The 144,179-nt window shown below is 46.5% G+C and overlaps 3 protein-coding genes and 2 long non-coding RNA genes across 5 annotated transcripts; 1 reads left to right on the top strand and 4 right to left on the bottom strand.

The window, feature by feature from the left end:
• The first annotated feature begins 44,907 nt into the window (after positions 1–44,907).
• Positions 44,908–94,590, top strand: LOC135903545 (uncharacterized). Its single transcript, XR_010564838.2, has 4 exons — positions 44,908–44,958; positions 78,998–79,290; positions 83,673–83,774; positions 90,007–94,590. It is a non-coding gene; the product is annotated as an uncharacterized lncRNA (long non-coding RNA).
• On the bottom strand, positions 51,860–56,907 carry LOC135903581 (cuticle protein 10.9-like). The gene is made up of 3 exons (XM_065433902.1): positions 56,771–56,907; positions 54,819–54,971; positions 51,860–53,323 (listed from the first exon to the last, which is right to left on the bottom strand). Exons 1-3 carry the CDS (start codon positions 56,780–56,782, stop codon positions 52,988–52,990), a joined length of 501 nt encoding a protein of 166 aa, XP_065289974.1. The 5' UTR covers positions 56,783–56,907; the 3' UTR covers positions 51,860–52,987.
• Positions 61,792–70,502, bottom strand: LOC135903543 (cuticle protein 10.9-like). Its single transcript, XM_065433853.2, has 3 exons — positions 70,372–70,502; positions 68,800–68,874; positions 61,792–63,994 (listed from the first exon to the last, which is right to left on the bottom strand). The coding sequence occupies exons 1-3, from the start codon at positions 70,381–70,383 to the stop codon at positions 63,740–63,742; spliced, it is 342 nt and encodes a 113-aa protein (XP_065289925.2). The 5' UTR covers positions 70,384–70,502; the 3' UTR covers positions 61,792–63,739.
• Positions 94,591–95,004: 414 nt separating the features above from the next.
• LOC135903544 (cuticle protein 10.9-like) lies at positions 95,005–99,609 on the bottom strand. Its single transcript, XM_065433854.2, has 3 exons — positions 99,459–99,609; positions 96,010–96,072; positions 95,005–95,302 (listed from the first exon to the last, which is right to left on the bottom strand). The coding sequence occupies exons 1-3, from the start codon at positions 99,468–99,470 to the stop codon at positions 95,045–95,047; spliced, it is 333 nt and encodes a 110-aa protein (XP_065289926.1). The 5' UTR covers positions 99,471–99,609; the 3' UTR covers positions 95,005–95,044.
• A 21,686-nt stretch (positions 99,610–121,295) lies between these two features.
• On the bottom strand, positions 121,296–122,642 carry LOC135903582 (uncharacterized). Its single transcript, XR_010564850.1, has 2 exons — positions 122,457–122,642; positions 121,296–121,427 (listed from the first exon to the last, which is right to left on the bottom strand). It is a non-coding gene; the product is annotated as an uncharacterized lncRNA (long non-coding RNA).
• Between the last annotated feature and the right edge of the window lie 21,537 nt (positions 122,643–144,179).

Below are 144,179 nucleotides of genomic sequence, written 5' to 3'. Positions count from 1 at the left end.
TTAGAATTGTAGCAAGAAGCTTTGTTCTTTTTCTTTATTCTTTGTTTTGGTACTGACACCGCCTATGCAGGCATTTAAGTAGAGAGGCGGAAAAAAAAGAAACAACAGGTGCATAAAAGAAAGAAATATACCCAAAAAACATCTTTACATTAGAACAAGAAAAAGAACCACCCTTCAGGAATTTCGCCCGGAGGAGGAGAAGAAATAAAGAGAGAAGGCAGCGATGTTAACCAGAAATGCATCTATTCGGCTACCTTACTCGGAGGGATGGGAAATAGGGAATACAAATTTGAGGTTGAGAGAAGGAGGGGAAGGGGGAGGAAAGCCGCGGTGAACTGGCACGTGCATGCGAAGGGCCTGAGCGGGTCGAAGACGTTCACATAGGCCAGTCGCCCTCAAGAAAGACAAAAGTGCCTTCACAGCTTTGTGGGCCGATGAGCGAAAAGGACAGTCTTCAAGTAGCACCTGCACAGACAACGGCCGATCGTCCAGTCGTCGCAATGTGATAGATAATCTATGTCTTTTCGACTGAAATGAATGATAGGGGCACAATAACTGTTTTATGTTCTCTTCGACGCCGCAGATTACGCATGCAGCACGGTCGGTAATTCCAATCAAAGTAGTGTACGCCTTCGTGAAAGCCACTCCCAGCCACAGCTGGTATAGGAGCGATGCCCCACGTCGGTGAAACCTGGGTGGAGGTCGCAGTTTGGAGCAAAGGGTCCAGTTCGTGCAACCTGGTGCAGCTTATATTTGGGGTGTTCCCCTCTGTTAAACATCGGAACACCCGAAACATTCCAAAAAGCGCTCCAGGTGACAAAGCTGCTTTGTAGCGTCTGTCCTGGGAAGAAGAATGGGAACGCTGTGTTGTTCACGATGTGACTGTCAGGCAGCTTTGTCTGCTTGATCACTTCCACTTATCCCGCAATGGCCAGGTAGCCATAGGAAAATAATTTCGTGGCCCTTCTGTTTGACATCGTGGAGAAGTTTGACAATGGTTTACGTTAGCTGTTCGTGAGCTCCACGTCGGGGAACTGGCTACATGCTGTGTAAAGCCGGTATAGAGCCGGAAAACACGGCCCACGTAGCAGGAGTCTCTGTGTCAATAAATTGAAGCGCACTGCGCAGAGCCGCGAGTTCTGCAGCCCTGGACGTCATGAAATGTGACGTCTTGAATCGCAGTGCTATTCCTCTAGTTGGTATAAACACAGGACAGCCAGAACGGGTCGATGCAATCTATCCGTCAATGTAGACGTGTATGTGGCTACTGTATCTCTCGTACAAGAAAAGCAAGCTCCATTGTTTCAGTGCGGATGGTGGTAGTTCTGACTTTTTCTGAAGTCATGGAATTCTGAGGTGTACTTTAGGATGGCACAAACACCATGGAAGAGACACCGGCCTGACAGCAGGTGTGTACCGCGATGCAAACGAGGCCCGATATGAACCGAGAGTTGTGCTAAATGACGGGCGCTCTTTCCAAGGTGAGTGCGGCGAGGTGGTGGCAAGGGGTCCGGGCAATGTGCCTGACATGTGCATGCATTGTCTCGATGACGATGTGCGTCGTGATGGAATAATATTGAGCAATGGCAATAGTTTCAGCCATTGACGCATTGCGTGGCAATCCAAGGCATATTCTCAGTGCTTGGGTTTGAATGCTCTAAATTTTACGCTTATTGGTTTTGCAGGTGTTGGATATAACAGGTAGGCTGTACCGGAGGAACCAAAGAAACAACATCCTGCACAGCTGTAACATGGATAGTGTGGACACCCCTCTCCGCCCCCCCCCCCCAAAAAAAAAAGATAGAAGCGATATGTTGCCAGGGTTGCAATAATCAAAGCCAGTAGATTCTAGCTACAAACAGAGCGGGATGACAATGCTCAGTGTATGCTACGTAACGTGTATTACGTTTTGGATATTCCTCTCAGCCAAAGAGTGTTATATACGTGCACGGTAGTTGTCTTTGCACCATGATCGAGCAGTTTTGTCTGTGCAGTCCTTGTGAGTGAGTCAGAACTCGTGAGGTAAACCATCAAACTATGAAAAAAAATTCCATATGTATGCAAATCTGACAACTGGTACATCTAAGGCAACGAAGCTGTCCGAGCGTATTCTCACACCATTATAAGGAAGCACTGTAGAGGTCTGTTTGCTGGATCACGGCCTCGCTAGGTCTCAGCAGCATCCGAGCGGGGTCGCGGCTGATGACGGCTCCCACGCAGGCTGCGTAGCAGGACCACGGCATTGAGAAAGACGTATATGACAACGGCGTCAGAGAGAAAGAGCGAGAGAGAGAGAGAAAGGCAAAGGAAAGACAGGGAAGTTAACCAGAGAGCATCTCTGGTTGGCTACCCTGTACCGAGGAAGGGGCAAAGAGATGCCATAGTTAGAGAGAAAAAGAAAAAAAAACACACAATACGGCGTCGGCACACTGAAATACTCTATGGCGCCAGCTACACCCGTCGCTGCCGTACAAAGTTCTAGATGGCCTCCAACGTGGAAGCGGTATGACGCGTCATGGTAATCAGAAATTACATATGACGGGTTAAAAAAATGGCCAATATAAGTTACTCTCCATTCAAACAAGGTATATGCAAGATAACCTTTATTTTATGATTGTTAATTATTACGTTTCATAGCAAAATTGGGGGTTCCTGCATACGTTATGTTGCATATCTTCCATGCCGTCGCACGGCGTTGCGCGAACAGCGCTGCCGAACTTTCCTTAACAGTTTCGCTGTAATAATTTTATGCACTTTTCCTTTCGCGTGGTGGTAAAGTTGCACAATTTTGACGTCTACGCATCTTGTCATGTGTCAAAGTGCTCACTGCACACTTTACAAAGCCGGAATAATCTGAAGAAATAGCCAAATTACTTGGACGTTCTCTGTCGAGGGAAGGAAGAGCAGCGAGCTGAGCACCTGGTGACACCATGACGTATGAAGTAGTCAAACAGTATTACGGCTCCTGTCGCTATAATCGCAGCGCTCCCAACCGAGTCTTTGTAGTCGCGCTATCAGAGTAAAGGCGCTAGTGGTGGCTGCGCTCCTCATTAAAGAGCAAAATAGCTATGGTTAAACAATCATTCAATGCGATAGCAGTTGAGAACCATCGACTGTGTGATTTCCCGTGTCCGTCAGACCATCAATCCTCTCCATCCCGTTAACGTCATGCAGTGGTGGTCGCTGTGCGTTGTCGTCAGTGCACCTCCTCTTCCCCAGATTCTTAGCAGAAACGTAAGCAATCGCCACCGCCACTGGAATTCGAACTCGTGTCCCTGTGGCGATGTTCAATTGTGGACGCCACATGGACACGCACCACAGGCAATACTGTAGCAGACAAGCACTATATTGTGTGCATGTTTATTACGTTTTCGTCCCAGATAGCCTTTTAGAATGGTAGCGTCTGTCTGGTAGCGTCTGGTAGCGTCTGTCTGCGGATGCTACAACACGCAATATTGTAGCGACCACGATGTTATGTGCAGAGCAAAGACATTCTTGAGAAGCTAGTGGAGCCTCCTGTGAGCTCTTACTTCTGTAGCAGCAACTTTGTTCAGAGCCGGAGAAATCGTTGATGGCAGCTGGTTTACTGTGAAGCCTTGGAATTGTGATGTGTAGTTTAAGATAACTGAAACACAATGTAGGTATAATCACAGGCGGAAATCTGCATGAAATAGAGGCATGATTTACACAAATATTTGCAGTGAATGGCGCGCGGGGTAGTACTCCTCGAAGGTTGGTCAGGTGGTGGGAAGGCGCGTCCGGACGCAATGTAACTACTACTGGAAAACAGAATAAATATTTAGTTCGAATGGGAGTCCAACTTACGGTGTCGAATGTAACGCATCCGACACAAAGCGCCACGTATGAAATAAGTCAGTGGCAGTTAAAGCTACGATATCTGAAAGTTGATCTGAAAATCGATCTTAATTACCTAATCCTGCGACCACCCTATGAATTCTTGTCATCTACCCGGAAGATAGGATCACATGCATGGGTTGCCAATCTGTCAGGAATAATTACTCTGAATCGTGTGCAATATGGACCAGTGGTGACCGGGTCATTTTTCTCTCGGCGCTATGTGAACGATTACGGTGAGAGTAGTGACCGCCGCATAGGCTGACGAGGGCACGGCGTCGCCGATGAAACACGATAACTACGCATCTGTTCGTGCAACGCGGCAGCCGCTCGCCGCCGAGGTCGTCGCGCCGGCATGCATGCATCTCCGAGGCGGTCGCGCACCGCTCGGCGCAACCACGCAGGTGCACAGGCGCGGGCGTCTCGTCAGCCTCTGGCGCGAGCGGCGGCGTGGGAAAAACAAGCGGCGCTTGTCTTCATCGCCGCCGCTGGGCTGCCCTTCGCCGCAGGGCGGGGGCCGCTTTTCACATCGGTCACACAGCGATTCCCAGCGCACACCCGCCGGATTCGCGGCACACTGCGAATGCGCTGACGCTGATTGACTCCGTGCGATTTGTTCGCGGGCCATCGCTTATCGGCTCGGTGGTGTTCTTTTTCTTTTATTATTATTATTGTTGCTGGACGTATTGACCTTAATGTTCGAATGTAAAGTGTCGAATTCAAAAAAAAAACAAAGCCTTTCAAAAGCGGTTTGTCATCGGTGGACCATTTTCTTGCGAGCGGGTGGCATGGCCAGATTGAGATTACCGCATGGGCTGGCGTCGGGATGGAAGCAGCTTCTGTGCTTTTGAAGATAGGGTGCCTACTTTTCCCACCATATCCTTATGACGTAACGTCCCTGGATAAATTCGCTGTTGAGTTCCGTGTGGCGTCAAAGCCCACACCTCATCAAAATACTATGCGTATAATAAATGAAAACATATATATATGAGCTATATAGAAGGTAAAAAAAAAAGGCAAGATGGCGAGTGGCCTGTCCTCAAAGCTCCACGCATCCACTTCTTCCACATCATCACTAACATCGTCTCGTCGCTGTCTTTATGCTCGCAGTATCGCGCCATTATGTTGTTTCTTTGTACGAATAACTATCAGATTTTTTTTCTTGTTGTTTGGTGGACTATTAGCGCGTAGGGGTCGCATTGAGAATCCGCGAATAGGAATATTTCCTGGGCCCTTATCGAAGAAACCTATCAAGTCAGTGCTACCTGTTATTGGACATCGCCAAAGCAATTGCCGCGTTATAAGGCCGGCTGCAGTATGCAATGCATGTAGCTCCGTGACCATGGCATCAGTAGGGAACTGTAGTTATAAGAAGAGAAGTTTGGTAGATAGTAATTCAGGGCCAGTACACACATACAATTTTTTGCGTAAATGCCAATAATGGTTGACCCTCGCAGCGGCTTTTGACGCGATATCACGTCAATTGCCATCGAAAAGTGGTCAAATGAACGCCGGCCAATGAGGCAAGGCTCTCGGAAAAGAGAAGTTTTGCGAATAGGAGGCCTGGGTCTGTATTTGCGAAACGCTTCGTGCGCTGAAATCCGTGATAACAAGAGTCGGCCAATTGTGATAGCAAACATTTTATGGAGAGGGCAGCCGGCCAATGAAAAAATGTCATTAGGAAAGAAAAGCTATCTGAGTTCGTCCTTTGATGTCCGAACTCCTGGTTTCGCATTTTTTCCGAAGCGCTGTCGTGGTCTACGGTAGGCTTAGTTACCAGGATCTGTGGGCCACAACACGCTCGGAGCGAGAATTGACCGGGCTCACAGTTAACTCTGTTTTTCAGATGTGGGGTACAGCAGAGTGGGAACGTGTGCAAGTACTATAGAAATGTACCGCTACTGAGAGAGAGAGAGAGAGAGAGAGAGAGAGAGAGAGAGAAACAGTATTGGTGTACAAATTCGCACATGGGTGCTTCCCACCGGGATGCTTCGGTCGTGGGTGGAGGATCCAAAGCTCTATAGCGAGAGAGAGAGAGGGCAACAAGAAAGGTAGGGATGTTAACCAGTCAAGAGGCCAGCTGGCTGCCCTAGGCTGGGCGAAGGGAGAAGGGGAAGCTAGAGAGAGAGGGGAATATAGAGCCGTGGCAAGACAGTACGCCAGTCAAAGGCGCTCCTACGAACCAGACGTCCTCAGAAAGCACAAAAGTGTCTTCACCGCCTTCTCAGCCGATTATTGGTGGGGACGGTGTTCTAGTAGTGTCTGTTCACTCAGAGGACGGCCATCTAGTTTCCTGAATGCGTTGGACATAGATTGTGCTTGTGCTTCAAATTGAGCAGCTCTCTGAACAAACGAACTTAGGTTATGCCTTCTCGTTTGTATATTTTATATTGTTTCGGTTTATTAAGCGCCTGAGAATATATCAATGCAGCCTCAGAGGGGAAAAAAGGCGCGTCCTTCACATCTAGGAGCATATAAAAACGCACGTTGAAAATGTTCTTCGAATATGTGCATGACGCAAGCACTGCGTTGGCGTTGCTGAGAGGATCAGCTCTGCAGCTTAAATTGACAGAGCCGTCATAACTTACACGCCAAATGTAGTAATTCCTGAGCCCTATTCACAGGTTCTTTATTTTAGAGCGCAGCTCTTTGGCGTCCGTTCCTGGGTTTCGCGTCGTCGTCGTCGTCGTCGTCGACGTCGTCGGCCTCGTAACCAGCTCGCCGACGAATCTGCTGCTCCGCCGCCGCGCATGCGCGCTGTCGGCTCTCCGGGCGAGGGAGGATGATGGAAGGGAGGAGGAGAGACTGTGGAGGAGGGCTGGCTACACAAATGGCTCTTTGGCGTCCGTTCCTGGGTTTCGCGTCGTAGCTCGCCGACGAATCTGCTCCGCCGCCGCGCATGCGCGCTGTCGGCTCTCCGGGCGAGGGAGGATGATGGAAGGGAGGAGGAGAGACTGTGGAGGAGGGCTGGCTACACAAATGGCTCTTTGGCGTCCGTTCCTGGGTTTCGCGTCGTCGTCGGCGTTATCGTCGGCCTCATAACCAGCTCCGCCCCCCTTTCATCCCCCCAGCGCTAGCAGCGACCGACTGATACCGCTTTCGTGAGTCCGCTACCGCACTCACGAAAGACGTCGTGCACTTCCTGCAACTCGCATTAACCGTCCATCGATCCACACCGATGTTAGTAGTGGGGGACTTTAATGTTGACATAAAGACAAACAGCAATTTCCTAACACTTATGCCGGAGAACATCCCGTTCCTCTCGCTCGTAACGCGTCCCACGGCTGTGACAACCTCGCGAGGCACTTGTATAGATCTCGTCTTTGAGAATCAAGCATTGGTGTACCAAGTCAAACATATATCAGTCTATTTCTCCGACCACAAAGCTTCCTTCATGACTGTCAAGAACTGTTAGTGGAGTCTTTGTTAAAGGAATACGTGTGAAAAATAAAAAAAAATTCTGTGATAGCGCATACATGTGTTGCTCGATTTCTTTGCCTCAATCTATCGAAAAGGTGAAACAGCTTATTTGCTGCGCTCAAATTTCGCATTAGGAAGTAACGTAATCGTCGGTAATTTTTTTTTTGCTACTGTGAACAAGGCACCGTTGAAATAACAATGCAAACTGCCGAGACACTGGTCGAGGCTGTACACCTGCCCGCTCGGGCTAGACAATGCTTCCATTTCTTTGTCACAGTGACGCTTCGGTCTCGGAACTTGCTGCTGCTTCGTGGATACTACGCAAACTCCTAGCCTTTCCAAATATCGTCTGGGATCAAAGCTGCTGCGACTGTATATATAAACCTGGCTTCATTGTTGCCACCGGCTGCCTTGGAAAATTTTGCCTCCTCGCGCTGAGAAGTTGCAACTGGGCTTTGAGTGACCAGCTGCCAAACACGACAATACAGTTCAAGGGGCTGCATGCCTAGAATTGCGGCTGTAGGCAGGCCATGAAGGCATCCGCCTGAAAGCGATTTAGCCGAACGTCTACAAAAGAACGCTTAAATGCTCTTGTGTTTATAGCGCGCACGGAAGCGACGGATCACAAGGGAGACCTTGTGACGTGTAGGAAAACGAAAGGAATGAACGAGGGGCTGGCAGCCGACTTTGTCTCGTAGACCAGCACGTCGTCGCCGTTGTCTCAATCTGTACTTACGTCACCGTAAGCCGTTCGACCGATTTCTTTCTCGGAAAACCGGCGCATTCTAACCGGAAGGACACAGAAAGCAAGAGAGGGGGAAGGTATAATGGGAGGGAAAGGAAGGCAGGACTTCGCACGAAGGCGTGCTACGTCGCGCCGGCTTTCTTTTCCTTCCGAGCGTGCATCAGCGGCAATAAGCACGTTCCATTCAATGCACGTGCGCGACAATGCTTTATCTGCGCGCCACTGCAGCAACGGGGTGAACTTTGCCTGGGCGATGCCGCCGGTAGATCTCACTTTGATCTTGCTTCTCTACTTTATTGCTCTTCCTTACTTTCTCTTGCTCTCTCTTATTCACTGAAAAGCACCGCGCAGAATCAGGCTGCGCGCGCTTTCAGTCCATCCCGTCCGGCGTAGGCCAAAAGGGTGTGTGGGTCACGCGAGGCTGCGGCCAGAGATCGTGAAACTGTCGGCTGCGGCAGGGGCGCGATGAAAAGCCGATCTCTGTGGGCGGGTCCCTAGGAACGGTCTGCGGAAGGGCGGCGAGATTGCGTGAACCGAGCTTTTTGCCTGTCGTTAGGGTCAGGCCGAACCGTCGAGCAATGCGTCGACTCGTGGCAGCGGCCAAGATCGCCACGGCTGGCTCCCGTTTGCGTTGTTGCTGACGTGCCCTCCGGCGGGCACCGGAAAGCGAAGTAGCCTGCACGTATGGCGAACACTGTAATGCTTTCGACACGACCTGTCGTTCGGTTTTCAGAGAATGGAGTATTACAGGATTGCGGCATCTGCTTCGCCACCTCGTAGCTTCTACAATCGCGTTCTCTCTCTCTCTCTCTGAATTGTTTTCTTTATTCCAAGCTTTGCGCTCTGTTCAAGGAAGGTATGGAGAAAGAAATCAGTGGCCTTTACAACCAAGCTACACTGAACTCTACATCGAAAGCCCCACCCATGCTTTATACTCTAAATCAACTTTATCGGACACCAGTTGGACTTGATTTGATGAATTGTAATCTTTTAATCAGTCAAATTATTTTAAATGAGGATTGGCTGCGGTTAACTTCTACTTTAAATGCACCTTACAATCGATGCATGCTGTGACTTCGTTATGCTAGGCGCTTCGCCCACTGCCTTACCTGCATACGTGCTCACACGTGTGAGTTTGGTAGCACCAGCCACACATTGTATCTCGGCGAACGTTCCTATATCTGACTTACATAACAACAATACGTCTATTACTAGGCTTTAGAGAAGCCGTCTTGTGCGAGCGCAGAAGCCCACACGTTCCCCGAAATAGCTTTGGCGCGTCGAAGAAGAAACAGAATAAAAACCTAAAAAAGCCACGATGCTTCCGACCTAGATTTCCTGAGTTTAAAATTTTGAGTTGCTCATTATTCCTGTACTGACAGGTGTAGCCATGCAGTGTGGGAGAGGACCCGAATGTTTCGCTCTTCCTTTACCCTAGTCACGACTGAGACACACCTCTCACTCGGAGCATTCGCAACTTGTCAAGCACCGCTTTGGCAAATTTTGTTCTCTAGAAGTCAGCAGCCTTTGAAGGAAATACGCGGCTGTTTTATTTTTATTTCTATTGGTGCACGTACTTGTCTACGGTGTATACTCGTCTACAGTAAGAGCGTCAGCGGGGAAAATGTGTACGTCGCTGTCCGGCAGTTAACGAGACCGGCACAGTTTCCTGGTTTACTTCAGCGCTTGAATTCTGATGAAAGTCTATTTCCGTACACTTCGCATCGCGATGATATAAGGCGTTCTTTACATCTCATATACCGCATCATAAGTTGCTCCTTTGTGCGATCCCTCAAGAATGCCAGTGATGACAGTCTTCAGCTGCCAATGTGTGATGAATGAAGTTGGTCGCTTTTGCTGTTCTTCGTGACAGTTTCTGAGCTATAATATGGTCGTCGGTGCATGTAGGAGGAAATAGACAGTTTCAGATTGGCGTTTGCCGCCATATGTAGGTTAAATGTAAGCACGTTTGCGGGACTTTACGGTGTGCGTCCCTACAACACCTTTAGTTTTAACGAGCGGGAACGCAAATATAAGGAAGACGTTAAGAACAGGGCGCCGTTTGGTGCCTTGTGCGAAACGTATCCAAGCCAAGTTAATTCATTAGCAATCATCCTGCTGTTACCATCCGGACGCCCCTCATTTACCCACACGGATACCGAAATCGCCGAACAATTTCAGAAATTGGGCACGCTATTCCCACATAATTAACATTTCAGGCGAGTTTAGAGGAAGCGAAAGCAAATTTCAATAGTTACTGGCCGTCAACGAAAGCGAGAACGCCGCCAGTAAAAGAATTCACGCTGAAGCGCGAAGCCATAGGTGCCGCCATGTTCGACAGCACTATTTCTTGGCGCACGTAAATATTATGAACGTTAAACTCCCCAAATAAGGTACGTTATCATAGCGCACCTAAACCACAGAAACCCAAGAACGTGGGGAGCATGCGCAGTGATGAAAGGGCTATTTCTTTACGTACGTAATGAGTTTGAATTTGGTTGCAAACGCTATTTTAAAACTGTCTAACAGCTCTAAAACGGTACGCGACGACCACTTACCGCTACGAAATCGGTACTGCACCAGTGGGGACAGCGAAGATTCCAAATCTGAGACTGAAGATGACACAGAGCTGAGCTATGCCAGGAACAACGTTTTATGAGCGGTCCAGTGTGTTCAGTTTGTATCCAATACGTAACGAGTGCGAGTACGTTATTCTAACAAACAACGACACAATGCATTACAATATAGCGAGCTTATTGGTAACAAGAGGACTGCTAACTGCTAATCTTCAAAAGGTGGTGATGTTTTTCCCTAGAACGACTCATTTAAAGAGAGGTAGCCTTTTCATTTCATGTAGAAGATGCTTAGACAGCTTTCGAGGTAATGTACGTTTTGAATGGTCTTGTTGTTGCGCCAAAACTTTTTGATCTTAACCATGCTTAGTGCAATACTTTACTGCACCCGAGTGGAAGAATTTCTTGCTTTATTAGACCACCCTCTACTCTACGCGTAGAATATGCAGACGAATTGAGCTTGTTTTTTTTTTTGAACTCAAATATTGTATTTGTTACACTCGTTTGTTCCTTAGCCCAGGCACGTACGCAGGATATTTTTTCGGGGGGGGGGGGGTGGCAGCCCAAGGTAACTTTTCTATGCAAATGAGGGGGAGGGTACATTACTAGTACAAATGTGAATAATACACACCATTTGCCCTAAAGACGCGTAAAGCCGCAAAAGAGAATAGAAATAACATGTATCTCACAGGTACGCCTGTGAGATACACCTCTTCTTTACTTGGCAAACAAACGACCACATCAAATGGACTCGCGCATGAAACATGTGCAGGAATAACCTTGCCATGAAAAAGGTAACAAGCGAAAGTGCATAATAAAGATTTCTAGTAGCGTTTCTTGAATTAGCTATGGAAGAATTATAGAGAAATGTATATTTGCGGAACAATCACAGTTCTTTTGGATCCCTCGTTTACTGCTTTACAAAGTAGCAAAACCGACTCGAGTTGTTATTTGGGAAGTTGCGTAACGATTCCTGGTCAACAGTCCCGTACAACCGCGTAGAGTGCAGGATGCTGCAGTTATAGACGTACTGAGCCCACCATGGAAGGTTAGAACCCCCCCTCCCCCCGTAGCACAGCAGGGAAGTGGCTACGCCAGGTGGCTCGATTGATAACGGTAGAAGCGTCATTCAAGCCATACGGAATTATTCTCCACTTCCAGTGGCGTTTTCTCTACTTCCTTTTCAATAGAAAGATGTTGATCCATAAATATTTTCACTAACAATTTTCGCTTTTCCTCCCTGTTTGGCTGTTGCCTTGGCTTTCTCCCTTATTAGATCGCTTAATTTGTCATCTCCTTGCGACTCTTGTTTCCAGTTGCCAATTTTGCACAAAAAGCACTGCACAATTAGGGGAACACTAGAGAAGGTAACGGGTGACAGTCGTATTGCTTATGGGTTGAACTGTTATTGCAGGATCTGATGATGGACACTGTTTCGCAACATTTAATTTTCCACCTTGTCTAACCCATGTTACGGATATACGGTTCGCATAGCTCGCAAAAGCGGTCAGATATGGGTTTTTGTTTATTTCTCGTGTTCAACATCGAGTTTTGTGAACACAGGCAGGGATAACTGGACAATAAATTTTCGCTCATGTGCACAAAATGCTGCTTTAAGGCTGATTTTCACGTCGTCGATGCAAAGAACTTGGGTCGCGCAACACCAGGAAGATTTTTTTTTCTAGACACGGCGGCTTATTCAAGCGGTCCAAGTAACAACTTGCAGAGAGCACCACACGGTATAAAAGGTCATGGTAACCGTTCAAAGCGGTCGAATTAACAGAATAGCACAAAGAAAGCACGGTCACTTCTCTTTATAACACCGTTGCGGTAAAACTCATACCACAGCTCGTGTAGTTTGCTTCGAAGCCGCGGAGTTAGCATGTGAAGGCCTTCAGCAGTCACGGACGTCGACGTGCACGCTTTTATGCCGCAGCACACAGGATGACCAGCGTTTAGGACTTCCTCGCCTTTAAGCAGGCTTCGAATCCTGCGTTCTGCTCGCCCAATGTGAGCCGCTACGCACGCTAACGACTGCGGGCGTTTAAACTGAAGAGTCATTTGAAGATGACGACGTGAAACAACATGTCGCTGAGCAAGACGACTGCAGCACTGCGCCGACTGTTCTAGTTCTTAATCTCTCGGACAGCCATGTTGGATAGAAGGTGGCGCTCCCTATAGGCCGTGAAAGTTGCGAATAGATTTCTGCTCTTTCGCCCGTTTTCGTCGTCAGTGGTTGGCGGTAGGAGGAGCAGGAAGACATAGAGAGAGAAGGCAGGGATGTTAACCAGAAATACGGTGGCGTGTGTGCGACCCATGTTGACCCTACAGCTCTAAATAGCGGTAGGAAGTTGCAACGAATATGCCGACGCAAAGGGCATGTGCCCTCGAGTTACGAGATGCGGTGGTTGCCAAACGCGAAGTATCGTACCATTTAGAGGCGCATGACCTGACCACTTATACTACTGCCAGAGGTGTGCTAGTTAACGTCACCGTTTTCTACAGAACTATACGCAATTAAACAACAACCGCTGCCTAAATTATCTAACAGCAACAAAAGTACGTCGTCAAGCGCATTATTCCTATAATAAAGCTAATTGCTTTCTTGAAGTGTTCGGCTACTCGCTTGCATTGGCAATTTCTTTCGATTGGTTTTCCTGCCTTTGTTTACTATTTTCTTTCATTTCTTACTTATCTCTTCGTCTTTTTCCTTTCCTAAATGTAGTGTAGCCAATTGGGCATGGTATCGGCTAAACTCCGGCATTTTCCTTCTTCTCTTTTTATCTTTCCCCTACCTCTCGATGCTGCACGCATCTTTGCACCCCCCCCCCCCCCCCCATTCCATCACTCACTACATGGTATCTAGTTCCCTTGCAAGTCCTTTATCTTTACATTTAGCTATGCTGGTCAATAACAACTAAAAGAGCACATTGACTGTATAACTTTCTCTTCAATATCGATTAGCTGCTGTTACCTGAGATTATCTGAGATGAAATTGCGCTTATGTCGTCTTCGTTCCGCTGTTGCCGTTATACTATGATATTCATTTAAATATCGTCATGTTATTTTCGTCATGTCATCGTTCTAATACCGCTTTGGTCGTTCTTCCAACGTCATTCCTTCTTCGTCATCCCATCGTCGTATTGCCAACAGCGTCATACAGCATGACGACCGCCATGCTGATGGGCGCAGCCTGTATCATATATCAAAATAGGAAGATACCGGAGCATGTCGCCTATAGCGGAAGCAACTGAAGCCCCAGAAGGGCCACTGCATATGCTCGATAAACTGTACTTCAGAAATACGTCATGTCGCTACATTGCTCAAATGCTGCCGTATCTTTTATGCGAAGCATATTACGAGAGCTCAACCCAGCTCCTCAGGCGCGGCGGTGTCGCCTTGAAACCACGTGACACCGTGACGTCACGACAGAGGAGAAGTGGCTTTGGCTCAACTCTTGCAAGACGGGCTGGGTGGGAATCGAACCAGGGTCTCCGGAGTGTGGGACGGAGACGCTACCACTGAGCCACGAGTACGATGCTTCAAAGCGGTACAAAAGCGCCTCTAGTGAATGCGGTGTTGCCTTAGAAACGAGCTGTTTCTAAGGCGTGCGTCTCTTGCTCAGGCGCACATTTCGTTGCCGCGCCGAACGCTGCTTTGCTCGACGCTCACCGCGTCCAATGCGGGGCGCGTAGTCGCTGCCCTGTAGCCCATTGTCTTACACCCCTTGGCGGGTCGACGGGAACGCTGTCGCGTTCCACTCTTGAAGGCGAAGCAGTAATGCATGAGTTGTTTCTTCGTCTAGCCGAACCAAATATAGCCAAGCAACAGCAGTTCACCAGGCTAAACAGTGGTTCAACAACTAAAATAAAGGCTAGTATGCTTCGCATCCTGGGCTTAACCTTACCTAAGCCACAGCCATTTTTTTTTAGACATATGTCCCGCTACACCATGCAGACACCTTTCACCAACATTCATCACTCGACAAGCACTATACATCGCCTTCGTCTTCCTGACGCTGACAGCTCACACCTGCAGGCGACGAGCCTCCGACAGTGTCATCCGCCAGTGCTTCTACCTCGCTAGTTCCGACAATTTTCGCGTCATCTCGATTCCAGCATTTAATTTGATCAGTCCGTTTTTTTTTTCGTGGCCTTGTCTTTCGGTTAGTGCAAGATCTGTAGGTGTTCTATCGACAACGGTTGTAGACATGACAATTTTAAAATAGATCTGCTACACAGAAATCACAATTGTTTTTTTGGATGACTATGTGGTACTTGCAAAAAAAAGTTAAGTTATGGATTTTTACATGCTAACACAACGATCTGATTATGAGGCACGCCGTGCTGGGGGATTAAGGAAATTTGGCCCCCTTGGGATTCTTTAGCGCGCAACTAAATTTAAGTACACAGGAGTTTCCGTATTTCAGCCCCATCGAAATGCACCCGCGTGGCCGGGATTCAATCACGCGACCTCGTGCTCTGCAGCCCAACACCATAGACACTGAGCAACCACGGTGTGTGGGTACTTGCAAGCAGAAACTTTACGGTTGCACAACATAATAGGCTGTTTATAGATTGTCAATAGACTTCAACGAAGCAGATATTAAATGAATCTGAATAATTTTTTTTGAAAGACGGGTTAGTATTTAGACGTTGGGAATGGTCTGAGATGGAGGATAATATGAGCGAGTAAGCGTGAGGGGCGTGGATATCGCACCGTAAGAAGAGAAGGAGAAATAAATTATGCCATATTTACGCCTACGTAAAGAACATGCCGAACTGCCACTGCTTATAATGGTTGCGCACATGCCTACAGCTGTTCACTTTATGAAAGAAACAGTTAGAAAAGAGCACGGTCCCTTTTGCAGTCAAAAAAGCAGCGTGGAGGACTCGTGTGATGCACATGTATAGACTGTGGCTGCGTGCTTCTCTCAGCCATTCTGAGAATATGTGCCAATAACGATCGCTGAAGCAAATGCTAAGCATTGCACTTTCAACCACTATGTACTGCACCTGTAGCGCTGTAGCAGAGCCACAATGTTGACAAGATCATCTTTGGAGACAATACTAATTATGTGATCCCGTATAGCAGTCACATCCTCTGTACGTCCGCCCAAAGTTAGGCACGTTCAAGATGTGGACTTCCACTCTCAAGGTGAGCTCGCTTTCTCCGCCGGTTACAAGATAGCGCCGGAACAGACGCACCAGAGGTGGGAGAAATGTGGACCCCTCCTTTTTCTCACGCCTCGTCCGCGGCGCCGGCCGGGCGTGCGGAACCATTAGGTTATGTTGAAACCCGCCCGATGTCTATAACCCGATCGCGTCACGCGCCGTTAACCGAGTCACCGTCGTTCGTGCGGCAGTTCGCGGCCGTCTTGCGCAATCGCTTCCTGCGCGCAGCAGACGTAAGTGAGAGCGGGCCCCAGAGAAGGTGCGCGCGGAAGAGCCCGTCGCCGGCAGGTCCGTGGTGGCGGTCACAAGGCCGTGCGGAACTTTCGCTCACGCCCGTCCACGAGCCGCGCGCGTATATGTGTGCGCTCGGCGGGGCGGAATAGCGCGGCGTCATTGTTTCGACACAATGGATGCCACCCTCCTTCGGCGCTCGGAAGAGGCGACTCCCGCCCGCACGGAAGGCAGAGCGAGAAGCGAGGCGGTTCGGGGGGAGAGGCGCTAATGAGGACGGACCGCTCAACGGGTTCGCGTTGTGCGCGCAAAATCCCCCGCTACACCCTCTTTACACCCTCCGCCAGGTCCTCTCCCAACGCTGCTCGTGGCCGCTGCTTCTGTGACGCTGCTTTCTTAGGTGAGATCGCCGCCGAGGGAACGTTTTTCCAGTTGACCCACGCTCGTTAAGGGGCAGTTTATGCGGGCGCACTTAAACGACAGAAACGCTTTTCGAGCGCGCCCGTCTTCTGCGCGCCGAGGTTTAGAAAAGGACCATATAGCGATGGCGGGCATGACTAAGCCTGTGTAGCCTGTACAGCCTTGGAGCCATTGAGGTCTTTCTTCTTGAAACTAGCTCCGCAAACCTACTTCGCTTTATGCCAAGTTATGATGCCGTCTGGCTTTACGTCCCCTGCGAGGAAGAGCATCGCGTACCTTCGTGAACGACTGGAGAGGCCACTAACCTGTCCGAAACAGTTGCCACGCAGCTAGATGATGCTGCAGGAGTATCTTGAATTGAGATAGTACTTGTCCGGACATAGTGAAAGCACTTGACGGTGTTGTGTCATCCGTCTGGTCCCCGTCTTTAATATCGTCCAGTGATTTCGCAAGGTCATGCGGGTTTTGCGTAATGTGCTCCCCTGTACCAGGTACATTGGAACGTTTTCTTATGCGGTGATTGCACAAGTGGCCCGACGAATTATAAAACAAAAAGTCGTCTTCATCAGACAAACATGCAATGGTCGGCCGGTCGCTCGGTGAGTCAGACAGTCACTGCAGATAGCGCCGTTATAAAAAGGGGCTTGCGGATATATGAACTTTGCAGCCTTTATAACTTCAGGCTAATTTTTACAGTTACTGAGCAAGGAACGAGCCCCATTTTTAAGGAAGAAGATCCAGGAACCGAATTCACAAAGCTCTTTATTTGCAAGTTATATTGTGATTGGCCGGTCACCTTCGCTGATGATATGTCCAGCATCAAGGTTGGCTGAATTTTTTTCTTCCGAACAATTATAGCGCAAAGCCTTTTGTGATTACGATCCCATATGCGCTTCGTGTTGCGACATCGCTGGGGCATATCTGACAGTGGTGCTGCTAAAGAATATGCGATAATCGTAATGCGCTATTTTTATGTCAGAACAAATCGTTATTACGTGCTATGTGCATGCAGACACCCTGGTAACGTTATGGCGCGTCCTGATGCTTGCGCATGAAGTATTCTTTATGAAAGATGAAATTGATAAACTCTCATGGACCGAAACACCACACGACAACCAAACGCCATGCACGCGTTTAGTTAACTATTGAAGGCCGACAGTGCGTGCTGGTCGGGTCTCTATGTGTGCGGTCCTGGCTTTGGGAATGATACAGTGGGTGATACACAGTGCATAAAGCGAGAGGGGGGGGGGGGGGGGGCGGTGGGACCGGCTCTTTCTCCATCTTTCAAGGAAGGCCTCCCCCTCTACCCCTTCGGCAGGTCCACTGTAGCACCGCGGCACCCATTCGACAAGCGCTGCGGGTGACAAGCGCTGCGGGTGATTACCAGTAGTGCCTTGTGGGGGAGGAGGGGGGGGGGGGCGGTCTCTGTCACCTTTAATTTTTCAACTAATCATTTAATCGCGATTAATCAGTTGATGTAACCGGAGTGAAGGCCATGGTCTTCTGCTGAAACATCAGTAAAATTCGGGTGTGTATATGTATATATATATATATATATATATATATATATATATATATATATATATATATATATATATATATATATATATATATACTCATATAATGAGAAGCCAACAAACACTGACACCAAGTACAACATAGGGGAAATTGCATGTGCTTAATAAATGAAATAAAGTAATGATAAATTAATGGAAATTAAAGTGGATGTAAAAAAAACTTGCCGCAGGTGGGAACCGAACCCACAACCTTCGCATGTCGCGTGCGATGCTCTACCAATTGAGCTACCGCGGCGGCGTTTCCCCATCCACTTTCTTGGGTATTTATGTGTACTAGTAGAACCCTGGGAGTGTTAGCCAGCGCCCCCACTCACAGACCTTGGCAGCGGAAGTGGAACGTCTTTTTTGCCGCAGGCGTCACGAGAACGTGATCGTTTCGGGTGAAGGCAACTGGTCAATAAACCCACATATGCTACCTGAAGGCATCAATGTTGCCGGATTCGAGACCCTCGTTATGTAATAAACGGGAAGAAAGAGGGTTAACCGAGGGACCCGATAATTATTAGTCATATAATGAGAAGCCAACAAACACTGACACCAAGTACAACATAGGGGAAATTGCATGTGCTTAATAAATGAAATAAAGTAATGATAAATTAATGGAAATTAAAGTGGATGTAAAAACAACTTGCCGCAGGTGGGAACCGAACCCACAACCTTCGCATGTCGCGTGCGATGCTCTACCAATTGAGCTACCGCGGCGGCGTTTCCCCATCCACTTTCTTGGGTATTTATGTGTACTAGTAGAACCCTGGGAGTGTTAGCCAGCGCCCCCACTCACAGACCTTGGCGGCGGACGTGGAACGTCTTTTTTGCCGCAGGCGTCACGAGAACGTGATCTTTTCGGGTGAAGGCAACTGGTCAATAAACCCACATATGCTACCTGAAGGCATCAATGTTGCCGGATTCGAGACCCTCGTTATGTAATAAACGAGAAGAAAGAGGGTTAACCGAGGGACCCGATAATTATTAGTCATATAATGAGAAGCCAACAAACACTGACACCAAGTACAACATAGGGGAAATTGCATGTGCTTAATAAATGAAATAAAGTAATGATAAATTAATGGAAATTAAAGTGGATGTAAAAACAACGCCGCCAAGGTCTGTGAGTGGGGGCGCTGGCTAACACTCCCAGGGTTCTACTAGTACACATAAATACCCAAGAAAGTGGATGGGGAAACGCCGCCGCGGTAGCTCAATTGGTAGAGCATCGCACGCGACATGCGAAGGTTGTGGGTTCGGTTCCCACCTGCGGCAAGTTGTTTTTTCATCCACTTTAATTTCCATTAATTTATCATTACTTTATTTCATTTATTAAGCACATGCAATTTCCCCTATGTTGTACTTGGTGTCAGTGTTTGTTGGCTTCTCATTATATGACTAATAATTATCGGGTCCCTCGGTTAACCCTCTTTCTTCTCGTTTATATATATATATATATATATATATATATATATATATATATATATATATATATATATATATATATATATATATATATATATATATATATATATGAAAGTGCGTGAGCGTGTACGTGCTACAGATGCGAACCTGTGAGAAATGACCTCGATAACACAGAAAATGGCTTTACTTTAGGCTTAAATGGGTGATGACGGATACAAAACAATGAAATATAAAATTGCATGGCAGGGTGGCTAGTGTAATGGTATAAAGTGACTCTAGGCCGTATGTTACGTTACACATGTTATACTAACATTCTACTAAAAAACCGAATGCATTGGTGTTCAAGAGTAGAAATGACGTCATAGTTAATCCGACGCGGAACAAGGAGGAAAAATTCCTGTGAGGTGAAGCGTAAAGAGTAAAAGGGAAGAACTTCGAGTGGTTCAAGATCTTCGTTGTTGAAGCTGACAACAGGTTGAAGATGACGGCGTTGAAGATGGCGTCACGATGCCACCGTCGTGCTTATTTATTATTACTATTTGCTTTATGTTTCATCTCCTTGTACGTATACCAGCACACACACACACACACACACACACACACACACACACACACACACACACACACACACACACACACGCACGCACGCACATGCACGCACACGCATGCACACAGGAGAGCATTGGTGTTTGTGAGTAGTCAAAATGATAAAATGCAGGACTCACCTCGCATGGATGCACAAGGCTCAGGAGGTGCTACTGCACTATCGCCTCTGGCAACAATTAGGTTAATTTTTGTGTGTGCATGGGTTGTCACTTTTTTTGCTCTCTATTATATTTCTAGTCCCTCCCTGTTCTGTGTAAGGTAGGCAGCCGTACACTATTCAGGTTATTTGCCTACAGTCCTCTTTTTTTTCTGTGTGTTCTCTCTTTACACATAAATAATGAGTACCTGAATGTGCATTCGGTATTCCAGGAGAAAATTGTTTAAAGTTTTATACTTCAAGGCATTTTCCTTCAGTCGAATGCGTCGAAGACACCTTGCCGGTTTGTCACGTGCCACAGCAACGGCCTACATTCCATGGACTGCGAAAGATGGTGCCACGCCAAGTCAAATTTCTAACTAAACACGAACGATATTTTATTGAGATGTTAGTCAGAGTATTTGCAATTAAGATGAAATATAACCGGAAGTAAAACAAGTATTACTTAGAATTCTAACTGTAAATTTCAACGCTTAAAGAAACCTCTTCACTGGACAATATTACTATAAGTAATAGATTGTTTCATCTTATATAGGCAAGTTGACAAAACATGGTAATGTTTGTAATGCTTCCTGATGGAATCATTGTGCATGGTAGTGTTCATCACGTGCCTTGAATGAATACTCTAACCGTGGGAACACGTTGCGCCATACAGAGAAAGAAAGTGCAAGAAAAGAAAAGACAAGTGTGGGCGGCCACGAAAACAAATATCCAATTTCATCCTCGTATACTTAATTTACATCGTTTATATCAAACATGTCATGGTCATCCATCACACTGCCAGCATCATAACTGTGTCACATGTCAGATGCTACCGCCTTCTCATAACGTAGTGCAACGTCGCCAGCCGGACTTTGAACCTGAGAGAAAAGTGTGGTGACACTTCGGCGAGCCGAGTTCATTGCGGAGGTCTTCTCGGGCGCGCTCTTTCGTTATACGCAACAAACTCGTGGAACGTGCCCCTTCGAAAACCATTGCACTAATAGTTACTGCATACAACAACGGTGGCGTGAGTGAACCACAACCGATGCACAGTGGCTCAGTGGCGTTCTCGTGACAAAGGAGCGACGCGCAGCCGTGGTTGGGTGTTTCCCACGAACTCACGCTTTCTGCGGGGCAGGTGGTCTGGGGGTGGTGGTGGTGGTAGTGCAGCCGATTGCACTTAAACAGCGCGCGCATGCGCATGCCCCCTCCGGTCGCGCGGTGTACGCGCCCGCAGCACGGAATGCGTAATCGCTTTCCGCCTTGTTGCGCCATCGTTGAGTCATTCGCGGCACTTGGCGCTCTGGAGTATATACTGCTCGTGTTGCGCAACCGCCCATTTGTCTTGTCCACGTTTTGTCTTCGGCTCGTGGACAGTGCTGTTGAACCTGTCGAGGAGACTATTGCTCTTTCTCGTTACAAGTGCATAACGAGCAGGGAAGATATGACGCGGCGTGGGCGGCGGCGCTGGATTCCAAGCCACGGTGGGTGGCGTGTGAACGGCTATCTCGCGCGCGCACCTGGGCGGACGGCACCTGCAAGTGTCATCGTTACCTTCCCGCGAAAGTGGCGCCCTGCCCGCTCGGCTGTGTATACTTGCGGCATACTTGAGTATGCAGCTCATCAAGTGCGGAACGATTACTTTATTCCAAACCATTTCGTCCTTGAAACAGAAACGGTCATATGTATTTGTAGTGGCCTTGCATTCCGCCCCCATTGAATTGCGGCTATTGCAACTGGTATCGAACACGCGACCTCGCGCTCGGCAGTTCAAAGCTGCGGCACGGAGTCTGAAAGAAAATATATATATTTCTTTAAGCGACTGTTTCTACTCACCCGCGCATACTTCTTCATCTAGTCTCTGCCACTCTTTGGATTAACAGCATTATGTTCTTACTTAATGCAAATACTTGCTTTCATGGAGACCACTCACGGTCTTCTTCAGGCCCTGGTATAGTTGGGCGTTTGCCCTTCGCCATTTTTGCGGCTGATGTAGAGCGATCCTCGGCGATTGCTCCACCCTGGCAGCCGACGGGAGAAGGTTAAGCCACTCTCACGATTGCCGTGCAGAGGGCACCGGAAGGTTCCAGCGTGGTGGCCGCGCGAGGGCCTGCACAAAAAGTCGTTGTTCCGCACGCGGTTCGGCCCCGCTGGTTGCGTGCGCGCGCTGGCGTGCGCCGACGCACGCAAATTCCGCTGCCGTGCGGCCGCTGCTGCACAATGGGAAGCCGAAGAAACAATTGAACCCCCGGGGTCGCCTCGCTCAATGGGGACCGCCACCGCCGCCACCATTGCCACCGTGACGGCGGGGGCAGCGCGTCGTGGGAACCCTTCTAATTGGTCTAAGCGAAGCGCGAGAAAGGTCTTCCCCGCTTCTCGGCAGTGGCTCTGGTTACACTTGCGTGCTGCATTGCCAAAGATGTGTCGCTAAGGTGCGGAGGTTGCGTTCACTAATGAAATATATCTGTCCAGCTGCAAGAAAAACGATTCACTGAACGTTCGTTGGGAATGTCTGTTGCGAGTAGAAATAATATCAACGATTGTTAAAAAAATTATGGGGTTTTACGTGCCAAAACCACTTTCTGATTATGAGGCACGCCGTAGTGCAGGACTCCGGAAATTTTGACCACCTGGAATTCTTTAACGTGGACATGAATCTAAGTACACGGGTGTTTTCGCGTTTCGCCCCCATCGAAATGCGGCCGCCGTGGCCGGGATTCAATCCCGCGACCTCGTGCTCAGCAGCCCAACACCATAGCCACTGAGCAACCATGGCGGGTGGCGATTGTTAATGGCTGGAACATAGCTGGATTCAAGCGCACCTGGAATGAGGGTAGAAGTGGTAGCAGCAGGGGTTTGATGCGCGAAATGACGCTTATTTCTGAAGCCCAATAGGGAACACGGCGCAGCATCAGGAATGACGGTGACAGAAAATGAGTGCGGAGGAATGAAGCGGCACCTCCTTCCTTCACATCTCTGAGTATAGAAGTCTACGAAACGCCGCTGTTAAGAAGCGCCCAACACACTGAACGCTAAGGTGGTATAGATCACGTTTGGCGATGTCTACCTCTTTCTCTGACCAAGAAGGCAGGTGATGAAAATAGCAGGTAAGCCATTGTGTTATTTGGATTCTTTCTGTGCCACTGTATGGATTAGTGCAGTCCTAGGGTTCGTTAAATGCTGCTAAGAAGGAGTTTTAGAAATAGCGCACCTAAGTGTCTTTGCCTACACAACGTGCCGCACATGCTGGCGTTCTTTCGTATCCCTTTTCCGTTCTTTTGTACGCCCGGCGGTTTGCGTACCCCACTTTGGGTGCGCAAAGACTAAACATCATTAACAATATAGCATCCTACTCAGCATCTTGCGCTCCATATGCAATCTCAAAGCTTTTAATGCGTTAGCATTAAGAATGTCAAAGTGGAAAAAAGTGTATGCGCGTGAAGTATGAGAAGCCAGTCACGTTTTAGAGCTAGAGAGGCGATGGGAGACGTTAGAAAAGTATGCATGTATGTATGTATGTATGTATGTATGTATGTATGTATGTATGTATGTATGTATGTATGTATGTATGTATGTATGTATGTATGTATGTATGTATGTATGTATGTATGTATGTATGTATGTATGCAGAGCAATCGACGGTGGTCGTCCCCGGACCACCGTCAGTTGCACTTGCATCCTCGACGACACAGGACGAGTGTCGAGTGAGCTACCAACCGCCACTTTGCAATGTGGTGAACGGTGTTTAAGTCGGGTCCGGGACCTCAAAGAGGTGTGACGTAACGCTTACGCATTTCGCTCGTATTTAACGCAACATCGCCACTGAATTTTCTGTTTTAACATCTCATATGTAAGTAAGTGCCGACTGCAACCAGCCCTTCTAATATTTAGGCTCCAGAGGCACGATGAATGGTGATATGAAATGTACAGGTGCCGGTAACAATACACAGTCATCGATCCTTGCTATAACTTCCGATAGGAAGAACTGGGGCTTACTTCTATCACTGCGGTGCATGCAACTAGCTCGAAGCGGCGCGGATCGCTGTGTCCGCTGCGTCGACGACGCACTGGCTCAATTGTCGGGGTGACGTCGGCGGTTTTGCTCCGTGACCGGGGCCTAAGGTCAGGCGTCCCTTGACCGGCGCGGTATGCGTGACCGTTCATTTCCCATTCGCCAGAACTCTTTTCCCGGCCGTCTTCACTGGTTGAGAGCTGTTGAAGCGCTTTGTATTCGGATGAAGGCAAGACATTCAGTGTGTACACACGGGCCCACGCGCACGTTCGCACGGTTTCAGCGCGCGGGAACTGAAGACGTCTTTATTGCGTCCAAATTACAGGGTCGTGTAGCTATCGTTGAAATAACGGTAGCGTGTATCCGCTCGAAGCAAATCTGTGCTCTCAGCACAGTGCGTAATCCTCTCCTCACATTAACGGATTTGTACTATGTGAAAGGGGGCACTTAGTGACCAGGGACAAAGCAAGAGGATCTCCGCACCGTAACAAGTCGCATCAGACGTGCGCAGCCTTTGTCGTTGTGAATGCCACTAGTTAGCTTAGCCACCATCGTTTACATGCAGAACGCTGTGTTCTGAAGACCCGAAGAATGCCTGCTAAACATTTTCACACCAGTTCACGTAGTTGCGCTTACAGGAACTGCTGCTTCGTTCGTCGAAGATACTGCTTTGTGATAAAGGCTGAATTCGGTAACATAGGCGAACTTTATGTGGGTTTTGAAATGTTTAAAGCAAAATGCGAGTATACGCCATCACTTTGAAAGAGTTCAAAAATAAGAATCGATATACCAGTCGTTAAAATGAATGGGCAACCAGTGCTTCGAGTGGAGAAAGTGGTAGTATGTGGATGATGCCTCCTGGAATATCCTACACACCTATAAGAACTTATTGCTGTAGCGTGACGACGCATATCACTGCGCATCCCATGCGCGGATTCCTTTTCTTATGGGTCCCATGATCCCTTGTCTATATAAGTGCACAACCGAATAGTTGATTACTCATTTTGATACTTGCAAATGCTGCCTGTCCGTAGTATTACAATGGCGAAGAGGATGGGACCCGCCCGCTTTCACTGGCTCAGTAGAAAACTAGCATCAAAGATGATCTGCATGCAGATCATCTGTAATCAGCTTCTGTATCAACCTGCATGCATATTGATACGGGTGCTGCTGTAACCATAGTTTCTAAGAGTGTTAGGCTGAACACATTTCCTGGTGTCTAGTACGAGCCATGGGGAGTCGGCCTAAAGCGCACAGGCTGAAATGACAATGCAACGTTTCCATTACGAACGGAAACCAGTCTTTCACACTACCAGTTATCGTTATCAAAGATCACGTCAAACAAGAGCATCTGCTCATGCGGCAAAATTGACTCGAGAGGCTAGGAGTTGACTAGAGAAGTGTGTTGGGATTGGGGGGGGGGGGGGGATATGAGTATGACGCTAGCCAAGTAGAAGCGGTGATACAATATGTTCCCAGGGGTGTATTTTAATCAACCCGGAGTGCTAAACAAGTATCAAACAAGAATAGTTCTAAATCAGAAGAAGGCGTCAGTCTTAGGCAAGGCCAAAAATGAGGCATATGCGTTACGGGACAAAAAGTAGAAAAGGGGCTGTAGAAACGCGGAGTTATACGCCGTGTGAAACTAAGCGATTGGGAAACGCCTACAGTCGTGATTCAGAAGAAAGATGGCTCGCCGAGATAGTGCCGAAGCTACAAAGTGACAATTTACCCTGTGCTGAAGACCGACCACTACTCATTGCCTCGATGTGATGAAGACTTGTGGTCTGCAGCAGTGAATCGCAAAGTGTGTTGGATCTTTCAGCCGCGTATCAGCAGATTGCGGTTAATACCAAGTCCCTACTACGGCTAAATATCAATATGCACATGGGGCTTTTCGAGCCCCAGCGCTTACCATTTGTTGTAGCCAGCACGCCAGCCATTCTTCAGTCATTCACGGATGAGGTGATCAAGGGCATAGCGCACGCATGATGTTACACAGATGACGTCACTGTGTCGGGAAAGATCATCACCGACTGCCAAAAAGGTTGAAACTAGTTCTAGTGCTGCGGTGGCTTAATAATTACAAGGTGCTTTGAAAGAGGAAAAGTGTCGTTTACAGCGAAGTTACTAAGGGCTAGTTCCCCCAGGATCGTGTCCGCGTGTATAAAACAAATTTTCCATACGAGGGCTGATATCGAAGATAGTGCAGTACCGGGCCGACCCGCAGCGGCGGTGAAATAGCCATTAATCTCTACCCATACGTGCACCGATCCTGAAGATAGTACAATGCCGGGCTGACACGTGGTGGTGGTGCAGTTCGCTATTAAGGGGCCCACATACACAGCTCCTTTGGTCATCCTTCTTCACAGAGTTGAAGGGGACTGAATTTTTTTAATAGCATTGTGACTTATCTCGGTCACACTTTGTGTGCTGATGGCGTCTACCCTACGGAAGAAAAGATAAAGGCAGTCACAGAAGCGCCAGAGCCCATTTGCCAAACGGAGCTAAAGGCTTATTTAGGCGTGCTAAACTTTTATGCAAAGTTGTTACGCAGCATTGCCAGTGTGGCATATCTATTGTACCATCTGACGCCCAAGGGCGAAAGGCGGCCATGGATACGGGAGTGTATGTAGCGAAGCTATTGTTGCTACGAAGCAGTTGCTTGTCAAGAGTACTGTGCTCACTTTATACGATGTAGCGAAAGCAATTGCTCTGTCGTGTGATGCTTTGTCGTATGGGTTTGGGGCTGTCATTTTTCATGACACCGCAGAGGGACATCAGAAGCCGGAAGCGTTTACCTCTAGAACACTTACATTAGTTGAGAACTATGCTCAATGCGAACGGGAAGCATTAGCGCTGACGTCCGGGTTAAAATCATTCTTTACACAGATCATCAGCCACTACTGCGAATATTAGGCCAAGACAAGCCTGTTCCTGCACTTGCTACAGCTCGAATGCACAGACGGGCAATTAGCTGGCAGCGTACAGGTATAAATTAAATTAGGAAAAGGAAGAAACGCGAAAGCGGCTGATGCTCTTTCCAGGCTACCACGCCCCATACTGTAGGGTCCGGAGAGCCTCCCGAGTGTATCTTGCGTTGTTACAACATCCTACTAAAATTGGATGACGTGGTTCGAGGTCTGACTTGTCTTATCCGATCATGATCATCGTCATCATCATCTTCATCATTCTGGTTACGCCCACTGCAGGGCAAAGGCCTCTCCCATACTTCTCCAACTACGCCAGTCGTGTACTAATTGTGGCCATGTTGTCCCTGCAAACTTCCTAATCTCATCCGCCCACCTAACTTTCTGCCGCCCCCTGCCTTGTATTCATATAGGAGGTTGTGGCCAAGTACTGCACCGCTACTACTACTAACAAAACCATTGAAAAACTACGATGTGTGTTTGCCGTTTATGGTCTGCCAGAGGCAGTAGTGAGTAATAAAGGACGGTAATTTGTTTCGGAAATGTCCTCAGCATACTTAAGTGTCAACGCTAAAATGCATGTCAAGACGCCACCATATCATGCGGCTTCTGACGGAGTGGCCGACCATTTAATGCAGACAACCAAACAAGCCCTGTTGAAGTAGACGGTGCACGATGAACTTAGCTACAAGAAACATTCCTCCCTGGAGTGTTTGAGCAGCTATCTACTGAGTTATCGAAATACTCCACACAGTATCACTGGTCAGACCCAGGCAGAAGTGGGTTTGAACATCCAGCCACGGGTCAAGCTTTCTCTGCTAAAACCTGATGTTGTCGCTCTCCATGCGGGGGCCGTAACAGCACATGAAAGGACAAAATGACTATTCGCGCGGTGTTCCTCAGTTTTTTTTGTTGTGGGGGATTCTGTGTGGGAGAAAACTCTGCGAGGTGCAGCAGTGTCGTGGGACTATATAGGGCGTCGTGACGCAGGCTGTCAGCCTCGTTACCTATCTGGTGAAAGTGTCACAGGCAGTGCGATTTGCACATGCGGACCACACCAGAGCCCGCAACGCATGCCCGGTTTCCTCAAGCTTTCCGCCGGTGCAAACTGCTCCTACAGTCTCGCAAGACATAGTTCATCCGACTGTTCCGATGTCTAGGGGGCCAGTCACTGTGCTGCCATATCGCGGTTCGATGCGCAACAGAGTACGCAAGACATCAGCTTCCGGCATCGCCCCCGCCCGGAGCAGCTGTCCCCGGCTGTTTGGGCCAGCCAGGCGTTGGACGTACAGCCGAGCTGCAAATTCTGCGTCGTAGTGAACGTGCGCGACATCTCCCGAACAGTGACGAATCCAGTGACTTTCGGAATTAATCTAAGGGGGAAGAAGTGTTGTAGCATGAAGTCGCATACCACTGCACATGTAGCGCTCGCATTTCTTTTGGGACGGGGTTACGTGATCCTTTGCCTATATAACTGCACCGTCAAATAAACGATCACTCCTGTTCTTTCTTGAAATGCTGCCTACTCGCGTTATTGCGGGCTCGCCAAGAGCTATTATTGCGATATAAATTATACGTACAATTGAAGTCCGTTGGCGCCATCGACGCTGCCACCATCGCTGCCTTGCTGTCCCGGTATCGACAGTACAAGCACGGCTCTCACGCGGAGGTGTAGAAAGTCTGCAAAAACGACGAAGGCAAGTGAACACACTCTCGCGCTCTGCTGAGACACGTTTCGGCAATAGTGGAGTGTGGGCGTCTCGTTTCTCTGCTCCTTCGACTACGACGTGCCCAGCCGCGCCCGGTCGCCTGCGATACTACAAATCGCCATTTTCGTCGCAAGCACCCCCAACATTTTATGCCGCGAGTTTATTTTTTGCTGTTCCCCGCGTCTCTATAGCTCTGAAGCAGCTCCAAAGCTGCCACCCCTGCGCCCGCGACAGCTGCTTTGGCGTGTTTTCTACACCATGAAGCACGAGCGCCAAGCAACCAGCTCTTCGAGGCCCCTGTGGCGCAGAGTTCTAAGGCAGGGGATTGCAAATGCTTCGGCTAATTCACCGCTGTGTTTCCATGGAGCATTTATCTGCCGCAACGTCATTTTCCAACAAGAAATCGACGCAATCGGTGACGGAGAACGTCGCCATGCATCCCTCGGCAACAACGAAGACGCCCGAGGTAGATACCGCGGAACCGGCCGCCTATCCCATCGTCGGCAATTTTCCCTCCCAACAACGAGAGGTGGACACTCCGACCTGGCAAGGATGGAGGAAGATGCTGCCCTGAACATTTACGACGACAAAAATGACGACGACGCAGGTGGCTCTTAGAAAATATACACAAGCGATGTGTCCGTCAAAAAGCACGCCAAGACGCAAGCCCCGGAAAACATCTTGAACATTCCGGACCCCTCTTAGCTTACCGTACGCGAGTGCAGTCGGAATCAGAACTTGCCTCGACTTCCTTTGCACGATGAATAGATAATTCTACGGCCTCACGGCGGACTTTGTCTTGATAAATGGACGCACCCAAAACTCGCCAGTGCTCTATGGAGCGCGGCCGGCTTGATCTTCGAGGACCGTAAGGACATCGTATCCCAACTGCGACCTCAGCAGAACTTGGCAATCATCAGCACACCCCAGTCACATGTGACGGATGCATTGTACAAGTTGAGGGAGCTGAGCCTTGGTCAACGGATATATCCCATCACAACATAGTTCGCGGCCCCAGACAGCTCATGCAAGGCAATTTCTGGTCTTGTGCTCGGTACGCCCTCTTCGAAGCTGGTGGATGAACGTTTGGCTCCTGGAACTCAGATGCTTCAAGTACGAATGATGGGTGAGACAAACGTTGCGTTGGTAACCTTTGAAAGACATAAGGTGCCTCGCTACGTGCGTTTCTATGTTGCAGAACTCCGCTGCTACCCCCATCGCACCCGCCAACTGGTTTGCAAGATATGTCACAAGCTCCGTCCACCATTGGGCTGATTACTGTCCTACACCACGCATGGTCATCCGCGCGACGTGCGGAACTGACTACCCCACCCGTTGCATTCGTGTACCGCACACTGCAGATCCTGTGACGGGACCCACCCTACAACGGATTCAAACTGTGAGCAGCGTGGTGGGCAGACATTGAACAAGGCTTGGGTGCGGAAAGACCTTGACAAAGAGAAGCGTGAACTCCAACCCTCCAGCGACCCGACCACAACCACAGGTACGGCGGAGACCCTAACGACACGCGCCCCGACGAAGGAGACTGGACAAGTACGGTAGGAGACCCGTTCAAGATCCCGTCACAAGTCCCGGACCCACCCCAAGTCTCGGTTCCAGTCCCGCCAGGTATCAACGCGCCTCCCGGAGAAGCGCCCTCCTTCCCCATCTTTCCAACAACCCTACAAAATGGCCCTGCAGACCAACGTCCTACCCAAGGTGTCTCAGGCCTCCTCAGGGGTGCAGCGGACTGCGCAGAAGAAAACAGTGACCGAAGCTCCTCGGGAGGTAGGTCGGGTGGAGGGTCCCCCACAGTTCGCTTCACCCCGGAAATCTTTCACTACCCCTTCCCCTATGCTAATTCGTTATCAACCTCCGATCCTCGGTCCGGGCTGTGGAAGCTCACCCACAATCTTCCACGTCACGATTGAGTACCCAGCAAACCTCTTTCCTCCCTTGCCAATTATCCTTTACCCCCTACGGAACAAAGAGCTGTGGGACGATGCCCTCCGCGAGGAACCTCCCGAGGTCCTCCGAGCTATGATACAACGGGCTCGAAACATCGCTGGGATCATCTTAGGGACCCTGGATTGAGAGTTTCTCCCACACTCCTCTCTGCGTTTAAATATTATTAATAACGAACCTTTACTCTCTCTCTCTCTCGCTCTGCTCAATCGAGTCTTCAGCAGAGCCGGGGAAGCATTGGGCCTTCCGCGTCTGGCATGAGCATTGCCCGCACAGACACTAGTGTTCCTGCTGAACAAATCTGTGGATACCATACCATAGTACATGAAATAGTTTGAGCGGAATGGATAGTACACTTGAATCTAGAAACTAAGACGGTTTACCTTCTGCTTCATACCGCACACATTGAGGTGCGACGCCTGCAACGCCGTTGGCGACCCCTGTCATTACGCCAGCGTTCTGAGTCGCCTAATAGCTGCCGGGGCGCTGTCTCTACTACTCAGCAGCAGATTTTAACACGATAGCGTTAAGGGCCCCATGTTGCAGAAAATCCGGCGTCGGCGTCCAGTGTCCAGCGCCGATGCTCTTGTGAGCAAAACAACCTTCCGAACTACGCATACTGAACCACGCAGGCCCTCCGTGTAGCGCAAAGGTGTTACTGAACTAACTGAATTTCTCTGTAAAATGCTCTATGAAGAAGGATGACCAGTGAAGGCGTGTATGCAAGCCTCTTAATGGAGAACTGTACCTCTGCCGCAGGTCGGCCCGGTATTGCACTATCTTCGGGATCGGCCCCCATGTGGGGAGTGCTTAACGCCTGCTTCACCTCAGCCGCGGGTCGACCAGACATTGCGCTATCTTTGGGATCATCCCACGTAATGATGTTTCATTCTAGTAGTGCCGGGCCAATCACGGCGTGTAGGATCGTGCCAGCGTGTCGCAGACACGCGGACACGATCCTGGGGGAAGTATTCCTTAACAGCTTCGTTGTAAATTCGTAAAGTACGACCTAATCACAAGCTATAGACATGATGGCGTCGAGTTGTAGTTCGAATACACGAGAAAACATAATTATGTTACGCGGAAACTCAAACACAAACACCCTTTCCAGTGTTTCCACCATTCATAGAGCGGCGCACCCCCCTCAATGCCTTGCAACACCATCCAGATGGCGCCCCCCCCTGCGCGCCGTCTGGATGCCGCGTTTCTACGCGGCATCTACGCGGCAGATGCCGCGTTTCTACCAGAAAAGCTCGACTTTTTGCATAGCGTTCGCCGCTAGCATTTTGGGCTAAACATTCCGGTTACATATGCTGCTGTAGCCGGGAAGCGTGAGAAGCAGTCAGGGATCCTTGAATGCTATCGCGTAACATCTTAAAGGTGAAGCTTAGGCGTCCTCAAAAGGTTTTATTCAGGGAATTTGCTGCAATAAAAGAAAGTAAATAAAAGGCTCCAGCTCTCTATCTTGCAGGAATGGCAACAATGTCTTTATTGGTATCTTCGACTGGTCGCCTCCATTCCCCGAAGCAGAGTCGGGCCTCAAGCCGAACATGTGACTCGGACGGGAAAATGGCAGATTTGAAACCACGTGAGTACTGCCAACGTCCGATGTTTCGCTTATAAAAGCTGCCAGCGTTGCCGGGAAAACCGGCGGACGCGCAGTGGCACGAGCGTTCGTGGCGACGTCAGCATGCAGTGGCCTAGGTTGCCTAGGTTACGGTGGATCGTCGCCAACAGGAGCGACGCTGTGCTGTGATGGTGTTGCGGGAAACGCTGCAATCTCGACGACAGCTCCTACGACAGCGCTCCGAGTGCCTCAAGGTGCTTGGTGAAGGAGGAGAGCGATCGAGGAGAACCAGCCGAACGCCGGGCGCCCAACTCTTTCAACCAGCCGGAGGCAACGCCGAGTGTGCGCTCTAGAGCGCTCAGAAACGACCAGCTGAAGATGCCTACATATAAACTTATTGTCCATCGCTCAACGGTTGTATTTTTGAGGTAGGTCTGGATTCAGTCCAGCCTTTCTTAAAATATGAAGTCCGTTTGCCCGCGTTCCAGGACACATCCAAAAAAGGTGTCGAGTTTCTGACGTTGCCACTGAAACTGATAATTTGGGTCCCTTTGGTTGGTTGTCTGTTATCGATCCCCAAGCCCAAGTAACGCATGGTGTTAAGAGCACTCCAACCGGAAACCTCCGAAGAGATACTTTCTGTGCCTGGGTAAGGTTCCGGGGAACAAGGACGACAGGCGGGGGAATCGAGGCGCAGCAGTTGCCTCACGTGCTGTATAGTGCCAACACGTCATGCCTGCGCGTTCATAGAACAGCGTGTGAAATAGTGCAGCGCAACGATAAACAGCTTTATCAGCTTCAATGTATCGCCCTTAGCAGGAAACGGCCCAGTCTATTTATATTCTAACTACAGCATTTGAAAAAAAGGGTGTGCACGTTACGTAACACGTTTCAGGACTAATCTAATGACAGCGCAAAACAAATAGAGCACAAGCTCCCAGACAGTAAGCACTGTTCTTATTCCGACGGCAGGCTAAACAATGCATGGCAATGCATGGGGATGGCACTTTGTATTTATAGTACATGAGACGTACCATCTGGCTGATTGCAAGAGAACTGCTCAAGGAAGGAAGGAAAATGAATGGCTTTAATGTAATCTTGTGTTGTTTAGGCTGTTATGTAAAACAATCCAGGTCATGCACGTGCAGTATATATGTCTGTTTTATGGGTGTGCTTCCTTTATGTTATATGCATATGTTACATGCACAAGAGTGTCGCAGTTATGCATAAAAGTGTATGTGCAAACATGGAAAATAGTAGGGAAACTTGGGCGAGTAGGTGAGTTTTCTTCATCCTCGTCTAGATAGCGCTTGTTGCTCGAGAAGAACATGTAAAACAATAAGTATTCCACATGACAAAGAAGAGACCAGCTTCGCGTTCATGCACCGACATCTCCTTTTCATCAGGCGAGTAACAAAAAAAGAAGGGGGGGGGGGAACACCACATAGCAGAGTAACTCTATCCAAATAGTACTTCCTTGGTGGAGATTGCACTCCTTGGTGGTGCAACGCTAGTGATTCTGTTTCCTGTATTTTGCGGGACTACATTTGTCATACAGTGGTTCGACGCTGCCAATGTACCTGCCTCTGCACAAGAAGCCTTGGCAACGAAAAGGGAATGGCGTATGTGCAGTCAGCGTGAGCAGTTCTCATATAAGGGGACATTGCACTAGCGCGTAAAAAAGGACCCGGACAGCAACATGAAAAAGACACACCGAACGCTTTATTCACGTTCCTGTCTGTGTCCTTTTTTACGCGCTAGTGCAATGTCCCTTAATAGGAATAAGCACCAACTAGCCCAGCTTTCTGCCTGAAATAAGTTCTCAGCCGAGAGCTTGCGAGAGCACGTTGGCTTCGTAGCGGGTTGTGCATTTGATTACAAGGGCTCCAAGATTATGAAGGTCATTTTGACATTCGGAAGCTGCACAGTTTCTGAGTGTGAAAGTTAATTCAGGAATTCTCCTACACGTTCGAAAGCCAACGTGTTCGTGCACTTGGAGGCCTTGGAACTTTTAACGATGTCTGTTTGTCAACTACATACGGGAATGCACCGCTACCACGGGTGCATACGTAAACATTTGCAAATTCGTGCGTAGGAAAAAAGTACATGAAAGTCTTGTTGTACAATAAATTTTCAGATCACGTATTTCCTGAGTGTTGATAAATGTAAAGCGCTTTTTGAATTGTTGGTGTTCGCGCTTTAAATCTGACAAGCACGATGAAAACGCGACCGTCAATAAGAAATTATGTGATGGTGAAGACCACGTATCTTCAGCAGCGTTCACTTGCTTATTGAAATTTTAGAGCCGATATTGATGTCTCCTATATCCTAAGCTCGCCTAACACATCTGTATAAAAATATACAAAACTAATGCCCTATGCTGCAAAATTTACAACGAATTATGCGAACACGCCTCAATGGCCATGGATGTTCGCTGTGAAAGCTAAGCCTCGGGTTTCTTTGTGTACTTGAGCGCCCTCTTAACATTCACTGCACTAGCTCCCCAGTACGAGCAATGACCTCAATAAATCAGCCTCAGACGTGCATTTCACCACGCACTTAAACGATCGTTACATTCAAATCGAACAACCTCCGTCCTTTGTCTCCTTACCGCAGCGAACGACCCAGCAAGACTGACTGCGTAATGTGTAGATGCGTATCTCTGGCTTGGACGTGTGTCATTTTTCACCCTTAGTAAATGACGAAGGCTTGCATTAGTATGGAGGAAATTATGAAGAATGGCACTGCACGAACCTATAGCACTGACAAGAATGTTCGGTGTAAATTTATGAGTTTGTTTCGTTGTTAAAACATCGCCCAGTTCGCATAGTAAAGCTGTCTCGCTGTCAGCACCAGAATAAGCTTGCATGCTGGCGCGTTTTTTCGTTTCCATCTTCGATTCGTGCCCCAAGAAAAGAAATATTCTACAAATTCAATTTTTTTAAAGGAGAAGTCAGGGCTTAGTTAATCAACGAGCCGAAGGAAACAGACTGGAGATTTCAGATGGTGCGTCATATACCCACAAGTGCCGCAGAAAAGTTACTCTAAAATCGAAAGAGGGAAATCACGACGTCATCCTGATACGAAAAACCCTAAAAGTATCGCATACGTGCGGCCACTCCAGCCCTAATCGGTATGGATGACCAGTGTGCTAGCGTCCCGTTACCTTTAATGCGCACTTGCCAGAAGAAAGGCGATCCTTTTCACGAGTCGGCGCGCGCTGTGCTATTAGCCGAGCCTCGGGACCTCGTGAAGTTGCCGCACAAGAGCCGCTCGTTGTCTAGCATGTGTGGGTGGAGGGGACGCAAGGTTCCGACCGGTGAGGCCCGACGTCCTTGTGGCGTGGTGAGAACCGTGCCGCCAGTGCGGCGGTGGCGTGGCCACGAGGCGGGGACGACATAATGTCACAGGCGTCCGCTCTTTCTTCGCGCTCATCTATGAGGGTGTTAGCCTCGAAAGAACAAGAGCATACGAGCGTGCCAACTTGCAGCAAGTTGTTTATTAATAAACAATAATAAACAACTTGTAAGCTAATAAACTACTTGTAACAAGTTGTTTATTAGCTGGTCTTCAGGGGTCCCTTAAGAATTAAAAGAGAGAGAGAGAGAAAGGGAAAGGAAAGAGAGGAAGTTTAACCAGAGAATATGTCCGCTTGGCTACCCAGTACCGGGTGAGGGGACTGTACTCGATATATTAGAGAAAAATAATGGTAAAAGAAACGAAACAAGAAAACTCACAACACAGAACTGCTTCAAAACTCGCTGACCTACTCGCTGTGACCTACTCGCTGTCACATAGTCGGCGAAGGCGTTGCATAGTGTTACACAGTGTAAACGTTTCACTGATGCATTCGACGTCACACAGTGCACAGTCACAACTTGCCACAGGGTCCGATGTCCTTTAAGTAACGCAGCAGTGCCTTCATAGAAGCTCGCGCTCCTGTTGGTGTAGGCCAATATTCAAGAATGTTGCGTTCCGTAAGTGGTCGCTTGTCCAGATGGTGTAGCGTGGCAGATAGGCCTGCTCTTTGCAGGTTGAAACGAGGGCACCTGAAAAGAAGATGCGTGATTCTTTCGCATCACCTGCACAAGTCACAAAGTAGGCTGTTGGTCATTCCAATCAGAAAGGAGTGCACATTTGAAAATGCTTCTCAAAGCCATAGACTGACTAGGAGGACGCATCCACGTCGTGGAAGGTCGGACGGAATACGGAACGGTAAATAGAGGCCCAGGGTATGAAAGCGTGCACTCGTGAAGTCAGATGAATTCTATTGAACTAATGTTAGGTTATGCGCAAGCACGGTGAGTTTCTTTCGCTGCGTCGGCTCTCGAAAGAGGAATGGTAACGCAGTTGACACCGTCATGCGCAGATCGGGCAGCTGCGTCCGCTTGATCATTCCATGTATACTAGAGTGACTAGGCAATCATTGATAGAGTATATCGTGTCCATCATCAACTATTCGATGGTGGACTTGTCTGATCTCTGCGACGAGCTGATCATGTCATCCATGGCGCAGTACTGGGAGTAAACTCTGGAGATTTGCCTTGGAAGCACAGAAGATTGACTATGGATGGGGTGGTTCTTCTTGAATGAACTGAAGAGCCGCATGAAGGGTCACCAGTTCAGCAACTGTCGTTGATGATACATGTGACATTTCTAGCTGTATTTTGACGGATATTGCTGGAATCACCACCGCGGCGGCTGAACTTGTAAGTGTGATTGCTCCATCGATGTAAACGTGTACGCGGCCTCTGTGCATCTCATGCAAAAGTACTAACGTGGCCTGTTTCAGGGCAAACGACGACAGGTTAGCTTCTTTTGTGATTCCTCGGACGGTGAGGTGTATTTCAGGCTTGTACAGACGCCATAGAGGTGAGGATTTCCTTACTGCAGGCATTAGTTCGATGGCAAGGAGGTTTTGTTGGCAGTAATAATGTGTCTGAAAGCTGTGTGTGACCTTTCTGTGGGTAAAGCGGCAAGATGGTGAGAAGGTAGTCGGGCAACGTGCCGAATATGCACCCTGAGAGCGTCGGTTTCCAAGTACGTTGATACTGGGTGATCTTGCGCTTTAACAATCATTGCCGCTCTAGACACACACTTCGGAATACCGAGGCCCGTCCCTAGGGCTTGATCTTGTAGTCCCTGTAGTGCACGAAGGTTTGTTTTGCAGGTGTAACTTAGCACAGGGAGGCTGTATCTTGCGAAATCGAGGAACAAGGCATTATAAAGACGCAGCATTGACCGCACCGATGTGCCCCATGACTTTCCGCCGGGAAATGTGACGAGGTGGGTTATTGTCGTTGACCTACTCTTTAAGTATGAAACATGCGCGCTCCATGATAGGTCGCGGTCGATAATTACCCATAAAAGCGGTGTTTTCGTGCGTTTACAATTGCTTGACCATTGACACTTACAGAGAAAAGCCTAATTCCCTTCCGAGTGAATGTAACAAGGCACCATTTCTCTGAAGAGAGCTCTGAATTCTGTTTTCTCGAGTAGAACAATGTTAACCTAGCTGCCTTTTGTAGCCTTGCTCGTACCTTCAGTCATGTTACAGCAGACGCGCACGTGCAAAAGTCATCAGCATAGATTGATATTTGAGCTGTGCTGGGCAAGCATCGGAAAAGGCCAACGAACACTAGGTTGAATAGTGATGGGCTCAACACTCCGCCTTGCGGTACTCTACGGAATGTTTGGTCGCGAGTCATGGCACCATCCTCGGTCATCACGACGAAATGTGTGCCGGCCAAATAACTGTATAGCCACTGAAAAGTGCAGCCACCGATTCCAGCTTCATTCAGAGCGTCTATAACGGCATAATCTGCTATATTGCCATAGGCACTTTTTTTTTTGTCAAGGAACAATGGCGCAGGGAGTTGTTTTAGATGTTTTTGATGTTGAACAAACTTGACCAGATTGATAACATTATGTATGGATGAGCTCAGACGCCAGAAGCCATCCATAGAATCTGGGTACACGTAGTAATTTTTCAGGTACTATTCGAGACGTGTCAAGACAGTTCTTTCCATTATTTTTTAGATGCAACTGGCCAGACTGAAGGAGTGGTACGATGGCAAATGTAACGGTGATTTACCAGGCTTGAGAACTGCAACTAAGAGGCTGCATTTAAATTCACATGGAACCGAACCGCCGCACCAAGACTTGTAATGGTTTAGCAGCATGAGTACTGCTTTGTGCCTGAGATTGCCGAACGCCGCATAGGTAACGCCATCCGGATTAGGTGACTAGGTGATCAGGTGACCAGGCCAGCAAGTCACCAGTGCAGCTTCATGCTCGTCCACCGAAACCATTACACCCATACGGGAGTCTTGAGACAGGAGTGACATGTAGTGTAAGTGCGCTTGGGGCTTCAAGCTGAGAAAATTTGCTCAAGAATGAAAAGATGGTCGTACATGCTGTCAAGTTGTTCTAGCACCAGAGATCATTCTTCATCCACAAGTTTCAGGTACAGGGTGCCAATTTTAGGAACCTTTTAGAAACTTCTATGTACATTTTCGTATTGCAATAGCTCCATATGCTCTGGATTTCTCGAAATTTACGTATGAAGTGCCAGAAGTTTGTTGAGTGACATTTACTTCTATACACCGATGGGTCTATTGACAATGTTATGGTTATGTAACTCCGCTTCTCAAGCTGTCATGCGCCGCATCGTGTCCTAGTAGCCTCGCGCGAACTGAAGTGATAGCAGCGGTTGCCTTTTGTTATCTTGCGAGACATCAAGGCAAAGCTTCAATCAGTACAATGCCGGAAAATAGCGGCCCTTTTGTAGATTCGCCTGCCGGCTTCACACCTTCGTCCATTTCACCCCAACTACTTTTATTTTCGCTCATGCTACTTGATTGGCTAGATTATATTTGCAGATGCCTTCATTTGGACACCTTATAGCTACATACGTTCTTGCCACGTCCGTTTGCTCTGCATTCAACCGTACTTCTTAATCTAGCAAATTGGCTTTTATGTGCAGGTAAGTCGGCTGCGACGTTGGCTATGGCACAATCCAAAATAAACGCCTTACAACACTGTAGTGAAAAAAACCTTGTCCTTATTCTAAATTATTTTATGCGGTAATCACTCTGTGAGAACTTCACGCAGTTTTCTGCTTCGGTTTTCACTGTGTCTGTCAGTCGCTATCTAACCTCTTTCCCTCCAACCTGCGTCCCTGGGTAGTCCATGGTCTAATGTGCAGAGCATCGCGCTCCTGTGCTGAGGGAACCAGGCTTGAAACCAACCGTCGGGCCAACTTCGGTCCCTGGGTATGTGCCACTGAGTTTGTGCCACGCTTCAATGATAAAAAGAAACTATCCAGAAAATACCGACAATTATTGATGATCTAAGCGAAGAGACCGAACGAATGAGTGAGCCACCAAGTGACGGACGAGCAAGTGAGAGGATCCCCTCCTCTTCTGTCCGTTTCCTCTCCGCCGCTTGCTTGCCCAAGAGAACGCGCCTTTTCCCTCGCCTTCTCACGACGAACGAGCTACAATGATCTGCAGCCCTTCCACCTTCTCTCTTCGGCCTTGTCCGCAACTCAGTTAGACGTGAGCACGCGCCCTTGCCCTTTGCGCGTTTCCTCGCCTTCCCTTCCTCAAGTCCGACCTACCGTCGTACCACCGACCTACTGCAAAAACTGCCAAATGAAGCAAACAAATCTTGTCGCTTTAAATGCGAGAAAACATCCTTTAGCATTAAATTACACCTGTTTGAGGTCTCAGTTCTATGATTTAATACGCCTTCACCACATTGCAAAGTGTTGTTCAGGAGATCAATGGACACGCGCCATGCCTCTTCGAGGGAAGAAGTACAAGTGCCGGTGATCCGGAGCAGACCATCGTCAGATGCACTGTGTGTGTCCATATATATATATATATATATATATATATATATATATATATATATATATATATATATATATATATATATATATATATATATATATATATATATGGTCCATATTACTTCTACTACAAGTAAATATTTGTATTCGAATAACGTGATTACTCGACTTAACCTTGTAATCAGTGAGATTACGGAACATGTTTCAATCATCTACGAATCGCAGCAAGGAGGATTCCAGGCATACCGACTTAGAACAAATTCTGAGGGTGGCAGCGATTTCGAGACATGCGCCATCAAACTCGTCATACAAATGAACTGTTCTTTAGCTTGCATTAAAAAAAAACGCTCTTTTATGCATTGAAGCACAAAACCGCAAGCGTTAAATCTCTGCGAGAACTTGCACACTTGCAGGCCTTATAACTCCTGATGAGCGTTGCTTTGAGTTTGATTGACAATACCTATTATGGCTGCGTACGCTCTCTCAAACGCGGTCACCCGCGCTCGGTTCGACAAATATACTGCCTGCCTGTACGTGCCTATGTGAACGCAGACCGATATGTAAAATATTGCTCCGATTGCGTCAGCCGCAGTCTGTGTGCGTGGCACTTCCTTATTGAGTAATGGCTTTTTTCCTCTATACGCAGCTATACCAAAGTAAGGCACCTGAGTAGTACGTCACATGTGGTTTAGCAGTCGGCCCCCTCTGACCAATATTATAGACGTTTCACGACAAAATGATTTTTTAATGAAGAGTTGACAAGTGGTATATAATTAACAGGAGTCCATCACTTATTAGTTCTTGGTCCTATATACTGTCCAAGCCTGGTACGCGTCAAAGTATAATAAACGTTGAGATGTCCAGAACTTGGTCGACAGCGCTAAGCGAGACTGTACACCGAAGAAAAATGGCCAGTCTAACGTGGCTGTGAGAGCTGCGTGCTATGCCAATGAAATTTTGTGTATTTGCAGGACTAGGAATTTTCGAATGAATGTTATGATAGTATATGGTGATGATATGCAATAACTTTGAGGTACAAAGCCTAATGTTATGCTGAACAATTTACAATAGGAGTTTAGTGCAGACATTCATAATTTCAACTTACCAACATAGGCACAAAATGGCTCGCATTTGAACGCGATAGCTTTAAGGAACCCGTGTCGCAGAAAGTCCGGCGTCGACGTCGGACGTCGTTTCGGCGACACGATTTTCGAACCACCTATACCCAGGCCTTCCTCGTGACGCAAGAAATTACTGAACTAATTGAATTTCTCAAGCTAAAATACATGCAACAATCGTAAATTATGATTTACACACAACCTAAAGAGATGATAGCTCTCTGAATGTTATTTGACTATACGAGAAAACATAATTCCATGACGCAAAAACTCAAACAAACCCCTTTTCCAGCGTTTCTACGATTCATAGACTGGAGACAGCGCCCACCATTTGCGCATGCCGGCACGTAAACATCTCGGAGTCCACAAAGTGGCGCCCCCGCTTTCTTAAAACACTTCCAGATGGCGCTCGCCTCCACCGCATCGCGGCCCATGCGAGAGGCCGCGTTTCTACCAGAAAGCCCGCCTTCGTGCATAACGTTCCCCGCGAGCGTTTCCCAGTAAACGTTACGGTTACATACGCTCCAGTTGCCGGCAAGTGTGAAAATCAATCAGATGTTTGGATGCGATTGTGTTCCACACTTAAAAACGAAGCTTAAGCATCCTCCAAACTTTTTTGTATTGGTTTCTTGGCATTTGGAATTGCGCTGTGAAGACCCAACTACCACCGGCATTAAAGCCTTTTAAGTCTTCATTGGCGATGTTAGTCAATTTTGGCAGTGGTGGAAAGTTGACCTTGGCAGGCCTTGGCAGAGGTCCGAAACATTTTCGCTCCTGCAGTAATACTCGATTTCTTTAGAAGCGCAGACTAAATAAAGAGGAACGTAAAAAAGCGTACATTGCCAACAGTTAGTTGCTAAAGTCTGAAAGAGGTTCTTTTAGATGTTTCTAGTGTAATTCATGTCATATCTTGCATATTTGCAAAAATCAATATTCAGCGCTCTGAAGCACCAAAGCGTTAATGTCGGACTGGGCAGCCGCTCGCCTAGATTGAAGGAAAACAATGTTACATACGCTAGCTATCATGTTTAAGCAATGTTGTTCAATGGAGTGCCAGCCAAGGTTAATTAAGTACAAGCCCGCGCAAGCATCATTGTTTTCATGCGGCTAACGCGATCAGATTTATTGGCTCCATGCACTGAAAGTTCATTTTGCAGGGTTAAGCATGCAAAATCCCACGCATGGTTCATCGTAGTTTCCGAATACTTCAATGACAGCAGTGCAATAAAACAGCAGGATAAAACTGACATCCCATATTGCACACATATGAACAAGAATAAACAAAATGACCAAAGTAACGCAAACCAACTATAGTTTTACAGGGAAAACAAACTCTTCAATGTATATTCTTAGTGTTCGAAATAACTAATGTTCATCTTTAGGCAACCATATTAAGGATTACTGATACTAATGCATTAGTGTGCTTTTCCTGTAATTTGCAGAAACCATACGAAGAACAAATATTTCAGTATTGCGAAGCTGACGTATTTTTATATTTATTGCATTAAGTGTATTACAATAAATAAAGTGTTTCAAAAGAACAACGCAGAGGTAAAGTTGTTTCACATTAAGCATTTTGTTTTGTCAATAACTGTGATGAGTTACGCGTGTTTCAAATAGCACACATTCAATAATAATCGTCATACAGTTTATACGCTATTCCGTACAGACAGCTTTTATGGTGATTTTAATCCATACAAAGTTACCCCGTATCTGATTAAATGGTTCGCCCAAAGTCTACTAAATTGATCTTAATTTAGTATCACATACCGAGCTAACGTGTATGTCATGGCAGAAACTGCTCGACGTTTTCGAGTAAAGTATTCTATGTGGCGTGTCAATGAGTAGGTTTCATGCAATATTAAACCCTGGCGCTTAATCTTTGAGGAATAATGAGTATTTCTAAAGGAGCAGCTAGTATCACTGTTGTTGTCTAAATACAGTTGCCTAGTTAACTGAACGTTTTTGTAAGGTCTATGAACACGCCCCAGTTATGTTTTCTGTTTAATGGAGAAATTTGACTTCTTAGAACATAATATTACATAATATTAAGTGTATCCTCTTTAAAACACTAACTCCAAAGTTGTAGTTTTCTTAGAGCCGTGTCATCCGCGAGCAGAGACACCTTCAAAATGAAAGAGAGGTCAGCCATGCTGATTCAGATTAAACAGTAAGTGGCCTAATATTGACCGCTGTGTTTCGCCGTTTTCTATTGGCAAGAAATCGCTGTTTGCGTTCATAATTCTACCATCCTTACATCGACCTTCACAATTGTAATGTAATAGCTTTTGTTGCGGGCCTCCAGTGATAATTTATTCATCAACATCCTGTGCAAGTGCCATCAAGTGTAGCGTAAGTGCAGTGTGAGTGCGGACCTGCTCCGATTTTCGTAGTCGGCGTCGACAGCACCTGCACAGGCTGCGAAGTACTTCTCGAGGTTTTTCACTGCCTGCGGGCCTGTCGTCAGTCGTGAGCCGCGTGGTCATTGCGCTCTCGTTTCCTCCGGGCAGCGCGATACTGACTCACATGGCAACTGTCTCTTTGTACTTCCGGTAAAGCACGCTGCCTAAGTAACGGAAAAATTGCAGAATTCTAACGACAGTATCAGGTCTGCCCGATGGCCCTCGTTATAACTTTATTTGCGTGCTACTGTGTGAGCTCTTATATTAGTCGTCTAGACGAGAGCACTTTCCTCTCACCAGAATGTTACGGCGTGTTGGCTTTCAATCACGCTTTCAGAGCAATAGAACTCTCACCTGAGCTCATTATGACCTAATCTCACACACGGATTGATCTTGTGAAAACAGTAAAATCTGCAGCATCTTATTCTTTTCTGTAGTAAGTAGTTCTTTACTATACATACATGTAGAAACTCGGCGGTGAAGTGAGGATGCAGCGGTTGGTCCAGTGCACCGAACCGCTTCATCGAGCAGCATTATCTACGCAGAATAACAGGAGACGGCCACTCTTTTCTCTATTATTCCGGCACTATTAGGTTTTCACCAGTCAAACGCTCATAGACGCAGCTGTCCGCAGAGGTAACCCAGCTAGTGTACTTCAAAACTCAAGCGAAATCAGTCGGAAATAATTCGAGCGCGACATCAGCTGCGCCGCAACACGCGTGCATCATTGTCGCGGAAGTAAGTTTCCTCCGCGAAATCCCTCTCTCCCTCTGAAGCGTAGCCACTGAAACCAATGCCAACAAAACACGACACGGAGTGGCACCGTGTGCAAACAAAAATGAAGGCAGCGTTCTAGGTCGTTACGCTCGGGCAATCTCAGTGGCTCGCCTACGTTCAAGGAGCGTCGCCGCCCAGTGAGATCTGTCCAGCACTTGGCCCGCCGGAACGTGGGTCGAGTAATTCATGGGAACGTGTCAACTGCGAAGAGTGATGTGTTTCTTCCGCGCCGTGGCCGCGGCGCCACTGAGAACGCGCGACGTGCGGCGAAACTGGGTCTTGGCGTCTGAGAAGGGCGAGACAAGCGGAAAGAGTTGTATATCCTTTCATTACCCTTTCTTGAAAAGCTTAGCCTACGGCGAACTCTACGAGATGGCGCTGCCTACTTGCCTTGGTAAACGTTCCTCGATAAAACGAGTTTTCTTGCAGGGAGTCAGGGTGCCCACAGAAATTACTCGTACGCACGTGCAAAGGTGTGTCTGCTTAGCCCAAAACATCGGGTGCATGGTTAAGATTACGTTGGCTTAGGCTAGTCGGCCGGACAGTCAAATGATCAACGTAATCATAGAAAAGTCGGTACACTAACGCCTCCGACGGATCATGATAATTAATTAACAATAATTTGTGTTATTTTACGTGCCAAAACCCCCATCTGATTATAAGGCACGCCGTAGTGGGGGACTCTGTGTTAATTTGGCCGCATGGGCTTCTTTAAGGTGCATCTAAATCTAAGTACACGGCCGTCCTTGCATTTCGCCCCCATCGAAATGTGGCCGCCACGGCCGGGGTTTGATCTAGAATTCACATGCTTAGCACTTGATGACAAAGCCGCTCAGCAATCACAGCGGGTAAGGGTCATGTCAATTCGGCGTAATCTGCAACATAGTAAGAAGAGGGAATAAAATAGAAATAAATAAATTGTTTATGGAGTCGCATGCGTTAAAAACAATGGTTAGCTGCTCATGGCCAATTTTAGGCGATATATGGTAGTCAGTGCATCCTCGAAGGAAGTGTGCTTTACAATCGATTGTTTGCGCAGTTCACATTTACTAAAATATGAGTCAAAGGTCAATAATGGGTTGTCTATTCCTTTCTTTTCTAGAAACAAAATATCGAAAAATATACAAGAATACGTTCCTGCGATGCTTGTAACAAGAATGCCACTGCCGTATTGGCCACAAGAAATCCAGTTATGATAATTTTTGTAGTGGAGACCGAATTATAATAGAATAGCCTACCTGACCACGAATTAATCGAACGTAACCCTACCAAGTTTCGACATATGCTAACGAACTTTCTGACTATTGATGCTTAACATATCTTGATTTATTTTTGCTCTTTCCACCTTTTTTGAATATATTGGTTTTTACTGTGTGTGTTTGACTGGCATTGCATTTCACCTTCTGTGCCCTTCTAATTGTTATTGTTATTGTTTTTACTTCAGTCATGACTGTTTGAACGATCTTTTTTCTTATGCATGCTCCCCCTTTATGTAATACCACAAGAGGGGTTTTACGGGTAAGTAAATGATGATAATGATGATAGTACTCACAAACACACACGTGAAGGACCAATGCCAACAAACAAAATTTGCGGATAATAAAATTGGAGCAGGCCTGAAATTACAATTTCAATAGTAACTTTAGTGTTGTATGACCTTGGAATCATAGATGCACCACTTCCCAATTCAGTGTTCCAGAAACTGACTCTATTTTTTTTGTTCTTAGTCAGCTAATAAATTTTGGTATGTTGCCTTTTTCTTTTTTTTGAACATCTGACAATCAACAATGGTTCAACACACCAAGGAAGTCATTATTTTAAGAATTTGACTATTCTAGCGTGCTATTTCGTCAAATGTTCACGTAGAATTTCTAATATATACATTTTGCTAAATATCCCTTAAATCAGAACTACACAGCTGACGTGACTATTGCTTGCTAGGGAAAAGGTACGACAGCTGGCTAAGGCAGTAGGAAGAAACTAGGCACCTACTGTCCACACAAGAATAATATATCTCTCCTCTCAGCACCCGCAAGCTTTATTGCTGCCCATTACTCAAAACCTGGACCTAAAGCTAGGGCTTAAACATACCCACATGATTAAATCATTGCATGTACGCTCTTCGAGGAAGCAAGAGATGCAGGCTTAAAGGTACTAAACTGCATTCACAATACACTGATTAATCTACACATAAGTCGGTGTACATTGCTTCTTTTTACTCTTTTTGATCCACACTATCGTCATTTTCTGTTATACGCAAGGACAATGCTAGAGAAAAGAACTGACGCCACTTGTACTAAAAAGATGCATTCTGACAACAAAGCAGTAAGCTGCTGGAGTCGCAGTTGAGGACTGACTGCCGGGCTAGTCGGTTCCCGAGTTGGGGAAACCGCGCTGTCACACGAGATGAAACAAGTGGTACGGAGACACGGCACTCTATGAATCGAAAGGTTGGAACGCGCACTGACATCCTGAGCGAATGTCAGATTGCTTAGTGCATTGCTGAGTTAACAAGATGTCGATGCACTCCACCATTACTAAAAACAACATGATGGCGGCACACACGCGGTTCAGTGATTTTACCGCAGTAGTATAGAAGTCTACCACTGTGATTTTGAACTGAAGCAGGAGCGCCCCAGAACCACCTTCAACAGGCTTGATAACATGAGTCCAACAAGGGGTGGCCGCTGCAAGAAACGCCCGAGTCCCACGTATTGGGGACACGCTAAAGATCCCCTGGTGGTCAAAATTATTGCGAACTCTCTTACTGCAACGTGCGTCCTAATTAAGTGGTTGTTCTGGCACTTGAAACCCCAGAATTCAAGTCAGTTCAATTCAGGTGTGGCCGCAGTAGTGAATCCTGAAAGGTCAGCGTCAGCTTGGCTTGTGCCTCTCACAAGGGGTACGGCTCGCACTGCCGTGAGCAATACACATAAGCCAGAGAAGATTAGCATTCGCGTCCAAACGACTAGAGTATTCAATCCAAAACTTATGCTTAACGTAAAAGTGTTTGACTAAGCTTAATATTTGAGGGAGAAAGTACTTGTCACAAGTTCGCACGCTAGCTTCGAGTCCGGGCATCACAAGGAATCCTTTCTAGAGAACGTGCACGCAGCGACAATGTAGTGTGATAGAAAACAAACTTTCTTGCCCTTGCTATGCGCAGTTTTAAACAGCACTGATCGGGCTGTTTCAGTATCACGACTAGTAGTTGCTGCAAAGTTGAGGACATCATGGAATTTCGAAGCGGTTACTTTGATATAGTCAGCCTCCTCTCCGCCCTTGTTCTGTAAACTTTCAGCTTGGACAGTCCATTCATATGTTATTGTTGAAGTGAAATATAGTTTCTAGTTGGCCAAACCAGCAATTTACTTTGCAGATAGGAGTGCCCAACGCACATTGTAGAGAAACAGAACGAAATTTACTCCTCGTCAAACGTATACGGGTTGCGTTGCCTGCCACCATCAGGCTTACTGCAGGCTGTTTAAAGGAGTTTCTGAGACGTGTCGAAGCTTTCGATGCATTGGAAATTAAAAGAATTCTCCTGCTCAATATTTAGATAATTGGAACGTCAGGAACAACCCTGGAGCTACCGAACAGACCTAAACAACATATATGCTGTAAGTGTAGAGTAGCCGGGTATTCTGTTGACAAAGGCTGTATACTTATCGCAAACCTTAGATAACGCATGCCGAGAATAATAACTGTACATGTTGCTCTAACTGTGCTGAAAGGAACCGGTACAAATTAGTACAGGAACCCCCGCTGGAGCCCCAGCTTCGGGGACCCGTCAACGAGCTGAAGTGGCAAAGGAGCAAAAGGATTACGCCAGCTACACGTGAATCTAGCCTTGCAAAGGCATGCCGGAAATCGCTCCGCTTCAGCTTCTCCTATTAACTTCTGCGGTATAAACATCCCACAGTTTTACATATTATGTAAGCCTGTCGCTTATCAATAGCTCTGCTAAGAAGAATGAACAAAGCGATAAAACGCAGCGAAGGTAGGATGCGTCTAGTGCACAAAGTCCAGCCATACTACATCAAATGATTAGCGCCTATTAGCGAGTACATCTAAACACCACTGTCACTGCGCAAACCGAAGAAAGAGGCATATCGTGCTTTTCATGCATTCATTTACGATTTCACACTTGTACTGCGTAACTTGGATTACTGATCAAACAGAGTAGTGATAAAACAGAGTTGCTCCACACTGCGTATCAGAGCCGATTGTTCAATTGGCTGTATTAGGTTTGACGAGGACACACCGATTTCTCGTGTGCTCAGCCGGGCATCCACTCAAGTTGTGATCAGCCCATAGAAAATGTCTCTTGGACAGAAGTCACTGTACTGGTTCAAGTATTTCTATCAAAGTGGCCGGCACCATTGATTTGAATTGAGTGTGAAGAAAATGAGTTTATGACTGCAACAGAAATGAATAACGCACACTTGTCGTAACTCCTTGCCTGTCCTGTTTCCCAGTTTTTCCTCTCACACAAGCACACTCAAATGCGAGTTGTGGCTCCAGTAAAAGGTATACACTGGTCTCTGAGTGTAAGCTTGATTCGCTGGCTCTTGCATTGATACTTCTGCACCAACCTTTAGTGCTGTTTATAGCACACACGCGTCAAAACACGTCAGCAATCCATCATTCTTGTGCTATGACCCTAGTATACTGATCTTTCTGGTCTCTGTTTAAAATGACAATATATTTATTGTCTATTTCTCCTCGTTATCACCACAAACAAAATTGCAAGTGTCTTGTGTAAAATATTTTAATGCCGAATGCTAGTTATCATGATACAACAAATACGAAACTAACTGAAAATCCGTTGTTTAATAGTTGAGGCTCCACCCCAGTGCGGCGAAAAATGGGGCGTTGCCAGACGGCACTTGGTCCACTTTGTCGATTTCAGGATGGTGTCTTGGTCAAGGTCTAAGTGAGTTCACAGATATTTTTTGTACTGAGGCTGCACCCCGTCATAAGAGGGTTCAATCAGCTCGGATACTCCGCTCTGTATATGGTGCTTCTGCTTGCACACTTACCGAATTAAAGCTGAGCTTGAAAGAGAGAGACAAAGAAAGAGATTCTTAATTGATCGTTGAAGATTTTCCCCTCGCCATACGCATAACACGTTATTCCGCATAACGAGGGTGACATATGAATTGACGCATGCAATGTAGACGAGCACATGCAGCAACAAGTAAGTACTGTGTCAAGTCGAGGTCACTGCCTCCGACGAAGACTAATTACGCGCAAAACATGGCCCGCACTGATGAAAGGTTCAAGTAGATGGTGGTGTAGCTCAAAGGAAGTGCTATACCAAAAAAATATGGCACTGAAATTTTAACCTGATTTCAAAGCAGTGCTTCAGGCCAATACGGCCATTCAGACGCGCAAAAATAACTTAATTCATCGTACACGTTCAACTTTGTCCGCTGTAGCAGTTTGGGCCAGAAGTAGTTCGTTTAAGCAACATTTAACCGAATGCAGTGTAAACGCATTAGTTCAGGTACTGGAAGTATAACTCGGGGGTTATATTGTGAAGGGGTCCGTATTGTCACTCCGCGTCACAGCAGAATCCCTAAGCACTGCGTTGTGGTAATCGGTTCAGTCGAGTGATAGTACGACCATTTTTTCCGGTTGAAAAAATATGTGCATTTAACATATTTTGGTGACACGTACATTTTATGCGTGTGAATGATACAAAACCGAGCAAAAATACTCGTTTGATTGCTGTTGTGTGTAAACGATGCAGAGAGACATTCAAAACTTTTAACTCGACAATACGAAATTACATCATGGTTACGGTCATGTATGTCGGCATATTTGCATGCCTTTCTGCTGTGCTTACTGCTTTTCTATGTGGACGTTTCTTTGAAGGCACCGTATATTTCTTGAAACGCTTACTTTTTTCCCCTTGTGAAGTTCTGTAGGGTTCACTTTTTATGGGATTACGCATGACTGTAGTTCGCGAAATATGATATACAGTCGTGTTGTTGTTGCAGGCAGAAAAGTTTCGTGTACAGCAATTCGCGCAAAAAAGAATATTTGAGGAAGCGACTCTCGTTATAAAAAAAACTGAGAACGTGATCTGTTCATTTCCGCCATGTTTTCCCCGCTTAAGTAGTGTCGTCATTATCAAGGGACACCCCGTGCGCTCCAGGGCAGGAAATTAAAATGATGCTGCTGTATACAGCGCAATGTATTTTGAAATGTAGAAAAACAGAAATGAAACTTTCCCTGAAAGATTCGCGTACATATGAACCAATAAATATGAGCATACTGAAGTTGAAAAACTAAGTACCTCCCTGTCAAGGTAAATGCTTAATTAACAACACTGAAAAATCAAAAGGGCCGGGGGGGGGGGGAGGGGGAGGCTTCTTCAGAATGGCATATTTTGGCCGACTTGTCCACGCCACCCAGTCATGCTGAAAAATAAATTATTGGTTTCATTTATGCATGAGAGCTACATTGCACTGACATTATTGCAGAAGCACGTTGAGAATTGTGTACTGAACAACTTGAAAATATCGGAACTCTTAAAGGTCCCTTGAGTTCGCACTGTCTTCCAAGAGACTTCTTTCCGCACAATTACTCAGATTTATGACGAGACGTCAGGTTTGCTCGAAATCGTTCCTTCATCGAAGGCGTTAGTAGCTTTGCCTGACATTGTAACATATTCTGTGAAGCCCAAAGTCGCGAAAGATTGTGAGAAAAACGAGGTGTTTGACAGAGGAGCGTGAAAAGCAGAAACTATTAATCGCATTTGCACAGTACAAAACAAGTGGCACTGCGTCTAAACAGACCCCGATATCTACAAATTTCTACGCTAAAAGAAAGCCTTAACAAAAACTTATTTCTCTGCTCACAATGATCTAATATCCAGGTGTTAAAGGCCATACAAATATTTATCCGGTTGCTAAATACTTTTAGACGAATCCTTCTGCCCTGTATTTACTGTAGTATTAGCCAACGTGAGTAGTCAAGCCTTTTAGAAGTTTTGAAACAGAAAAAAAGGGAAATCTCTAGATGGAAAAAAACTAAGTGCAACGAAATAAAAGAAGAAACATCGCGACGAACACTTCTGGATGGCATCAATGTGTTTAGAGACGGTCTTTGTATCACTTTAAAATGCTCTGTATTTGTTTAATGTTTGTTTTCTGGAAAGTGCCAGAAAGGTAACCTAACGTAGCTGCCAAATGCTCAAGTCTTTTTTTCTTGCAAGAGCGCGCCCATGTGTTAACAGATCTAACTGACGCAGTACAGCGTTTCGTTTTTTTAGTTTTCCCTTGATCAAGAGCAGATGAGGTGGATCCCGGACCTCACCCAGCCTTTAGGATACGTTTGCTGTTGCAAATGAAGGGAGCACAAATGTATGCTTAAATAATACTTTGATGTTTATTGCGTTCTCAATAAATAGGCGACAGACAGCACAGTACATATAACAAGCAGACAAAACACAAAAGACAACATATAGCTTATCCACACGCATTTCTAAGAGACACCGCTCGAAAGCCAAATGAGAAACCCCGACGACTCAAAATGAACGGAGCGATCGGGCTTCTTTTTGCCCGAATCACATTGCTCAACGAGTCTGGCATCCTCGACGCACTACCATCACAAACACAATCACACGAACAAAGCGCAGCATTTCCCCCTTCGCTCGATCGCACAAGAAAAGCGCACAATCACAAAAATTCACACGATGACATGTCGCTTAAGCATTGCGGGTCCTGCAGGGCAGTGGAAGGACAGAAGAGAGCACTGAGCGCAAGAAGTTTGAAGCAATACAGACAGCGGAAACCGTGCAAGAACAATAGCCACATTAAATACGTTGCAGTGAATGGTGACGGAGACCATTGAGAAAGGAATTCTGCTTCTTGGGAGAGGCTATAGGCAAGCGTTCGCCCCTCACCGCCGAAGCTCGCCGACCCATGTCTCTGTTCCCCTAGGAACTGAAAAATTTATGCCGAGGCCGTTTCTGAAGTCCTGAAGCCACGGTGACGCACGGGTCGCTGTCGATCTTATCGCTATCTCCAGGAGGTGTAACGCTATGTTTTGAACTCCTTGAAAGTCCCAACTGCATAACAGTATCCTTTTCTGCTTTCGTTTCTTTTTTTTTGCTTTTTTGTGTTCGGAATGTCCCAAATCAACTGCAGACGAGGGAGCTGCATGCCACTCCTATGGGTGACGTATGCTACGGAGCAAATTCTAGCGCTGTTTCCCGCCAGCCTATGAAACAGTATCCTTTTTGCATCTTGGCAGACAGTAGGAGCACTTCACAGTTGGCCAGACCACAGCTATCACATATGTCTGCTTCGCGACGCCTCCGCGAACCACGTACGTTTCTCCTGTTCACCGATCAAGTCCGCCATATAGAAACAAATCGTTCAGCCCATCGCACCCACGGGAAAAATGCGCAGCTAAGACCAACTCTGTCATAGACAAATGGGATAGCTGATTCCCACGTGCGTCACGCGTTGCTCGGTGCGTTTTCGGAGCTCAGTATTTGCCAAAGTATCCCGGATGAACGGCGTAGGTGGGAGCCAGGATGGCGGCGGCCGCCTTGACGTGGTGCTTGTCGACTACGGCGACGGGTTTGGCATCGTACACAGCCCCGCCGGTTTCACCGGGAGCAGTGCCGGGTTCGTTAGTCGAGATGGTGGCACGGAAGCCGCCGGCATCGGCCACGTAGTTCACTTGGCGGTAGATGCCGTTGGCGTCGGTGTAGCCATACGAACCCTTCTTTTGGTTGGCCGAGTCACTGCTCTCCTGACGAGTGAGCCTCGTGCCGAACTCGTCCACGGTGTCATAGCCGAACTCGTATGGCTGCGGGGGCTGCAGAGATGAATGCAGGGAAGGACTACTTTATATGCAAAACGGTCAAATCATCCAGTTATTAACTCGTAACGTTTTGCTCAACGTCGTCCTTGCTTGACAAACTGCGGCATTCTTTAAGAGAGCGAAATATGTGCTCGCTAACGGAGTGGTGGCCGTCAGACAAATAAATCCTCGCCGTGCGTTGCAACAAAGTGGATGGCGGGAGATGAGTTATGCTGTCGTTGCGATAGCTAACCTATTTTCGTGTTTCAGCAGAGTAAACATGGCTTATTACTGTAACGTTTTTCTTAGTGGACACTAAAGCGAATGCGAAAGGCAGAATGTGGTGATAAGGCTACTAAGAGAATTTTCGTCTACGTATACATAAGGCTAAGTCAAACTCTTATAGTTTCCTAGCGGGGACGTTGATGACGCTGGCATTTGTACACCTGCCTACCCTTGTTCCCAATTGTCAGAACGATGCATTCTACTGAATTTTTAGTGAAAAGCATGCATACTTTCATTGCTTTCAAGCTGTCGCACTTTTCCCATTGTTTAAGCATTCCAGAGCCCACCAAAACATTTTCTGCCGTTAAACGCTTGTGGTCAACGCGCTTTGCGAATTTCTCTTAAGCAGTTCCATAACATCGAATTAGATAACCCCATCGCCTTTCTTGTTAGAGGTGACAGTGGCCGTTTTTACTAGCCTAGAAAACATTTTAATGCAGGCACGGCTCAAGAAATGAAAACATATGTATTTCCTTTCAAATTGTATCTATTTCATTGGTGCAATTAGACCATAACATTCACAGTATTTAATTGGCCGAATAAATTTTCAAATAAGTAAAAGTTCGAAAACTTATTCAAACCGACAACAGGAATACTTAGAGCTCTCTTCCTTTTTTTTTCGAAGCGATCCCTTTTTGTCGAACGTGTCTTGTGGCTTGTGCATGATCTTTAATGCATGCGTGCCCCACAATGCTTCAAAAAACTGGTGCATTTCCCCTATCGCTTTATACAGACACCACTCAATGATCCTGCTCCTGCAAACACATAATAGGTGCATGGTGTGCTTCTGTGACGAGACGTTTACGTTGACGTGGAAACTCTCTACCATGCACTGTAGGTACTATATCATCGCACTGTCTTCTGCGTCTTGAGCGCAATTTATGACGAAGGCGAACACGCTGCGATGGCATGGACAGGCATAGAAGTACTTTTGTACACTGAGCGTGATGAAGGAAATATATAATCTACTCGTGGTCGGAAGGGATGTCGCACTGAAACATTGCCGGCTTTATGACGGGCCGCCAATGTTATGCCCGACGCTATTTTAAGCAAGAGACCATCCTGAAGTTTTTGGAAAGCTCTTAAAAAACTTCGTAACATGATATCACATTATCACGCCAGGCTACTTTATCACGATAGTTTCAGGCAACGATTTGGTGTTTTATCCTCATTGGAACGGGTTGTTTGTGTGACATTGTGTGCAAGAGGAAAATGGATTTCTTACGTAGGCGGGTTCAGCAACAATGGCTTTGACTACAGCAGGAGCAGCTATAAGGCCTCCACCGTAGCCGTACGCACCACCGCCGTAGTGGCCTGCGCCGACACCGTAGTGTGTAGCCAGACATGAAGCGTATCCCACCAGGAGGGCGAAGGTCACCTGCGGAGTCAACAACATGGTATTGCAAGTGCTCTCTTTAGAATTTTCCGTATTCGGATGACAGGCCAGTTATAGAAGCGAGTGTATTGGGAGTCTGGCCTCGTAACTCATCAGCTCAGAAAGCCATTCGAGCTCTTCTACAGTACTTGAAGGCGACAGACGTGAGTGCCTGACTATAGATACGCTGCACCTGGCTTAGTGCATGTGAAGGTGCGATAAGGGCTCGTCTTTTGTCTCTCTTTCTTTCACTCCCCCTTCCCCTTTCCACTTGTAGGGTAGAAAACTGGACGAATACTGTTGACCTCACTGCCTTTCCTTCCTCCATTAGCTCTCTCTCTGTCTCTCTCTTGATTTCGCCGTAGGCATTTGAAAGTGTGGCTTTGACATTCAGGATTCCTATTTTGCGCAACCGATAGGGCAGGCTGTTCCGCTTCGTCACTGGAGCTGCCTGTACTCTTGCAAGACTCCCACACTTGACAAGGCAGTGATTTTTGCTCTATAGTAGTGCATTACTCTGCATACTACAGCGTGCGTCTTTTACTTTAATGACACATTTCGACTTCCTGTTTTCTCAATTATAACAAAGCCTAGCGATCCAGGTTTTGTATTATGGCTTCTTTTGATGTGGATACAGGGATCAGTTTATACAAAAGAAGTGGACGACGTCTATTTACTTGCTTACGCCAACTGATGGTGTGCGCAATTTGCATGATAGAGACAAAACGGTTTCCGTCTAACTGGATGGTTGAAATTCGTTAGCATTCGTTAGCAACGCCACGGAACCTAAGTGTCGATACATTGTAAAACCGTAAGCACCTCCTGTAGCCCCTGTCGGACATAATGCACAATTAGTGTCATCTTATAGTTAACCACAATAAAACTATGATTCATTTCGAAAGGAAGCATGCCATGTGCAAGCAATTTAATTCAAATTGTGGGGTTGCACATCCCGAAACTGCGTGTGGGTTATGAGGGACCCGAATAAATTTTGACCACCTGGGGTTAGGAAATTTGCTCCCAATACACAGTGCACGGCCATTCTTTTACAGTCCACCATCGTCATGCGGCCGTCACAACTGGGTTCGAATCCGCGACGTAATACTCCACAGGGAAATAAGTTCATAAACTATCTACCTCTAATATGCGACTACTCTATATCCCTTCTTCAACAATAGGATCATTCAGGCTGAAACGGTGTTTTAGGATCATATAAAATGTAGTGCTAACTCTAGCTGCATTTATGTGCTTCAGAAACTGACGGGCGTTAAACACAACGCTTCAAAAATTATTCTATGAGATGTTGCCGCGTGTAGTTAGGTTAGAGAAGTCGTAAATAGCACCATAACTGCTGCGTTGCCCCAGGACAAAATTGAAGAAAGTTAGCCTTATTTTTCTGCTTTCTACAATTTGTATAGTATTACGTCAGTTGTTTATCGCTTGAAAAGAGATAGTCTACGCCGTACGAACTGGGTACATCATTGTAGTTAGTTCCGTATTAGGTCCCACCGCTAAAAATTAGCCCTAAACATATAAACACAAAAGTGTGTATGTCTGCGCGGGAACTGAGCCTAATGACATTTCCCTTCTGACTGCGAATCCCCGTCACTCCCGTAAAGACTCCCTTCTTTCTTAATACCTTCTTCTTCCCCTTCGTGTCACTAATTCCCATAGCTCCTACCAGGCCTCCCTTTGTTCCTTAATTCCCCACCATCCTTTGAAGCTTCGCGCCCCCGTACCGTCAACGGGAACAGCAGCCTGCTGCGTCTCCGTGGTAGCGCATGTGCGCGTTGCGAACTCACCTGAGCGATCATTATTCCTGCGGAAGGAGATTAGTAAGCCCTGTGGCTGACGGTGAGGAGCGGATAGCGAGCTGTGGCTGCGACTGACGACATGTTGCCGGCGGCGGGGCCTTCTTATACTCACGGGCACATGGCCCGCGGTGCGTCCATTGTCCCAATTCCGAGGTCACGCGTTTCGCGTCTCCGGATCGTCCGTCCCCGCCTTCGCCGGCCGCAAAGCGAATCGCCGGAACTCCAGCACTCTCGCCTTCGTCGGCACCGCGCAGGGTGGGCAGCCGCAAAGAAAAAATAATATACAAACAAGGGAGACAGAGTCATGAAGAACGCGGGGCGTGCAATGAAAGGGAACACGAAAAGAATAAGAAAGAACATTAAAAGGAACTGTTCGGAAAGCAAAAGGAGTAGAAGAAGATGATGAGGACGACGTGGTTGACGACGGCTGTCTCTTTCCTTACTTTTTTTTCCCGTTAGTCTTGTCTCGGCGCAATGGAAAGAGAAGTGAGGTATTTCTCAGCCTCCCCGCGTGAGAGATTTCACTTTCACCCATGCTACGAAGGTGTGCAGTTTGTGTAAGAAGGGGGTGACGGTGAAGGTACGGGGCGTCGGAGAGGGTAGGGTGGCGGTTGAGGTTTGCATCAGCCATCGACGACCTTTGTGTCGCAGCTTATGCAGGAGCAGGGGTGGGAAGGTGGCTCGCACCGGTCCGTCATATACGTGGCAGTGGCAGCTTTTTCATGCTGCTGATTGCCGCTGAGCGTTCGGACCATTGTGAGGGCAGAGTTGGCGTGTACAGTCAAGGTAGCGCGCAAGGACATTGCGGACGACGCTTCGATGAGGTGGCGTTCGCGGTCCTTCGCGCGCACAGCCGTCCCGCGTTCCGGCTGTCCGTAAGTTAAAAGAAGTTGAATATGGATTCAGTGCGCCGTCATCTCGGGCTCGCTTGACTGACACGACGCGAAGCCGAAATGTGTGTCAGCGTAACACGCTCGCGGCTTTTGCGGGCACGATGCCTGGTGCGGCTCTCGGGACGCTTTTTGGGAGACGACCCGCTGCTGCCGTGTGGCGCCTGCTGCTGCTCGGAGCAGCGCGGAGGCAAGCCAAGGTTATTTCCGCGCTCGTCGAGCGTCTGACGGGTCGAAGAGGGGTGGACGCGGTGTTTCGGGCCTCGAGTAGACACTTGAATGATTAAAGAGCGCGTGAAGGAACGTTCGCTGAAAAGAAAGCGGGGTGAGGTGCATAGAAAACACAAACCTACGCGCGTCCTCCATCCACACCCCGCGGGCTGCACTGACTGAGTTGGCTTGAAGGCGAAACGAAAGCATGTTTGTGGTGAGATCTTGTAGCGCTAAACAGGAGAACGGGATTTAGGGCTTAGCCGCTGCACCGGAAATAAAAAAGGAAAAGTCGAGCCAATGTGCTCGGGCACACCTACGCGCTGAGCTCTAACGGAACTTTAGGCGGGCTAATTATAGTTGGTTGGTGCAGGCACATACGTGGAATCACTATATGAAGCCACGAACGGCATATACTTATAGAACATGGCGTCTTTTTTAGATCCCTTCGGGCGCGTGCTAGACTGTCCACGTCATAACGCACAGCGTGACGTCCTCCGACTTTTTGATGTGTGCTCGAGCAAAAAAGAGTGTGGCAAACCTGTTCTGAACTGCAGGCGTTCTTGCCGTAAGAAGACGCGAGGGCGCATGTCATTATAAGCGTCAAATGCCGTAACTCGCAAGTGATTTTTCGTAACTTTCCCGTGTGTTGCGCTATTCTTTAGACAAGCCAAATAGCGAGAAGTGCTCGATTCTGAGGCGTTTGCTAGACAGAATGACTTCATTGGGAGTTCTCAGGGCAACTGCCCTTAGATGTTTAAATGCCGTGCATTGTGTAATCTGCTGCACCATTTCTCTTGGACGTACCAGAACAAAAGCTGGTAAAGAATGAATATCTTCGCACATCAATCGAGATGGGCAGACACAACGCGAAAGACTACGAACATGAACTGAATACCAGTAAGAGGGAACGATTCTACCTGACCTTAGGCGTCAAGCTAGTCTGTAATCAAGAACAACCTTGTTTTAAACAGCAGAAATCGTCCATGCTCATCCATAGACATATGAAAGCCCGAATGCTGTGCGTACTGCGTGGTAGTAGTTAATAGGAATCTGAAAATCTATGCAGTTGCAAAGTATAAACGAGATCGTTAATCATAGATATGAATGCCTAATCAGGATGCCGAGAAATGGATGAAAAGAAAAAAGTACAAAGCATGAAGCTAATGTAATACGGGTGTCACACAGCGCTGCTTTGATAGCAATCGAGCCCGATCCGGATCAAATTTTTCGGTTGCGATTGGCTTCTTTGCTCAATCTGTGGAGGAGAGTAAATTGTGGTCGAGAATTTCAATCCGGGTCGGGCTCAGCCGCAGTCGAAAGTGGCCTTCTGAAAACACTACTTGCACGTGTGGCCATACAACGTTGGAATAACTGCAATTCAGGAGTACACCCTAAAACGGCGCACGCAAGAAGTACGGCGTTCGTTCCTTTCGAGTTCAGGCACTGCAAAACTGACTTTTTTCTAGCTTAAGAAAGAGCTTGCGCAAAAAGAAAGGGGTTAGCAAGCCCTTGCCTTGACGATTAAATAATTGACATTGGAAGATCGTCGTCCAAGTGCCACCGAAGATGTCATACTTTCCAGCCTAAGGTCACGGTTCCACCATAAAACACCGGGACTTCTTGGAGCTATATTTTTCCAGAGTCATTGGCTGCTCATGGGATCCTCATATTTTGCAGAAACGGCCGCAAGAGCGCCATCTACTACAATTACGTCTGTATTTACTACTTATACTTTTATAATGTAACTTTCAATGCCCCTATCAGCACATAAAGGGTCCGAAATATTTTAAATGAAATTTTCCGCTCACAACATTTATTCTTCTCTCTTTTCATAGCAAAAACTAAATATTAGCTTCGTTCCACTAGCAAACCATTTTACCGGAAGCCGCAGTAAAATCTTAATCTGTTGTGGCTCCCCTAATGCGCTCAAAGATTTGAAAATTCGTCCGTCGATATTGTCCTCTTTCTCCAGTATTCTGAAAACGTGTTCTTTACATCTATGTTTAATTTTTGATAGCTGCATCAGCGTAGTGTCTGCGTGGTACTTGCTTTGCACCCTTATTAGAGCGACATAAATAATATTTGGTATGTATTGAAGTGAAAGTTCCCGTTTTAGGTTCTACAATGTATTGTAAACTAGCTGGTCGAGTCATTCAATGTTTCCTTACTGTTTAATTTTAATATTTCTGAAGTAATACTTCAGACTTCCCAGCCGATGTCATTCGTAGTAGGTGAGACAACGAGAATTTCATGTGACTCCTACTATTAACTTAGATTTTTACAATTTACAGTTATATTGTAAGTCCTAGGGATGCTTACTCTATTGTTTTGCTCCGTTACGTACCTATATTTTGTGTACATTTTTGTGAATAAGAAGGGTGATTGTGGACATAATAGCTCCCACTTTATAAAGCATAGGAGATGAAAGCACATGGGTACGACACAAGCATTTGTGTGTAACACATGCTTTCCTCCGCTAAAGTAGGCAAGACCACCAGTTCGTGTACTTCTACATTTGCAGCTCCTGGCGACGGAGGGACCAGAAGATACGGCGCAGGCTAAAAAACATAAATCAAAGCTATCTTGTCTAGCAGTTTGTTGTCAACGATCTCAATACATTGAGACGAAGTTCGATAGGCTTAGTGAATCACAGACTTCGAAACACACACACAAAAAAGTAAATACTTGTTTGGCTTTTCAATCTAACAGAACACTAAAAGATGCACCACTGAATGGCTTATTTTGAAACAACGAGGTACGCAAAGATTTCCCGTCATCGAAATTGACGAGGCCTGAAGAAAGTTTTCAGAAATATGCGCCTACAATCAAGCTTGCTATGACCAGGAAATTTAAGAAAGAATAAGGTTTTACGCAAGGGCATTTATATAACATCGCGTTTAAGGTCACAAACATTTGCGCCTTGTGATCATGTGCTACCTTCCCGTGTCATCTGTTGAATACATTGTTGCGCTAACAGGAAAATAAAATATATAAAATGCCTTATCCAATCAGAAATTGTTTACAAAGGCTGGTATTGCTGCTATATTACCTGAATGTCCCATAGTGCTTTTCGATGATTGTACTTTCAAGCGTGTACCTCAAGCGGTACCGCTGAATCAAACCAAAGTCAATTGGGCTGATAGTGTATGGTTGTGAGAGATTTTATTAACATATACACATTGTACGTGTGGGGTACGATGCACATGTACTGTAATCTCCCCGTGCGTGTCTGTTCGGTTCCCCGTAACGTGATGTATAGTAATGGATGGTAGAAGTGATGGATGCTGGAATGCCCTTTACCCTTTCCGTAAACTGGTCTTGGGACCAAGACCTGGACATTATGCTCGGTCTCTACTTCAGCCGCTCATTCTCGTCATTTGTTGTGACTGTGTCCGGGGACAAAGGCCACAAAAGACAAAACGCTTCAGGGTAATGCACTGACCAGCCCACAGACTGTGGACGGATAATTATTGGCAATATCTTCCAGAGGCCACTTATGTAGCTTATCTACGCAGTACACCTACATTTGCTAATTTAGTAATAATATGCGCCACAGTAGTCCACGTGATGCGAAAAAACAAAAATACATGCGATATATAGATGTGAGAGAGTGGTTTAGCTGATGACCAAGGCAAAACTAAATAAACTTAATTTTCGCTGAAGGGGGCATGGTGCTTAATCTTTGTTCCCAGTAATTTGCTTGGTGCTTGTTCAGCCAATCACTGATTCAGCTAAGAACAAAATAAGGGCTGTGTTCAAGCTCATTTTCGCAAGTGCACCGCGTAAATTTGATGCCTAATATTGCTAATAAACCTCAAACCTCTTCGCTGTGCATACACTTCGTAATTGTGTCAGCCATGCGATCATTCTTCATGAACATCATTAAGGAGGAATGGGAGGCGTGTGTACGGTTTCAGCGCTTTGTTTTTTTATTGTTTTCTGTACATAACAAAGAACACTGGAACAAGGCACGGGACAAAGAAAGCAGTGAAATACACTGAAAGCATTCCCTCCAACAATCGCTCTGTCTTTTTTTCCCGTTAAAGAAGCAGGTAACCTGGCAGTTTTGAAAGCGCTCTGAACACCAGAGGTTTCCTCAAGCTACAATAACATTTAATAGTGAACACGTTTTGCACTCTCCTGGTGGACACATCTTCCAACTTTCAGCAATATTATATATTAAGTTTAGAGATGTTACTCTAGAAGAGAACTGCGTTCTAGAATAAGTAAATTTAGATACGAAAACAACATCAATGCACACATAAGGCTACGCAAAAGAATCCTTGACAATCCTTGGCACAAAAGCGACTTAGCCACATACAGACAGAGGCCCCAAAGTGTGACAATAGACTGGCACGAAAATAAGGCCGCCCAATGTGCCCGTTGGTCTGGTGGTGTGTCTTGTCTTGTAGCTACAGTAAATAGGAAATCACATACAAAATGGACCCATAGTGCACACACATGAAGAACGCTAGCAGTGCTACCCGAATCCCTTTTCTATTTAACGAAAAGGCAAGCTTTGTGGACGTAAATAGGAACACACAAGCGCCAACCAGCACGTACACGTACCAAGCAGATGAGAATAAATGACAAATAAATACACTGACGCATCACATGCTTCACAAAATAGGGCGACACTAGACGATTCCACGAAAGTACAAGCACAGAAAACTGCGCTCTTATTGTCCTTTTTTGTTGTTTTTTACGTATTTTCTATTTATAATAGCTTGTTTTGTCTCTGGCGCGTGTCTTCTCGCCACTCGCGGCCCATCTAGCGCAAGCAGTTCCTCCCACCTTCATAAAAGACACGTGTGCAAGGGCCACTTGCGTTCGCGACTAATGAACAGGAAACATTTTTTTCAAAAGCATAAAAATTAACTACTCACATTAACTGCTGCAAGAAAATATCAAAAATTTGCATATGCGCCGCGGTTAGCTAAGCTCTGTTAGCTGCGAAATTTATTGCACATTTTAGTGTCTAGAATTGCATCTGCGTATTAAGCATTGGCTAAGTGTTCCCGTGATTCAGAACTGAAACGAGATATTAAGACGAAAGCCGGCCACGTGGAGTGAGAGAGTAGCATTCGTGTAATTGGCAATACTGATTCGTGTAACGCGTGTATATTTTGAGAAATCTCAGGAAAATTCATGAGTGTAATAATGTTATTATTTTAGCAGTGCTATGATGCTATCCACTGAATGATTTCGCATCCGTTCCGGTTTCGTAGGAACTTACGTTGAACATAAGAACAACATAAGAACACGAAGTTCTCATGTTGAACTTTTTCGTAAGACTAGACTGCAGCCAATCATGGTGTCGGATATATAATTCACTAAGGTGGTCGGCCAATGGTGGACAGCACTTACGAACGAAAGGCTTTGTGAATTCAGGTTCAGATGCATTGTTAGCAGGAATAAGCTACGCTAAAGTTTCTTCTTTCGCTAGTATCATGGTGGCGTGCATTGTAAAACACTTTGTCAGCATTTACAAATAATGATGTCTGTTCAAGCGCTCATAATTTGTGGTGCGTAATATTAGCTAAAGCGACGAATTTTTCTGCATGCTTAAAGAGATGATGACGTTAAGCGAAGAATGCGATTATCTGGTAAGAGATGCAAATAACTAAATTTTTCTGTCTGTTCACAAATTTTCGCATGAGCCAAGCAAAAAAAAAAAAGAAGGGCCACTACCTTTTTGAGATCTGTGTGGAATGGAAATTCGGTAAAGTTCTTCTGCCATCGTTTCAAGCAGAGGGCAGGATAAGGCCGCAGGCATTCGAAATGACAACACGCCCCCTCGACTGTGTGTGGCTAACCAACATGCTTACTGCTAAGTGTGTGGCCTGAGCCCGTTTTAGTGTGAGTAGGGCGAATTGTAGTGCACGTCAGACGGGGCGCTGGCAGCGGTTCCGGGCTCGTTCGTGGTAACGGTGGCGCGGAATCCTCCGGCGTCGGCGACGTAGTCGACGCGGCGCGTGATGCCGTTGGCATCGGTGTAGCCGTACGAGCCCGTACGCGCGTTGGTGGCGTCGCTGGTTTCCTCGTGGTAGTGGTGGGCTCCCTCCACCGGGTTCACGCTGTCGTAGCTGAAGTGGTAGGGCTGCGGGGGCTATGAGAGGGTTTCGGGAGGAGTAGGAGGCAGAAGAAAAGAATCACGTCGTGCCATAGCGTTCATTGAAATGTGCGCCGACCTAATGCACTATTCTAGTCAGTAACACCAGATAGATAGAGAGAAAATGAAAGAAGGAAAGACAGGGAGGTTAGCTTGACTTTATCCAGTTTGCTACCCGACATGTGGGAAGGAAGACGAGGTAGTAAAGAAGAGAGAGAGGAAAAACCCCAGAATGCGCTTTAATCGGTTCGAAGTGAACAGTCGGCGTTAATTGCACCAATATTAGTAAACTGAGGTTATTAAAACGTCAATTGTATATCGCAGACAAAGGTCTTTCGAAGATCAAACGTTGGTTGGTCAAAACGAAGGTGCGTAGTGTGGCATTTGGCAAACAAGTTATGAATTTGACTTAAGGTATGGTTGAGGTTTTGGAGTGTATCCCCTTCGCCTTTGCGCGTATGAGCTCATGTAGCGTTAGGCTTCATTAGGATTAACTATGCTGTCACACTCAAGCTGTACAAGGCGAATCACATAGAAGTAATTCCACGCAAGTTTTACAGGGTCATGTAAGTTGGTGAGAAGTGCTTTCTTTCTTATGACAATCACGCTTACCTTTTTTTTGTAGGTAGCTAAATTTATTTCCATGGCCTTAATATTTTCACCAATTTCTTCTGATCTCATTAGTAGGCTAAAGGGAAGCAAACAGGAATAAAATTATAATGGCTTCCTAGCCATTCATCTTACTGGTAGATGTTTCCCAGGTCCCTCCATTAGCCTAGTAGGAAGTACAAAAAAAAAAGCTAGCTGCTAACAAATCAATGAAACTGCCGCCGAACTACCCTGGAAAGTAAAGAGCCAGTTTTCAGATTCAGTTTCACCATTAGGGGTGCATAACCTTCGTAGTTGATCCATGTCACTGCTTCAAGCGCGGTGCGTAGCGTGTTTTGTCTAGAAAAGACATGTTCAGGAGGCGCTCCTGTCTTTCGAACGATAACCGGAATGTTACATCTGTTATTTTATTGCGCAGAAAGTGTATCTGACACTGTAATTTAATCAACACTGGTGCGGAAGATTAGTTATCTAAAATAGCTTTAAGAACGCTTACCTTTGCCACAATGCCCTGAGAACTTGCTGCCCACTCTCTGAGACTCTAACTTAGCTTCTTTTATCCTTATCAGGCACTCTGATTGCTAAAAAGGTGAGCTAATTGAGACTACAAATAAATGTTGACACCGTATAAAGTCGATCTCATACAGGAACAGTTGCTGCCACTGCGAAAGCTTTTGTTAATAACGGTCACTGAACTTTGCTTTTGCGATGCCTAAGTACCAAATATGGCGGCTTAAACAAGGCGCTTCCTTAAATGTAGCGAAATGAAAGCACGCTCGACGGATAAAAAGGCTGAGTTAACTGGGAAGACGCAGGTGCGCCTACGTGTTGTTATTCCTGCGTAGCAGATGTGCCAACGCGACAAGACAAGCCGGTACATCAGGCTGCAGAAGTGGGTTATATCTGCACTGAATGGCGTTTTGTTTCTCCTAACTCTCTGAAACGTTGTACATGAACTGCAACGTGTCTGTACTTTTTCTACTTCCTCAAGCCTTGAGTAAAAAAAAAACGGTCTTGTACAAGCACGAAAACGAACGCTTGCGCAAAGGAAAAAGACCTTCATTAAAAAAATACAAGGGGAACGACTGCTCTGGCACGAACGAAAATGGAATGGTCCAGAAGAACCTATTCACGGACCACTAATGAAAGAGGATCAGTGCGTCGAGGGTTTCCGTATCATGAAATAGCTAAATACAAAAAAGAGGAAGTGCTCCTTTTTCTCATTTTTTTATGGTGTCGTAACGGACGAAAGAAACGTTAGAGGTGCATTGCTCAGCGTGATGCTTCCCAAGTGGCGTTGTTGCTCTGAGCTGCCCAGGAAATAGTCCGAAGTGGAAACTGAGGTTTCCGTGCATCGTGTAACGCAAAGCTGCTTACAACACCGTCATTTTTCTTTTACGTAACGTTAGATTGAGAATCCGACTGTACGACTGTAAGTGGACCCTGTGCGGGCGTTCGAATTTCCTCAGGGGTTGAAAGAGTGACTCGCACCAGGACACTGAAGCTGCAGCCTATATGTTCTTTAACCATAAATCTTGCTTGCCAAAACATGGAGACCGGCAACTTTACAAGCAAATTTTGACACCGAATAGATGTGAGTTATTATGTACTCATGAAAAGGAGACTTCATGAAGCATGAACATCACGCAAAAAGAAAAATGAAATTATGGTGTTTTAGGTGCCGAAACCACGATCTGATTATGAGGCACCCCGTAGTGGCGGACTCTGTAAATTTGGACCATCGGGGGTTCTTTAACGTGCACCTAAATATATGTACGCGGGTGTTTTCGCATTTCGATCCCATCTAAATGCCGCCGGCGTGGCCGAAATTCCTCCTGACACCTCGTGCTTAGCAGCTCAACACTATAGCCGCTAATCAGCCAGGGCGGGTAACATCAAGGAATGTTTTTTAACGCTTCGCAGAGAACGAAACTTCAAATACAACACATATCTCTCTATGCAGGCATCAAGGTGTCTTTCTGAGGTATCCCGAAATACTGTTTTAACGAGGAATTAAGGACACTGCTATACTGAACAGATTGAGTTTCGGATTTCAGAAGAATTCCACAACTAAACCTACAGGCGATTAGATTCCAAGTAAATTTTCTTCCATCGTTCGAGATTCCAAAATTATTACACAAACGAGTGCTCCAGTTTCTCGTTAAAATGATGTCATAGTCACTCCCGCTTTTCCTGCGTACAGACAATACTGGTCAATATTACCTTAATTAATTTGACTTTTCCTTAATTAGAACGCACCGAAAAACCTTTGTGAGGAACCATACATTGCTATGGAAGGAAAACCCGTTTCGAACATGAAAGCATGCCTCCTTGATTAATTTGACCCTCGTCGGCATCCCCACACACGCCGCAGCGGTCCCTAAGGCTTGAAAATTCAATAAAGACAACAAATGGTGCTGCGGCTAATCTAGGCATCAGCCTGTTTTACGTTACTTTGACTTTACTTTTCAGAACTTGAACAACATTACTTTTTCGTTCATTTCAAAGCTGAGGCAGCGTTTAAACATGTCGGCCCTCGTCGGCGCATGACGGTTGAGTTGAGCATGACGGTTCTTATTTCAAGAACAACAACCGAAAAGACATTACCGACTATTGGAGCAATGGAAATATCTGAATTTATTCATTCTTGCAACGGTTTGCTAATTGCGAAGTTCAGATAACTCGATCAAACATTGTGGTCCGCAAGGATAGAATTAATGGGAGTCGAGTGTACTATATAAAAAGTTATCTGGCTAGAAAATGGGCAATATTGCCAGACCTAATCTGATCGACAAATATGCACTGTGTTTAAGTTAACTGCTGAGTCTGTTCGTGCACCGAATTTTTTTTTTTTTGCTACGCACAAATCTCTTTTTTGTGTTAATTCCGCCTAGGAATTTCCACTTGACTGCCTTTGTGCAATGCAGCAATGACGTACTTTCCTCCTCCCTGTCCTGAATTCCTGCGCGCATCGAAAGAAGCAGAAGGCGAAGTGGACGCTTTGTTTTCAATGGCAGAGGTATACAAGACGGCGTCGCAAAAATCTGAGAAACAACCTTCGACCAAGTGCCTCATCCTGCGGTTTTGCCCGAAGTCAGCGTATAGAATTGCGTATGTTTCTCCCTCTAAAATTGAGTAGCGGAAGAAATTATGGGCAAATAATTTTTCCTCGCAAATTGTGGATTCTGCCTGAATTATTTTACGCTATTGTCCTATTTATTTTATCGGCTCCAGGGAGTGGTTAGTTAACCTTTCCTGCAGAGCACTTATTATATAGAGTTGCATTGTGTAGCCCTCGCCGAGGTGACTAGCGTAACCTGACGAAATTATGCGTTCAGTTAGGTGACCTCAAGAAACGTATTTAATTTATGATGAGAAATGCACTGGCAAAAGCGAAACAATGCCAGGGATTTATCTAGCTAAAAATAAGTCTGCTGCGGTTTTGTTCAGTAACTGTGCACTAACGATAATGCACATAAATGAAGTGACATTTTTGATTTGGCACAGTAATTCCACCATTTACCGTGACAGCAGCTAGGAAGACCACACTGCTGCATTTCTGCAGTAAGGCGTTTCGAGACTACTACCATGCCGTCGGAAAGACGAAGTTCTACGCGCGAGCTCAGCTTTGTGCAATACAACTACTCGTGCGTCACTTCTTTTCAGAAGCATAGCGTTGGTGGCTTCTTCAAATAGATAGCTTTACCTCATTCCAGAGCTACGCTGGAAAGCGCTACGTGAGAGCTTGGGCTATATGAATGCTCGTTTCCACGCTATTTCACACGATTTAAGTGTGGAGGAATTCGCTCTGGAGTGCAACGCTAACCGGTTTCACTCACTGCACCGTTCATCGTTCAGGTCCATTGTTCTAGCCCGCCCTGCAGGTCGCTTCCGCCGCTGCGACCGGTCGTTACGCATTTTATGGCACGTTTCTCACACGCACGGAGTCGGACAGGTCGCCCCGAGCAGTCTGACACGGTGGTTGCAGTGCCGTGTTAAAGACACCATTCAATGCCCTGACATTGGCAATACATCACGTGGTTACTTGAGCCGGGATTCTCTATTCTGCGCAGTTACTTGCCACCTCCTACCAAGCCATAACCATTTCTCCATTGGTTAGCTTATGGTGGAAATCCCGACTGCGTTGTTGCGTCAGCGAGGCGTTTATCGAGAACCGCTAAGAACGCGCTTACATCAACGTAGCCGCCTCCGCCTGGGTAGACCAGCACTTGGGACATGGCACAGGCGACGACCGCCAGAAAGACGAGCTGCAAGAACAGAAAAACACGCGCAACTTTCAGACGATGTGTATTGGCTTTATTGCTCCGGAAGTTAGTCAGGTACACGCAGAGGCATAGTTGAAATGCATCGCCCATTTCTAACTTTTGAGAGCTTGTGCCGCGAAATTGTACCTGCAAACACCACTAGCTGGAGCGCATTTTGTGAGCTTAATTTTAATAGTATGCACGTTTACTATAACGGGGATAAATGAAGAGAAGTTTTCTCATAGCTTCCAAAAAGTTTACCAATACAGAGGCAGCGTGTAATAATTATTAAGATATTTTTCTATTGAATCTTGCAGCTTTCCAAAATTACATGAATCTGCAATCGTCTGTACAACATTCGTCTGCAGGCAGCTGAAATTTTATTTTAAAACCGTTTACGTGAGGCTGCAAAAGTCTAAGGTGATTTCTTTAGCAGTTGATAACTGAAATGCAATTTGACATCCCGCAAATTAGGTTATATTTACGGGATAAATTTTGCAGATTTCCGCAGCCTCAGATTACAATGAAACAAAACACTTGAAAGCAGCTTATTTTGGCTAAAAGAACGGGGCGTCTATCTATGGGTATTACCTTGCCTAACGACGGTTTCGCATTGCCGTAATACATAAAACTAAACGAAGTGACCTTTTTGACTCGGACATCTTCTGTATTAGTGATAGTTGTTGCTCAACCGATTCTCATCGCACTCGTACAGGTGACAACCAGATGGTCGTAAGCATCATGGGCTCGCGGCCTCGAGAAGCTGAATTGACTATTGCGAATAGTCGAATGGGCGTGAAAGCGCTGGCTAGGAAATACCAGTCGTCTTCCACCACAGATTTTTGGGTCAGCCTGCTGGTGAGAAAGCATCTTCCTATTACCATGCGAATTGCCTGTTTAAGAAGTTCGAGAAGATAATTAAGCTTTAAGGAAGGACTGGCATGTGTTAAAATCGCCTTTAGAATCTTGCCGAGACATGTCGCACGATCTTAGGCACAGTACCCAAAGCTTTCCCAACTGGTAAAGCTGTCCCAACAGGAACCCTGACGTAGGAATTACATAAAGATCCAGTTTAGTAAGAAAGAGGACGGCACATCTAAAATGCAGACCCCCTGTGATCGTTTGCCAGAGCATCACTGCCGATAGGGTCCTAGTAGAAATCATCATTAGCGTGCTAATTCTCGAACACAAACGTTCCTGCAGCCCTTTCGGCAGGCAACGGATGTCACTACAATCAGGGAGGCGAGCTGGCGACCACAGTGCAATTGGCTCTAAGAGCGAGCATCATAACGGGACTGTCAAGGTACCGAATCTTGCTGTCATCGGCATTCGTTTCGCTATTACCGAGACGTTTCGGATCGTCACACGCGGAACTAAGCCTTCACATCCGTTTCCGGAAGAAGAAGTCACGCCGATGACTCTCCGAGGACGTGCGTTGTCGATAATCCGTGGATCGCCGTCGAGTATCCGGGTGTCGGCGCCGTGCCACAGAAGACTCACCTTAGCGAGCATTTTTTGCGGTGCTTTCAAGCTGCTGCGAAGCGACTGCTGTGTTTTTGCTCAGTTTCTCCAACCGCGGGTGCACAATGGAGTGACGCCGTCCCTCCCCGACGTCGCTTATATATAGGGCTTCGATCCAGGTCCAAATTGATTATGACCCTCCCCCGATATCAAAGGGGGTAATCTGGATCCACCCAGCGGGCCGGCAGTGCGAAACGAGCGAGGGATTTTCTTTCCTCCTCGGGTGGTCCCCGCCACAGCTACCGGCGAGCGTTAAGATATTCTAGAGGCATATGCGGGTTGGCATCCTAGAAAGATAGCGTTTCGGAAAGGTCGCTCCTGCCTTCATGAAAACGAAATCGTCCGCCGCGCGGGTTCAAAACGATGGCGAGGTGAGAGCCTCGCGGTTGCCGCCGGCCTTTCGACGCCTTTCTCGCCCCGAAAGCGTTTGGCATCGCGCGCTTCTTCTCCCCTTCCCTGCTCGCTTTCCCGCTGGCATTTCCTGCACACTACGAACACACACGCGCGCGCGCACACTCACTGGTCGAAACGAGATCCTAGCGATATCTCACTCTCCGGAGCGACGCTGGTAGACCACCCGGGACATCGTTTTGCGTTGGCTCCGTCGGTTGCACTTTCCTTCGTCGCTCCTTCTGCGCGTGTTTTGGGGTTGTTTCGAAGCGCTGATACGCCTTGCCTGCGTGACTTCTGTTTGTTCGCCCCAGCAGGCTGTGCTTTGTGACAACGATACTTTGTTGCGGTCCTCTGCGGACATCGTTTCTCTTTCGTTTCATCGATCCCTCCCCTCTCGGTCTTATTCAATTTCCACAAGTATAGATCCGCAATCACAGTGTGCCAAGGCGAAGAAGGTGTGATGCAGCCTGGAAAAGTTTCACAGCGAGCGGAAACATTCGACATTGGTGTACATGAATTTTAGGTCGGAAATTTCTGGCTTAGTCCGTCACGCATCTCCTTATTGTGCAATATACGAATCGGTGAATTTATTTTAATGCTACTATAGGTGTCAGAGGTAAAGAAAACATATAATTATTACCATCACGTTGTCAGCTGCTCACAGAGCCTATGTATGCCTACTGTACATTGTATAAGCAGATATCAAAGAAAACTGCGCATTAACATTAATGATCAGTTTTCATCAGCTTAGCTCGAAGAGTGCCTCTGAGAAAAAACTCTTGCATGCAGTGCCCGCTTCCTGTCAGGTAAAGTCCAAAGTCAGCATACATTCATATATGTGATTGATATACTGCGAAACAGTAGGACTCGATTGAGAAGGTGTGCTATCAATTAGGGTTATTTTCTATCATGAGCTACATACAACTTTCGTTGTTAGAGCCAATCAATTTCCTCATTAAGTACTTCGAGAAAATTGTAATACTAAATACATAAATAACTAACTAAATAAGAATGCGTGCTTCGGGGTAGAACACCAATTATCTTTGTGACAGCTCAGCACGTGGATTAAGGTCTTATTGGCGGCGTCTTGCCTTTTATTGCGAGAGCAATGATGTGGACACTTCAGGCGCATTTCCGCCGTCGGTGTCCGCGTCGGCGTCACCTAGAGGTTCCGTATAATGCCCACGTGCGATGAAATCGTCTCCGCGAGTCATGTGTTGTATGTGCGCGTGAAAGCGTGCGAGGGTAAGCCGGCGGTCACAGCTCAATATCGCTCACGGAACGGCGGAAAGCGAGGAGGAAGCGCGCCGCCTTCCGTCGCGCGCTAGGCTTCGAAGGTAAAGTAAGGAGAGGTGGGGGGCGCGTTATACTCTAGGCAGCCCAGGCGGCCGCACGCGCCCGGCCGGGCCGCTGTATCTTGAAAGCCATCTGCGACGGTTACTGAGTCCGGTCTGCGCTGTGTTTTCAAGGCGTAGTTCGCGTTGATGAGAGCGGCTGCACGAAGGTCAATTCGCTCACTGCTGCTGCCGCGTTTCCTCACTGCAACGTTTGGACAGAGAGTTTCCACGGTCATCGAGCGAGGTGTGTTCATACTGGTTTGTGAACGCGTGACACCGTGCTTGTTAATTTTGTTATGCTTGCGGACAACTTTCTGTGAGAGCACTTCTTAAAAGAGTCCCACATTTCCCGACGTTAGTTTAGGCTGGGGAAAAAGAAAGCACGAACACTCTATTAGCGACAGTTAAATAAGACAGAACACACCACAGAGGGCGATATTGCGGCTTTTCCCTACCGCGTCTGGGGAAACGCCAAACCGTCGCACGTGGAAGCTGCGTCGATGCAGCGTCTCTTCCGAGCACCCAAAAACACTGTCAAACGCTGCCGGGCTACTTCGCCCGGTAACACATGCGCAGAAGCCACGCGCCCATAGCTTCCTCTTCATAGCCACTGAAAGTAGTCCGTGACTATAGTATGCCTATGTTTACAAGTTTATACGGCCGATAAAACTACTATTCTTACTTCGTATAGCTGCCCACTAGTTTGCTATCACAGTCGATGCTTCGTCTGCGAAACTGCGGCTTCATTTTTTTTTTCGAGAAGCTTTGTGCCCAGTGTAACGAGACGCAAGGGTGAAATGATTCTACAGAAAGAACATTATTCATTACTTTTGCTATATCTTATCTGGCCTTACGTCTTGCTGAACAGTTCATATGTTTCTTTGTTCCCTGTACATGCTATGCGCACAAGCCCCTTTTGTCTCTTCCTATCGGTTTCTTACTCTGTTACAAGGTCTCTCTTTAACCAAAAATATGGCCAACCCTTCCCCTACCGGAAAATGGGGATAAGTGAAACTTTTCCTGCGTTCACCTGACCTTCGTCACGGTTAAGTAACAAACAGGTAACGGTACCGGATTGTTTCGGCGTCCCGCTCCCTCAGCTCGATATCTTTCTCTCGTTGCTGGCGGACTGCCTCGGTTCGGGCGATTCTAATTTATTGCGCGTTTATAGTCCGATGTTATCAGCCGGCGGGCGAGCGTCGTTAGACTTTGGCCGCGTCGGAGCGCGTTGGCTGCATCCGGTTACGTTGGCGGCGCCAGTGTGTCGGACCACCAGTTGAACTATAGAAGCTGTTCATGGACCACCTTTAGCGAGAAAATATATCTGGATGAAAAGTAAACCATAGGTTTGTTGATGATGATGATGATAGCAACTTTATTGTACCGCCGGATAAGGAGGCCCCTACTCCCCGTCCCCGGCACACAGGCCTTGGGGACGGGGGCCGGAACCTCCGCGATTAGAAGCAAGCAAAGAGGTCTTGACTCTTCGCGGCTTCTTCCGCCAGGCGGATGGCGTGTTGCTGTGGAGTAGGGTCCTCGCTCCGCAGCAGGGCTTCCCAGGCCTCTCTACAATTTATGTTTGCTTTAGCCCCTGGTGAGCTAGCGCATTCCCAGATTATGTGATCGAGGGTCCCTCTCGCCCCACAGTGTTTGCACTTATCGGTTTCTCTGTCATGCATAACATGGTATGCCCAGACCGGGTTTACGAAGTTCCCAGCTTGCAGGCGCCGCCATGCGACTGCCTCTCTATTGTTTAGACTTTTATCCGGTGGTGGCACCAGTCTCCTGCGTAGCCGATAATTTTCGACAATCTCCGTATAATTTTGCACACGCTCGTCCATGTTCCGGCAGTCGGGCGGTTCCACAGCCACCCGGAAGTAGAGAGCTCGGGCTAACTCGTGGGCCGCCTCGTTGCCAGGAACGGACGTGTGTGCAGGGGTCCAAATTAGGCTAATTTTTCTGTTCAGCCGTCTACTGGCCAGAACCCTTGCCGCTTCGGGCGAAATCCTGCCCTTTCCAAAATTCCAGATGGCCGTTTTGCTATCGCTAATTATGAAATTTGCTTCCGTTCCCACGCAAGCGAGCGCTATCGCAACTTCAGCCGTTTCCGAGTTGCGGCTTCTAATGGTGGCGGCCGATACGGGGGCACCTCGGCCGTCGACCACCGAGGCGACCGCCGCACCCGACATGCCACTTGCCGCGTCCACGTACGCAACTGACTTGCTGTTCATTGAATCAAAGCGTTTGATTAGTGCTTCTGCTCTTTTTTCCCTCCTCTCCGTGTGGAATATGGGATGCATGTTACGAGGGAGGGGAGGAATGATTATATTTTCTCGGCAGTCCAGCGGGATGTTTGTCTTGCCTCGTAGTCCCCTGTCTGTTTGCAGGCCTACCATATCGAGAATAGCTCTGCCCGTGGTCGTTCGGCTTAATCTTTCAAGCTGCGAAATTCTGACAGCCTCCGCTATTTCGTCCCAGGTATTGTGCACTCCCATAGAGAGGAGCTTTTCTGTGGAGGTGGTAATTGGTAAGCCTAAGGCCCTCTTTATGCACCGTCGAATGAGCGAGTCGAGTTTCCTCCTCTCCTCTGACCTGATGTTTAAGAAAGGCGTGGCATAGCACACGCGGCTTATTACGTATGCTTGGGTTAGTTTAAGCAAGCTTCTTTCCTTCAGGCCTCGTCCTTTCAGCGCGACCCTTCTAAATATGCCAAGTGCTTGCGTGGCAAAGCCCTCTAGATTTTTGATTGTCCCATCATTATATCCGTTTTCCTGTATGAAAAGTCCTAGGATTCTGATTTGGTTAACCTTTGGGACTGGTTTCCCCTCTATTTTAATGTCAAATTCCCAGCTACGCTTGCACCGGAGCGACTTTGGGTTGTAGACGAATAACTCCGATTTTTGCGGTGAGCACGACAGACCCCTACCGGCAGCATAGTGCACGACAGTATCCGCCGCCGCCTGCAGGCGCTCCTCGATGCTAGCATCGCTCCCCTGATTGGTCCAGAGGGTGATGTCATCCGCATAAATACTGAAATTTAGTCCCTGTATGTTTCTCAGAGCTTCGGGGAGGCCCCTCATCGCCACATTGAAGAGGAACGGGGAAAGAACTGAGCCTTGCGGCGTGCCCCTGCTTCCTAATTTCAGTGTTGGAGATTCAATATCTTGGAACTTCATGCAGGCAGTTCTGTCTGACAGAAAGTCCTTTACATAGTCGAATGTTCGCGCGCCTACCCCGATTTCTTGGAGACCGCGGAGTATCGCTTCGTGTTTAACATTATCAAAAGCCTTTGTCAAGTCCAGGCCGAGGATTACCTTGGCGTCTCTAGAACGTGAGTCAATGATGTCATGTTTTAGTCGGAGCATCACGTCCTGCGTACACAAGCCCGGTCGGAAGCCGATGATCTCGTGCGGCCACAGATCGTTCTGCTCCATAAAGTGCGTCAGTCTGGTCTGGACTACGCGCTCCATCAATTTCCCCATGCATGAGGTTAGGGAAATGGGTCTTAGATTTTCTAGTTTAGGGGGTTTGCCCGGCTTTGGAATTAGGATCACGTTTGCCATCTTCCATTGCCGTGGCAAGTGGCCTTTAGTCCAAATTTCTTGCATGTACTCCGTCAGAGCGCTGATGGAGGCATCGTCCAGATTTCTTAGAATTTTGTTTGTTATCCCGTCAGGGCCCGGGGCTGATTTGGTTTTTAGTCCCAATATTACTGCCCTGACCTCAGCCTCCGTGATGGGTGCGTCGAGCTCCTCATTGGGGGCTCCGTCATATTCCGGGAGGGGGGTGCTAAGCGTATCGCCAATGTACATGGTGATCAGTTTGTCCATAAATTCCGCGTCTGTACCCTCATACGCGTGCCTGGCTTTTGATAATCTAATTCCCGATAGGGTTTTCGAATTGGTCGGATCTAATAGGTGTCTCAGCAGACCCCACGTTTTGGAAAGGCTCATGCCCCTCTCCATCTCGTCGCATCTGCTGCACCAATTCTGTTCGCATAATTTAATCGCGTAATTTTCAATTTCTTTGTTATGTCTAGCAATCCGCCTTCTAAGATTACGGTTCCATTTTTGCTTCTTTAGTCTGCGCTCCATACCGCGTTTTGCCTCCCACATGTGAAGCAGTTTGCTATCCATTATTTCCGGGGCATCGTCCCCTTCAATCGTCTTGGTTGCCTCTTCAACGTGACGCGCGATGACCTCCGTCCATTTCTCTATGTTTGTGATTTTCCCTATGGCAGCTTTCTCTCGTTTCTCCCTAAATAATCCCCATTCGGTGATCCTCGGTTGACGCACACGACGCGTCTTCACCCCTTTTTTAAGGATCGAGGCCAGAATGAAATGATCACTTCCGAAATTGAGCTCCGAGTTTTTCCAATTCAGATCTGTCATATTTTTTGAGAAGGTCAGGTCAGGGGAGGTGTCTGCGCACACGCTGTTACCCACCCTGGTCGGACAGCTAGGGTCCGTGTGTAGGGTGAGTCCTAGCTCGTGCGCATCCTCCCATAGCTGCCTGCCTTTTGGATCTTGTTTAGCGTAACCCCATTCCGGATGCGCTGCATTAAAGTCACCTACTATTAGTAAGGGATTTATCCCGGCTGCCTGAATAGCTTTGCGGAAGAGGGCCCTGAATCGCACCTTTCTCTGCTGTGGAGTGCTGTACAAGTTTAATAGGAACACGCTCGGTTCCTCTTTTCGTCCCGTAATAATTTCTAGGAGCACTGCCTCAATGTCTCTCGAGCTGATTTCGTGCACGATTGCCGCAATATTCCTCTTAATGAACGTAGTGACGCGAGATTTCTCACCCCTGTCACTTGAAAAAGCTTGGTATCCCGAAAGTTGTGCTGCCTTGCCCGTCTCCTGCAGGGCTATAGCTAGCGGTTTCTCATCTAATAGCGTCAAGTACTGTTGCACTAACGCTCGCTTGCGTTGGAAGCCGCGACAGTTCCACTGCCAGATTAAAGACTCATTTTGTGCGCCTCTGGCCATGTTGGAGGTGGTCGAGTTGTTCCTCTGCTTTTAGTTGCCATTCTCCGATGGCTACTAATTCTGCCCTTTGCTTTTGTACTTCACCCGTAAGGGCTTGGATCTGGCTTTGAGTCTGCTGTGTCGCCAACGTGACGTGATGTGTGGCTCGTGTCCATGTTTCGTTGGACTATATTAGACACTTTTAGTTGGGCGTACGTAACAACACTGTGCACGCTGTAAGCCTGCGGGAGGGAAGTGCGCATGCGCAGAACGTAACGTATCTGTTTCACGGATGCATGCCTACGCCCGTAACAAGACGCTGCGTACGTACCGTGGCACGTACCGCAAAGCTTGATACGTGACGTTCTCGCGAGACCTCGAACAAACGAGAAACGAGAGTGCAAAATGACTGTAATGGCGTCCTACGTGGATAGCAACATCAAACCTTGGGCAAATTGTGTGTACTTCACGTTAAAAGACGATGTGGCCATGCTGGCGGAAGTGCAGACAGCCGACCCATTCCGGCATCCCGACAAGTGGGAAGAGGGGGGTATTCTGTTAGAGTCCACCTAGTGGACTTTGAATTTCGGCTGCTGCTGATTGGATGCAGCTGTATGAACGAGGAGTATAAGAACGGCCCTAGCCAATGGGGAACGGCCGAAATGGACAGTCCACTAGGTGGACTTTTACAAAATATCTCCCCTGGTGTCTAAAAACGCGCTGAAGAAGCCGTTTTCAGAGTGCAGCATTCGCGGGCGCAAGAACCTGCTCCTAGGACGTTGTTCCACAAAGACCGGCGAAATAAAAAAAAAGTACGGCTGGTGCCTTCATTGCATGCTGCAACGTGGGCATTACGCGAGCGTGAATTTCGTGCGTAGGCTGTTTGTAGGCAAGGAACCAAAAAAATTGGAGGCTTATCAAGGTTAAGCCCAGTGGATGCGAAGCATCCACTGGGCTTAACCTTAGCGTATCCTTAGCGTTTGGAGGCATCTTGACCGCATACACGCCCGGCGCAAAGACGCTGGCGCGGTTGCGGGCACAGAGACTGACGCGACGGCGGGCGCGCGCCGCTTCATCCCTGGCATGACGTCACATATCACGTGATGCAGCGATGGTGGGGCCGCCGCCGCGTCGCGCGCGTCGGCGCGAGCCGAAGCGTGGAGGCCTCCGCCGGGCTACGTCCGACGGCGCGATATGAGGCCCCATCTGCAGCCGGTGTGACGTCATAACGTGACGTCACATCATGTGATCTCACTTCAGGGTCAATAGTGGCCACCGCCGGGAGGCGACCGACGGCGCGATATGAGGCCCCATCTGCAGCCGGTGTGACGTCATCACGTGACGTCATGTCACGTGACCTACTTGAAGGTCACTTGTAGGTCAATGGTGGCCACCGCCGGGAGGTGACTGACGGCTCGATATGAGGCCCCATCTGCAGCCTGTATGATGTCATCACGTGACGTCATGTCACGTGACCCCACTTCAGGGTCAATGGTGGCCACCGCCGGGCGTCGCGCGAAGGCCCGAAACCTACGTTAATATGCTTCGCATAATAACGGGAACGGGATGAACTGCCGCAAGATATCCTCAGCCTCATCGAAGGCACTCCATACAAAGTACGCGCAGCAAGAAAGATGAGCAAGTCCTTGAATGCAGATTCAAACGCATTCGCAAGACAATCGCCAGCTATACCAGAGATCTGCATGCAAGCAGATACGCAGAACGTAGCACGGTTGTCGACCCAGAGGGTTACAGCACCGATGACGGTTTTGACGTTGCCGGTTCGTGTGCTTTTCATGTTTGTCTGCTGCACCAATTGTTACTACGAATCCCAAGGCTGTGAGGTTATTTCTTGCATATGGCGAGCATGCTGTACTTGAAGTACGCTCGTGTGCCCTGTGCTTGCAGGCACCAGTGAAGACGCCACGCTGGCACAGCTGTTCAACCGAATGATCATTCGGTTGACGACGATGGGGAGCGGGATGAAGACACCTGTGGTGGCGTGACGAGCGTCGACCGACCAGCCTCTACTGAGCCTCTCTGCCTTCCATCCACCAGTGCAGCGCCTGTTCCCGCAGCGCCCGTTCCCACGAAGAATGCATATGCAGCGGCTGTCCCCGCAGCAGGAGGGGGTAGATGCACCAACCCACCTGGAGGTGAACCGACGCACTCTCAAACCCCATAAAGCTGCTCTGGGCGCGGTAGGTATTTTGTGAGGTCATATTTTGGTCCGATGGAAGGGCCTGCGTGCCGTCCGTAGGAGATATGCCAACACAGGGAGCCTGCTGACATGCAGGCAACCATTCTTGCACAGACTTCGGTTATTGGGCCAGACTCAACATGTGATATACTGACGGCCAGCAGCAATCCATACAGTCGGTTGATTGAAGTAACAAATGCAAAGAAAGGCAATTAGTACCGTTGTGTAGATATAAAATATGAACTGGGAGTGACAGTTTCAGCCAAAGAAGTTATGTGGGCTTTACAGCAGTTACAGGCGGGCACGCAAGTGTTTCAGTCTACACCCGTATGGAGAACATCGAGAAAATTAGACCACAACGAACAAGGTATTCGTAAGTTATGCTACAGAACTTATAAAATTGCAGAGTGGCTGATACTCTTGATTGGATGTATTTTTATCCTGCTACGTAAAAAGTTAGTTGCCAAAAATAATGTTTGTGTTATAAAATGATTGCGTTAATATCTCATAGAACTAAGCTGCTACTCAAAATAATGTAAAAAAGGTTAGAGCCATACATAAGAAGAGAAGTGACGATAGATCAAGTACGGTTCGTTATTTTGGTCACCAGACATGGTTTGCTACAATGTATGCCGAATCAATGCTAATGTAGGGTTGCCAGTGCATAAGAGTGTTTGATGACATTATTCAGTTGAAATAGGTCTCGGCGAACTTAAATGAGTTGTGTTAAACAAATTTCATTGTCATATATACTTTAATAGTGTCAGGAGCTGCAAGTGACTCAATAATGCAATACAATTTCAGCAAAAATATTGTGAGCCAAGTACATTTAATGGTAAGCTGAACAATCACTGTGAGGTTGCTAAATTATGAAGGATAAGGCTCCGCACATGAAGTAGGAATGAAGTTTCGAGTGTAATGGGCTTGGGCAGAAATTGTAAGAAATGCATTGGAAACCTCATAGGACGCTTAGTTTTTTAATGCTTATCGCTACGCAGGAAAAAGACAGCAAAAGCAAGCGAACTACGACGTCTTGCTGATAAGGATGAAACACGACGTGATAATGAAAGACAAAGAGGTAGGAATGGAATCACGTAAACTTGTCCTTGAGGAGAGTAAACTTGCTCTTGAAGAGAAACGGCTAGCTTGGGAGAAAAAGCATGCAATGATGATGACTCGTGAAAGGGGAGGGGATCGCAAAGCACGTGCAGAAAGAGAAAACTGAAAAGACGAATGCGAGTTTCAGAGAAGCAAGAAAAGAGACGAGAATGGGCTGAATTTCGTCGTTTACTTGCTGCACAACAAAAGGCATTCATAGGCATTATTCAAGGCCTATTGCCAAGGCACTAGGTGGAACTGGCGAGTCATCAGGTTCCGCACAGTGAATTACATGCAATTATTCGACACATGGTATTCTTTTGTTTCTGTAATAAATGCAGGTTACTTTATTCAATGCTTCTTGTACATGTAACATTCATGCAAGTGCGTTGTGCGCAGTCAGCACGCTCTGCTTTGAATATTCAACACCAGCAATTTGTTTTGGCAGGGTGTGACTTATGAGAACAAAGAAAAAGAAATAGCTAGACACTCGCCTTTGTTGAATTAAACTCCCTCGATGCTTAATTTGTATTTCTTTACCTAACAATGTGCTGCAGAATGTTAATGATGGTCATTTAGACACAACCACGTTTGAGAGGAAGTTGGACGTGCTGCGAAGGCCAGCAGTGACAAGGTGATGTAATTTCTAGTAGTATTGCGGCCAACAATTAAGTACAGCATTTGCTAAGAGCGAGCCATTCGACTATTCTTTTTGGGAAGGGAGGAGATCACAATGTGATCGACTGCTCAATATACACACCTAATTACAGAGTAACGGTAATAGCTAACTGAAATATGCACAAAGTAACATTCTACTACATTAGTTCTCTGTCAACGATGTGTTGAGTGCCTTGCGATAATTATTCAAGGTTGATGCATTTTCTGGTGGCTTTTTCCTACTTGTGCGCCGACGTTCCGCATCATTTTATTGGTATGTATGAAGAGCTTCTGGTTCGAAAATTCGTTGGAAATGACCTGCTGTGACACAGCAGGTGGAGTCATTCAACGCGGCGTAGTTTCCGCCGTTGGCGCCGTTGAGGTGTTGCAACTCAGGGACGCCATCTTTATTTACGGCAGCAGGAAAACCAGACACGGGCACCAGAAAGCTAGAAAACTAGATACGGCAAGAAAAACATTAAGTTTACTAAGCGACTTTTAAATGCGAAGCATTGCTTGGTGAATGTTTGCCACTTTGACAGTATCTATATAGCCGCGCACGTCTTGGCGTTCTCATGGTAGTTTTGTTAGCTTCGTATATACGAAAACTGTTTTGTATCACAAGAGCGTATGGCGAACATAAATGATCGGTCATGACGTGAATATCATGACATGTGTGTCATTAAGGTCATGAAACAGCCGCCTACGTCTTGGTGCTCTCATGGTCGTTTCCTCAACTTGGCATGCACCACAATTGGCATAGTAGGACAAGAGTGTACGACGAACATAAATGATACAATGTCAAGACATGCGTGTCATGTAGGTCATGAAACAGCCGCCTACGTCTTAGTTTGTACCAAAATTGGCATGGTATGACCAGAGTGTATGACGAACATAAATAATAGGTCATGGCATGAATGTCACGACGTTCATGCATCTCATTAAGTCATGACATAACATGTGATAACATGCATGGCATAGCATGCATGTCATTATAGTCATGAAGCAGCCATCTGCGTCTTGGTGCTCTCGTGGTTGTTTCTTTAACTTGGTAGGCTCCCCACTTACTGCTTCGCAGAACAGCAATTCCCACAGGGCGTAGGATCTGCCCGCTTTTTGACTCAACATAAAAAAAATCCTTGAACAAAAGAAGAAAAGAATTAACTGCGCAGTTTTCTACGCTACATAGTCAACACATGTTTAATTTGCGAGCTACATGCAGGAGCGTAGGAAACAAATTGTGTTTAGAGAACATAAAGTTGTCGCTGCGTACAGTGACCATGTCAGGCGACGCTTAAAATCTTCGACGGTTTGTTTGCTTCAGTTTCCTTACGGTAGACTATTCCAAGGCACTAACTGAATTAGAAAAGGGGACATGCAATGGTTCAAATTTCATGCAAACTGTGTTACGTATGACTGATTAAGGGCACCTACTTATGCCAACACTTGAAGGCCAGTGAAGCTAACGCAAAACTTATGCCTGCCATTTCTGTTTCTAGGCCATCCTTCAACCCGAAGAGGCGTTCTAGTAGCAGTAGTTGTTATAATAATTAATGAGGCATAACGTCTCAAGGAAAGGCCGGAGCTCCCAGAGGCGCCGCAGTAGGGGTCTTCGTATTATATGTGATCACCTGCGGGTTTTCTCAACATCCGCCTATATCTCAGAACACAAGCATCCTTGCGTTCGGCGCCGATTTGAATGTAGTGCAGCGGCCTGGATAAGCGCACGTGACCTTGTCTCATAACATCGCAGTCACAGTGCCCCAGCTGCAGGCCGAGAGAAGCGATGATTTCAAACGTACGTGAAAGCGCGAATGCTTCAGAAATCGTTTACACCAATGGGGCCACTTTGTGTATGCGCGCATTCTTGAGAGGGCATTTGATAAAACATTCTTATCACGTCCGGTGTTCTTACAAAGGCCACTCACTCGCTACAGAGGCTTGGCTTTATCGCATCCACATCTGGAGAGCCTGAGTAAGACTGTGGTCTGGCGCCATCGCATTCCCGACTGCGCGGGCGACGGGCTATTCTCCTTGCCACAGCGAATCCACTTTTGTGACGGAACTGCTAGGGATTGTACCGCACTTCTGGCGGCAGTTCAGAGGTCGTAATCAGATATTGTCGAGACAAGGACCGTGACACCGAGCACTACGTTGGCGTAGAGGAGCTGATTCAAGATGGAAAGAACATAGCAAATATTGGACCATTATCTCGGCGCCTCTTTTACATCTCTCTCGTGGGTCTGAAGAGAAAACGTAATCTTCCAAGGACCTTACCTCGCATTATAAGTTTCCCACGAGACTGTGAAATTATGCGCAGTAGGTTCGCGCAAGAGTTAACACTAAACAAAATATTGCCAACGGCAAATGTTTCGTGTCCTCTGTTTTGGCATGCTTCGCTGCTGTAGAAGGTATATTTATGGTATCATGGACGTCTCTAAGATGGCAGAGATAGGCAAATCAACCAAGTTCCCCAAGACTTCATTATTTTTACTTGAATACCGAAAGTGAATAGTACTTACGTATATTAGATAAGGGGGTAATACTAAAGTTACTGCGCGAATTTAAATGCTAGAACGAAATATTCGACACTTCTAGTGCTCATGATGAATGCTTCCTATGTTTCAGAATGGAACTGCCACATCTAATAGCCACACACAAAAAAAGCCACGAGGAGAACTGATTTCCATGGTCGCCTGACAAAACCTTGCAATGATGGCACATCCTCAAGTAGGTGCTCATTTTCAGATAATTTCCCGACGACAAATGAAGAAAGCTATCGCACATTCCTATCCTAATTTCCTTCCTACCTCAATTTAATTGCACTCGCCCATGGTTGCGGGAGTACAATGCAATTTTTATGTTGTGAAGCCCATTCCTTCTTGCTTTGCATTTTGACGTCCTATCGTTTAAAGATATCGAGTAGCGCTACGTAAGTAACACCTTATGCAACATGCAATGCTGCACTGGCTAGGTTGTAACAGGCGATGCTCACAAAGGACAGCACTATTCTGTGACAAAGCGCGTCAACTTAACTTGAAACGTCGTCATAGGAATCCTTACCGGCAGAAAGCGACGCCATAGCTGGTTTTCGCGTGAAGTAGTATCCGTTTTACAACGAAAGGCATTTCGGAGATTTCGCAGTGCTTTAATAATGAGCTCAAATGATAAGTTCGGAGGGAACTCCAGAAATTCCTAGCCTTTAGCTTTTGCGTACGGTAGGTTCTCTAGCAGTTGAGCCCTCGTGACGGGAATGTTTGATAATTATTTCTCTCGTCCGCACCAAAACTAATATAAACGACTGCCGTAAACGATGGAGAAAACCAGACGTTAACCCATAGAATCACGGAAGCGATAATTAATATCAGCGTCGCATCTCATTCTTTCCCGTAGAGTGCGAAGTTATCCTCGACCTAAATTATCCCCATTGACACAAATGAAGCTGGCTCGGAGGCCATTTCGATTACCCGGAAGATGTGGACACACATTTGCTCGACAGGTGCGCGCTGGGCGGCTTCTGCTCATTACTTTTGAGCATCTTCTTTTCAGGCTCCAGAGTCACAGAACTATATAATCAATCTGAAGCGTGAGAACGCCGCTCGGTGATACTGTTATTCGAAAACGAGTATGATAAGGGCGTCCGCTGCAACACTGAAAATCTAAGAAAGCAGTCACGGCCCATGGATTTTGACTTCATTAAGGCCAGCGAAGCACTTAAGCCCTGCGTTGTGCATTGGCATCGAAGCGTTTAATTGTGCCAGTTCTGCCAATGAGCGAAAATGCATTACACTTTAAATTAAGATATATCTAATAAATTCACTGAAAATGGTCTTGATATAGAAAAATTAGCATTAATTTCATCGAGTCAACCCAACTAACAATTCTAGCTGTATAGTTCTTGTTATGAAAGTAACTGAACACGAATTAGATAGATAAAGGGCTAATAAAGCTATTTATAGTTCAAGAAATAATAAAAGTAAAGTTCAATTGTGCGCAATCTCGCAGATGTACGTCTTCAGTCGCTGTAAATAATTTAAGAATAGTGTTGTGACGTTGTTCGAAAGATTCACAGGCATATTAGATTGCTGAATAATATACAGAATAGATTGTGGCCTCGTGTTAGTAAATGCTAAGTATTTTTGAATCAAATGAATACATTGTTGCGCCAAAAAAGGAAAATAAGGACTTGGGAACGAAGAGTACGAAACGACAGATTGAGCGCTGAGAAAGGCTCTTGGCAGCAGGTAGTTAGCCAGTTTCTTTTAAAGAACTTGAAATCGTTGCCAGTGAATGATCCTTTCACGACTAAGAGCTCCAGAGATGTAATTCAATTCCTGAAAGGAAACGCCTCTATCTCATACGCTCTTTCTGTAGACGTAGTTAATTTGTTTTACTCAGTGCCTCAACAGGAAATGTGTGCCTCTGTTAGGGATTGTATTGACCGCAATGACCCAGTAGATTTTCAGAATCTAGTGGGCATATCCATTGACAATTTTATGGTTTTATTGGAATTTTACTTAAAGTCTACTTTTATTTCTTTTAACAACGAATTGTATGTTCAACGGAAAGGGTCCTGCGTCGCTCCTGTGCTGTGTGACATTTTCTTGGCTTCAATTGACCGCGACCTGCACAGTTCCTTTGACGATAGGTTCTACCTTAAGGCTTTCAGATATGTCGATCATTTTTTAATTCTTTTAAAAAGTAACCATGATTTTACCGTTGACCAGTGCATTAGCCAGGTCTTAGATGTTTTTAGACTACATGGGAAGGGCATGCTATTTACACATGAAATCTCTTCCCATGGCACTCTTCATTTTTTAGATCTGTCCTTAGTTTTTGACAAAAATCACGTATGTTGGCAGTATAGCCTACGTGCCCAGAAGGAATTGCTATGGTATGATTCGGCACACTCAAAGCTAGTTAAAAGAGCAATAGCCACTCTTTGCCTTGAATCCGCTCTCATGAAGTCGTGCCCCCACGCGATGCAGGCTAGCTTTGATAAGCGATTGGCGAGGCTACACACAGCCGGCTACCCGAGCTCGGTCGTTGGGGCGGTGTCTAAAACATTGCTCCAGAAGGTGAAGGGAAAAATGCATACGCCTAGGCCCGGCCAAAAACAAGGCAAACCCGCAGTGGTGCCATACGTCCACAAGCTTTCCCACAACTTGAAGAAAGTCACTACTAGGTTTGGTGTGTCAGTTGTTTTCTCCGCACCACGCAAGTTGGCTATACTGTGTCCGCGCAAAAGCCGCGTTGACAAAAAGTCAGGATGCCAGAAAAAGCACATTAGACAGTAAGTAAAATGTGTGACGGGCGTTATATACGAAATACTACTAAAATGTGGGAAATACTACGTTGGACAAACGGGGAGATGTGTTAGTGACCGGGCCCGGGAGCTTGAATTGTCTGTAATCATCAAAAGTAATGCGCATTTACCTGCGCATTGCACAGTTTGCCTGGAAGGAACATGCCAGCCACTACTGCGTGAGATAAAGATAACTTGGCAGGAGTGGTGATACGTTAGCAAGAGAACTTTTGGAGGCAATTCACATAAAAGAGGGTGGCACGAGTTGTATTAGTGACACGTCAGTTTTTCTGTTTGAAAACGGGTTGCAACTGTTAAAAACGTCACTGTAGGCGCTCTAGGCATCACTGATGTACGCATGCGCATTTGTTCATTCTCCCTGCTCTGCTGTAAGAATAAAATCAGTTGAAGTATCAGCGCTCAGTCTGTTGTTTCGTACTCTTCCTTCCCAAGTCTTTATTATTTTTTTTTTTGGCGCAACAATGTATTCATTAGATTCCAACCAACTCGCCCAGCAACAAGCTCTACTCAACTACATTTATGATTCAGTTTTGATTAAAAAAATACATGACTCGCCACATATATAAAGCTAGAGAAAAAAAGCACTGAGACATATCTGGGGCTGCTTATGCAGCCCACACAAGAGTTCCAGCCCCATATAAAGTGGAATGCACCGAAAAGAAAGAATGAAATGATCCACTGAGCGAAAAAAACCGGTGTCTAGCTGTGGTCTGGACAAGCAAAAAACAGCACCTAAATTCCCTCTGGCTGTGACAACACGTCAGGAGCGCGCCTCGGTGGAGCAGAACGGGCTAAACGCAACACTTGCTGCAGCGATAGCACGCTAGGGCTTGCGTGAGGGGAGAGGGCATCGCAGCGAAGCCACAGTCCCCTCGCTCTCACTCTCGGAAGCCTGTGTTATCCACGCGTTGCTTCACCGCGCAAACTCTCGCCGGCGTTCCAACTGCGTCTCGATAAAGCCAAATCAAAGCCAAGCCAATATCTCAGAGGCTTTGGTCAAGCGTCTCAACGCACTCGCGTGTTCGCGAGAAGTCCGTAACTAGAAGGACTGCTCAGCGATGTCCAATTGTACATAATTGCTTTCGCATTCACAACTCGTAAGACGTGCCTAGGTATCCTCGGGTTTTTGGTCGGCCTTAGGTTTTTATGCGTTGCATATTGCAATCACTCAGTTCAGCCCTTGGGCGCGGCCGGGCAGCCACCATTGACCTTTAGAGCAACCACGTGGCGTGACGTCACGACAGCCGGAGGAAAAGCTGGGCCCCAACTCGCGCGGTCGCGTGCGGCCGCAGCCACCACCTGACTCCCGCTCCTCCCGCTAGGGGCGCTGCACCGGCGCGTGACGTCACGGAGGAAAAGTTGGGCCCCAACTGGCGCGGTCGCGCGCGGCCGCAGCCACCACCTGACTCCCGCTCCTCCAACTAGCCGCTACAGCACTTCTCGCCTCACTACTGGTAGTTGCACACAGAATGACCAAGAATTAAAATAACTAAACCAAGTATTACCGAGTAAATCCAAGTATAACCAAGTATTGCCGAGAAAATCGAGTGCCGCCAAGCAATACCTCGCTCTCAAAAAAAAAAAAGACCGCGCAATATGCAACGCATTCTTGGCTTAACCAAGCTAAGCCTGGCCATTTTTTTCTCGGCTAATCAAATTTAAAAAACTACAACATAACTCTGAGCTAAAAAGTTAAACAGCAATGCATCCCATTTACACGCCATCGAAGAGTGCACAGTACTCCACAGAAGGTCTAATCGTGGTAAGCGGAGCTTATTATGCCTTCTACAATGAACTACCACCATAAAACTGTTGACTCGCCATCCCACTCCAGCCCTGCGAAAGTGGATGTCCAGCGAAGCCACCATTACAAGTGTTGAAGAGGTATATGCATTGATTTATTGATGGTTCGGACGCTTGTTTTGAGGTTGTTATTTATTGAAACATATGCTGTTCTTTGTATTGTATAGATGATTTAAATGAATGTATGCACTGTTGGCTTCACTTTGCTACGCGCTTGTAGGCTCTGCCTGACGGCGTTATGAGCTATGGCATCTTTCGCTTGCTTACGAGGGTCTTAGTCATTGCTTACGGGTGTATTAGTCATTTCTGATTGTGACAGATGCTTGTTCTGACGGTGTTTTTTACTGTAACGTACGCTGTCCTGTAGACTGTATGCATGATTCCAATGAAGGTATGCACTGTTCGCTTCACTTTGCTGAGTACTTGTAGCCCCTGCATTACGAGGGGGATGAGCCATTGCATCTTTGCGTGCGTAGGGGGGGGGGGGGTAAGAGTCGTCGCTGATGATGAGAATTTTTTTTCATGGAAGGAGGACGGACAGAAAAAATGCCGACCATCGAGAGGCTAAGAGCTTCGCTGTAAAAGAACTATTCTTACTTTATCAAGAAATAACCTTAAACTTCACTTTTTATCCATTGTACAGTAACCTTTCCCACAAGCAGCGTTGATTTCTGGTTTTCATCAATTCTACCAATGAAATATCAATGTTATTACTATAATCAAGTGGTAGTGATTTCTATAAGGAAAGATTATTTTTTCTTCTTGCTGGCGCAGAGTGATGTTTGTGCTATTTTTTTCTTATTTCAATCTATGTTGAAGATTGTTTAACAGTATCATTGTTATAAGTTTTCTGAGAAAATGCTGTTTTGGTTGTTTTTCGTTACCAATTTTCTTTTATTACGAGTGCCACGTAGTTGTTATCGATTTGCCGTATGCGTTATTCAAACGGAATGTTCTCGGACATGTTCAAACTACCTTGCGGAGCTCTCCGTTCCAAGGACCCTTTTTCTATCCAAGTATTGTTATACTAATACATATAGGGAATTTGATATTAGAAAGTGATCATCATTATGGATACCGAACATACGAATGTGTGCGCTCAATACCTTTGAATGTGGACCTTTGAATGGAGGCATACACCAACAACTTTCATTAACTGGCAGTTAAGCAAGCCAGCACGTTCCCGTAAGAGGTGTTCTTAGAACGTTGTGACTGACCATTTATAGCACTTCCACTTCCCCCCTACCACACTCTCGCCACATTAAAACAATTGTAAACTTTAACTGCAGTAGCGCAACGGTTATGGTGTCACAGTTTGCACTGCCAGCCTCTATTTAGGGAACGGCGCGTGATAGAAGGCGTAACCGGTCTCCTTCGCAGTGCGTGAGAAGCAGGCTCGGAAGACTGAGCAAAGCGTTTTACCCGCTCGTTTTCCTTTCGAATGTTTTGTTTTGACGTAATCTTTTGTCTTCCGCGTGTCGCCGCGCCTCTCCTGAACTCGTTCTCCCGAGCACTCTTCAAGTGAAGGTCGTACGTGATGTGCACCACACCCTCTGGCAAGTCGATAAAGCCGGTGACGTCATCGTCGCCAGATGGCCGTGTCGCGTATCACTTCCGTGAAGAGAGCACAGAATTTCTTGAGGGACCGGAAGCTCGGCAGCCGCGAAAAAAAGGCAGAGCCTAGAGCCAAGAAGGGAAAGCAAAAAAAAAAAAAAGTAGCAGTCCTCAAAGAGAGATCAAAGGAGGAAGAGATGGCGGCTGATGATACTCCGCGGGGTCGGCGCCACAGATCGCCACTAACCGAAATGTTCCTTCTCTCCATGATTCTTGCAGGTGCATGCGCATGGCGTCGGTGTCAACTTATCACCGCAGTCGATTGTGCGGAGAAAGTGCCTAGTATTGTTGCTCGGCCACGTGGGAGACCACCCCGTCATTTGCCCGAGAAGCACGTAGAGTGCGCGCCGAGCACCGAGGTCTTCGAAAAGGCGTGAGCGTAGAAAACGTCGCAAATGGGGGTGGCCAAACTGTCAACTTGAGCCACAAACGATCTGGCACGCGAGCGAGCGGCTCTGTGCTCTTCGCTTTCACGTGCCCACGCACGTGGCGGCGCGTTTTCGCAACCACTGTGAACGTCCGGAGGGGCATGACTCGATTACCTGACAAAAGGCGACCTGTCAACTGATGCGGAAGGTGACAGTGTACCGGAAGAGGTCGCCATCGAGATGCCATCGTTGCTAGGCCACGTGAGGTGACGGTGATGTGTGTGCTTTCGGACGTGTTTGATGCCCGAAGTATTACGTGCAGTGTGGCTTCCCGCATACAGCCTCCTCTATTCTCCGCAGGATTCGTAGACCTGGAGGCGGGGGGGGGGGCTATTCTGTGAAAGACCCCCCCCCCCCTATTGGACATGGCTGGCTACATTCACCATCGCAGTCTAGCAAAGGGCATGTTTCGAGGAACTGGCTAAGACACAACAAAGAGCGGGGCTGTAAGCCATTGCTCCTGTGCAGCGTTAATAGCTTTAAAAATGGTATATTTTAATTCGTTCCTCGTTTCGGTATAATAGAAATAATTATTCTATTATTCGCAGGTACAACGCCAACAAAAAGCAGTCAACTTCAGCGTTGGAACGCGTGCCTATTTGATGAACTCCCTACCTTCCTGCGCTGTCAGTGTTGAGCAGATAACCATACGCAGAAATTAGTCTGCAGTTCCCTCTTCATTCGACTTTAGAAAGCGTTATCTTCGTGGTTAGCTTTGGTGACCTGCGAAATTAACGAATTCTTTATATTTCATTTCCACAGAAATATTTGTAGACATTCTTCCAATTTTAATTGGATTGATTTGAATTGAATGTGCCAAACAACGATTTGATTATCAGGCAAGCCAGGTCTTTATTTATTTATTTACTTCACGTACCCTCAAGCGCCTAGGCATTACAGAGGGGAGTGGGGTACATGTGTAAAACAGCATTGATTGCAACAAATTTATATAATACATGCGAGGTTTGCTGTGGACGTAATCATTAAATAATCAAACAACAAGAATACTATGATATTCAAATTACATAACTCTAGCGACACCTGAAAAATACGGTGCAACAGCGCATGTGGTCACGTGGTCTCAGTTGAAAAAAAAGCAAAGGTTTGGCGGAGAAGTGCACTGTCTTCGATGGATTCGACATCATCAGGAAGGTGGTTCCAGTCGGTCGGTGTATTGGAATAAATGAGTATAAAAACCTGTCTGTGTGAAAAAAAGTGGCTCTAGCTTTATGACGGTGATCAACTCGAGATGACAGATAAGTAGGTGCTAGAATGAGCTCCCTGCTAAGAATAAGAAGATGAAATACTTTATGAAAAAGGTATAAGCGAAAAGTCTTCCTGCGCAGTGATAAACATGGTAGACACAAGTTGCTCTTTATAAAAGTTATGCTAGGAGTACGATCGAAGTTTGAGTGAATAAAATGAGCAGAATTGTTCTGAACAATTTTCAGAGGATAAACCACAGTAGCATTGTAAGGGTCCCAAATCGCAGCAGCGTATTCCAACTTAGATCGAACTATATAGTGTTTCATACAATGCAAGTTTCAGGGATGAAGGGGATCTGCTAAAGTTTCGCCACGATTAGCCTAACATGCGATTGCCGTTATTGATTGTGGAGTCAATGTGACATTTCCAAGATGAGTCATGTGATATAGTCACACATAAATAACGATAGGATGAAACATGTTTACGCTAGACGTGGTTAAGCATGTATGCAGGTAAAGACACGTCGTGTCTAGTAACAGCAATCAGCTTGAATTTCTTGCTGGTTAGCTCCACGAGTTAGTTTACACCAAGCGGCGATGGTATTTATATCAGTCTGTCGAATTTCCTGGTCCTTATCATCACGAATCACACAATATAGTGCACAGTAATCGGCGTGTTGGTGAACCGAAGATGACGCGCAGTCGGGCAAAACCGAAGACCTTCTTCTGTCTTAAATAAAATACGAACGAAAGTCTTGTTCAAGTGCACAGAGCTGGGCGTGGGCTTGAGGTGACCTTTGTAGATGTACGGCAAGCAGAAAAATGAGAATTATTCTGGGTCTGCCACACGTTTGTATTGACACATGTACTTGTCTTTATCGGGCGACACGTTTCACCACCTAACAAATGTTATCGCACAGCGCAGGACGCGCCTGCATGTATCGGAAGTTTCTGGAATGTTATCGATGGTTCCATCCGCTGTCTGCGACCGAACCTTGTATAATCTGATTGCATGAGTGCGCGACGCGAATAATGTACAACTTCGTGGAATGCACGCGGGTCCCAGCGATTACTCTCGAGCATTCGACGACTGATGTATAAAAGCCGACGCGCTTGACCCGCTGATCAGACTTTTCGACGATCGCCCACTGTGTTCGCCGCTGTCGCCATTCTTTGAGTGTAGCCTGTTTTTGAGGGCACAAGTTCGCCCCATAAAACGCTAGTTTCTTCTTTCCCAGTCTGGCTGATTTCGTCACCGTCACTGCCACGTGACAGTAGCATTAGGCGAGAGCGTATCACCGAGCATGAAAGTCCACAAGGTGATTTCTGATTAGGTGTTTAAATGCGCCAATGCAGAATGATATCTAAGCTTTTATTGCGATACTGCTGAAAATGACGAGTTTAGAAAGTCACAAGGCTGTTTCAAACCAGAAAGAGAAAGTTAAAACAAATCCGTGTACTTCCCATAATTCCCATGCTGGCTGAGCCGCCCCTAATAAAGCTCCCGTAGATACTAGTGCCAGAGTTCTCTCTAGTATTTATTATATGAAACTCTTCGACACTCCATTCTCTACCCGCGACTTCGCTACGCATGAGCATGCGTCCTGTCTCTCGGCGCCCTTGTATGTGAGGCTCACCACCAACCTCCCTCAGCTGCCAACTACCGCCAACCTCGAACCCCAGCGAAATAGGCGAAGTGTTTGCTTTATTTCGAAAAAAAAATTCCCATATTTCAGTTGAACAGACAACTGCGCGGCTGTTATGCGGGTGCTGTACCACTACTCCCCAACCACATTTTATTGCCTGCTAACCGATTTCTAATTGGATTACACTTTCAGAGCACTATTTACCCTCTGACTTGAAAGGCACAGCGAGAGCGGGGAAAATTCTTTTTTTCTCCCAAGAAATTGCCATAGCTAGACCTTCAAGACCAATCCTCTTACCTGCAACGCACAGCGATAGCATGCAACTCTCTGCCATCTCCCGAGAAATTGCTCTGCACCCAGTGCTTGCGTGTTTTCAGTAGGCACCATGGGTCTCCAGAAACGAAAATCTTGGAATTATGACCATGTGACGCTGGCACAGAAACGCTACGAGAAAATTATGGCCTCAAGTTTACAGGTCTCTGCGATCTTCTATAGAATCGCTGCGCATCGTCACATATGCACGCTAGTGGTGCTACCTCTCTCCTTTCCTCTGTCTCTTCCCCTGTTTATCGCCTTCTTGGAGGAGAGGGCAGCAAACCGGACGTGTATCTGTTTAACCTACCTTGCCATACCCTTTCTTACATATATATATTTCTCGCTCTTTTACGTGGTTCATGGTCACACAGTAACTCGCGTCACATTAGCTTACGCGAGTCGTCATTGGAGCAATTTATTTAACTTGGTAATGCAGACGTTTAAGTCACTCTGTGCACGCCCGTCTAGCAAAAAAATTCACTCTGGGAATCGGTTTAAACGAAGACTTCATTGATGTTTTCATTGGGGTCTCAGTGTTGCTAGCCATTGTAACCTGGCTTCGGTCTTGGCAAAGACAGTCACGTGGATGCATTTATGCACGATAAAGGGCAATATTATTGTGTATACGTACGATATATTGATGTAGCAGTACCATAGTGTCGCAGGCAAGGGCTCCTTTCGGAGCTCGTCCGCAGTCGTATGCTTACGTGTCCAATGCATCCCTGGTAGACTCCAAGCAACAAAAGTCTGCAGCTGTTTACTTTCCGAATACTTTAATAGCGGCAAACACACGGAACTAACTACGAAAAAAAATGAGAGCACAAAACAGAATCCTGTGCTTGGCGTTGTTGTTTCACTTGACTATTATCGTGCTGTATAGAATAAGAAGCTGGAGAGCGTACACCTATTTTAAATAAGGCGCATGCGCGTAAAAAAACATATATGAAGGGATGGACGTAGATGCTTTATAACAGCCAACTAATTACTCATAGATAAGTTTCAAGATGCCTTGGGGGTTAGTAATAGTAGAATGTAGAACATTGAACAGAAATAACAACGAAGATTCCGCTTCAAAGTGAGGATAGACAATTAAAGTACCACCCTGGCATTTAGTGAAGCCAAAACAATTTCAGGCTGAACATTAAATAAAGTGAGAAAAAAGGGCATCACTTCGCGGTGAAACAACAAAGAAAAATAGAACAAAAGAAAGACCTTAGAAAGTTTAGCGAGATGGCGTAATTACCGGATTTACAAGTGAAAGAAGACAGACTGAGATGTTGAAAGACACGAAATAGTTGTGATATAAACATATATGGATAAGGCATGGCTCGCAGAAAGGAATAGCGAAAAGATAGCAAATGAATGCCACCGCACTTGTTGTACAGAAGGACATTTTGCAAATATGTCACAAGAAGGAAAAACATGTTGCACTCTCTGCTTACACTTGTACCAAAAACATTTGTAATGAAAGACTCTGCTTCCCAAAAGAAGCCACTAAAGTACCCTGCACTATATTAAGCTGCACGACAAGCTACCGGCTGTAGTAACAAAAAAAAATAGAGAAACGTTAAATCAACGGAAATGACTGGTTCGCATCGTAATACAATCGGAGTCTGGAGAGTATTTCACTGGAGCTGTGAGAAGATCATTTATTGCTGGGCAGTTACGAGGCGGGCACAGGGTTCGAGTAGAAGACATCGGCCGGAGCGCTGGGAGCAGTGCCGGGCTCGTTGGTGGAGACACTGGCACGGAAGCCTCCGGCGTCGGCGACGTAGTCCACGCGGCGGGACACGCCGAACGCGTCCGTGTAGCCGTACGATCCCGTGCGCGAGTTGGTCTCGTCGCTGGTCTCCTCGTGGTAGTGGTGCGAGCCCTCCACGGGGTTCACCGCATCGTAGCCGAAGTGGTACGGCTGCGGAGGCTGTGTGTCGAGAACGGTGTACGGTGAGCCATAGAATATTCGAAATCTGATCTGCCAAGCGCACATGAATTATCTTGCAGGAAGAGAACTGCTGTGCACTGGCCAACGTTTATACGCATGCGTATCTTTGTTTGCTCATTTACTTGTGCCAGTTCTGTTTAATTTATTTGACGACAGAATGTGGAAAACCAGGTGGCAGATGTTGCCAGCATTTCGAATGTTGATAAATACGTGAATGAATAAATAAATAAAGACTCCTTTCCCGGATGTCCATAGTGGTGGAGATTGAAGCGGACATTAAACGATGGCGGGGTATTAGCGGTCGTTTTCGTTGTTCACGCCATGAAAACCATGATAATCAGCAACTGTCATCATTGGTTGCCATGTAACTCTCCCCCGAAAAGCACTTATAATTACTCAATTGGCACTTTTAGTGGCCCCTTCACGTGAGCACATGAAAATTTCATTTGAAAAACAGAAATACTTTTATAGCCGCTTTGAAACCTCACTGAAGTCATTGCAGTAAGCGAAGTGCGCAAAACCGTAAGCGATAAAAACGAAAAGCAGTACTATTTCAAATCATTACATTATTTAAAATAAACAACAGCTGTTTGACAATCGTTAGGCTTTAGTACAATGTAACAGCAGCAATCTTCTTGAAAATTTTACTTCATTTATATCTAGAAACTGCAATATTGCGCACTTACGTAGATTGGCTCCGGGTCAATAAGCTGCGACATGGCGCAGGCCACAATGCCGAGGAAGATGAGCTGAAAGGAAGAATAGAGGAAAGAGGATGGCTATAAAAACAGCACACACACCATTTTTTTAGGGGAAATCATATTTTTATCAGGAACTGAGAACTGTGCTATACTGTACTCGTTATTGCGGATTCAACAATCGCCTTAGCTATGACACATATAGATTGTTCACCTTCGTTCGGAAGTTTGTTTTATAACGAGCGTTTGCAGCGTTTCCTCGGAAAACGACGCTGTAGCCCTGTCAATTACATTCGGTGTAGTTTTCTTCTTCCCCCTTCTTAGGAATGCATCATGTAACCGCACAAAAACAAGGGACAAAGAAGGAACACGTAGGAGAGGCGCGGACAGGACAACACAGGACAGCGCCTGTCCTGTCTGTTCCTTCTTTGTCCCTTGTTTTTGTGCGGTTACATGATGCATTCCAATAACGACCACCAACTAGCCCGCTTATCCCTGATAAAGATCCCTTCTTTGCCCTTCTCGCTTATACGCAAGGAAACTCTGCAAGGTTATTGATCCAAGAGCCCCTACCCAGCATTTGGAGAGCACTGTTTTGATGAGAATTGCTTTATTTATGTATCTTTGTATCCTTCTAGGAAACAATGAATAATGAGATAGTATATGCAAGCATAACGTGAAGTGGACCCCGCTTTGACCTGGCATCGTACTAACCTGGCCTTCCCAGAATCTACGATTGGCCTGTTTCAACGTCCTACTTACAAACATTTAGAAAAGTTGCAATGCGTAGCAAAATATTCATGGCCACGTGTGCGACTTCAGGATAATATTTAAAATTTTCAAAGTGACTGATTTGGCAAGATTTTTACGTGGCTAACTACTTATTTGGCATTATTTTTGGGAGTAGGTAATTAACTTTTCTTTGTAAACATTGACAAGTTGCGAAATCGCTGACAGCTGTCATTGTGGTTTAAAATTGGTTTGTGTCATTCTTAGAAAAACAGAACGCTTGCAAGGAAAGACGGTCTTATTTAATAGATATTGTTGCAAATTATGGCACGAGTTCATTATAATGATGTTAAGGTGGTAACAGCAATAGCGCAAAGGAAGTGTCGGTGTTTGAACGATCTGCTCACTACTTTTGCCAAACTAGGCTCTTAAATTTAGGAGTGAGCACTGGACAAAAAATAGAATAATCTGGTCGTAAACTGTGCGTGACTGCAAGCAGGCCAAACGCAATATTTCGGCTATCAGAGCATGCTGAAAATGCTTTCTCTGCTACAAAATTTTCACGCTACTTTTTCAGCAAATGTATAATAATCAACACAAACAAATTAGTACATTGCCCTTGGCAATAAAACAAGACAGCAGAATGTAAACGCGTCCTTTGGCCTTATTTCACGTTGTCAATATGACGCGCTCAATGCGAAAAAATTTTGAAGGAAACGCGTGGTCCCACTAATACATAGTCTCTGTCATGCTATATATACAGCATCAGTCAACTTGCTCGTGTTGTGTACAACATTATGTCCCTTAACACATTTTCATCTAAAGGATGCTATAGCACTACAGGCGTTGTAAGACAACAACACAATCAAGCTTTGTGAAAGTGTAACTGGTAGCTTTATGTGCGGCGCAATTTAGAAAGGGTCTAAAAAAAAGGGGGGGGGGGGGGACTCGAGTGACATTAAAGCAATGTCTACCTTATAAGCTCGGGAATTGCGCCATATATGAAAACTGTGTTTAAGCTGCTAAAAACAATTCAAAATGTTACACTGAAATCCGAATACCAAAGGAAGTATACTAAAACACAGTGCGACGTTTCTGACTTGAATTATTGGCAGGGATGCGCTTTATTCAAGGAGATAGAGTGCTTGATTCGAGGCACAAACGAATGTTCGTGAGTACTCAAGCAAAACGGAAAAAAACATGCTTTGAAAGACGGCGTGCATCGGGCCGCCATCTGATGTGCATTTGATATACATTTGACATGAGTGATGCACATTTGATTGGTGTGGTTTAACTCGACACGCAGGTGGTTTGATGGACTACATAGTAGAGGTCTGCGGATTAAATTTGACCACCAGTGTTTCGTTAAAATCCATCAAAAGCTTGTTACACGATCGTTTCAGCTTCATACACTCATCGATATGCAGTCACCGCGGCAAGAAGTCGAACTCATGACCTCACTGTAATCAACAGAATGACACAACTACTCATACAGCTTGGCGGGTGATCTGCATTTATCCATGCGGACAACTCGTACGAAAATGACGGCTCGCCCTTCTCTGCCCCTGTTTTTTGACTGCGCTCATCGAAGCAACTTAACTAACAAAAAAAAGCAATAATACACTTAACTCTAAACGAATTCCGGTTTTTCAGTGACAACAAACTTCATTTGTAGTTACCACTATCGGAAGGTTTTCATGCGGGGTGCAGTGACGCGGAATTATTAACACAAATCTATGTCAGCTGTGTGAAAATAAACACGACACCTACATAAACATGCGTAACGTGTAGGATTCAGGCGGGAACATTTTAGTGGGTGCGCCTATATCCCAATCGTTCTTTAGTATGCAGAAGGCGCCGACTGATGTTAGTCCGGGTTGCTGCCTGTTGTAGAGGCACTTGACATAGCCACTCGTAACAGGTTCTAACGCGATTAAATAATTAAAGCAGAACGTCGTCGTAATGTGCAATCAACAGCTCGTGTTGGAGCACTCGATACGTTTTAAGCACGCCACCTTTGTCTCCACGAACAATTGGTAATTGAAATAATCTATGAACATTTTTGTTCCATCGCGTACGTACTGATGAAATATATAGTATGCAAGAAATACTGGAAGTTCGTGAACCTAGATTATGTTTGGCTACATGATAGGTACTTTAAATTTTTTCATTGGATAATATAGTCGTGGAGTCAAAACGAACAAGATCAGCTAGAGAATTATTGATGTTCATGAAGCCTAAGTTTTGCAGCTTTCATTATTGAAATTTGAACCACTTGTAAAATTTTACGAAAGCCTGACGACTTAGGAGAGTTTTCGCAGGAGCATGAAAAATGAAACTCGATCTTAAGGAGTGAAGTGCACGCAGGAACGGCAGCCGACGCTGGCGTGATGAACAAGTAAGCGCTTGCGCGTGAAGAAACCTTTTCGGTGTGCAATCCTTTGACTAACTGCCTCCTCTCCAAAACGTATCCATTATGGCGAAATGTGTACTACCGGCCACCGATTCGTGTTCCTGACCACCGTTGTAACATGAGGCAAAGCGAAGAGCCGATGACAGCGGCGCACTCGGGTAAACGAAACCTTCGCAGTCACACAACCGGAGAATCGGGCATCCCGGGGCTGGTATACATGGAGAAGGGAGCACTGATCATGGTCGATCGTCTTGTGCGCGTGGCGATGGAAGAGCCGTCACATGGAGGCACTCACCTTTGCAAGCATTGTATCGTACGAGCTGGCTTAGCCGTTCACTGCACCAGATAATTCTGTCGCGGATTGTCTCTCCGAACTGGCTCTTTTATACCCTCGTAATGGTTCCCAATGCCGTCGAGTGGCGCGTTACCGTGAATACGCCATCAATATTCCGCGCATCCGGTGCCTCACGTCCCCTTGACTTAATTTGTTTCGCGGGAGGAGCACCTGCTTTGAGGATTACCGACAGCCTTGCCCGGGGGATGCAAGAGGCTGTGTGGGGGGGGGGGGGGGGGGAGGGTGAGATTCAAAGACTGCATTAATGGGACCCTGCGATTCTTCAAGCGCCTCTTTGTCTTGCTTCCCCCCTCTGTCTCTCTTTTTCTCTCTCTCTCTGTCTGTCTCTGTAGCACCCTGTTTATCCGCGAAACAAGGTTGGGGGGGGGGGGGGGAGACTCCGGCGGCATCCTGCGCAGCTCTCGCGCAGGTCAATTGTTATGTGCCCGTTGTCACGACCGCGATCTTGCGCAACCACGTGAACCCCTCCCCACCGCCACCACCGCCACAAACACAGCCGTTCCTTGGAGAGTGCGGGTCCTTTTTATCTTCCACCTGTGCGCCGTCGTTCCGCAACTTTTCCGCACGACGAGTGCTGCGACGCTATACGTATATCGGGAGAGACACCCGTCGGCTCGTCGTATAGTAGTCTCGGCGTCTCGTTTTTTTTTTTTCGGCTTACTGCTTTCACCCCGCAGTGCGAGTGCTACGGTAGTACGTGCCCGACGACCGATAACTCAGAGACCCGTGCGAGCGTATAGGGGTGCTACCGCCGCTTGTACGAAAATACGACTCGCCTCTTCCCTCCGGAGGAAACGCCCGAAGCGTAGCCCAGATGTGTGCAGTGCTGTTACCTTCTAGGGGGCCGCCACCGCGATCTTGATGACCTGACAAGGAGCGCAACGGAACAAGGGGATTTTGCGAACGTTTGCCGTTGCAGGCGGGGGTGTGTTGCACATAAAGGAGCTGCATATTTTTCAGCTTCTGCTTTACCGTTCGTTCGGGATACCATCTATTCGTATCTTTGTACGAGCTTCACCTGCCACCGTAACTCACCGAAATATGCACGATGTCTCGCTACTAAACCGATCTCTAACAAAAAAAGAAAAGACGGCTCCAAGCACTTAGTGCGTAATAGATAGTGCTCGTTTCCGGAGGGAAACACTTAAGCGTACAAGGAGACACGAGGATAGGGCTGCTCATGTTGCAACGATTCATCCATCCATAGTCGGTGAATCGCTATAGCACGGCAGCTATGTACAGTTTCGCTGGAAATTACAGATGAAGTAGTGTGTACATGCTCGGATTGAGCGATCATGACATCTTGCATTTTACACTTACAACAACACAACAAAAAACATACCGACAGCGGAAAAAGTTCCGAGATTATAAAAAAGCTAACTATCAAGCCATCACCAGAGAACTATGCATATTTCTAGTCACATTCCTCCCACTTTATCTGCAACGCTCCATAGAAACTAACTGGTCTATCTTCAAAAATAAAATAAGTGAGCTTATCACTAAACACGTACACCTTCGATCCGTCTATGCCAACAATAAAGCACCATGGTACAGCACATATCTTAATCGGTTATCGAACAGGAAAAAACGTTTATTCCGTACAGCGAAACATTCCTCAAAACAGACACATTGGCTAGCATATAAACGCGCAGCAATTTCTTATATTAAAGCCCTAAGGTCATCCAAATTTTCATTCCTTAATTGTACACTTCCAAATTTATTGAAGACTAATCCAAAATGCTTCTGGGAAGCCATACGAGGAAACAACCATAAAACTGGAATATCATTGCTAACAACTTCTGGGGACCCAGTACCTGACCTATTGTGTTCTACTGTACTTAACGATACCTTCACTCAGTCATTCTCATCACCTCAGACCCCTGATCCGATGCCCGAGATAAAATCAACTAACTACCATTTCATGGATCCCATCGTTTTCGACGCAACTGGTATCAAAGCTATAGTACAAAACTTAAAACCTAAAGCACCATCTGGGGTAGATGAAATTAACACTATATTCTTACAAAACACAGCGGAATACTGTTCAATCCTACTAGAATGCATTTACTCACAATCGTACAACTCTGGCACCTTACCGTATGATTGGAAAATTGGCAAAGTAATCCGCATTCACGAAACTGGACAAACCCATGATCCACACAACTACAGACCTATTTCACTTACATCTGTACCATGCAAAGTTATGGAGCATATAATATACACGCATCTGGTTAATTTTCTTGAAAATAACAACTTCTTCACAGTTATGCAGCATGGATTCCGTGAGAACTTCTCTTGTGACACTCAGCTTATCCTCTTCACTAATGCCCTACATGCCAATTTAGATTCTGGTTTTTTAACAGATTGTATATTTCTCGACTTCTCTAAAGCATTTGACAAAGTGAACCATGCATTGCTTCTTCATAAATTAGGCGTTCTAAACATAGACCCCTCCGTAATTAATCGGATTCGCGCGTTTCTGACATCACATGTTCAATTTGTAACCACTAATGACGCTAACTCACCTTTAGCCCCTGTTGACTCCAGCGTCCCGCAAGGGTCTGTGCTCGGTCCTTTATTATTCCTAATTTATATTAATGACTTGCCCACTTACGTTTCCTCGAACATTTGTCTTTTTGCGGGTGACTGCGTCTTGTATCGTAAAATAACTAATTCTTCAGATATTCTACTAATTCAGGAGGATCTCAATAACATAAATGAGTGGTGTCGTACGTGGCGCATGGAATTAAACATTACAAAGTGTAAGACAATGAGGATTTCTCGTACTAACGTCATCTGCCCCACCTATACGCTAAATAACATCCCACTAGAATGTGTAACGTCATATCGATACTCGGGGGTTCACATTGCCAGCAATCTATCCTGGAAAACTCACATTGATCACATAACATCTAAGGCCACTCGCACACTAGGATACTTTCGTCAAAAATTTTCTCAAGCACCATCATCACTAAAACTCTTACTGTACACAACTTACGTTCGCCCACAACTAGAGTACGCGTCATCAGTATGGGACCCCGGTCATGACACCCTCATACAGTCTCTAGAGGCAATGCAGAATCGATCAGCCCGTTTCATTCTCACCAACTACCAAAGAACTGCGAGTGTCACTAACATGAAAGCTCTCCTTCACCTCCCGCTGTTATCAACCCGTAGAAAACTATCTCGCATATGTCTTTTCCATAAAATCTACTACCATAACACATATTTACGTTCTATCTTTGTCCAACCCCCACCATGCATTTCATCTCGCATAGACCACCGCCAAAAGGTAAACATTCCGCACTGCAACACCGTCGGCTTTTCATATTCATTTCTTCCCCAAACGAGCAAAGATTGGAATAACTTACCCGCATTACTTACAAGCATTATTGACACCAATAACTTTAAAAGCACACTTCAAAGCTTCATGTTATAAATTATTGTTGCGTTTGCTTGTTCTGTATAATAACTGCTTTTATGTCATTGTTTTACATTTTGGCTTGTATTTTTATATCGTATGTTCTTTCCTTTCTTTATTTTGTTATGCCATGTATTTTTGCCACGCTCACAAGTTTCTATTTACCATTATTATTTTGTATACGATGTTTTTTTCCCATGTTGTTTGCCTTCCTTTCTTATTTTGTGATTTGCCTCTGTATTTACTTACTTTGCCCCTCCCCTCTGCAATGTACAACCGTACCTTGAGGGTATGATAAATAAATAAATAATAAATAAATAAATAAATGAAATAGGGACTCGTTGAATAATTATCTTGTTTTCACGAACAGACTGAAACACTGGCTTCTACTTATTAAGGTATTGTACAATGCGGTCTCGGTTCTTTTTCAGTCGTATTTATAGGGGTGACGACATGTATAAGGCAAGAAACAATAAGTTTTACTCGACAGTTTACTGATTACCCACCGAGGTTTGTGCGCAGCGCACATAACCATCTGGGGTTCCAAAAGGACAGCTACTTGAATGCTGGGTGCCACTGTTCTATATTTGAATGTCATTGCCATGATAAAGTGAATGCTGCAGCCTGTTGCTCAGCCCTTTTTTCTTCGTGCGCATTTGTTGGCATTGGCATTTGTTCTTCACAGTTACATGAAATTATGTCATCGATTGTGGATGTGAAACGGTCAAACTGTGGTCGCTGCATTACACATATAACCACATCACTAAGTAAACTTTATATGTCTTGTTGGATTATTACGAGTACCTGCACATTTAGCTTTTCGAAGAAAAGCCGCCAGTACTTAACACTAGGCACAGTTGGTTTTACGCAATGTAGATTCATGTAATTCCACTGCTTTTCACTACTAAATGTAGTAAAATCGTCATGCTAGCAGTAACTGATAAATCAAAATTGCACGTATCCATTGCATAAAGTCACATGTTCATGTGCAGCAGACGACAACATGCAGATACACTATATAACTGAACCATCAGTATATCTGATTGTACATAAAGGAAGCCAATATTTTTCACGTATGTAAAAAGCTGGCACTGGCTCTGTGCATTCGAACCATTGCATCAGCTTCCTGTTAGCTTCCTAGTGCTTATTGCCGAAGAAATAATTATGGACACGTGGCGGGGGAGGGGGACCGGTGAGCCGGAGTAGTAACTTTGCATCAGTATGACCCTAATGATTTATGTCAACTTTTCTGAGAAGCCTCACAAAGCAATTAGTCACACAAATGGACATGTGGAAAGCGATAAACGTCTAGCGGAATCGACGTGCGAATGTAACTGATAAATCAATTCCGAATAGCTGCATGGAACGTTTCCACAAAAGGATGTAACAACCAAGATAATAGCAAGCTTTCAAATACGAAACTACTATGCGTAGATGATTAATGTGATGCTGAATTATGGTTCGCAGCATGTCTCGAGAAAATGTTACTATGCCATGTTGGATACGCTGAGTTCATTGCGATAACCAAAGTTTAACGCTAGGGCTGAGCAAAATCTGAAAATTTAACATAACAAGTTCAGTATTGCACCGTATGACTCGGTCTGCGAGTTGAATGTTCGGCATACGAATGTTTCTTTAATAGCTTTCGAATGAAATAAATCCTACAGTGGTGCACAATCAAACAAAATATTCTAGAAATCGTACTAAATTTTATCCTGGTGACTATTGACGACATAAAATGCCAGAAGTAACGTAGTCGAGCCCGCTATACATCACTCATGGAGCCCAACTATTCCTTCTATGTCGTGATAATTGGCACTTTCCAAAGAACTCCAGTCTAAAGAATTTGCTATTTGCACACCCCTTGTTAAAAGCATTGAGCTTACTCAATTTTTGCATGGAGACTACATGGGAGACTACCTCCTTCACAAATAGTGCATCGTTAAAGGTGCAGTCACCTGCAATATGATCTCAAACACCAATCCCGTCGTCGAAAGGGCTCCAAGACTGCGCGGCTGCGCCGACATACGAAACAATGCAGGCCTGAACGTTGTTCGAATTGGTCATGCTTATTACGCCAATATTTCGTTCGTCAGAGCCACCGTGCCTTCGTGGAGCCCCTTTCACCAGGCGACCGGTGTTGCAGCTCACGTTTGCACGTGACTGTGCAACATCGTCGACCGGTTACTTATATAGCGTCATTACCCGCGCTTCAGTGAGACACGCAGAGCCCGGCTCTTCCTCACGCAGGCTTCAGAGAAATCTCTCTTCTTTCACCACGGCTGTTTGTCCTGCGGGTACCATGTTTCAGCGTGCATAGCGTGTACTATTTCTACAATGCGCTTCCGTATAATATCAGTCGAAGGAGAAAGAAAAAAGAGAGAAACCGCTTATGAACATACATGCTGAATCCGAGTTTATGTATATGAGAATGACCTCACTCGATCACGTAAACGTGCGCCGACATCTGTACAATCCAGCACTTCACTCTCGTAAAACACACATACAGACGCGCACACACACACACACACACACACACACACACACACACACACACACGCACACGCACACACATGCACATGCGCCCACACACACACACACAGCGAACAAATGATTTCTTACTGCTTCGCTCAGCAATATTCTTTCTCAAGCTCTCAGCAAAGACGCGATCAACACCGTAGTTGAGCTCCTTGTGTCCTTGCGTGAATAATACGCGCGAAGATACGATGTATTAATTCTTGACGCCTACAGTTGACAGTGTCCTACTGGTGCGCTCGCGCGTTGACCTCTTGTCGCAAACATCTCGTCACTCGCACATGGTGTTCACCAAGGGGCGCCCCGCGGCTCAGGTACAAGGAAGCATGAAACCTCCGGGTGAGTTTGAACGCCACTTGCGATATGCAGGTCGCACGCAAGCTACTGATACGTGACGAATCCGGTGCACGTAGCACACAGCTATGCCAGCAGGGGGTCTGTATTACAGACGGGCCTTGCTGATTGTGGACCGAGAACGTAACGACAGGCAACCGCAGATTCTGATAGCGGGATTATTTGGCTTAGCCGGAGGCACGAGCGAGTTGTGGCGATCCAGACACGGAACGCACAGTGACTGCGCGCTCACGCTGCTAGTTGGTGCACAAATTACGCCGTCGCGAAAATGAAAACGAGCGTACACGTAGTGTACAACGGCTTTGGCGCGCACCTGGTGTCATCAGGATGTAGGGTCGAGCAAGCGCTGCAAAATCGCGCATTAGCATCGCTATGCCACGTGAAGCAGTGCTTCGAATACGGAGCAGTGCAGGACTGACAAACGAGGGCCCCGCGGTGATCTGGAAAGCGACTGGAAGGCCGTTAGTAAGGAATAGGTTATCCGTTTTGTTTGTTCGCAGACGCAGGTCTTTCATTTCGGAACAAGACGGAATATGAAGATAAGAGCTCGGCAAAAATACGTCTTTACGATGGATCACCGCAGACAGAATGCAAATTCTTATGCAAAAAAGAAAATAAGCGCATGGCGAACAACACTCGGCTCTCGTGGCGTACGAGTTTAAGCAACAGAAAATTGCAGGAAGAAGATAACCCTCTTGGTAGCGCGCGCACCTGCAATCTGCCTTGAGGCCGAAATTAATTCAACAATCGCTTGTAAAACTATAGAGCAAAATAGACTGAACAGTAAGGATGCACCACATCAGGTGGCAAGAAGTTAGAACGTGAAAAGAAGCACAATGCATGATAGCATTTTCAGGAACATGGGAAGTGTCATACTGTATAGGGCGGTTGACCATTACACTGGCCATAGTCCTGAAAATGCAAATTTGTATTGTGTGGTAAGTGAAGCTATAGCAGCACTGGACATGGTTGTGAGCGATGTGATTCGTGAACACCGATAGCTGATATGTTTTCACCGATTACAGAATTCACGTATCTGTCCTTTGCGAAACAGCTATAGGTTTCCGCTGCAGATACCCCTTCCCCATCTCTTCGCAACCAGTACGCTGCCCGCCACCGTGCACTATCCTGCCCGAACTTTATCAGGTATTTATTCCAAGACGTTGAGTGTTGGCCAACGATATCTTTAATGTCCAGGAATGCAGCTATGTAACGCACAGCACTTTCAAGTAACAGATAAATGTTTTTATTAGTGCCTGAAGGAGAAGTAGGGGAACCACGAGGTCCGGTTTTCGTCAGCTATAAACACATAAAGCCTGCAAACAATGACGACAAGGAAAGCATAGGATGCATTAATTGTTTTGGGACGGAGAAGAACCATCGGTTAGTCAGGCGCAAGGCCAGCGTTTGCCTATATATGGAGCCGGTTCTGGCTGCTCGCAGGGTAAAACCTGAACACCAAGAGTTTGACCTCTCCCTTCTTGCGTATCTTAGGAATTAACGCATTGACAGTTTATTTAGTTGAAATGTAGGAATTATACACAAGTTAAAATGAAAGTGGACGCAAAGAATTCACCGACAATTACGACAGTCGCTGATGCGAAATTTGAGCGCAACTGTATACTTGTTTTCATTTCGCGACATATTGGCTGCCGTGGACAATCTGTGGGTGGGATAGGAACCACCGTCTTCGCATTACTTATGCGATGTTCCTGCCGATCCAGCTACCCTGGCGCCGTCCTCCCACCTACTTTCTTGGGCATTTATGTATGCAAACTAGAGTTAACCGTCGGAGTGCTAGCCAGTGCCACCACTGACTGCATTTGTGGCGCATGTAGAACATATTTCCTGCCGCAAGGCGTCACGCGGGACCCAAAATTGGCAGAGGGCAAGTGACCAATAAAACCTTATATTCTTCATTAAGGCATTCATGCGTGCTAGATAGCGTGGCATTGCTACACCGAAGCAAAAACTTGTCCTTTAACACGGTACACAGCGCTTGCACCTTGCTAAAGCGCTAGTTCGTCGGCGTGCACCGTAAGCGGAGATTAGTGAGTAAAAGCTCGTATATCAGTGGCATCGTGTAACACATACGCGAACTTACTGCTACAAGCCTTCTTAGTTGTCATTTGCGAAGCGCTTCTACTTTCCCGACTAATATTGCCATAACAATCATACTGACGCTAGAGGCACGTTCGTGTCGTTGCCGTTGGCGCTGCTGTCCTCGTGTTGTCGCTGCATCAACGCGCACGCGCTGCCCTCGCGTTGAGGTTTGTATCTCTAGAGACGTGCAGTCAGTTTCGCTGCAAAATATACGAAGGCACGCGAATACACTGTCACGCCTCACTCAATCGGCTCTGCCGGAGCCATGAAAGCATTAGGATCGAAAGTTTGGCGAGTGAATACGGTAAAAAAATTTTGTTGCTGCACGAAATGACGCAGACGAGATACAGAGCTCGTCCTTTGTGTCTCGTCTACGTCTTAGTCCTTTCGCACTGCAACAAAATTATCTTGCCATAAAAGCATTCTGGTTTCCGCGGTTGGCAAGCTTGTTTTGTGCATACACATTAGCCTTCTGGCGAAGCAGCTGTGTGCATAAGCGTGTTGCATACTCCGGTCTGAGTAGAACACACATTTAATGTACATCTAAATCTATATCCGCTTTCCTTCGGTCTCGTCGCCTGCACCGACGAGGTTCGACGCCTGCAGCACCGCTGACGGCGGTTCCCTTCACCAAGGATTCCTGAAACGCCTTCAGCATAACGATGAACATTTGTATCTTTTTCCATGGCGCCCCCTATGGTGATACTGCCAATTTTTGGTGCTGTGAATTTTCTTCGGAAACGAGAATGGGGCAGGTAAGTGCACCTCTCTCTCCCTCTTTCCTTTTCTGTTGCATCCGCATCTAAGTCTATACAAAAGTGATGCTTAGAAGGCTGTTAATAGGCCAGATTAAGGCAGCAGGCTCATTCCAGGCAGTAGCTCCTTAGTTGGCATGGGAGGTTAAATTTTGCCACATATGTTGTAATGATGTCCCGTTAAAAAGTATACAAGCGGTGCGCACACTGCGATGTTTGTATGGCACAGCTTCATGTGTTTGAATAGAAAGAGTATAATTAGGGCACCAAAATGAAGTAGCGCTACTTCATCCCTTATTCTTTCAGTTGATGGTTTTGGGCAGTCTACCGATGTTTAATTTTATACCACAGACGCGCTAAGTGGCATGTCTTTAGTAGCCAAATCAATGAAGCCTCTCACGTGCACTACCTCCAAAAAGAAAACAAGACGGATGCACCATGAAGTACGAAGGTTTTGCTGCTTACGTCTGCTCTCGGGCACTTGTGTTCCTCTGCTATTCCTGAGTTCCTGTGTCTTGCCCAGCAGAAACAGATCCACACCCTATCGTGATCATATTTTTGCACATAGAAAGTTTATATTTTCACACATGCTGGAGCCTTTAGTTAAACGTAGCTCTGTCTCTTACAGCGAAATAGTTGAGTGTGACTAGATGCGGTGGAGAACTTCCAGGGTAAAACCCTCTGCTATAAACGTCCGCCCGAAATGTCCGAACCATTGAAACTAGCGCAAAAAATCTTTAGAGGTGGTTAGACATGTCAGGGGTGGTGTGCGGGCAAAAAAAGAAAATATGATGAAATTCGACGCGTTGTGCGTAACAGCAAAATTTTGTTATATGCTTTTCGTGGATGTATGTGGCATTAAACAGCGAATTTCTTCGTAACTGTAACTTATGTAACGCTTAAACCTCGTATCAAGTATCATGTGCGGCCGCAGAACAGTATGTTGCAGTGCAAGAGTCGAGTTTTCGCCCTGACGCTACCCACATGGACAGAAAGAAGGGCGCAAGTGTCAGCATCAAATGGCGACACTTCCCTGCCTGCCCGAGTGCGAACGCCTTTGCTTCGCTAAACGGTCTCCAGTTCTCAATCGACGTCGCATGGTCAAGTTACACTACGCGGGCAATCCACTTATGTAGTCGCTACGCGCATCTGTGTTTCGCATCTGTGCTTGCCGAAGTGCGGATGCGAGGACGTCCGCGCCGGTTCACACGAGGGCAGAACGGTGAGCTAATCGGGTGTACCAATCCGGTTTATCTTAATGAGCAAACTCGATAACTCACAGGGCCCACCTGCCATAAAACTGGGAAGGTCATTTGGTTTTATGGTGTAAAAGGGGGAAGCAAAGCCTTCCAAGAAATGGAAAATTTGTGCACTCAATCTAAGTAGCTAATAAAGTATTTAAAACAACATTAGTTTAACATTTGTTCAACAAAATAGGGGGAAAAAATTGCTTGCTCCGCAGCATTAGGTGGACATTGCATTGACAAGGAAGTATTCTCCAGGCTTTCGTATGCGAACTAAGCTGTGATAGGTTTTGGCAATCTAACGTGATGGTAAATTTTGTTTGGCGGGTTTATGGCGTATTCCACAGCACATTGCTCCAAAAGTATAACTAGTGTCGTGCTGAAAATTTGCAGCAATAAAGCACATTCAGTGATAAAGCGCATTGCAGTGCAAACTGTTTTCGAACTTTGTAAATTGTCGGAGCTCTGAGAGAGCTGTACATAATATCCGTGTCCTGATAGCAGTTATCGATACTTGATGAATAAATAAAGCGTTTGCAATTTGCAACCGCTGCACAACTTCGTAGAAAAGCGGGAGGAAATTTTCTTTATAAAATTTTAGCTTTCAGGCATAGTGGGAGTGCGTATAAAATGTTCAAACAGCCGTCGGAGCATTAAATGCTTCTCAAAGCAGTCAATGAATAGCTACTGTTGTAACCAAGAAGATATACATTTTTGATTGAAACTCTTCAAACGTATATGCCGGCGGAGAGATTGATATTCAGATTTGATAGCAAGGCTGAGAAAGCAAAAGAAGAGTGCACATTCTTGCCTGCATTATTTTGGTGCTAAATTACGTTCTCTAATAATAATTATTCGTGCAATATTACTGCGATGGAAGGTGAATTAATTGAAATTTTAGAGTACGCGCTCTTTGAAAGCTACAATGACGGAGACTTAGACAATATAAGGCCATACTTTGTAACAATGGTCTTCGTTTTCAATCCTTCCTCCCCTACATCACTGGTTCGCACCATGCCGCGTCATGACCAGGATTGGCTACTCGAGGCGATGCATGACAACAAATACGGTGAATTAGAGTGAAAATAATTCGAGAGCCATAAAGCACTAACGCCTTTACGTATTTGGCGGGCCACGCGCTGCAGGATTAGTAGAGGCAATTGTAACGACGTATATTGCCAATAAAACTAGCATATTTGGGTTGGAGGTTAGGCAGGCTATACCGTTGGCAAGGAGACAACACGAAAATAGAGCTAGAACAACGTTTCAGCAGAAGATCATGTGGGGCGTGATACTGAAGGCCGGACGTCCTCGTTTTCTTTGAAAACATATCGGTCTGTCGCGCCCTATCGTTAAATGTCAGGGAAAACAGATCCTAGTTAGCTGGCTGGTCGACCGTACGATGTCGTATGCTTGCACGCTGTTTCGAGGCCGATTTCGGTGGTGCTATCAAAGAGAGTATACCATTGCGCCATTCGAAAAAGGAATGTCAAACTGGAATTCTAAAGATAAAGCAACTAAAGGGGATTCAGATCAGGTTGCCAATGGCTGTTCTTTTTGGCGTCCTTCGCCTCAGGGAGTGGAACGGCCAAAGATTTGATGCATCGGAATTGCCCCTTCTTGTAAGCCTCGTCTTTACGGACATGATAAATGTGTGGACGAAGGCGGTAACCATCTTCGATCATCTCAATTACGGACCTTGATCCACACGGTGAAACCACAACAGGAAGCTAATGTGGCTTATGGCAAAAATTGCGAAAAAAAACAAAAGCAAATATGGGGCTTTACGTGCCGAAACCACGATCTGATTATGAGGCATGCCGTAGTGGGGGGTCCTCCGCAAATTTGGACCACCTTGGGTTCTTTAACGGGCACCTTAATCTAAGTACAGGGGTGTTTTCGCATTTGCTCCATCGAAATGCGGCTGCCGTGGCCGGGATTCGATCTCGCGACCTCATGCTTAGCAGCCCAACACCATAGCCACTAAGCAACCATGTCGCAAAAATTGCGAACGTAAAGAGCTTGTGCAGTCTCAAACAAGCGATTACTGCATTTACTTCGAGAATGGTACTTGTTGGAATACTTGGTCTCATGCGATCAAGAGGTATCTTAAGGTTTCCTCCTCATCATGCCGCTCTGGTGTTAGCCATTGGTCAGAAATGTTGCGGTATGGCTGGCGAGTCGTGCCAGCTGCGACTGTTGTTTCAATGTCTGCATCGAGCTTTGACCTCCAGAAGTGAGTTATCACAGCCCTTTTCAAAGTCACAGTACCATGGCGCTTCGCGTGAACCGAATAAAAACTTTCCCTTGGAGCGCTTCCAGGTACATCACTCTTGTTCCCAAGGGCCCATATCCATTTTGAGTTGATAATTCTGGGCGTCTTTTCTGGTTCTAAGAGCACATGTTGCCAGTATGCAAAATTCTTTAACCCTTGACAGAAATGGGTACTCTCGCGTCAGTCTTGAGATGTTGTCTACTGTAACCGAATGTTGTGCAACAGCTAGAATCATGATAATGTAACCAAGCATAGCATAAGCAACTATCATATATGACATTATCCGTTGAAGCTCCTTTGTATTCAGTGCAAGACAGCGGTAATCGAATAGCTGAGCGCATCTGCGTTGGCCTTATCGTTGCCTTCTCTTTATCGCACGTTGTAATGACAGCGCCCTACATTATGCGCTCGCTTGTCATACGTGGTGACAGCATAAGCTGGAATTCGGCGTTTAAGTCTAAAATGCCCGTGAGAGGTTCGGAATGATCACGCTCCGAAAGGCTGCGTACTGGTTAATGTGCTTTGTCAAAAATGCGATAGCGAGGCCTTCCTTATACAGCTATGCATAGTTTCGTTTACTCTTTATTTATAGAGTTCAAAGAGCGTCAGGGATGGAAGCTTTTCAGCCTTGTCGCAGAGCTAAGTTGTTGCATTGCGCCCACAATATAAAGTTATGCGTCGTATAAGAGGACGAGTGGCGTCTTTCGGCATAGTTTGTTATCACAGAAATTGTACTCAGTAGGTGGTGAACTTTCTTGAACGATGTCCAAATCCCCCCGACCCGCCCAGGTCTTCTTTACAATGCCACTTTGCGTCCTCACTACAAGCTCCAGACAACTCTGACGTGGTCTGACAGGAATCAGCTGTTGAAACTAAGCATGAGCATGAATCTTTGTAACTCTCTACTTTGTGTATTTGGCACTTCTTCCCTTGCCCACGACTTCTTTATTGTAGCCATCGCACGGATTCCATCGACATGGTCGCTAAGAAATTCGATTTCGGTGGCTTCAAACTTACACCTGGCTTTCGCTACACCAAACCCAGCCTTACTCAGCCGCTGTAGCACATCAACAAGCTTGTTGTGGTGCTCTACTTATGAAGCTTCAAACATTATTAGGCCACACAGGTAAACTGCTGTGCCTTTGACTTCACTTAGTATGGTATATGCATGAACTGATGAAATAACGGAGGGGCTACCAAAATTTTGAACAATGTTCTCTTGACGCAATAAATTCCAGCCTTTCTGAGGCACCGTATTTCTGTTCATCTTTATTCCTTAGATAGTATCACGCAGGGCAAGACAGAGACGCAAGACAACGGTAAGGAATTGTGATGAGGCGTCATTCACTTGCAGTTACTGATAGGTTTGTTGGAGATTGCTGTTGAAGATCTTGACTCTTTTCACAACCGCAAGGAGCTCGGAAGATGTCAACAATGTGTATTCACGTTTCCAGCCGGGATCCATAGCCTACATCTGCAGTCTCTACATAAATTAAAAGGTTAATTTGCCTACGTACAGTGATTACATGTTCTTTAATTTACTGAACTTGTATTCGGAGTAAGTCCTTTATTAAGAACATCTTGCAAAGCTAAGGAACCAGGAACATTGGTGTTGTTTCGTTCATGATGACAATGGAACGCTGTCCGTCCAGTGAACCAAAGAACTCTTCGTCTAGGTCACCAAGAATATGATAGTTATCCTGCACTAACTTGATTTGCGTCACTCCTTGTAATGTCTAAGGCCGAAAATCAGCTTCGAACAAGGACTCATTTGCTCCGTTTCCTTGATTACATAGACATCGAAGTGCTTAGACGGCTCTAGAGCCCTACCTTAACTTCTCAAACACCGCATGATGTCACATGTTTGCAACACCACATGCATATGTGCAACATGAGGGTAGGAGGAGCGGAATAGAATGAAAGACAGGTTGATTAGCCAGTGCATAAGCCCTGTGGCTACCCTGTGCTCGGGTTAGCGGAGAAAGGAAGTTAAAAATGATAGGAACAGACGTAAGAAAATAAAGAGTTGTACATGAGTGCGATGTGGCGGGCGACACTTTTCAACTCAAGAAGTGCACCAACACGGTAAGCGCCTTCTGTGCTGAGGACAGTCTCGACCAGTGTCCGAGAATTCTAGCTTCCGAGAAAGGGTCAATATCCAGTCTTCTGCCTAATCTGGGGTTGTTTGTGTCTGTGGTTGAGTGTTATTTTCTAGGCGCACTGAGGCGATGACATTCACAAAGGAGATGCATGGTCGTCTTTTTGCAGGCACAGTTGTTACATGTAAGGTTGACGGCCATTAGGGGGGGGGGGATGCGAAATAAATGAGCGTTTGTGAATGTCACCCCAATCCGCAGGCGGCACATAAGCGTTTCTTTAGCTCGCAATTTTCTTCGCAGAAGACCGGACGATAGATGCTGTTCTAAACAATGTAGGCGAGTATTCGGAAATTCTGTCGTATACCACTGTGGGACTGTAGCTTATATTGTGCAGCTGCGTCGATTCTGCCCAGTGGTATTGCTATAGAGTACAAGCGGAGTTATTTCAGGTTATAGGTAGCATTTTCTAGTGTTTTCTAGCTAGGTTATAGCTAGTTATTTTCTGTTCTCCTGATGTGACGCTACAAAAAGTTATGTTCCAGCAGGAGTATAGTCTCTCCTCCTTGTCACACAGATGGTTAATTTAGAAAATGTTATTATTTCATAGATTATTAAAGACCAACAGCAGTTAATGCACTATTATGTATGCAACCTGAAATATGCAAGTCCAGTGAACTGTAGTTGCACAACAATCACAGAACAATGTTCAAGCTTCACTGACATGAACTTACATAATCAATGACATTGAGAACAAGTACATTAATGTGTAACATGTAGGCACACATCTACAATTGACATTTGACCTACGGTATTACGTACGTACATCGGAGTCCCCCTGACAGTTTCTAATTTTGGGGCTCCCTGTGTAGTACTAATTTTGTACACAATTGTTTGTAAAACTGACATCGTTGATGAATAAACTTGAAAACATTGCATGATCTAGCGGCCAGCACATAAATGAGTCATGAATGTGTTCATTCGAAGTCTATGCATGACATTGCTACCAATGAAAACCAGCGCCTTCGCCTAACAAGACAACGCAGCACGAAAAACAAGTTGCCACTCTCCATGAACTGCTACGTTCTGGATTTACGCGCTTTTATCTATAGAAGCTTTGTTTCTATGTCTACTAGACAGCTCACTTTCACTGCTACCTTTTTGCCTTTTTGACTGAAGCTTTCTTAGGTATGTGTTTTGATAAAGTGTAAGAAACACAGTCTACTTGGAACATGTAATGTCGAAGCTTTTCGTTTTCACTGTGAAACAGTTAGTTTAGTTTTGCTAAGCTATACATATCAGCGAGAATATATGCAATACAAACCATACTCTGAAACAACACACTTACGACGGCATAAGCCGCGAGGATGCCAACGACGCTGAAAAGTACCCGCAAGATATGCTGCCGCAGTATCATTGCCGGCAAGTAATACCATAAAAAAGTTGTGATTTTTTTTTACAACACAGTATAGATCAATGTTTCCACCTTCACTAATAGTTATAGGTGTTTCGATTATTCGTGAAAAACAGCCATTTCTTCTTCTCCACGCTGCCTCGGCGCAGCCAGTGCTTCTGAGCGACAGGACCATTACTAACGGCTCGTGACTCGAATGGCATGTGAGGCAACTTTGTACGTGAGACAGAAGACGTTCATTTGCCACAGCTAAACGTAAAACGTCAGAGGCACGGACTTGCGCTTCATCCATTACTCCTTGAAAAAACGATGCCCTACAAGTCAAACAATCCAAGGCGCACATAGAATTTGAATGCCGGTGCTTGTTTGAAATAGCGGCGTCCCCGGAACGCACACGGTGTGGGGGAAAGGCACAAGACAAGTGAGAAGGGTACGGCGGTGCGAACTAGGTTTGTGAGACGAGTACGCAAACCACGACGCAATCTGGTTCAACAGACAATTGTTTTTGTTGGCCTAAAGGTGAGGGCGAGGTGGGAGCGGAAATTCAAGCCCCGAGCAGAGGAGACTGGGCTGGCCCTTCCGCGGGAGAAGCCGCGTCGTGCAAACCGACGAAGCTGCGTCTCTTGATCGCACCTGCCGTGTCCGCTGTGGGCTGCGCGGTGAACAAACCTGCTGCACGGCCTGTCGCACGCCCTCTCGATACAGCGGTGCGACAGGGGGTCCGGCGCAAACCTGCGCGCTAGGCTATCCCAAACGACACGGTCGCTTTCGGCGAGACGAAGGACAGCGGAAGGGCTCGCAATGTCAAACGCCTCGTCTTTTGTCGCGCGCCCTCTTGCGATGGGTAGCGTCGCTCGTAGACCTAAGCGTGAGTGAGGCGCTGGTGACGCAAACGCACGTAGAGTAACTTGCTTGCGGATGTCTCTTTCGAAGTTGTCATTTATGCGCTACTCTGATGAAAGTCGAGCGATCGTGGCCACATGCTGGGCGACCTGCTGTTACCTGCGCAGTTGGACTGCAGGATTGCGGCATCGTGAGCGCGTCCCTGGCATAGAAGTACTGCGTGATTGAAGGGGCAGACTTAGCGGGGCTAGACGGAACTCCTAACTCTAGTGAAGAAACAAAATAGAAGAGAGGCGAGGCTGGTTTCTATGCGTAAAAATTGTTTGGCTGTGCAGACTTGATTGCCAAATAGCATGCCCGATGCTTTCGACGTTAAAGCCGTGTTCTTCATTCATCACGCGGGGACAGCGTATATGTTCGCAGAAAATTATTCACCCCTGCTTTGTTTTAAACTGACGCAGGCGCCGGTCATGCATTAATTTGCAACTATTTCGCAGAGTACAGCCCTCTGCGAAATACCGGCAGACGTGTGGCAGGGGTGGACAATTACCGGCTTTTAAAAAGAACCAAACAAAAACAGTTATATTAAGCTGTCGTAATGCGGTTATACACTTATGCTAATCGCACAGCATAAGTACATACATATTTGTCTTCGAGTTTTTGTATGGACAGAAGCGCGATTCATTTCAAGCTTTGTTAAAGTGAATAGAAGATTAATTTTCCAATATTCCGTTTCACAAAAGCCAATAACGGTGACATAACAGTGCGGCAATGCCTGCTGCACTAGGGAGAAATAAAATGACGTTTAGCCTCCCACATGCCAGTTGAAGTCAACGTGAATGTGCATCTGATTGTAATGGTCAAAATGTATTCCAGAAATAAATATCACGAAAGGCTTGAAGAAGCCTTCAGTGTGAGTGAGGGAGTGAAACAACTTTATTTTGTCCACTATAGACGTAAGTAAACTCCACGCCACCTGGCTAGGGCCACTCGGGGACCATCAGGTGGAACCTGACGGCCCTGTCGCGAGCCCTCTGGACTGCCAGGATTTGAGAGGTCTGATCCTGGGCCCTAATTAGCTTCATCATTTCATCTTGAGTGAAAGGGGGACCGGCAGAGGCGCAGCTCCACAGGACATGTTCGAAGTCCGCATAATCACCACACAGAGGGCAGTCCGGGCTTGGGAACCGTTCGGGTGCATTGTGTGCAGCGCCGCGGGGCTCGGGTAAGTGCTTGTTTGCAGAAGTCTGAGAGTGACTGCCTGGGCCCTGCACAGCGAGGAGTGTGGCAAAGGTAGGACTCTCCTTGACAGATAATTGTATTTGCACATTTCGTTGTACGAGCAGAGAGGCTCGGGTAGCCCAGGAGAGGACGCGTTGCCCGGCGCACGGTCAGTCAAACCTCGTGCAGCCGAGTGCGCCTCCTCGTTGGGGTTGATCGAGGCACCCTCAATGGTTCCAAGGTGCGCAGGGAACCAGGCCAAAGAGTGATGTTTCATGTCTTTGGCACTTTGGATAATACGTAGGGCCTGGGGAGCCACCATTCCCATCTGAAAGGCCCTGACAGCGGCCTTGGAATCCGAATAAATCGTGTCATGTACACTGTCCGTCAATGCAAGAGCAATAGCAACTTGCTCTGCAACGCTGGAATTAGAAGTGCGGACGGTAGCGCAGCTAAGGATTTTAGAATCACAGTCGATGACCACTTGAGAAGGCCTCTTCTTGAACGTACGAAGCAGCGTCTACGAAGCATGTTCGGTCCTTGTTCAAGCGGGCACTGGCGAGCAGAGCTTTACCCCTGGCTCGTCTTCGTCCTTCGTTGTAGGTGGGATGCATATTTCGTGGCATCCGGTGTATGTAAATCTTGCACCTTACGTCGCTGGGCAGCTTCACAGCGTCGAGACTGACGACCATGGGGTTACGTCCCAGCTTGCCAAGTATGGCTCGGCCCGCTGGGGTACCGAAGAGTCGGACAAACTGGGAAAATTCTTGCGCTTCAACGATTTCTTCGAACGTGTTGTGAATTCCCAAATTGAGGAGGTCTTTCGTGTGCGTTCGGATGGGAAGGCCCAGTGCAAGCTTGAAGACTCTTCTGATTAGGGCATTGATCTTGTTGCGCTCCGATACGAGCCAGTTGTGCATAGCCCCTGAATAAGCGAGGTGGCGTAGCACGAAGGCGTGGATAATCCGGATCAGATTGTCTTCCTTGATTCCGCGGTACCTGTTGGCGATTCTTCCGATCAGGCCGAGGGCGCTTTCGGTCTTGGAACAAATGCATTTGAGGGCGGCTCCATTGGCCCCGTTCGACTCGATAAACATTCCTAGGACCCTGATAGTGTCTACCCCCCGGTACTGGGGAGCCCTTACCGGAGAATAATGTAATGTGGCTCTCTGTTGCTGGCTTCCAGGACTGGTGTGAACCGCCTCTGGGCCTCTTCTTGTAGAGCAAGAGCTCGGATTTAGCGGGCGAGCACCTTAGCCCGGTGGGGATAAGATACCGCTCCGTCACATCGATGGCCTCTTGCAAAGCACCCTCGACCTGCCCTTCGCATCCACTGGAGCACCAGATGGCGATGTCATCCGCGTAGATCGTGTGGTTAATGTTGGGGATTTTGTTCAAGACCCTCGACAGGTTGATCAGGGAGATGTTGAACAGCGTCGGGGAGATCACCGCCCCCTGAGGTGTACATTGCTTTTCGCGTTTCGTGCGTGGTCAGAGCGGCGCTTTGGCCACATTATCAAGAGGTTTCGTTATCATTCTGATCAGTCGGCCTTGAGAGACGGATAATAAGTGTGACGTAGCGAGGAAGGAGTAGCTGCAAAGCCGCGAAACCTCCTGTTGGTGCTTCTTCCATACCATTATCAAGGTGATGCGCTGTCCCTTCGGGTTTGCGACAGGCAATGTAGTTGTGTTCAATCAGCTTACTTGAGGGTGCTGCTTTATGAAGCGGGTGGGAAAGCAGTTACGTGGTATTTTTCATATTTCGTAAGGTTTGTTCGCCAGTCGGAAAAAATTGCACCCAATTAGTAGGTAGTTGAAAACACAGCACTTAGGTGTCATTTGGGTGTGCTTGGGGGCGCCTACAAATGCCTAATTGACACTTTGGTCATTTGGACAGTACTCCTCAAATAATCGCCATTGTCGAATCAAATTTCAGGAACGAAAGAATTACTCGCGGCTACTCCACTGAACTGGAAACAATATGCACTAAATTTTCTTGGAGTAACGCAACTACTCTTTTTTGAAGTCTTGGCGCATGATGGTTGGGGCTCACTGTATAATTCACTCAGTAACCGAAATGAGGACAAGGCGGATTGAGAACAAGGCACTTTAGCCTTTACTGAAAAAGACACGAACTAACTAATTGTTAGTTGTAATGCACTGCTACGTAATCTGTCTGAGTGGTCACAGTTAAATGGAATTAGAATTAATCCTGCTAAGACAGAATCTGTTCTTTTTAGAGCAAGAAATCAAAATTTTGAACTGGAACATTCAATAACTTGTTTAGATAACAATATTGAGCTAGTTAACCGCCATAAATTACTTGGTATAACATTTTCCTGTCATCTAAATTGGGATGCTCATTTTAATCAACTTCGCAGTAAATTTTCCGCAGTAGCCGGGGTGCTGGCTCGCTGTACAGCTCTCATGGCGGTAAAAGCTAAGTTAGAAATTTATCATGCATTGTTTACCTCCCAGTTTATACATTGCACTTTAATATGGGGGACCACAACACAAACAAACACGAATAAAAAAATTACATTACAAAAGGTGCTCCTCCGGGACATTGCCAGTACCAATCCTCTATCGACGACAAAAACTTTTTCAGAGAAATACCAAGTTATTTGGGTAGACCGCTATTACGAATGTCACGTTTGACATATGTTTTATTTTGCAAAAGAAGAATTAAGGAATTGGCTTACATCCATAGCGGTCTTGCAGCGCCATAACATACCAGTACATCTAAGAAACCCTGATCCTTGAAAAAAAATGAAATTATGGGGTTTTACGTGCCAAAACTATTTTCTGATTATGAGGCACGCCATAGTGGAGGTCTCCGGAAATTTCGACCACCTGGGGTTCTTTAACGTGCACCTAAACCTAAGCACACGAGTGTTTTCGCATTTCGCCCCCATCGAAATGCGGCCGCCGTGGCCGGGATTCGATCCCGCGACCTCGTGTTCAGTAGCCCAACACCATAGCCATTGAGCAACCACGGCGGAATCCTGATCCTTGGTATGTACAACGTTTTCGCACTGAATACAAATTACAACCTATTAAACACAATTTACCAAAAATCTTTAATAATTACGCTGACACTTCTAATTTTTCTAACACTTCTAAGATGTGTTTTGTCCACATGTAAACATATATATCTGATGTATAATGATTCTAATAGACCTTTCCACAAATTGCAGCGCCGCGCCATCCCCTAGCGGATCCGCGCAAAGCATGATGGGAGAACGGAGCGGTCGTCTCCGCCTTTTTCCATGCTCGCCTGCCGGCTGCTGTCAGGTGTTGCGTTGTTCTGCCGCAGTTTTCTGGCCTTGTGCCTCTTCTCGTGCGCGTTGTTGGTGTTTCTTAGTAATATCAAGCAGTGGGCTGTAGTGGTGGTTATCGGTTAATCTTTCTGTAGTTTTGTGGTGCTTTTTAGACGTTCGACAGGTCCGCAAAGGAGAATCGCGGCGGCGGTCAAACATGTTGCGTGCCCGGCTGTAGCAACAACACAAGAAAGGAGAAAAACATATCATTCCATTTAATGGAGTTCTCCACAAAACTTCTGCACAGGCCTTTCAGCTGTTTAGTCCACGGTCCTTTCGGCAGACTCAGTGATAGTGGCTGAACATTTTCCACGGCTTGCAGTGTTGCCTGGAAGATAGACAAATCAATGATACCTTCTAGGAGTAACCATTTGATTACTTATGTAAACGTAGATATGAAGGTTTTTTGCAACTAAAATAAGTCACTGATAAGCAACGAAAATTTCTTTCAAAGCTCTACGATGGGAGGCAGTAACATGTATACTCTAGGCAATCAGTGAAGAAATTCTGCATGCCATTGAAAACCTGCGAGGTTAACACAAAACTTCATCAGTAGTTTACTTTCTTTCAATGCTTCAGCACTTGTAAAGAAACATTTTACTTCACTACTCTGCAGACATAAAGAGCAAAGAAAACTACCTGTACATTTATAAAACGAAAATTTTAACAATCTAATATTGTTCTTGGTAATGGGAAGTATCTTTTATTAGCTATTGCAGAACTGGCGTATGAATATTTTCACTGAAAATTAATTTCTGCGCTCGCTCTAGGTTTGAAAGTTCACATCGTACATGGCTCACGATAGCATTTCAAGAGCCACTGTCTCGACAGTGACATTTTTGATGCAAGCATCGTACTTGTATAATCGCAGCGTGGTGTAGCGAACATGGACAGAACCGCACAGAGTTTTTCCATGTTCCGAAAATATCCAGCCAACCTGCCTAACCTACTTTCATCGCACGCAACATGCATATGAGCGCGATCTTATGCGACACCACATCACACGCCCAAGTGGTGGCTGAAGCGCTAGCGGCGAAACCTTCGCCCTCCTCTTGCACGGACACTTATTCGCGTCGGAAAAGGTAGTTATAGCACTCCGAATTTATGGCAGCAACGTTGCACGCTCATTCAGTTGCTGCTGAAGTGGAAACAGCACGACCGCGAACGATCAGTACCAGACCAAGCTGTCTGATGACTTGCACAGCAGCAGCAACGAAACACAGACCTACAAGCTGGGCATAATCATTTCGAAGTATGCATTTATGTCCCGTGTACAGCAGCGGAGCAATGCGCAAATGTGCGGCGAGGGCTCGATGTAACATGCAGTGGGCAAACGCCGGTCTTTGCGTCTACTTGCCGTGTTCGGCTGGTGATCCATGGCGGAAGAACGCAACATCCAACTGTGTCATGCCATGCAAAGGAACAGCAGACACAACAGGAAGACCAAGAAACAGCGATGACGACGACATGGCTGAGAAAGCCTTTTCGGTGGCCGGGCGTAGTCGTAGAGGCGGACGGAAAGACGCGAGCGCGGCGCGGCGGCGCTCCGTTTTCCGAGAGTGCTTTGCGCGGCCGCTTGGTGGCGCGGCGGAATTTGTGAAAAGGTCCATTGTGTGGTGTCCTTTGATGATTATTTTTCTTAATCTTATCAAATATATATTTGAAAATGTTACAAATTGTTCTTGTTTGATGTTTGATATTACATGTTTGATGTTTTAAAGTACTCTCTTTTATCACCCTGCCACGTACAACAACGTCGCTTGGGTCCAGTCAAGCTGCTTATGGCAGCTTTTAGCCCAAGAGGACGTTGCTAGTGTGTACTAGAAGAATTAATAAAGTTGAAGTTGAAGTTGAAAGGTGCTGCTCATACACAACTGCGCATGCGCGAGGCACAGAGCTTAGTGTTTGCGTCGGCGACGTAATTTCACGGAAATAGAGCTCGAATCCGAACTCGACGCAAAAGTTTTGCGTCATGGAACACAGCGGCAATAATTGAAAGGACAGATCTCGCCATGTAACACATTCGGCCCGCGTCCTCGTTAACCTGCTGCCATCAAAAGCAATGAACGATGGGGTAGGCTTTTGCTTCCACTCATATCGTGCAAGAAAACAAACGCGGCCCCGAACACGAACGCATGATTATATTCGCTTATATTGGCAATAAACGCTCTTAGACGAGGTAGCCAATAGATATCTCCCGCTAGGCGCAGCACACTCAGAGGAATATCCCAACATAGAATGTGACGCGGTGAAGGAGCTCGATGACCCCTTCACGGAGTCCGAAATCAGAGCAGTACATCACAACTTAAATAGCAGGTCGGCCTCAGGTCCGGACGGCATCTCAAACAGAATGCTGAGGAACCTAACCTGGTTGATAGATCAATTGAGCTGCTAACGAAAGAGGTCAACAAAACTTGGGAGAACGGGTGCGTCCTGGACAAGTGGAAAGCGGCCTCGGTTGTGCTTATCCCGAAACCTGGTAAGCCCCTAAACCTTGACAACCTAAGGCCGATATCGCTAACCTCTTGCGTAGGCAAGGTAGCGGAGCATGCGATCCTGCACAGGATATCGGATTACATAGAACGCAACGAACAGTTCCCGCACAACTTGGTCGGCTTCAGGCCCGGCCTTTCCACACAGGATGTAATGCTACTCCTTAAGAAGCACATTTTCGATAACAGCACTAGGGATGTTAGGGGCATCTTAGCCCTTTACCTGACCAAGGCCTTTGACACTGTATATCATCGATTTGTCCTGCAGGCCACGGCCAGCCTAGGTCTGGGAGCAAGGTTTCAGGCTTTTGTTAGATCATGCCTCATGAACAGAACAGCCACCATTAGGATTGCACAACTCAAGTCAGATGAGTTCGCACTAGGGGCCAGAGGCACTCCCCAAGGAGCAGTCATCTTCCCCTTACTGTTCAACATAGTCATGAAGGGCTTGTCAGAAAGGCTCAGATCCCTTCCTAATATAAGCCACTCGCTATACGCAGACGACATGACGATTTGGTGCCCCGGAGGATCACTCGCAGAGGTAGAGCACTCGCTACAATCAGCCCTAGACGCAACGGAGTCCTACCTGGAAGACACAGGCCTCCAACTATCCCCAAACAAATCTGAACTGTTACTTTACAGGCCGGCCAGGCAAGGTGTTCGGGGGCTTACCCCCCTAAACCAACTTCCCATATTCCTCTTTGCAAGAAACGGGCAGCCCATTCCTCAAATCGAATCTATCCGAATCCTAGGATTACTAATTGACGCGCGTGGATGTAACACCAAAACGCTCACGCGCATCACGGCGAAAACCGAGAGCATGCTGAGACTAGTTGCTAGAGTATCCTGATGAAAGAACGGACTAGCTGAGGGCAACCTTCTCAGGATCCATCACGCTTTCCTAATGAGCCACTTCAACTATGTAGCCTCGGCCCTTAACTGGACCAAAACCGAAAAGAATGAGCTTAACATTCTCATGCGCAAGAGCATCAAAAAAGTACTGGGGTTACCAGTAACCACTTGCTCGGACAGGTTAAGCAAACTTTGTATGCACAACGACATTGATGAAGTGATCGGAGCGCAGGTCACCGCTCAGGTAGTCAGGCTCTCGTCAATCAGAGCAGGGAGCTGCATCCTAGACGAGGCCTGCATGGCTCCAAGAATACTCAATGAACGGAAAATCACCTTATCCAGGGAGGCACGGGCAACCTTTGTGGTCAGCCCATTCCCTCGGAATATGCACCCGCAATACAATGTAGGGAGGCGAAAAGCCCGAGCACGGGCGATTTTACAGAAGGCCAGCGAGAATAAAGATTCGACTGTCTTTGTAGACGCGGCTCAGTACGGCAACTCTAGCACGTTCGCGTTGGCAATCAATGACGGCAAAGGGGAATTACGCTCCTCGGCGTCGGTTAGGTTTGCTTCAAGTGGAGTCGCGGAACAGGTCACCATAGCCCTGGCCATGACCGACCCCTCGTGCACCAACGTTTTCACCGACTCACGAGCGGCCATGAAAGCTTTCGAATCGGGTATCCTAGCCCACGAGGCTGCCTCCATTCTGGAAAAGAGAACAAACCCTGGCACTCACTTCATCTCTTGGTTTCCCACCCATATGGGTGCGGACGTTCATCAGAACATACCTAACCGAAACGAGCTTGCCCATGACCGTGCGCGAGATCTAACGCGCCGCCGCGGCATGGAGGCCTTATGGGGACAGGATGAAATCCAGCAGAACGATCCACTCCTTACTTTTCACGAGATGACATCTCACTATCGGCTTAGCAGAAGGGCCTATTTTCTTCCTCACCCGAAGTTAGACAGGTCTCAGTCAGTTTTACTTAGAATGCTCCAGAGGGGTTCATTCCCTTCGCTGGGCTTTCTCAGCAGTACCTACAGAGACCTCGATTCGAGCTGTCCGGACTGTAATGCGATCTATTGTTCCTTAGCGCACATGCTCTGGCAATGCCCTGCGTTATCTAACAGCCCTCTCTCCACCGAAGCCGACTGGGAAGAGGCACTCCGGAGCCCATCGCTCCAGACACAACTAGAGGCAATCCAGAGGGCCCGAGAAAGGGCGGAACATCACGGCATTCCTGCCCCGACTTGGACGCAGCCAGCGGCTTCCGCAGGTCCCCGATAGGGGCCTCCGCTGAAGCTCCTCAGGATCAAATAAAGTTCATTGTCTGTCTGTCTGTCTGTCTGTCTGTCTGTCTGTCTGTCTGTCTGTCTGTCTGTCTGTCTGTCTGTCTGTCTGTCTGTCTGTCTGTCTGTCTCTGTCTGTCTGTCTGTCTGTCTGTCTGTCTGTCTGTCTGTCTGTCTGTCTGTCTGTCTGTCTGTCTGTCTGTCTGTCTGTCTGCCTGTCTGTCTGTCTGTCTGTCTGTCTGTCTGTCTGCCTGTCTGTCTGTCTGTCTGTAAAGTTCACTCACATTCATTTTGCGCTGGAATAATTAATTTCCTTTTGTTCATATGACTTAAATGAGGGCTATGAAGAGAGGACATGTATAATGCCCAGATGAGTACATACTAATGCAAACAGTATTTAAACATATTGTCACGTGGTAGTGACGTATAAAAAAACACAGTAGCAATACTGTGAAAGACGAAACTAACTTTTATTGGGCGAACCTGTGCCCACAAAAACAGGCTACACTTAAAGATCGGCGGCAACGGCGAACGCACTCGGCGATCGACCAAATCTGATCAGCGGGTCAAGCGCGTCGGCTTTTATACATCAGTCGTCGAATCTTCCAGACCAATTGCTGGGACCCACGTGCTTCCCACAATGTTCTACACCATTCGCGTCACGCGATGAAATCAGAAAATACAAGGTTTGGTAAAAACAGACAGCGGCTGGAACCGTTGATCACTTTCGAGGAACTTCCGATACATGCAGGCGCGTCCTGCGCTGTGCGATAACATTTCTTTAGGCGGTGAAGTGTGGTTGCCCGATAGAGATATACAAGTACACGTGGCAATATGATATATCAATTGAAATATTAATATCTGCACTGGTCCACATAGCCCAGGTGCATGCTATACATAAAATAATGTTATTCAGTATTCAGTCCTTTTTAATTCTCATCGCTGACGCTTTTCGTTTTGCATAGAACAGTGTCTTGCGATATCTTGGAAGAATGGTTGCAGCTACGATACGCTCTCTTGTATAAAATTGTACAGGGAGCAAATAAATACGACATTCTTGTTGTCTTGGAGGACAACAGTCTACTTGGATGATAATTGGAACTGGTACTTTTGAAACACCTGAAACCACACAACCACTTTGTTCCGTAGAAGTGAAGTAGACTACACTTTTGCATCTATTGAAAGTTATCCAGTTTAAAGCATTGCCTTCGCTGAAATGGTACATACCCTTTTGTACAAATGACTAAATATTACAGACACTGGTGGAATGATTTTAGAAGCTGAACTAGTCAAAAGTATTCGGCATCCAACCTGCTTGAAGGCCTCTTCCATCACCTGCGTTGGAATGAATTGCTAAATTTCATCTGTAAACCTTGAAGTGCATGCGCCTGTACTTCAGTCATCTTACGTTTATGCAGGATGTAAGTAAATATAATAAAAATTTAGCAGAGACCATCCAACACGATTGTCAAATGCTTTCTTGTTTAGGCCGCTGCTTACACTCGTGTTATCCGTCACTCACAAAACGTTATGGGCACATCCGCAGACACACGAAGTGACAATCTCGCTAAAAGATAATTAAATTATGGGCCAGAACCTGGCTCTGATCATGAGGCACGCCGTAGTGGAGGACTCCGGCAATTTGGAGTACCTGCGGTTTTTAACGTGCACCTAAGTTTAAGCACACTAGTGTTTTCTTCCGCATAGAAATGCGGCTGCCGCGGCCGGGATTCAAACACACGACCTCGTGCTTAGCAGCCCGAGACCATAGCCATTAAGCAACCACGATGGGTGACAATCTCGCTACCAGCCACAGTGCCGAATGATACCCCAAAACCGTGTATGCTGTAATCACTTCACCCCGATTGAAACTACGTAGTAATCGGAATGAAATATCTTTCGCCGAGCAGTGTTATGCCATATCTGCGAGATTTTCCCTTGTCTTCCCGTTTGAGTTCTGCCGGCACCATGCGCCATTGCTTTTTGTGCGGGTCACTTTCATGACTGCATAGCACGAGTGCTTGTGATGAGAAGAGAAAGCTTTAAAGGACCACTTGATCTGCAAAATACAGGTCGCTGAGAGACGAGAGCATTTCACACGCTGATTTCGTGCCCGTTTGTGCCCGTTTGTGCCCATGCTAACATATTGAACACTTCCGCCAAGCATTCTGTGAACAGTGTTACAAAGATTTCATCTTCATTAATGCCGCCATACTTAATCACAATTATAATGTGATAGCAGAATACGTGGGCAGCATTCGCTTTGTAGGTATTCGTCTGGGGAATATATGTACAGCGAAGCTTGCTTGATGCGGGTAATTAAACGTTATCATGATGTAGCTTGACACTAAGCTTTGTTTTCTGCATGGTCTTATTTCAGATTGTTTCATGTCCTGCCATAATTATTTAGCTGCACTAAAGCTTAACACAACTCGTACAGTTGTCCTTATTGTCATTGCCTATGCCGCATAATCTTAAGCAATGTTTATGTGTACGCACCGGTACCGGTCGTATCTTTAAGGCCACTGAATGGTTATTTTTATGCACTAAAGAGTTCGTAAGCTATGCTGAAAAGGAAGCAACTGTTCATGCGAATGCACAGAGTGAGTAGTCAACGCAGTGACGTCCCGAGACCGAAGGCGATATTCGATGCTAGTAGCGGAAAACACGCTAAGGAGAGCTGCATGCAGAGAGAAGTTCAACGGAAACGACAGTGGTAATGTTCGCTGTTATTCGACGGTTTAGTTCCTGGACGCGTGGCCCTAATGGGAACTGGCTGACGCAAGCGCTCTTGAGGACACGTGATACGGGACTCGACGCGCGTGCAAATCCTTTCTAAGAGCTGCTTGGCGTTGGCACCAAGGACGTGTTGGTGCGATAGTTGCCTAAATGTTAGAACAAGCAACGACCTGTTGTACTGGAAGACCAAGTTTCTATCGCACCGTCGGACGCTTAATTCCATTATTTTATTTTATGTGTGTGAGCTATTCTCCAACTCATCAGCAGCCGCAGTCAGCAATGTCCAGGACGCAACTTTAGAATTGCTAGTAAGTAAAGCGGGGCGTGGCATTTCCTGAAGACCGGACGTTTCTGCGCATGCGTGAGTAAGAGTGGGTGCTAGAGAGAAAATGCTGGGACTTTCGCTCCTTGAATATCTGAATCTGCCTAGGCACTACGGAGAAGCTTCTTTGCGCGCGTTGTATGCGTTCGTCTCTTGCGGAGGCATTGCGTTGTTGAGTCGAGAATGTTTACGCTCGGACGCTGGCTGCCGGCGCGGTGAAACACGTGAAGCAGCGGGCACCAGCTTGCCTAGGGCTCACGAACAGAGCATGTTTTGCATATTGTGCTTAGAAATGCATGGCGCACTAATTAAAATATGCACGCTTCATATTGCGCGGGGGGCATATAGGAGCTTCCAAGAGTTGGACAGTTGGCCACTGCAGTTAACTGAAAGTTTTTCGCATGTAACAAGGGGTTACCCGTGTGATATTAGAAGTACCGAAATAGGGCATTGGGGTGTGGAGGGTCGGTGATTAGCGTATAAAAAGGTCCCGTTACATACAGCATGGCTTTGAAGCGTGTGACATAGGCATTACGCGTCAGTGTGAGCGCTCCGACGCTCCCGTAAAGACAATTTCGTTAACGTGACCTGGCGGCAAACGCCTGCATAGCCACTGACTCAGGACGCAACAGGCTTTAAGTATGCCAGTTGAGCCTAAACCAACAGCCGGCTACATAAGTCTGCAGATTAAAATAAAACATGTGCCATAGTTTCCATAGCTTTATCGCAGCAATCGCAAGCGTTTTCGTCATATTGTACCTCGCTTTATTACTACGCTTTCTAAGGCATCCTGATCACGCTCCGAAAAGTAGAGTTTCCCTTTGAGTTATCATATAATTTTCCCCTCCTGATTTCGTTTTTGCCTCTCAGGTGCTTACTCATAACCGGCTTCTTTTCCATTGCCACCACCGAGGACATTTCCTCAGCCTCTCTGATTTTGCTTTTAACGTGCTTTGGTGTCATGTTGCTTACTTTTAACGGCGGCGTGCATGCTAGTAAGCTTCTTAACTCTTTTACTCCACTGTGAAGAAGAAAAAAATAAACTTTGATGAAATGAATGGTCCGGCAGTTTTGGTTGTGGGTGCCTCAGGTGGCAGCTCGAAGCCCTTGGACTGGGGTGGGACCTTCGGCTGGCCGGACGTATTCCAGCTCCGAACTTTCGCGGGCCGCCTCCCAGCGGCGGCGATGCCGATTGAGAAGGGCCCTGGTGGCCCCGGCAGTCGGGGCGGCGTCGTGAATGAGTGAGTTTAGCACGGGACCAATTTTTGAGCCATATATATATATATATATATATATATATATATATATATATATATATATATATATATATATATATATATATATATATATATATATATATATGTATATATATATATATCAGCAACTTTCAATTTCATAAATTTCTAATTTCTTTATTTCATTTAGGAAGTGCAAGTAATTTCGCCTATCTTGTCCCTGGTTTCTTTGTTTGCTGGCTTCTCATGATTACACCTATATATATATACTTGAGCCCCGTCTGCACGTAGGAGACGCCAACAGGTCCCTGAAACGTGTCAGCGTTACGTGTGTTGAGTGTCACACTGACCTACTGGCGCGGTCATCAAACGGTCTCTTCGCAGTGCACGCGTAAGGTGATCTCACCTGACCCAACCTTCGCAAGACACGGCGCGGCCAAACGGCGCCACCTCCGCGGGCAAAAAAAAAGGAGGGGGGTGGACGGAAGAACGCGGTGCCCGTAGGCGAACAGTGGCCAGCCCGTGTCTGGCGCAGCCAGCGCATTCCGCGAGGCGGTTGTCCTCCAAGGGCAGCGGCTAACGACGCTGACCACTTTCGCTTTCACGCTGCCGTCGAGCGCGTGACCTGAATGGAAGGCTCCCCGATAATAACGGCGCCCGTCTCTTGACGCGCATTAGCGTTGGCTGCCGTGCAAAAGCCGTTTTGTCTACAGGCACGCTTACGAACTTCTCTCGTTTTGCCCGCATTGTTTCCGGTCCCATCGCTCTGCTAACCTGCGGAAGGCCATTAGGACCACACAGACTCTCTCCACATGATCTTATTTCCTGCTCCTCTCACGCTTTCAGCTGTGCGTGTGTGCGACGGAAGTATTGTTCAATCGCAGATAGCTCCGCGCCTCCATTTTGGTCAACTGCTCCAGGAACGTTCGGTATTTATTATTTTTTTACCTCACAGCAAGTCCGTTATGTACCCCTTGTTTGTAGGTTTCTGCAGAGGGGTGTGAATGCGGAAAAAAAGTCAACAGAAATAGGCGCGATTTGCCCTTCCCTCCCACAGCACCGCGCCTTGTTTCGTCACCGTGCACCCTACTTGGGCTAAGCATACGCATGTGCTGTGCTCGTTGCTGTTTACCTTGCTCCTTCACGCGGATTCGACTCTAAACGACTGCACGACGTGCTATCAGCGACACCCCACCCTACGATTCTCACCGGAGATTTTAATGCTCACCATCCGCTTTGGGGGAGCTTGAAGATGTACTCCAGGGGAAGGAAACTAGCATCCTTTGCCACACAGCACGACCTTCACTGCCTCAATGATGGTAGCCCAACATATTTACGCGGGCTTACATACAGTAGCTGCCTTGACTTGACCCTGGTTTCTCGGCGTCTTGCAAGAAACGTGCAATGGTTTCCAGACATCGAATCGCGTGGAAGCGACCACATTCCGACGTACCTGAAGATCAAGGGACTATTTAAATGCCCCTCCACGACACTCCGGAGAATTGACTGGTCGGCGTTTCGGTCGCACATGGAGGAAGTATGTCAGCAAGGGAACCATTCAAGTGTGGAAAACGAAATTCAAAAAGCCATGCAAGATACTACGCGTGCTTTTCAGCCTTTCCCGAAATACGAAGAATTTGAAGCCGAACTGCAGCGACTACGAGCAGTTCGCCGGCGGGCTGAAAGAAGATACAGGAGAACCAAATCCATCCATGATCTGAGAGAGGCAAGGCGGATGCAAAAGAAGATTCAACGCCGCATTGATGCACTTCAATCTCAAAGATGGAAACGTTTCTGCGAGTCGTTGGATCCACGTCAGCGATTATCTCAGATATGGAGAACTGTGCGTGGACTTCGTGTATCACCGCAACAGCGTGTTCCTTTTAAGTCCCTCGCTTTACAACAAGGTCGCAGCGAAATAGACGTTGCCGAAGAATTTTGCTCAAGACTTGCCAGCTCGCAGCCTCAACGCGCCCTTACAACATGTGCCACTCCTGTGCCACGGGACTCCCGCATGGATGTAATGTTTTCGGTGGAGGAGCTTGAAGCGGCACTAGCGACTTGCAGGCGCTCTTCGTCACCTGGGCCGGACGGCGTTACCTATGCGGCGCTCGCCAATCTTGGGCAGAATGCACGCCTCATGCTGCTAAACCTTTACAACGAGTCTTGGCGCAACGGTTTGGTTCCACGTGAATGGAAATGCAGCCGCTTGGTTCCACTTCTCAAACCTGGTAAATCACCGTTAAACTTGTCATCGTACCGCCCCATCGCTCTGGCCAGCTGCATAGGGAAAATAATGGAACGAATGATTTTGACGCGCCTGGAATGGTACCTGGAAAGTTACAACGTGTACCCAGATGCTATGGCTGGCTTCCGGCGTGGGCGCTCATCCATAGATAATGTCATCGATTTGGTCGCGTATGTTCAACATCAAAAACAGATGAAACGTCTCACTGCGGCATTATTCCTTGACATAAAAGGCGCCTATGACAATGTAGCACATTATGCCATTATAGAGGCTCTGATTAAAGCAGGAATCGGTGGCCGCACTTTTCAGTGGCTGTGCAGTTATTTGACTGACAGGCATTTCTTCGTGATGACCGAGGAAGGCGCCACGACTCAACACCAAACGTTCTGTGGAGTACCGCAAGGCGGAGTGTTGAGCCCGACGCTATTCAACCTAGTGCTCGTTGGCCTAGTCAGATGCTTGCCCAACACAGTTCAAGTATCAATGTATGCCGACGACATCTGCATTTGGGCGTCTGCTGTAACACGACTGCAGGTACGAGCACGGCTACAAAAGGCAGCTACCTTAACATCACTCTACTTGCGAAAACAGAACTTAGAGCTGTCTTCAGAGAAATGCTGCCTTGTTACTTTCATTCGGAAGGCAATGAAGCGTTATTCTGTAAGTGTCAACGGACAAGCAGTTGCAAATGCACGTAAACACCGCTTTTTAGGGGTAATTATCGACCGCGACCTATCATGGAGCCCGCACGTTTCATACCTAAAGAAGAGGTTGCTGACAATAATACATCTCCTCAAGTTTCTCGGCGGAAAGTCATGGGGCACATCGGTGCGATCAATGCTGCAGCTTTATAACGCCTTGTTCCTCGGCTTCGCAAGATACAGCCTCCCTGTGCTTGGAAACACCTGCAAAACAAACCTGCGTGTACTCCAGGGACTACAAGCTCAAGCCCTAAGGACGTGTCTCGGCCTTCCGAGGTGTGCGTCTACAGCGGCAACGATTGTCATAGCTCGAGATCACCCAATAACAACGTACTTGGTAACCGACGCTCTCAGAGCGCATATTCGCCACGTTGCCCGACTACCTTCTCACCACCTTGCCGCTCTACCCGCAGAAAGGCCACACGCAGCTATCAGTCGTATGATTGTTGCCAATCGCACCTCATTGCCAATGAACTACATGCCTGCAGCAAGACCATCCACACCTTTATGGTGCCTGCACAGACCTGAAGTACGCCTAACCATCCCAGGAATCACTAAAAAGGCTAACATGCCGTCGTTTGCCCTGAAGCAGGCCACATTACAACTTATACATGAGGTGCACAGCGGCCGCGTACACGTTTACATCGATGGCTCAGTCACATCTGCAAGTTCAGCTGCTGCTGTGGTGATACCAACAAGATCCATCGAAATACAGCTGAAAACGTCGCATGTATCATCAACGACAGCTGCTGAACTGGTAGCCTTGCGTGCGGCTCTCCATTTCATTCAGGAGGAACCACCGCATGCATGGTCAGTCTTCTGTGATTCCAAGGCAGCCCTACAGAGTGTACTCTCAGCACTGCGCCATGGATCACATGAACAGCTCGTCGCAGAGATCAGAGAAGTGCACCATCGCATAGTTGACGAAGGACACGACATCATATATCAGTGGTTACCTAGTCACTGTGGCATACACGGCAATGATCGAGCAGACGCAGCTGCCCGATCTGCCCATGACGGCGTCAGGTGCGTTGCCATTCCTCTTTCGAGAGCCGACGCAGCGAAAAAACTTGCCGTACTGGCAAACGACCTGACATTAGCTCAGTGGAATTCATCCGATTTCACAAGTGCACGACTTCATACCCTGGACCCTACTTTACAACTCCGTATTCCGCCCGAACTTCCACGACGCGACTGTACCCTTCTAGTTCGTCTGTGGCTTGGAGTAGCATTTTCAAATGCGTACTCCTTTCTTATCGGAATGTCCGACAACCCACTTTGTGACTTCTGCGGGTGCAATGAAACAATCGCGCACCTTCTTTGTGAGTGCTCTCGTTTCAACCCGCAAAGAGTAGTCCTCTCAGCCACCCTAGACAAACTGGACAAGCGCCCTCTGTCAGAAAACAAGATCCTTGGACACTGGCCTACGCGAACATCAGCGCGATCGGCTATGAAGGCTCTGCTGCGGTATTTAAAAGACACTGGACTTTCTGACAGATTGTGATTTCACTGTGTGACTCAGGATTGTACGGTGCACTGCATCACAGTAGGAACGCCTTTGCGGGCTGCGTGACAGTGCCCACAGAAACAGTTTGTGTGTACGTGCGTGCGTGTGTAGTTTCCTTTTTTTTTAATCCTTCTCCCTCTCACCTATCGCTTCCCCTTTCCCCTCCCCCAGTACAGGGTAGCCAACCGGAGATAATCTCTGGTTAACCTCCCTGTCTTTCCTTTGCCTTTCTCTCTCTCTCTCATACGCATGTGTTTTCGAAGCCGTTTGGTTTTTACACAAGCCTTCTGATATCACTGCTCAATTGAAGACATCAGTGATATTCTGGATCAGTAATGTCCACACAGATTCACTTGGCCTTGCATAGACGTTGTGAATTATGACAGTGTGTACGCATCAACCACCTAGCCTGCCATAACAACACTTATTAGTGGGCCACTGGTCGGCCCATTTAGTTTGTTATTTTTGTTTTTCTACGCAGTGGCCTACCGTTTTTATGATATAGGCTAGTAAGGAGCAGGCTATATAGCGTTCCAAACTGACACTAAAGCCGAAATGCAAGACGTGCGTCTGCAATTATATCGCAGTTATCGAACCAGCCCGAAAAGACGGCACCCTGGCCAATATCTATGTACAGTTGAAACTCGATTCAACGAAGTGATGACCACGCTCGAATTATTTTCTTAAATCGGGAGGTTCGTAAAATCGAGAAAGGAATATTTCGGTGCTTCGAAATGTAAAATTGTAACGTAGCGACACGCAAAAGCTACCACGGCATTGTATTTGAATGCTTACTTCTGTCGTATCGGAATGGCCGAGAGCCCGATGTGCGACTCTTGTAGGTGCGATAAAACCATCGAGCACCTATTGGGTACCTGCCCTCGCTACGAAGTACAACGCCTCTCTCTGAAGACAACATTAAACAGATTGGGCTCAAGACCGCTCTCCTAGTCAAAGATATTCGGACCGTGGCCACACCCGTCACGGGTACGAAAATCTATTCATGCACTATAGTACACTACTTGAACTGCACCGGCTTAACAGACCGTTTATAGTGTCCCTGCGCATCCTCCCACACGCACCTAGTGCTCACGCTCTCCATATTTTCCTCTTTCTATTCCCCTTTCCCCAACCCCGCGTGTAGGGTAGCAAACCGTGTGCTCGTTTGGTCGACTTCCCTGCCTTTCCTGTCCTTGCTCTCTCTCTCTCTCTCTCTATCCAGCCATAAGTCGCATAAACCATGAAATAATGAAAGAACTATCGCCGCGCCTACCAAGGCGCTGTTGAGTCGGCTGTTCCCGGCATGGACGTGGCGTACAGCCTCCTCAATATAAAGCTGGGGATGTGACCATGGTGCCTAGATATTTTAACGTGAGAGCTTTATTGAGCACACTAGAAGAAGAATCCGTCTGTGTCAAAATTAGAAAGAAATCACTGTTTTTTAGTGATTTATTTCAGGGAAAATTTTGTTAAATTGAGTTTGGGCAAGTTCATTTTGTAATTCGGGTTAATGATAACCTTGAACCCTACGTGTACCGGCCGGGGAATGGAAATTTTTTCGTTAGATCGCGAACTTTGTAAAATCCCGTTTCGTTAGACCGAGTTTTAACTGTATATGCAAAGTACTTTTGTAATGATCGTTAAAATGTTTGAGTGTCTTGGCACTCAGTAAAAGCGTTTTAAATATGGGCTTTCTACGTCATGCGGCACCTTTTCCCTTAGAACAAGACACGTTAACGCCCCCTTCCTGCTACCCTCATGCTATGACCCTCTTGCAATCGATAGTTATGAACAAAAGTTCATCGGTTGAAATAAATGTTTTCTCTCTTCCTCTCTCATAGCTATGTAACTGTTCTTGCATTCAAGGATAAAATCTTCTTTTTTAAGTTATTCGGGGAACTTGTTGCAGGGTGTAAAAATGTAATGAAATCTCTTCACTTAATCAACATAGTTATTCAGCTCCTTTCGCGTATTTGTTTCACACGGCGCGTATATAGCGTGAACAGCTTTAATTTCGTGAATAATACTTGTATTGATACTATAAGAGGTCACCTGCGACTTCTTTTGTTGTACAAACTTATTGAAGATTTTGCGATTGCGATCAATGCGAGGTCGGCTTCAGCGAACCTTGGAGTAACATTGGAAAGCATTCAGTGCGTTTGTGTGATTAACGACAGCACGTCGCTTTAGAATAATTGTGACTTAGGAGGAGGGAGATTAGGCTCCTTCAACTCTTCATTCGCATTCAGTGCACAAACAAGCACGTTGAGAATGCCCATGCAAACTTGTCGTTTGTATCTTCAAAACATTATTAATCCAAGCGAGTAGTAAGGAGTGGCACTGTGAAAATGGATACACAAAACGTAAAATAGAGAGAACTGAGCGCTTCTCACCTAGTTATTTAAATTTATTATATGCGTTTGTGGTCGCTGTACATTTAGGCAATAAAATAAAACGGTGAACGAATTATTTGCTGAAGTCAGGAGCCATGAATATTAGCTAACGCACATGCGACCTTCCTGTAAAGGAAGAACACTTGTGCCAATATCTAAGTTTCCTGGACCTTTCTCTAAAAAAAACACACAGTTTTATTTTTGAATACAAACAGGAAACACAGTAGTTTTTTACTGAATATTTTGTCGAAGACCAGAAGCATGACTGAGCATTCCTTTTATTAAACCACGGACGAGCACGTACTTTTCACAGTTCTGGGAAAACATTACAGATATACATGGAAAGAATTGGTGGCTCATTGATGCTATGGATATTATTGGCGATGGTAAAGCTATCAGCATTCTCTCTTGAGACAAGTGCGTAATTGTTGATTATACGTGGTGAATTCTTGTGATGGTTGAATTAACGAGATAGAGACAGTGTTGTATGCTATGTTCAAGTGCATAATGTTTATATATATTTATGTCGTTTAGTTGCTTTCTACAAACATCTTTAAATAGAGTAGAGGGCGCTGCGAGCGTTCCTTGCTCTCAGTAAGACTTCTCACAGTCTGATTGTGGCCGTTTTCCTCGTAGTTTTTGAGGACGTTTCCTTGCGAATGTGCGGTAGGGCTTTCTAACCACTTCTGGAGCCCACTGCGAAGAGTAAAAGTGACCCACGGCAAGCTACGGCTTCATCAGATTCATCATTTCCCGACCACCGACAAGTAGACCTTACTCACTAAAGGTGCCGCCATCAACAGTGTGTCAGCCGGAACGCTGAAATGCGGAACGCTGCGCAGTGTCTGTGCGCAAAAGTGCCAACGCCACTCTCAGCAGAACTACCTGCAACGCCGGCGGCGTCTCACGCCTCTTTATCGCCGGTCTAATTCCCTCTATGTTGTCCTTGGTGTCATTGTTTGTTGGCTTCCGACTAATAAAAATTTGGGGCCTTGGTTCCCTTTCTTCTCATTCATTACAGAGCGAAGATCTCGAATCCGGCAGCTTTGATGCCTTCAGGTAGCATGTATTCGTTTACTGACCAGTTGCATTCACCCCCCAAAAAATAAGGATGTGCCACATCCGCCTCCAAGGCCGTTAATGGTGGGGCTGGCTAACACTCCCAAGGTTAGTTCCAGTGGATGAACATAAATACTCTAGAAAGTGGATGAGTAAACTACCCCCCTGTAACTGAATTGGTAAGAGCATCGCACGCCTAATGCGAAGACGCGGGGGCATATTCCACCTGCGGCCAGTTGTTATTTCATCCATTTTCACTTCCATTTATTATCATTGTTGTAATTCGATTACGAATTAGCTGCAGATAATTTGCCCTGGGTGGTTCTTGGTGTCAGTGTTTGTCGCTTATTTTGATGTGACTAATAAAATCGGACCCCTCGGTTTCCTTTCTTTTTGTTCGCACCCACCCACACACACTATATATATATATAATATATATATATATGAACGAGAAGTAATGACTTCACTGAGGGACCCGATTTTTTTTTTTGTTATCACACCACCAGAAGCCAATAAACAAACACGTCAAGGTCAACATAGGGGAAATTATACTTGCTAATTGAACGAAAGAAATCATAAACTACTGGCCATGAAAGTGGATTGAAAAAAGACCTTGCCGCAAGAGGGGAACGATCCCGGGTCGCCGCATTACGTGTGCCATGCTCTAACCAATCGAGATAGCGCGGCGCTGTTTTCCCGTGCACTTTCTTGGGTATTTATGTTCTACTACTGCAAATAACCTTGGGAGTGCTAGCCACTGCTACCTGTTACAGAGCGTTCATCCAACTTTCCTTAATTCAATTAGTAAGTGGAAGTTATTTCCCCTATGATGTCCTTGGTGCCTTTGTTTGTTGGCTTCTCATGACGGTATATATATATAGATATATATATATATTCATGAGTCACCTCGGCTTTACTACTGTTCGAGCATGTATATAATATGAAAACAAGCGTACGAAAGATAACTTGCCAAATGTAACGGCAGGTGGACCTGCCTTTATCAGAGTAATCACTCTGACTATATATATATATATATATATATATATATATATATATATATATATATATATATATATATATATATATATATATATATAGTTATATATATATATATAGTCTCAGTGATTACTCTGATAAAGTAAAGGCAGGACCACCTGCAGTAGGGCGGCCGATGTGACTCATGGAACAGTATGCTGGGCTAAGAATTCTAGACGAGCGTGGATCGTGACCGTCAGGTGCAGTGCCTCGTAGAAGTGCATGCAGCTGTGTGGCAATACCTATTTGCCTGCTTTTGCCCATGCCATATCAACTGATTAGTCATGGTCAAATCTAGAATCGAAAAATAGGAGTGTTAGAATTAATTGCCCCGCACAAGACACTACTGAGAACTGAATCACCTCCAGCGGTTGTCGAATGGGTGCCACAGTGCTACAGTTGACCTGCCGAAGGGCCGAGCCCCTCCTTAAATAATTGAGCCGAAAGGAGGGGGTCCTTTAATTTGAACGCTGATTCTACCCTGGGGTCGCCAGCAACTCACAGGCAAAAATACTGTCCCTCGTGCATCGGCTACCTTCCGGCGCCAGATAGAAAAAGCAGATGCCGCATTCCCGACAGGCTCACTAGTGAACTATACCGATTCGAGCTGCACCGAGAAGCAAGTGATTAATTAAACCGTGGTGCCTGGGCACCCAACTACAAGTGCCGGTTATGTGTACCATCTGATAACACCTGTCCCGTCGGTCAGTGCTGTACGTTTGGCCCTACAAGACGCAACAACTTTGGTATTAACTGGTTCCGCGTCGCCAACATCGGTTATTACCCGCCTTGGTTGCTTAGTGGTAGTGGCTTTGGTGTTGGGCTGCTGAGCACGAGGTCGCGGGATCGAATCCCGGCAACAGCAACCACATTTAGATGTGGGGGAAATGCAAAAACACCCGTGTATTTAGATTTAGGTGAACGTTAAAGAACCCCAGGTGGTCCAAATTTCCGCAGTCCCTTACTACATCGTGCCTCATAATGAGATCGTGGTTATCACACGTAAAGCCCCATTATTTTTTTAAATTTTAACATCGGTTTTAATAATGCGCACATACTCCACCTCGTCCATAAGGGAGATTCAGAAAATATGCAATGCCCACCCTTTGGCAGAAGAAATACATCGCTACATCGCGTGACTGCACAGGCACCTCGCCATCATCGGATGCAGTGGATTCCACGGGACACCATTTCTGCACACACACAAGTTGACACCGCTACCCACCGTGAGCTACTGAGGCTCGTTTCCCAAGCGACCATCAGGGGGATTTCCTCCACCGCAAGGAGATTCTCTGTCTCACCACACGAAATTTAATCCCACTGCGCGTTTCGAACCTCCCGGCGGCCCTACCCGCCATTAGTGGTGTTGCGTATAGACTCCGTGTGGGGACGGCACATATTCCATTGGTCGCCTATGCCTTGCCACAACATCTCCGTGCCCCATTTCGGAATACCTGCCCATATTATTTAGTGAACGTGCCTTGGGCTTTACCCGATCCGATGGCGCTAAACAGTGGGCACTCATCACTCGAGACTGCCGGACTATGATTCTAGGCTCTGTGGCATCATCCATTCATCGCTACTGAAGTGCATCGCCAAAACTGGCGTGCATTTATACGTTTAATAGTTTATGCCGTTGGGCAAAAAAAAATTTTTGTAAAGAAGAACACAATGATGTACAGTCGCGATAAAAAGTTTGGGGACCATGGCAACAGCAAAAAATGCAAATATATTCAAGCGCAGCTCCACGACCTGGAATTGGTTTATTACATTCTCTTGGCTAAGCACGCGCGTGTACGCATGCGCTCTTGATTTCAGCCAGAACGCCCAAGGCTGCGAAAAATAAAAATAAGAGAAAAAAATCGCGGCAGCTGGGGTCCCCAAATTAGCTTTTGCTCGCGACTGTAGTTTTGTGGCCCTATAATGTAAAGATTTCCCAATCTTTTGTTATTTCAATCTCGTGACGTCGAAATCACGTAACCGTCGACGTAAGCATCGGGCGGTGACCCTCGGCGTTGTTTGAACCACCTAATAAAACGCTTTCTCGTTTATAAGCGGTCACGTTTATTTGATTTCAAAGCGAATAGCATTGCCTACCTGACGGTTTTTCTTACCTAATTGGCTGACAAGAGGCGAGCAGCGCGCACGTATGGAGAGGCTGTCGGTGGAGCTGAGCGAGCGCAGTGAAAGCGCATAACCGGATGAGGAGGGTGGGGCCGGCGTCTGAGATTGGCCCGCTTCCCGTTGCTCAGCTTTCAGTAGCTGGTGGAAAATCACGGCGGCATGTAACGGAAGGTTAACAAATTCACTGACGATTACGATATTCCTTAATGGGAAATTTGAGCGCAGCTCTATACGTGTTCTCGCTTCGCGATATATTGGCTGGCACGTAGAATCTGACAAAAAGGCAACATGGACGCAGTTCGAAAACATTGTACCAATAGCGGATGGTTAACGGCAAAAAAGAAAGGAAAGATGCCGAATCGGGAATAAATATTTGTTTTTTGTTTGGTGTAATCATGTGTTATCAGTGTGCACACGACATAGTAGATGAGCAGTTTTCGTTGTTTTCATGACGTCGCGTGACAGACAGGCTTAGCGGAGATAGCCCGAAAAATTTGTGACCAATCGTGAAGGGATGATTTCAGAAACGGAATGCAAAATTTTTGAAGAGATTTACGTTATATACGCCCTTGAATGTACACAGGTGGTAGGCATGTTCTACACATCACTACAGTTTAGGACGAAATCTCCATTGGGGTGACTGTGCTAGTATAAACAGCAGCGCATCGTCTTCTCATCAATCACTGAAGGCGACGAGGAGACGGCGATGGATAGAGAAGTGTGATGCATACGTGCAATGTCTAAAGTGTAGGATTTTGCGGACAAAGATGTGATCGAGCACACCGCGAGTTCTTCCCATGGATACCATGCCGAAGGAGGCCCATCCGGCACCAAACGCCATACACGTGTACTCCGAAAACGCACGTGTTTCGGGGCTTCGAAAAGTCTATTCGAGAGGTCATGAGGTTTTGACGTTGCGGTTCACAAAAGGGTGAGTAGAAGGCGGTTGACACCGAAGAAAGACACGATCCTCTTTCACGCATTAGTGTACCATGTTGTTTGTTGATTAGATTGCACAACTTTCGGGATCGGGCCGCATTCTTAATTTGAACTACGCTATCTTCAGGGCTGGTCTATATTTTTTTTTGTTAAGCAACGTCACCCTTCCAGTTTCAGTTTTCGGCATGCGCAATTTGAACGAGCTCACGCGGACTCAATTTCGACCTTTTTTGCACTAATTACGCATTAATAATGTATCGAACATAGCTGTATACGCTAACTTGGTGTGCGTTTTTCCTACCAAAATTAATCTTGGCGCGCTTTTTTTTTCGTTGTCATACGTGCACTAGAAGACCTCAAAGCTCCTTGTTTTGACGAAAGTGGTCAGAAGTGGCAGGCAGTTACCAAAATCCCAATAACGTCAAATCGATCTGAAGCCTCCAAAGAAAACCTTGTCTCCAAAAGAATCGCTAGGGGAGATTTATTCCAAGGCTACTACTGAGATAGGCGAGACGGCGTGTTCGACGTTACCAGACCCGTTTTGCGATTTTGGGTTCCGTATTATACAATAAAGTGTCAACATACCAAAGCGTGTTTCCATTACAACTGAATCGATATACAGGTACTACTTCCGAGAATCTAAACTGCGGCCTCGGAATTCAAACTACCATGTTTCACGTACTTCACGTACAGTGTTATAATGTCAATTGAAAAAAAAAACATACAGAGTTAATAGAAGATACATCGTGTCACCTAGCGTTTTGAGACGTTATGTTTAACTGCACTACATTCGGAATCGGCCCATATGTTCTTTTGCATACCTCCAATGAAGATGAATTTCGCCTATAATTTTGTCGCACTTAAACGTTTCATGGTTTGGTTACTATAAGAACACCAGAAAAAAGGAAATAACAGTAGCTTTCTACACTGTGATTACAAGTGTAGCAACGTCAGTGATGTACCTGGGGTCCACCGCAAAGGCCCTAAAATATATATACATGCATGAGGTGTCTCATGCATTGCTGGTTGCACACTTCTGACCTTGTAGCTGCAAATCGATACGTGCAGGCCAGTTCGCTTACGTTCCTTTACTTCCCTGCTGAATAGCGCTGTCATGCTCAAACTCAAGCAAGGTTTGGGGCTTTTAAGCGTGTCTCTAAAGAGGCGGTTCATACGGTATAACCCTATCGGATTCCTCTCGCCACCGGCGGCGCCGTATCGCGCACGCGTTCCGCCATGAGCGCCGCATCAAGCTCGCAATGCCGAGGGCGGTGTCTTTTAATGCACGCTCGATCTCATATACCGATGGCGTGATTAGGAACACCGTTCGCTCGACGCAAGCAATAACGAAGCGAAAAGAAAGAAGACGAGGAAAAGGAAAAAAAAAACGGATACGAGCACGTTCAGTCCCTCCGCATTTGCAATGTTTATTCCGCGCATAGGAAAGAAATTACCTCGAGCTATCATTGCCCCAGATCACGTAACGCGCGACCCTGGCAGCCTTGTGGCGAACGCCCGCCCCGTGTCTTGCTCTCCACCTTTCGGCTCGCTACCCTTGCTTTCCACGCCCCGGCAGGTTTCACGAAGGACGCGGATTTCTTCGACAAAAGAACGAGTCGTTTGCCTCGAAGCGGTAAAATATAAAGGCGTAGTCGTTTTTTTTTTGCTTCTGTTAGCCGTGCAAAGCTGGCATGCCAAACGCTACCGGCCACCCGCGAAAGCACGGGCAACTCGTGGGGCCCTCGATGAACAGCGTTCATTGTAAACGGTCCTGTGGAACTAAGGATGACATTAGCGCAACGTTAACGTGAAATCAACGTCTTTAGGGGGGTTTCTTTGCATATAAGCTGCATCGGGTTATTGCTTGTAGCACCTGCCTGCTGCTGAACTGCATGTCAAATTGTTTTAAAACGATATAAAAGAAGTTTCAAATCGAATGCGTTGCTCGAATATGAAAACTGCTTGGCTGTCGCCGCTGCTGCAGCCCCGATAACCTTCTGCAAATGCATTCTTCTTATAGATAGATACATGCTTATTCCGACATCATATAAGATTCTTGTAGACGTAGAATAAGATCGAATGGAACACTTTAAATCAGCAAGTATGGGCTCTGTTTGAAGCTAACAGAAAGGGTCAGCTATACC

This window comes from Dermacentor albipictus, chromosome 1, assembly GCF_038994185.2.
Source record: "Dermacentor albipictus isolate Rhodes 1998 colony chromosome 1, USDA_Dalb.pri_finalv2, whole genome shotgun sequence".
Classification (NCBI taxonomy): domain Eukaryota; kingdom Metazoa; phylum Arthropoda; class Arachnida; order Ixodida; family Ixodidae; genus Dermacentor; species Dermacentor albipictus.
The sequence above is the reverse complement of the archived record's forward strand: the minus strand, read 5'-3'. Positions and strand labels throughout refer to the sequence as shown.

What these genes read in the sequence shown, in the direction of transcription:
- LOC135903581 (XM_065433902.1), bottom strand. An exon ending in TTGTTGCTGAACCCGCCTAC is followed by an intron (nt 53,324 to 54,818) that starts GTAAGAAATCCA and finishes TCATCTCTGCAG; the next exon opens with CCCCCGCAGCCATACGAGTT.
- LOC135903543 (XM_065433853.2), bottom strand. An exon ending in GCGGAGGCGGCTACGTTGAT is followed by an intron (nt 63,995 to 68,799) that starts GTAAGCGCGTTC and finishes ACCCTCTCATAG; the next exon opens with CCCCCGCAGCCCTACCACTT.
- LOC135903544 (XM_065433854.2), bottom strand. An exon ending in TTGACCCGGAGCCAATCTAC is followed by an intron (nt 95,303 to 96,009) that starts GTAAGTGCGCAA and finishes CTCGACACACAG; the next exon opens with CCTCCGCAGCCGTACCACTT.